This window comes from Blennius ocellaris (genome assembly GCF_963422515.1).
Source record: "Blennius ocellaris genome assembly, chromosome: 12".
NCBI lineage: Eukaryota > Metazoa > Chordata > Actinopteri > Blenniiformes > Blenniidae > Blennius > Blennius ocellaris.
Genome location: NC_137661.1, coordinates 19,879,704 through 20,023,259, shown reverse-complemented (window position 1 = coordinate 20,023,259; position 143,556 = coordinate 19,879,704). Strand labels below are relative to the sequence as shown.

Here is a 143,556-nt window from a genome sequence, read left to right as displayed (position 1 = left end):
TTTTGTGTTTGGTTTGGCCAGATTTAGAAGCGGTGTGATTTAAACAAACCCTCATGGAAGTGGGGAGGAGACCTTTCCTGAAGATTTCCTGCAGCAACTCCCAATGAGAGCATCAGTCGTTTGGATTGTAATTTTTTTTTTTTTTATAAGTCAATGGAAATGCCATCAAGGCCTGATGCTTTTCCAGCCTGAATAGAGCCAATCACCTCCGCTATATCCTGTTGTGTTATATTTTTTATCTAATGTCTCACTCTCCTCTTCAAAGGGTTTTGCGATATTGAAATATTTTAATAATCATAGTCATAGACTCTAGGATTACAGTTAAGAAAATCTATTTGAAAGAAAATAATGCTATGTTTTATGTAATATACATAAATTCCAACAGTTTCCTTTTGACACCTGCATTAGTCTTTTGTTTAATGAAAAGCCTCAGAGGTCTACTTCACCCCCAGACTGACCATGATCAGAGAAATAGGTCACTGGCTGACCTTATAAAAGTTCCCTGGTGGTGATGAAAACATCGTGCTTCAGTTTTGGTTTTGACAAGATAAAGCAGGGCCGCCGGGGTGTGTGTGGGTGGGTGGAAGCTGCATGGGGCAAGAGAACCAGAGGTGTTGCTTCTGAGGTTTCGTCATCATGATGATGACACACATTCTGCCTGAAAACTTTCACTTCCTCTTTGCACAAGAGAGATTTACAGCAGGTTCTATCAGCCTGGAAGGCCGTCACTGAGTATGTGGGCACCGACAAAGAATAAACCAAACAGGGATTGTTAAGTACATTAACAATGATTTGGGCATTTTACAGATCATTTACAAGTTAAAAAAAAAAATGTGCATGGAAGCATTTTATTTGCAAAAGTAGGATGTGAATGAAGGGTAAATGGATGACCATGTCAAAACAAGGATGACTGAGTGAAATAGTGGTTTAGGGTTATGCTTATATCTGCTTTTGTTTTTTTATTTAAAACACCAGCTTTGTACTCAGTGAGCACGATAAGGAGAGTCTAAAGAGGACTCCAGCTACCAAACAATCTCAATACTCTGAGTCTAATATTTAATAGGGCAAATTAAATCAGTCACTCCTACCTATTGAACTCATACTAAAACAAAAGAACAATAATAATGACAATCAGAAACTGCAATACAAAGTGGCAGTCATTTTATTTTACATTTCAGAGTTCCAGCAGATGTGCACATTAGCTCAGCGAGTGAAACACTGACCACGATCTCACTTATATACAGCAGTAAACCGATGACAACAGCGTCAGCTGATAGATACAAAATAAATACAAATGTCACAATTCAGAGCAATTTACAGAGAAAATAACGTTTGACGTGAATATGACAGTTTTAAATCTCCCCGGTCTGACAGTTTTTAGTCTGAGCCGTTTGGGGATTTAAAAACGTCAACAAACGTGATCATATTTACAGAGAAAAGTTGTCAACTAGACAGATAAAATTGCCTTGGTGGATTAGAAAGAAGCTGCTGCTCTGCCCTGCGGGAGAAGTGCCACCATTCCTTTCCACCCACGCAGTCCTCAGTGGACACGACACAATCATGAAACTGCTTCATCTCTCATGAAACCAGCTCGGTTGCGTAAATATGGGACCCGGTGAAACTGTTGAACATGCAGCGCCAATGAATTCCTACCAGCAGTCTGTGTTTGGAATGCCTGAAAGCAGCCTGGTCAGAGTTCATAGATATGGAAAGAGCAGTCTTTGTGGGCCCTTTTCAAGTCAATGCTTATTCTGGTGTTGTTCATCAGTTTGGCCTTATCAACAAAGTAAATCACCGTCTCATTGATCATCACTGGCTTGATGGTTCTTCTGCTGTGGCTGTCCATCAGCTCCAGACTGACACTGTCTTTGGAGGCTTTTGGCATCACCACCGATCCATAGAACAGGTAGCTTGCAGTTTTATTTGCTTTGAAGATGTCGTATCTTCCCCCCTCTTCACTCTCTGTGGAAAAGGCGAACACATTTTCTATCAGCAAACCGAACATTTAAAATATGATGCGAAATTATAAAAGCAGACAAAACAGAACCTCACTTTTCAGTTCATACGTCATCTCGATTTTCTTCACCAGCGAAGCCCCCTGTGGGCAGACACATCACGTTAGTTCCCGTACATGGCCATACACAGAGTAGAAATCATTCTCTTTCATTGCCTGTTGGATGTTTACTCACCTGGTTGCAAGATGTGGCGTAATGATAGATGAAGCCGGCCACCAGAACCACAATGATAAATCCCATCGCTGCTAAAGCAGCGACGCATTTGCAGTGGCCAGGCGACGCGCTGGGTCGTGGAGAAACACCGGATCTCTGTGTTTCCACCTTCACCTCCACCAGCAGCTCCTTTTGTCCTGCCTGATGCTCCTCCATAATGCACTCTGTGATACCTGAGTGTGTGTTTCACTGCCTAATATAGCTCATCTACCCACGCAAAGGCAGAGAAAGTGGGAATCCCAAGTTAACTTCCTCCCCCTACAAGAGAGAACAGAGCAGAGCGAGGGAATCCCTCCACACCCGCACAACAAGTTTAATAATTACACTATACTACGCTACACCATTTGGGCCCGTGCCAAAGGTTGTAGGGACCTGAAACCTGATAGGTATTTTGAAAGTAAGAGGTGCATCCTTCAGAATGTAAACAAAACATATCCAGTGTGATTTTTAAATTGAGTGAAAATGCAACAAAAGAATCATGGATTGTAAGGATTGGAGCCATGGTACCATAACAAAAGTCACTCATGCACACAGAGAGCAGATAAACTGTGTTCAACATGTCGTTCAGGTGAAAATCAGAAGGATTTTGATGACTCGGTCACGTGCTGCAGGCTTACAGTATATTAGTAGATGCTATTGGGACAGGTCCGGGATGCTGTCAGTTGGTGTCCAGTGAAAAACAAAGCACATTCAATGCACCTTGTCTACATCAATGTGTCCCCATGTGCACAATATAACTCTGATGGCCCTTCAGCAATACATGGACAGAGATTTGCAACTTCAGGATGAAGATCTTCATTTTTCCTCATTAACACAAAAAGCATTTTGTTTCTGTTCAACGTGGGCAGATGTCTATTTTCTGAACAAAACTGTAGCACCTGACGCTGCTGCATCGTCATCTCTGCTGTCTGCTATGAATTGCAGTGTTTGAGTTCATCCCCGCTCACAGTGAAGGGAATTATAACAGCAGCACAGTTGCACGAGTGAGGCCAGTGTGTGCTGTGTGTTTGTGCAACCGGACCAGTTTCACCTGAGTTGCAGAGGTGAGAAAACACAAAGCCTGACAGAAACACAGATCTACACAAAAACCAAAAAGACGGCAGGTCAGCAGTCTCCGTTTGTCTTTCAAGAGAAACCGAATGCCGTTACATCATTGTTATTGTCCCACCCACCTGTGGAGCGATCTTGCATCAGCACTGTTGCATATCCGCCTTGGCTCCGGTCCATACTACTGATACTGTGGCAAGACACTTTCCGAGTTCAGCGAGCACACAGACTGTCAAACGCACCCTCGCCCACGCTCCTGCTTCTACAAACACACATTGGGACGAACTACGTTGGCCTAGTCCAGGAATTTCCTTATCGTCTGTGTGTGTGCGTGTCCACACGTGCATGTGTGTGTGTTTTCGGTGTTATTGTCTACCAGCTGGGACTCAGTTTCCCTTGGTCTAATTGTCTTTATTGGACTCATCAAAAGAAATCATGAATGACCAGACAGTTCTGATGAGAGTGCCGTGACGTGACGTGTTGCTTTTCTGAAGCGTCTCCGCTGCAGACACATGACGGGTTCCGTTCCCGGAAACTTGCTCCAGGTGAGAAGCTGCAGAAGTTAACATCCTGTGTGGCGCCTGTATAACCTGCCTGTTAAATCGAAGAGGAGTGGCAACATGCAAAATTCCCCTCCACTACTGGAGAGAGTTAACTCTCAGACGGTGATTTAGTACCACATAGAATTCAGGTTTAACAGTCACAACAGTGTTTGTGAAACCAAACCAGTTGTAACAAAAGTGTCTGACGTATTGTTTGTAGAAATATTTTCCGTGAAGATTTAGTTTTCTTGTTAAGCATTAACTGTACTAACTGTTGCAACCTTTGGAATTCACAGAAGTATCGAAGAAGGAAGTGTTTGGAGATGATTGGTGTTACAGAGGAGGACGCAAACTCAATCAATTGTGTTTCTTCATCCAGATGAAGCTTTGTGACGTGTTTTCGGTCACTCTGAGTTGCATTTAGACAAGTGGGAGGAGGAGGTTTCCTCCATGAAACAGTCCTTTAGTAAAGGTGCTCTTATTGCTGAAGAGCAACATGAATATTCACAACAAATGTAGAAGAAAATGAGTTCAATAAAAGCAAGGAAAATATAAAAACATAAAAAAGGTTTAAAAAAAGAAGAAGAAGAAAGGAATACGTGAGTTGAGGATGCAGTGCAGCATAATTGCTGAATGGGATAGTATGATGGTTGAACTGAAATCCCCTACACACTGTGACAAGTTATAATTAAGGTATATAAGTATAATAACAAGCCACACGGGATAACGTCATGACAGGTTTGTCAATCATGTGTGAGAGTTTCATCACCACTCAAAGAGACAGGTATAGAATATCTGACAGATGGGTTTTTTTGTGACTGAATAACTTAATTTGCTGACGACAAAATCTTCAGTTATATATGTCCATGTAGAACTATAGTTCTGCAACAGTGTATGAAGCTACCGCCTATTACAGTTACAACAGCATGTCAAACAATAACATTAACAGACATGAATTACAAATAATAGGATTTAAAACAGTTTACAACAGGAATCCCAAACACGCTTCCATCATCATTAATTAAAAGCAAAGAACACCGCAGACACTTCACATGTACGATATAATCGCTCACTGCTCCATCGCTTTGTGACAAATTCAACTTATTAAGAGACTTTATTTATATATACACTATTTCCTATATATATATACTTCTTTTTTTTTATCTCGATGATTGGAGTTTAGTTTGCTTGTCAGTTGATCATATTTTCCTTTTACTCCGAGGCGAAGATGTCTCATCTCAATATGAAGAATTCAAAACACATCATCCAGGTGAAAAAGCAACGCTGTTGCCACAACTGAAGACGATTCCAGACTGTAAACTTTTCACACTGTTAAGTTCTCTTGAGGCTCCCCAACCGATGAAATGTAGTAAAGTACTCAGACATCTTCTACAGCTCTATTGTTGTTATTCAAGAGACTCCTCAAATCATCTGATCATATCAAGCGACGCTCAAGATGCTCCAGCCAAGCTTATCACTCAGCATAAGTTTGGCTGATCCCTATATCAATTCATCTGCACCCGTCATTAGATTGGATGAATTCTCACTTTTAGACTCCTGGTGCTTCTATAACCCGTCTGGAAGGGGATTTTCCTTTTTATTTCTCATATGCACCACACCATCACATGCATTGACTAGTTCTTGATTTATACCCAGCTCTTCTCCAGCGTTATCTTGCTCTTACGATGTTATTGCTAAACTGGAATGCATTCCAGTCCTAATGGAATTACCAATAAGAGGCTGCCATAACAGAACATTATGCATAATGAAGCCTGTTTTTTTCCCATTTACTGAAGTGAAGCATTGCACCACTAGACTGTTTGTTTGTTTTTTTGTTAAAATAAATTGTCAATAAACAGAGGTCTGAAAAGCAAACAAACAATTACCAGTCGTAGTGTTTGCAATGCACTTCTCTGTTTAACCTGCTTTTCAGGTTGGAGACAACCCGTCGGCTCTGAAACCAGACCTTCGAATTGAAACCACAGTGAAAACTTCACCCACGTTACATATTTGAGTTAAACTCTGACCAGAGTGGCACAAACAAATATGATATGTACCCCACCTGAGTTTGGAACCCACCAGTCTGCCACCATGGAGCAGCCACAGGAGCTCCACTTTGTCTTTGGTGAGTTGTTCTCATCACATCCAGCAGCCGCCATGAACCCCTGCATGGCTGGTGGCTTCAGTGAGGTTGGGAATGATCCAACCTCCCAGTGGGAAATATGCATCTGAATGCTGTGAGGAATTTCACACCGGGAAAGTTGGAGGTTTCAATAAGCAGGACTGAAATTTCTGCAGTTCTTGTAAAAGTTCTATATTATTAAATATTAAATACTGTTGGAGGGCCTGAGAGTCGATATTGGAGACGTGGATTGCCTGTTACACTGCAATTCATAACACTCCAATTTCTGATTGACAATAAACAAACGAAAATACATCAATACATGAAAGTAAATAAGATCCAGCAGAGCGACATGTGCACTCACGTAGTTATATGGCACTCGCATTAGATCACATTGGGTCTCTGTGAGTTTGCATTAGATTTTGAATTGCACCACAAAGCTTCAAAAAAGAAAACTGTCTCTCTGGCAGTATTCATTTAAACTATCTGTTGTCCTTTGTACTTCCTGTGGGTCCAAGGTTCCATCACCATAAAGTTTCAGATTTCAGTGCCTGCGAGGATGATAAAAGTCTTTCTGCTGCTCAGATGTACGATACTACAGACCTCATTATCTAAGGGAAATTCGACAGACATGATAAGGCAGAAGTATTTATAGTATTTATTGTATTTTTAATGTGCTGCAAACTTGTTTCAGTGCAATATTGGCCTCACGTATTGGTGTTAGTAGCTCATGTGCATCATAATGTTCTGTACCTTGTTGTCAGTGGCGTTAAGAGATTTAGATCATGAAATGCTATCAAAGCACAATTTGAAGCCTCTACACGTATCTGGCTGCAGTAAAAAACACCTAAAATCTATTTATTTTTTAATCTGCTTGTCGGGTGTTGCCTTTGAATGATTGCCACTTTCGATGCTAAGAATACAGACATATAAGAACTGGTTTGAATGTCTTGTCGCGTGTGACTGGATCTGAGCGGATGTCTTGAAGTCTGTCTCCTTTGTCAGGTTGGAAAGTTTTATAAAACAGGTTTTGCAAATGTTAAAATGAGGAACAGTTAATTATTCACGTACATACTTTCTTCACTGGCAGATACAATAAAGGCACAAGGCCCGACTCAATTTGCATTTCTTGTGAAACTAAACCATGGCAGACAATAAAAAGGTGATGTTTGCACAGCTGTAAAGTTCACAGCTGTGAGGTTGTGTGCAAACTTTGCCCAGTAAAGTGTGTTTGGTCTGCAGGTTTTTTTGGTTCCGTCTGGTTTCAATGACATTGACACAGAAACGTTTGCTGTGAAGACTCCAGAAACTGCTGACCTGTTGGGATTCGTTACTCGAGGAAACTTGAAGTTAGAATATTTCTGGAATGTAGTTAGAAATCCGATGTTTTTGCGCCGGCTTTAATTAGTGAGCCCAGACATGTGCACAACTTCTGGAGTCATCAGAGGATTCACTCCATCATAAGATATGCATTAAGTGACAGAACAAATTTGGCAAAGTCCATTGCATGTTAAATTAAATGAAAATCCTCAACAAAGCTGACAATGTAAACGTCACCTTGTTCAACAAGACAAGAGCTGATGTTTAAAAAATATAATGGTGAAATGTACGCTCAAACTCCTACAGAGACCAAATAATGTAATAAGATATGTAAACCAAGGTTTTTACGTTAATGCATTCCTTGAGTGAAAGCAAACACACCACCTCTGAATATTACAGGGTTTTTTTGCGCAATTGTCTGTCTGCATTATCCATGTGACTGATTTTTTTCTCCAGTTTGTCAGAAATCTTTACAAAAACATCAACTGATATTGAGTTGCAATGTGTTCATAGTAAAGGTGTGGAGAGGAAAGAAAGTGGGATTGGACGGGAGAACAACACTCCACCTCACTTGTGACTGTTCAAGTAATTGTGTAAGACATTTTGAAGACCAGTTTACACTCTTGCTAATATTAAAGCTGAAGATGTGGGCGAAGGTCTGAGCAAGTTTAAACCTGACCTTTGGCTCCCTGTGCCAGAATACAGAACAATCAGTTTCCCACACACATTTTAGGGGAACTTTCTTGAAGCACGTTGGAAAAATGGTTGCGTCTCAACACAATTTTAATTGGAACTATTTTAGGAAACGTTTTGCCTTTGTGTCGTTGGGAAATCTTTCCCTGGCAGACACAGTCATGACGCAACTGTCGCTGTCAGGCTGAGTTCACCTTGAAAGAAGTTCAAAAGGTGACGTGTGATACTGCCACCTATGGGCTCTGTTGAGGACAAACAGCTGCTGTTTGAACTGTCCGAGATTCACTTTCACTTCTGGTTCAACACCATTAAACTGTCAGGGAATGATGATGAAACTGTTCACTCTCACAGCACGGACACTCAAACACGCTATATGTTCTATCTGGCCGAGGTATCTATTGTCAGAGCTTACTGGTGTTTCCGTAGGAGCGTTAAGAGGAAACCTGTTTTTCAATTCTTCTACCTTCTACGGTCCATTGAAAATAAAACTGATCTATTTTATCAGTGTTTGGGTGATTCAGATGTGAGGTTCCTCCACACAAACACACATTTTAGTTTACGCGCTGTATAAAATGCTTTATTAGAAATTCACCAATCAGTGCAAACTGGTCAAAACAACAGAGCAGATACAAAACATCCGTCTGGCATTACAATCATAACAATAAGGCTTTTTTTTTAAATACCGAGGTTTAGGTGATACAGCAGTAAGGGATCGAACAACATTGGCCCAAGCCTGTTAGCTATATGAAAATCAAGAACACACATATAAAAAGTGTAACATCGAGTGGGAGTGTGCACACTGTGAAAGTGTAAATACAATCAAGAATCAATCCTCCCGCTTCACTCAGATTCTCTCTGGTGTTCTCTCCGATCCATGTGTTCAGTCTGAGTGCAGCATCAAACCAGGACATCAAGTCAAGTGACATTCAGTAGTATTCAATGAAAAAAATAAATGAACCCACACATACACACACACACGCACACCCACACACACACCAGAAATCTCTCTCCCACATGCGACTGTTGTAGTCTTGAAGTCCATGTGAGAATGTTTGTTGGCCTCATGCTGCGCACAGACAGGTTTATGGGAGTTCAGTCAAAGCACCAGAGACGAAATGCACCGAGACAAAAATACATTCATTTGGTACAAATGGTACAGAGGAATAAAATACAAAAGTAGATCAGTTACAGTGAGACAAAGTACTGATAACTGTACAAGTGAGGAGTGCAAACACTTCTAAATTGTTTAAACAAGCAGCATCCCAGAAACCAGAAAGGATTTGTAAGATTATTTAGAATAATATCCAGTTAAATACTGAACAACTCCTTTACATATGAGGAGCCTGAAGCATTACAGCTGATATTTATCTTTAAATAAAAACTGAAGAGGGGCAATAACTTTTATTGCTTAATCTGCTCACCTGTAGTGAAAATAATAAAATTTGTGTTCATGTGCGTGACAACAGAGGGATTGTTAGATTATTTAGAAGGGCACCTATTGAAATACTAACATAGTCAAAACAAACTTGTTATGAAATAATTTTTCTTTATGTTTGACGGTGCCATTTCTAGGAATTTGAATCATTCACCCTTAAAAAGGGTTATTTTTTAAAATGATTTTTCATCTGTCAAGTCACAAAAGAGTTGGACTGAAATATGACCACGTTTAAAGTCCAATTCAAAGATTTGTGTTTTCGTTCATGTTTTATTTTCAATAAGGAACTGGTGATAAAAGCTGCATACCAGTAAAATGATAATAAATAGCTTCATCTACAAACGTCTTACTTGACTGGGTTATTCGCACTTTGGCGATAACCACTTCATGTTTCACAGAACAAAGTGAATCAAACAATTATTAAATAATATCACAGAATCTTCAATGGGATTCTGAAAACAAACAAACAAAAAAATTAACAAGTTTGTTGCTCAAAATGATAATGAAGCCCAAGATTGGGTCTTCTGTGTCAACAAAAAAAACAACAACAACTAAATAGTTGAAGAAATAAGTTGGTCAGACTTGGTGACTTGGTTACCTGAGATGTTTAATTTATACAAAGTGAGACCATGGATCATCACCACTAAAATGCAGGTTGGCTTCTGCCCAGAACTGCTCAAATAGACATTTGACCAGCGAGGCTCAGCGTTCTTCTTGGCTGCAGCCATAAATAAAAGGCAGGAAAGTGAAGGGAGCCGTGTCACCAGTGTGACTCGGGCTCAGTCTGTCGTCGCAGTGTGAGATGAACCTGCGTGCTGAGCTCTTCTCCTCATTGCAGGAAAAAAAACCACCGACCTTTGTCTTCTGAGAACTTTTACGGGCTCGTTATCAGTAGACACACTTTTTCCCCTGCAGGTACCTCAGGCCCATGGTCATATATCTGATCTTGAAACCCTCTGTGAAGGAAAGGTACACACTGGCCAGCTGCTTCCTCTTGAGGTAGACCACACTGTGGAGCGGCTTGCAGACCTCGCGTGCAGGGGCCAGCGTGAACGAGTCGACGGGGGCCTTGTGGCCCCCCACCTGCAGCGCCAGTGTCCCCATTCCGTTTTGGCTCAGGCTCGTGTAGCACACGTGCATGTGCCAAAAATAGAAACCGGTGCATTCGATGGCAATCTGGTCTCTGTTGTCGGTCAGGTCCATCAGATAGCTGCTGCCAATGTCACGAAATGTCACTGTGGCGTTGCTCAACGTTGCTGGAAGATGAGAAGGAAGAGAAGACGTGAGCCGAAAGAAGGAAGTGAGAAAATTAGTGAAACGCTCATTTATCTTGGCCTTTGTCAGGAAGTGATGCGATAAACTGTTGATTTAATCTCTTACGTATGATGGGGCTGAAGCGAATGTGTACAATATCTTCAGATGCCTGGAAAGAAAGACAAAGTGTCATTAGTCCTTTATGTCTATTGATCTTCCACTGCTGCCAGTATGACCTTACCGTTGGCACTGTGGCTCAGCCGAAATGTTTTTTAAAAGATCAATCATATCTGCTCTGAGATCCGTTAACGTTTCACTCTGGGAGGCACGAGGTTTGTTTGTCTGCAGCGGTTAAGTGATGCGGGGGGGGGGGGGGGAGAAGAGCAGGCTGATAGAAACCAGGGAAAGTCTCGCAGTGGGATGATTAATATCAGTAGTGAGAGTAGCAGAGCAGCGGTGAATGGCTCAGTCTAAAAGTAGAACAAGTGTCAGTCATTAGGTTACCATCAATATACAGTAACGAGAGGAGATCTGAAGAACTTCTGGAACAACAAACAAACACAGTAAAGGATGCGTTCAATTCATCCATATGTGTCTTTTACCAGAGACTAAGAGCTACTCTTGAAAGTAAAAGCTTTTTCTTTGAGATAAAACTCAGTGAGCCTGAAGCTAAACATCAGATTAGACCTTAACATCAGTCCACATCCCAACAATAAATAGTTCAACTCCAGTTTAGTGATTTGCCCTGTTCACCACCGGTTTCAGATGTTGGGTGTGCCTGCTGTGGAGGGCACCGGTGAGCTTCAAACTTTGTAAGACTGAATGTATTGGAAGTGTGATCTGGATGGATTAAGACTATTAAATATAAGCTTTTGTACAAAAACAAATGTGTAACAGTTACATAAGGCTTATAAAGATTTGTCAACTATTTAAAAGTATTATTAAGAGTAAGAATAAGAGTAAGAATAAGAATAAGAATAAGAATAAGAATAAGAATAAGAGTAAGAATAAGAATAAGAATAAGAATAAGAATAAGAATAAGAATAAGAATAAGAATAAGAATAAGAATAAGAATAAGAGTAAGAGCAAGAATAAGAGCAAGAATAAGAATAAGAATAAGAATAAGAATAAGAATAAGAATAAGAATAAGAATAAGAATAAGAATAAGAGTAAGAGTAAGAGTAAGAGTAAGAATAAGAATAAGAATAAGAATAAGAATAAGAATAAGAATAAGAATAAGAATAAGAATAAGAATAAGAATAAGAATAATTAGGAAAGGAAGTGTGATATTTAGGCACTAATTAGGAAAGGAAGTGTGATATTTAGACACTAATTAGGAAAGGAAGTGTGATATTTAGGCACAAATTACTACTTGGCACAGGACAAGGCATCTGTGTTTCACAGCCACGCTGTAATACCCAGGTGAGCATCTCTCTTGTATGTCAAACATATAACCTGAAGTCCTGCTGCTGTTTCTAAATATATTTTTCTGTAATTATTTCCTTGGTCAAAATTCATCTCAATACAACACAGATTATTATGAATGGGGAGGGGGGATGTCTGGTAGTAGACTAGATTAATAGTAGACTTGCAACAGACTTGCAACTTGCAACTTACACATGCTGCCTCATCATCTTAAAAAGATGATGGGGGGGGGGGGCGACAGAGTAAAGAAAGAAGAAGCGGTATCTTGAAGGAAAGTGCAGAGAACGAAGGTTTGCGTTCATGAGATAAATAAATCCTCAAGGTTTAATCTCACAGCTTTAGTAACAAGTTGCATTACGCCGAGAAAGTACATACAACATACACAATTTCTATAAAACACGAATGATGATAAGTCGGCGGGTGATCTGCCCGTGACGTCCTCTGCCTTCACATTTAGTTTGAACCCGGCTCCGTGATGGAGATGAATGAGGCCGTTCGTCCCTCAGTTGACTCACCTCCGTCTGAACGTCCCGGACCTGAGCTTGAAAGTCCCGGTAAACGAAAAAAGTGACGAGCAGACAGATCACCACCAGCAGGTTCTGCACGGCCACCACCACCGCCAGCTTCCCGATGCGTCTGTTGGGCTTAACGGCGCGCGCCGCCTCGGCATCCATCCTGCTCCGCTCCATGAGCCCAGTGCGCGCCCCGCGAGCCCCGCGTGGTGTTTTTAAACGACACGGTCGCGAGTGGGCAAGGTGAAAGGAGGGGCGAGACTGGAAAGGACGCGCTCATCATCCACGCTGTTTTTTGCGGGCTGGTGGGCGGGTGGGTGTCCTGGCTGCGTGCAGAGCAGAGAGCGGACACGCCGCGCGCGCCAAAGAAAAAAAAAAAAAGGCGCACCGAGATGTGATTGGCTGACGGCTCACCGCCAATGCTGCCGGTGGCCCACAGACCGAGCCGCGACCTCCCACATCGGGGAGGCTTCTGTCGGGGTTCAGAGGAGCCTGATCCCGCAGAGGGAGGTTCTCTCCGTCCCCTCAATGGCCCATCCCTCCATTCACTTTCACCAAGATAAGCTTTGCTATTGTATTTAGACAACCCGCAGTCTTTGCCGTTGTAATTAGCCTAATGAGTGGTAACGAGCCTGACACTGTAATAAGACCGTGTGAGACAAGGCGTAAATAACAGAGAGCACCAACAGTTATTTTTCAGTCCACTGTCATTGTTTTGATTGTTTTCTTTACACATTTAGTCTCTGTAACAAATATTCTAAACTTGCGACTTGAACTACGCCCATTTAATGTGTGTATCTTTCTCTCTCTCGTTCTGCAAGTTCTTCGACAGCTTATAAATATTGGTCGTGGCAGATTGCGGCTTTGTTTTTTACAATCTGCATTTTGCTTTTGGTTGTCTGATTCAGATGGGGGCAATAACCAACAGATCAGCTGAAGTGGGTCATTTGATCGCGAGTCAGACATTTATAAATTTTTATTCACATATGAGGTTAAAACTTTTTTACGATTCAAGAGGAAATTGTTTTAGTCCTCTTTAAGTCTTATGTTTTATCACTACTTTGAATGGACTTTTGTAACTCACTCGTTTGTTCATCAGAGCAGGAGACACTTTGTGCTGCAGAGAATCTATAAACCATTCTTGCTTCATCTGCATTGCACCGTTTCAGACACGAGCTTGAATACCCAAGCTAAGTTACTTGACACTGCCTTACTACCATATGCTGAAAGGTTGAAAAGAAGATAATAAATACAACGAATGAGAAAAAACTGTACTCAATGTAAATAAAGGAACATTCTCAGAAATGTGTTTTTGTATGAGATACTTGCTTCAAATGTTTTGATTTGGAAATGGTGAATAAAGTCGTCAAGTGTCTCCTGTGGACATTCCCCTTTTATGGATTGTTTTGTTTTTGACATAAAGTTGTTTGTTTCATGCTTGTTTGTCATGACGCCTGGTGAAGCTGATCACGGAGAAAATCCACACCCGGATAGACCATGAAGACTCCCCCGCGACGCAGTGACACCGTGAGCATGAGTACAAAACCGCTCCTACCATCTTAAATGGCCGGAAAATGCATTGGTGAGTGATACAAGTTGAATGTTGCATGGATCTACGAGAGAGAATCTTTACATGCATGATTTCAGTGTTTTGTCAGAATGTCTTGATGATGTGACAGTAGTTTAAAACAAACTTGTCGCGACATGCCCCGGCAGGATGCCCTACATCAAAAGGTTCAACGATTTGGGACGTGTCCCATGTGAAACACTTGCTTCGCACAAATGAAACAGGTGTCCTACATCACCCGGCGTGTTTTCACCTACACAGCCGCAGAATCTGACAACAGCAGCAGCCAGCTGAGAGCAAACATCTGTGTGTGTGCGCGCGTGTGTGTGTGTGTGTGGGTAAGGAAGGGGAGGTTCCCCGCCACGTGGTTTCACAGTGGCGCCTCCATTCAGCAACTCAGCAGAGAACCAGATAATCCCCATTGACATCACAAGTGCGGTGTGGTGAAAGCTGACCGGCAGACAAGACGGCTTGGATGGGGGAAATCCCTAACCTCAAGAAGCTCTGGGACTCGGTGGAAGGAGGGTTATTCTGCTTGTGCTCTGCTCCACCCTCGAGCGTGGGTGTTCTTTTGCCGTTTGTCTTTTAATTTTCAGCCGTTTAACTTCATGATGGGAGAACCTTTACTCAGAGGACTCAGGGCTGAAAGTTCAGACGTGTGTCACCTCACGCAGGCAATTTCACACCATCACAGGAACTGTGTTTAAATACATAATCACCAGCAGTGTAGATTATGTCTGTACGCTATACATGCAAGACTTCATCTGACGCTATTTCCCTGCAGGCCACACTCACCGAATCCAAACTAAAGTGTGGGTGTGTTTCTGTTCTGTGAGGGTTGGATGAGCTTGGATCCGGTGACACCCACACTTTAGTTTGATTCCATGCGATAACTCCACCGAAGTGTGAAAACTAAGAGGACATCTACTGCAATTTTGCGATAAAAGAAACTGCCTCGCAACTTGTCGTCAATGTGGGTTGCAGTTGCACTTTGAAGACCCCGAAGAAACAAAAACAAACAAAAGAAAACTAACAATGATATTGTAAATCTTTTTTTTCCTTAAAGCAAAAAACTGAATATATATCCAATCCCAGTGTTTTGGATGATCTCAGTGCTTCTCTGCAGCTTCTCCTCCTCCTCATCGGTTCGTTTCTATAAATAACTGCCGTCATTCACATGTTCAATGTCGCGGGCCAATCGTGCCGTGGAGCAATTGCAGTCAAGAAAAGCTGAATTTAATCACGAGTGAGCGCGTTCACGCAATTAAAAAAATCTGATGACTGGCAGTAATTCCAATGATTGCAATAAGCAGATGTGATGTGTTGACGTGGAGCTGTCGATCAAGTCTTGGTGACTATGGAAACGCGGGCGGTGATGGAGGCTCCAGATCGACAGGTATACGTGCATGAAGACTGAGTGTTGTAGAAGACGAGTGTGTTAATCTCATATTAAAATAGCTGTGATTACCTGATGATGTAAATCAATATATGTGGTTGATCACTTTAACAATCTGATGGCCGGATTTCACATTCTTCATGCCAGGGCTGGTAAAAAAAAAAAAAAAAAAAGTGTTTTTACGCAATTCTAATCACACAAATTGCAGAGAACAAATTAAATAGATCATAGTTTAATGATGAAGATGAACCCACACACCCAACATCTGTGTCGCCACTCTTCAAGTCGTTCAACGTCAGTAGCTTTATCTTTTTACGGCACAATATGGCAATCACCCGTCATTCTCACCCGTCATTCTCACCCGTCTCACAGTCCGTCACTCACTCACTCGCGCACGCACGCACACTCTTAGGTTGTTTTTATATTATAATCCACAAATTTGTACTCTTTTGTCCCATAAGTCTATCACTATGAAGGTAATTATGTACACAGATGAGACAAAGCTGAATCAATTTTCTTCTTCTTCCAAAGATAAATTTGAATGAAAAGAAAAGAAAAAAAAAATCTGTTTAAAACAATCTTCTGTTGTTTCTGGGACTGTTACGCTCCAGACAGCCTGAGACTCGTCTTGGTGGTCTCTGTCGTCAAACGTTGGACACACGTTCCCCCCCCCCTCCCCTCGGCTGTGTGTGTTAATCCCTCCCGAGCGCCGTCCTTCTTTCCTCACTGCGAGGACAAAGGGTGATGGGAGAGGGGGACATGGCAGCAGAGGCAGGAGCAGCGTGGAAACCAGTAGTAAAAGACAGAAGGGTTCTTTACAGTAGAGACTGTCCTGTAGTGCACAACAATCCTGAGACAAAGTCTGTGTAGTTGATGACGAATTTCCAACGCAGTGATTCCTTGGAGGACTATTCCTATTTAGTCAAAAAAAAAAAATAAAAAATGGGCAAAGTACCGACACATACGGAGCCGCATGGTTCCACCCGTCGACTCATTTGCTCCCCCCTGCACCTCCCCTTCCACGCCACAGTTTATCCGTCTGCTCCCTCTCAACCACCAGGCTTGGAACGCGAAGTCCCGGCTGCTTTGTCCCTCCCAGCTTGTGTTCAAGGATGAGGGAGGTTCATTCGGTCCTCTATTAGCGTGTTGTCCGGGCCCTGCGCCTCCATGCACTGCTTCACGGTCGCTATGATGCCCGACAGACGGCGATCCAGAGCTGCAAGGTGCGGCTCAGCCAGGGCCGGGTGGATGGGGTCGAACGCCAGAGCCTGGCGCATGGCGGCGCTCAGCGCTCCGCTCCGCAGCAGGTTTAACCTGTTCCAAGTGGACACTCGAACCCTGGCGGAGGGAGACATGGATGACGTGAGTTATCCTTTTTACACGTTTATTTCCCAGTGTTTGTCTTCTCTGACTTACATGCAGCACTGATAGAGCGGCGCCAGGATGCTTCTCTCATCCAGAGCTGCATTGCCGAAGCTGAAAAGACACAAAAAGACGAGATTAAATAAACTGAATGTGTGTGAGTGTGTATGTATATATATATATATATATATATATATATATATATGTCTCCTTAAACATGCGGCTAAATTGACAATAAAGTTTTGTAAAATGATAAACCAGTTGAAATGAATAATGACAATCACCATGAAAAGCTCATTTTATTTTTTTCTTCTTCCATTTTTCCAAGAAAAGCAGTTGGTCTCTTGCCTGCTCTAACCTCATCCTGCCCAGTAGAGAGCATTACCGAGAAAAACGTTCCACTGTTTGGTTTTGGTGATCGAAAACAAAACGTGTTCAAAGACGAGCGCCTCGACGTCCGCGGGTCACGAAAGAGGGAGTTCACCGTGAGTCAGCCCATAAACGGCTTCAGCGGCAGCAAGTGAGCTCTTGAAATGGAAAAACTCTGGGAACTGTCAGATTGAGAAATGATAATAAAATGAAACTTAATAAATAAAAACAAAAACAAAAACAAAAAAATGTCACTTGCTGGAAACTATCTGAGCGAAGTGATGATTTCTAGAAGTGAGTACAGACTTCCTGTAAGTCAATGTCGCCGATTCACTTCACAGAGCAGATTTGATATTTAGCTCAGATTGAAGCTTCCAGTAGAACGACAAGGGAAAGTGCTTCCTGTTGTAGGTCTTGTAATTTGAAGAAGAAGGTACTCTGACTACGTTTAATCAAGTTTAATGAGATTTTTGGTTTTCCTTAACATTTAGAAGAAGAAAAAAAGTGAGTTCGGTACAGTAAATCAAATAAAGGGTTTTAAGTGCAAGCTTTTCCAGAGTTACAGTATTTATTGATTGACTTCAACCTTTCATTCAATAAATTCACTGTATTTGATACATTGTGCATCTATGTATGTTGTCTTACAAAACTAACAATGATGAATTGAAGAAACCACTACAATACAGAGGAAAATAGCTGCAAGATTTTTTTGCAGTATTGCTAGTAATAGCAGCCACAACATCCCTTTGCTTGATCAGAGCTTCTCATATATAGATACTTTACCTGGCTGATGATTTTACCTTCAATGTTTGAACAGAAAATGTGAAAGAATGTGCTCAGACATTTCCATGGCACTCAGAAAACTACTAAGAGACAGTATCTGTTTCGAAACATAACCTTCATCACTCCAGCCTGTCTTATTTCACGTACATTTTGTAAATAACATTTAATTGTGAGACAGTATTGCGCCATACAGTAAAAGTAATTTTCAATAGGCAGCTAAAACTCACCGATAGAAAAAGTATAGAAATATCCCATAACATCTTAACAGCCTACATGTGATATAAAGAGGCTATGAAGGCTTATAATAATTACAACAGTTAATGATGTAATAGTATTTCTCAGTTTCTTGTATTATAAGAGCAATTACTATTGTACTGTGAGACTGACTAATTTATTAAGAAGTCTTCACCATATGAAGACGTGGAGATATCTATTGGGATTGAGCTGAAGAAGACATGTTCTATTTGAACCTTGTAACGACCAGATACAATCAGTTCCATAAATACTTGGACACTGATGCAATTATCAGCGCCTCAGATCTAATTTGAGAGAATTAACACCAGGTTCTGGGTGTCTGCCACTTTCCTGATGGAGTAAAGATAATTGGACAAATTATTATATTCATCAATTAAACTGTCATGAAAAAAACCCTCAGTCACTGGGTTTCCTCAGTACCCTGATGGTACCTGTAGTTAATTTCACTCGCCGTATGCAAATTACTCCGATGGTATCAGAGACGATGCCTGTCGACAACGGTCACGCTGGGCACCTGGGATCAGGGCGTTACGAAAACACCGGCGACGATCACCGACCTCTTTGCGTTGTCGAGCAGGATGAGCATGCTGGCTCCCCCGTCGTCCTGGAAACTCTCGTAGTGATGGCGGTCCGCGTTCCCGATCAGATAATCAAAAATGGCCGTGTCGATGACGTCCAGCAGCCTCGGGCCGGCGTCGTACGGGGACATTTTCTTCACCGCCTCACAGTAACTCTCGTCATACTCCCACCTGGAGGATCGACACACGTGGGAGTCAAGACACACGAACTCCGTCACAGTGAAGACTCTCTCCGTGGACACAGACACAGTTGAGAGGATCGGCATCTCAGAGGAATACCGCAAGAATCTTAATAACTGCTGCCGGTGTATGACAACCCAAGTCACAGACCCGAACTGAATCAAGAACCTTGTTAAATGTCATACTTGCTGATCATTTCTTCAGGAATCCAGACAAAAAAAATAAATAAAAAACCTGTCCAAGATGACTGATCTGTGACAAAACAAAAGTGACCTTAACAAAATGTGTGACTTTGAACTTCAGTGACTCCAAAAAAAAACAAAAAAAAAAACAAACTCAGCAGGAAGCATCATTACCACGGGGGTTTTTCAGTCACACCACACCTCTGCACTCACATTTCGCTTCAGGTCAGCAGGTGCACTGCACTTATGTGATATTCTGTCAAATTGCAGCCCTCGGTTATCCTTTAAAGTCTGTGTTCGCTGAATATTTCATGACCGGTGAGACGGAATTGTCACGACGGAGGCAAACTCCCTCTGATGATCTGTCAATATTATGTGCTGATGGTTTCTCTGCCCCGACATGAAAGCACCTGCATACAGAAAAACCCCTCGACAGGTCCCGGCCGAATCCATTTTGAAAGCACAAAGAAAACGAAGCCTGATCCGTTACATCAGCTCAGGTTTTTTTTTTAATGACTTTCTAACTTTAAAAAAAAAAAAATTAGGAACGTTTGATGCAACTTTTTAATAATCCACAATGTTCCTGAACAAGAAGTACAATTTAGTTCAAATAAGAACAGGAGCAGCCAATTATACTATATTAACACGGATTCTCTGTGACGAATTTGCTGAAATTTCAGTGCACACTCATCTGTTATATCGAAATTAGTATTTGATTAAAGCTATTTTGTTGCTTCCTAAAACAATAAGTACAACTATTTCACTATTTTATTGGAGAAGTGCTCGCCAACACAGATTTAGACTAATTTGTGAACAAATACTGGAAACGGGCCTTTTGTGTACAGAACATTAATTTCAGTTAATCACTCATTATTAGTCTTTTATACAACAAATGCTTAATTCTACATGCGCCCACGAGGTGGGTACGATTACCAGGCTCACGCAGAACTTGGCACAACACCTGCTCTTAAAATAAATGTATTTCCAAACTAGTGAAAAGAAGAAACGGCAAGAAAACGTTTCAGAGTGAACAGAGGACAGCTCTAATAGGAAAAAAAAAAAGGTCATGAGGCTACAGGATGTTGCTCATGTTATTTAGCATCTTTAATGTTGCTGTTTAGCTGAATTGGATCAGGATTATTAAAGTCATTGAGACAAAGAACTGAAGCTGAAGCTAACAGCTGACACGGGGATACTGAGAGCTGATCATGATCAACATCAGAAACAATAATTCATTCATGTCGCAATACGTTAAGGAACGGCGAAGACAAACAACGACTGAAACAGTGACGCTTCGGCCTCACCTGGCCAGTTTTCCTTCTCTGTACGTGCGACCCCAGGGGTGTCGGTGCTTCTGCAAAGGCCAGACGTCGGGCAGCCAAAGAGTTAAGGACCCCTCCATGATTTCCCCCTCGGCACACGCTGGCTCAGTCTCTCGACAGTAGTAACACTTTCCATAGAAACACGTATTATTATCTGGAGAGAGAGAGAGAAAAAAAACGAATCACAAATGGATGTCCGCTCGTCTTGGACTTCTATCAACACAGTTTTCTAATAAGCTGCAGGATGTTTACAGTTATTAGTCATTCAGGAGGAACAAGCGGTCGGTACTGCAGCGTGAAAACACTGGGCAACAATGTCTTCACATGACGAGCAGATAAAGACACACCTGGACATGTTCATGTGGTTGTCTTATTTGTTCTGACAATACTTATCATGGGCACAAACAACAAGCTTTTACATTTGAATAATTAAAAAGAGAAACGGCGAATGTCTGGTTCAATTACAAGAGACTAGATTTCATCTTGAAACCATCGATCTTCTACACTGAGGCCAGTCCCAGATTGTTATTTTACTGTTATTGACAAACGATCTATTGATAAATCTACGCGCCAAACATGGGCTGAAAGTAAACGCCAGCAGAGCGTCACAAGGACACAAAGTCCCACGTCCACATGTGGACTGAATCTGGATTATGGTTACTCAAGGCTGAAGATTGAGCTGAAAGGAGAGGAGGCAGGTCAGGGGAGCAGTAGGTTGCAGGTTTGAATCCTGATGAGGTGGACAGATTCCCCCAGTTGTGTCCACGGGTGAAATGCTTTCCAACACGTATGAAGATTGGAGATATTTCTGTGTAATCTCCAAAAGCTGATAGCCAGGGAGAGTGTCTGATCTTTGTTGTCCATCTTCTTCTGACATGACTCCCCCCGAACCACAAAGAGTTCATTCTGCTTCAGCGCGGTGGTTTTTTTTGTGGTCAGAAGTTTTTACCGAGTCATTCATGCTCACCGTCACCTTTACTTGGCCATGTGGTATTTGATGATGGGTTTTTCTGATGTTGGCGTGCAATGACATTTTTTGATTAAAAATGAGATCACTTCGTAAGGAACCTTTAATAACATGACTCACAGATGGAATTTATTACTAACATCTTGTTGTGACACGACGGTGTTGACCGCCAGACGGACGTGGAAGTACACTTTGAAAAAACACTTTCTACTTTGCGAGAAAGAACGATTCTGTCCTGGTCCTTGAGCGCCGCAGCCCTGCGTGTATTTCCTTCTCGCTGCTGACTGTAATGAGTGACTTCTTATCAGCGCGTTTGTTTCACCACGTTCCCATTTGAATGGTATTTATACAGATTTTTATACCAAACAAATGACAAAATCTCGCTTCTGCAAAATGCAAGCGCCCAAACAGTCTACCGAAGGGTACGGTGTTACATTTGAAACAGACTTCAGGCCTTATTCACAACAAGCTGCAGTTAAATTTTGTAATTTCAGAACGCATTAAACTCCCACATAAAGACATACAGAACAGGAAAAACCATGAAAGAGACAAACGTAGCGGATGTCAGGTTGTGATCTCATTCCAACCCGTCTCTTATATATATTCCCACATGAACGCCACCACAATAATATGTAACGTGTGTCATTGCGTTTCGCAACAAACGTCAATGTCATCTGAAGAATTTGCCAAGTGTGCACGCCCTCCGTGGATGCAGGGGTGCAACCCTGTCCCTGAGGCTGCAGCACCACCGCCTGCAGGGTTTGTTTCCTCAACGGATGTAAAACAAGACCTTAACTAAACAATGGAAAGGTTTAACAGCCGCGTAAATAGAAAGGCAGTCCGGTGACTTCAAATAAGGATTGTGTCCACTTAGTCACCGTGTGAACAAACAGATGGAGACAAATTAAAAAGGATCCAGTCGGATTGTTCCTATTGAAAGAGGAGAAGAATTTCCTGAACGCTGTCGTCCAAGAAAGCCGGAGAAGTCCGTAAGCTTTATCAAGTCATCCAGTCTCGGCACAAAACCGTACCGAACCAACCTTCTGACAAAAGACGTCTGAATGTTTGCTGCTCTGTACAACTTGAACCGCGAGGAGTCGCACACGTTAGTCTTTGTTTGAGGATCGGTACATTTTCGCATGCTACCAAGCAGGTAGGACCTGTACTGATCCCACAAACTCTGAAGTAACACACGGGTTTATGGCTGTGGACGTGACTATCAGGAACCATCTTCATACGAGCAACTGTGTCTTTATTAATGCGTGTTCATGATTTGGTGTCATCATACGTGACTGTGGCGCATAATGGTCTCGAATGTTTCTGTTAAAAGTCAAACATTTAGAGGATAATGGCTGTGGGGTGGGGCTTGTTTCTTCTGGCTGTTTGACTGTGTGTCAATATTTGTCCACAGTCTTTTGACTCCCACTCAATTCGAGGATTAGTGTACATTACGAGACTCCATATTACAAAAGGCTGAAGGCAAAGAGACAAAGAAAATAAAAATTACTGGTCAAATCTGAAGCAGGCGAGGCCTCTTATAATGCGCTTAATTGAATTGCACACATTGTACTTGTTAAGTGCTTCGCCTTTCACAAAGCCAAGTCTTCTTTGATTCATTTGCAGTTGCCAAGGCCAAACTGGGCTCATTTTTTCAACACTTCAAAACTTAATCCAAAGCCACAGAAAATGTCGGAAATCAAGTTCCACGACTTTGTTCCTCGTGTCTGTTTAGATGAACTCTGCACATCATCGCTGGATAGAGCGTTTGATAAAAGGTCGCATTTATTGCAGAGCTCTTGCGATATATATTTGGGTGTGTCTGCTTTGGAGTCTACTGCCTGCAGTCTCGTAACTCATCCTTGCAATAAGACGGAAAGATGGTGAAGAGCAGGAATCTCAAACGCATCTCAGTTCAGGGGCCACCGGCAGCGAAATCTGATGTTCAGTGAGCCAAAGCAGCACAATGGTGGTATAATTCCTATTGCTTCCGACTGCGTGTACTTTGTTTTAAAGCAAAGATGGACGAGTATTCAATTATCTTTTGACAAAAAAAAACTGGAACAAAATTAACTTTTGATGAAAAACAATGTAATTTTAACATCATTTCATTAAAAATGCCTCATCACTGGCTGTTCAGTGGTTAATTAAAGTCCAGCTGTTAAAGACTGTTACACATCTTGTATTGCTTACAATACATTTACATTTAGATAATACATAACTAATCTTTCATGATCTCAATTATGTGTGGATGCATATTTTATGCGTTAATGAGCGTGGTTTTTCTTGTTCGGGGCTGTTTTAGAGCAGCTGCTGTGGGACAGATGTTGCCCCCGGATGGGGGTGTGCGAGGCTGGGATTGGAAAAATCAGAGTACACCCACGAGAATAAAGAGACTACACCACTGGTTTTTTTTATATTATACTGAATTTAGTCAGTAAATCATTAATCTTTGCAAGTTTCTATCTACCTGTGAGTATCCTCTACCAGAGGGAGGGATTATTTCCCCTCATGCCGTCATGAAAGGACAGGGTCATGACATGGCCTGTATGGGAATAAATTCACTAAAAAGTGGAGCAAATGAGGAAAATGACAGACTTTCTTCACGTCTGGGGCCTCATCCACAGGCTGTGTGGACACAGATCACTGTTAGAAAACCATTAGAACATGGATTTGGAATAATATGTGACCTGTAAGGCGTTTTTGTATGAGTTGTCCTTGATTTAACACGATATTATGAACTGGACTCTTTTTGGTGACTGATAAAACCAAATAAAAGTAAAATATGAGGATGTGAGACGGAGAGTGCAAGTGCAGCTGAGAACGGGACAAGAGAGAGTCAACATATGAGCAACTGTGGACAAAAAAAAAAACAGCAGGAGAAACTCACTGTGCGTGAGGAAAGTGCTGAGCAGCTGGTCTGTCGCCACCGGTTTGATCTCTGTTCGCAGGTTGACGTATCGACCAACCACGAGAGGTGCTCTCCGAAACCCGAGGATCCTGCAGAGAAGAAGGGAGCCCAGAGGATTAAAACAAATACATTTCCCAACTGGGAATGTAAACGCTCGGAATGCTGCGCTAAAGCACCTGTCGAGGTGAAAAGCAGCCACTTCTGCATTGTGCCTGTCATAACCTGCATACGGCTCCCCTTCAATTACGTAGTCTCTCTTGTATCTGAGGAAGGATTGAAAGAAACAACATTAAAGAATCCAAATCGGAGGTCATAAGACCACAGCGCTTCGCTTTACTTTCTGATCTGCTCACCTCTTGGGCTTGAAGACCACTTTCTGTCCTCCATCCAGAACGAGCAAAGCTTTGAGCTGCGTGCCCTTGTAGCCCACGTCGGCCCGTTCGATGCGGGCGGTGCTGAGGGCGGTGAGCACGGCGGCCAGCTCCGGGGTCTCCTCGGGGTACACCTCCCTGGGGCCCACCCACTGGCTCGCTATTTCCCACGGGGACTGGAGGGTGTGTGTGAGTCGAGCTCCCCGAGCGAGCGCGAGGCCGGCTTCCATCTGTTGGCGAGTCGGAACAATGAAACTGTGGGAAATGATGCGAGACCCAAGACGGTCGGGAATACATCCTGCCACTGCTTTCTACAACTCAATACCGGCTTAAGACTTCCTGTCAATGTCCCTGTGAGGTTTCAGCAAGGCTTCGGAGAAACGTACCTGCTACACTGTGTGAGAGTCTTGATCATTTAAACAACACCGGGTTTTTTTTCTAAATTATTTTTGCTTTGCAACACACAGGCCAAAAGACAGAAACAAACAACACACAGTTTGACAGCACTGTGTCTCTCTAATGAATGCGAGGTGACAACTACAGTGAAACATCATTAAGGAAGAACAACGTCAGCCCGGTACGTCACTGGTGCCAGAAGGAGATAAATAAATGAATAAACAAAGGAACTAAGAATGGAGCAATTCTTCTTGGAGCATCTATGAATGGAGAAACGGAGAGGTATAGAAGTACAGAATGGACGTGATCTACAAACCGACATCCTTTGAATTCCAACTATTGTTTGGGCGCAGTAATGGTGTTGCAAAGTTTTCTGCCCCATTTTTATCATCCGCAAATAGGCAAGGCACGTAGCAGCCGCCCTGTGAGCCTTTGCTAAACGAAGCACGTGAAATATTATCAGTCCACCTTTGGTTGTGTCATCTTTAGTCTCAGACGGATGGAAATCACAGCGTTAAAAACCCCTTAGTCTCCTCTGCGGTGTTCATTTTTGAGAAAACGTTTGAACAAAAAAAACTTTCGAGACCTCACCTTGCGAAATGCTCTGAGGTCCCGTCGGCTGGCCGCAGAACCTTCACCTCCATCCAGCAGGAAGATCTTGGCCAGGCCCAGCAGGAGGAGCACGGCACACAGCACCACCATGCGCTGTTTGAGCTTCATCTCCTGGCTGACCGGCCCCCCCCTCCTCGCCCGACGCTATGTGTGTGCCCCGCAGTGAGTTCCCCCTCCCCCCCCCCAACCCCCTGCCCGCCCACCCACCCTCCCTCACCCCTGATGCATGGCCCTCGCAGGTCCCCGTCACCTCCCCACGCTCAGGACCGCACTGCGAGACGAACTCCTGACGAACTCAGCTGCCGTTTTCCCCCGGAGCTACAATCCCAACCGAACAGACGAGTCACCTGGAACGGAAAGAGCAGGACGATGAAATGAGAGAAGCAGAGGACCGGGGGAACAAGAGAGGCATGAAAGACCGACTGTCAATAACGTGTGGCGAAAACCAATTGATTGGCCGGTTTGTTTCTCTCCGGGGCAGAGGATGACCCAGCGCCGCAGCTCGGCTGAAAACTGTCCAGCATCAGCACGACTCTGTCTGCAACTTGTAACGCCGCCACTACAAGGCTTTTCCAAAAGCTGATTTTTGAAGTTCCACGCTACTCTGCTCAAAGTTTTTGGCTGGTGCAAGACAGTGCTACTTATCCATCATCTAACTCCAGCTGGAAGGCATTTTGAGCGGCTCTAAATTTATTCTGCTGCAGAGGAAAACAACACCAAACGCACAGCCAGTGTTTGAAGTACGGTCAGCATGAAGAAGAGCAAGGGGGTCCTGGAAGAGGTGGTGTGGGCCCCCATAGTGTCCTGATCAGAACATCGCATAGCCTGTCTGCATCTGCATGACGAGTGCGACGCATCTGACCCACAAGTCATCGAGCCAACCCTTTTTTTTTTTTTTTTTTAAAGGGCTCCCGTTTTGCAGCATCAGCCTAAAACGTTTCCCCGACAGTCGGCGGTCTGGTGAACGTAGTGGTCAGCTCCGGGTTCAAATCCAAGCTTGACGTTTGCACAGTGCAGGTGTTCAAAAACATGCCGTTGATCTTGAATGGGGTGTTTGACGTTGCCCGTCCCTTTGCGTGAACTCTGGACCGGACATCAGAACCAATGTGTGTCCTGCCGTCACCATCTGCCGTCTCCGTTTCTTGGGTGCAGAAAGACGACTTAACGTGTATTCAAACTTCTGCCAGGTCAGGGCATGAGACACGTCCCTCTCCCTTGCAGGAGAGGCAGAAGTCCAGTTCGGTTCTCTGGCCCTGCCTGTTTCTAGGGAGGAGACGATGGAGGAGGTGATGGACACACCGTCCCGCTGCGGTTCAGAGGTGGGGGTCAGCTGGGGGTGGTGGACCCACACACAGCCTTCGTGGTCCGGACACAGAAAGCCTGAATACCCCCCTCTCTCCCTCCCCCACGGGTGTTGCTCTCAAATCCGCATCTTCATCCCTGTAGAAAAAAAAGCGGCTGTGACGGGGTGCCCCTGGATGGAGCGTCGGTAGTTAATACCACCGCCACGTCGCACCCCCCCCCCCACCTCCACTGACGGCGAAAGCTGGTTACACGTCCTTTATGTCTCAGACGGTGACATTTTGACAAGAAGTGAATCTTTTTTTTCTTTTTTTTAACAAGTTTGGACACGATGAAGGACGTGAACGCAGCCGGCGGAGGTCTGGCCACGCAGGCAGTCTGCTCTCCCGGACAATCGCTCTTTCATGAAGCCTTCACTCCCGCACCGACAGCACGGAGCCCGCTGGAAGCGCGCCCCCCCCCCCACTACCCCCCTCCACAAGAAAGCCGCCTGCCTCCGTCAGCACGCCCGCGTTAACGTTTCCGTGCCGGGTGGCCGTGTCAGAGCGGACCCGGTGAGGTCTGTCTGGACGGATGGAGCCGCTCGTAGCGCCGCACACCTTCCAGTGTGCGCGTTAGCTAAAGCTCGCTAGCTGCGTCGTCTGTTTACCCGACTTACCGCGTCCGCCGCTCCGCGCGCGGCTCCGCCAGCGTCCGACCGCCGCCGCCGCCGCTCTCCCGCAGGACTCAGACTGGACGTGACACAACGGCGCGGCGGTGCACGTCCCGGGGCTGTGTCATTTTCTGTGGCTCTTTTCGGCGGATCCCTTCCCTCCACCCTTTTTCCTCGATTCCTTCTCTGCCCCGCTGCCGTATCCACTTCCGAAACACTTCCTCCTCTTGCGCGGCCTGTTGGGGCCCGCCAGGGGGCAGTGTGGCGCTTCTGTGTCGGTCAGTGACACCGGGGAGCGTCTGAATGAGAGTGGTCAATGGAGGAGCGTCCACCTGCAGCCGAGAAGCTGGGGTGCGCACTATAATTTCTTTGAATCACCAACACCACAATTGATGATGCGCACACTTTTTGAAGAATGATTGAGCGATTTTTCCTACACCAACGAAGGTTGGGCCAAGAAGGTTATGTTTTCGTTCGCGTGTATTTATTTATATTCACTTATGTAGTGTCTTTTGACTGTGTCAACAAAGAGCTTTACATCATTCATCACATTCACCCATACATTCACACACCAATGGAGACTGCGGCCATGCAACTTGCCCAAGGACACTTGTGCATGTGTACAAAGAGATGAGAATTGAACCTGCAACCTTATGATTGTGAGATGACCAACCGAGCCATGACAATATACATATGTATATATTTTATGTATGTATTTGACCAACATTTCGCAAAAACTACTCACCCGAATTGCATGACATTTTTAGGGATGATTTGTCATTGATTTGATTTTGGGATGTTAACGGCCAACCGTTTCTGAAAAAAAAAACTGAGAAAAGAAAATGTCCCAATTCGATGGTGACAAATGTGGCATTGGCAAAGATATGTGCTCTACCCAGTGCCAGTCCTAGTTTCCTAATAGCAGATATTTGGTATTGAATCACTTTCCACTTTTAATTAGGTATTTTTAACAACAGGATTTTATTCGTAACAGAACAGAAAAGGCCACTTGAGTACAGTTTGTCAGTTTTTTGGTGGGATTTTAAAGAATAGACTGCTTTTTGTGTGACATCAGTTTTGTTTTTAACCCTTTTCCCCCCACTTTAACTCCCCTCAACCCCCATAATCATTGAAATGAAACAGGAAAAAGACACCGTTGAAGTTTAAAGAAGACATTTTCAGACTTTGACGAAAGTTCAGTGAGTTAAGCAGAGATGGAATTCACAATCACGTATAATTACCATTATATTGCTTTAAATATAGTCAATTATAACTGAAAGTACTTAAAAGAATACTCAAGTAAATGTACAAAAACACATTTATGACACAATGAAGTGTATAAAATCACACAATAATAAACAGATGTTGATAAACTTACTGGCTAAACATTTTTAATTAATTTCCACCACCTTTAGAAATTAAATAATGTTTGAATTGCACTTTTTACCAAAGTTTTATGAAAAGATATTTGTTTAAATGGAATATGAATACTCTTTAAACAATTAAAGCCCCCAAACTACCATAACTATCATTCAAATATCAAATTGTCATTTGAGTATTTGTATTTTGTAACTTCCACCACTGCCTCAAGGGAAAATGAACATGACGTTATTTAGTTACGAACCTTCCCTTGAAAGAACTCACCCTTTCACCTTTGACAGATTAAGAATTATTTAGTAATGTAATGTTCATTTTTGTGACTGTGGATTGCAGGAACACTGAGCAGGATATACTTGTTATTATTTTAGCTCCTCTGTGGAAAATAAGCAGTAAAATCTCTTTTATAATAAATGTACTGCAAAGTTTGTTCTCTACATGTACGAGAAACAGCCGCTGCACCGTTTCACTGGAGGAGCTTCTTCAGGGTTAATTGCCTTGCTCGGGGGTCACTGCCCGTAGTGGTGACCTGTCAAGAGTGGGATTCAAACCCACCCTCTTTGCCACACTTAGCCACTCTTCAAGTATCTATATTTATTTTTGCTCCACTCCTGCTGACGGCCTGAAACCAGGCTGCTGTCTGTCCCTGAGGAGCGGCGTCACTGAGCAGGCTCCCCTTTGACCAAGAGCAATATTTTCCTGAAGTGACTCCACGGTGGAGACGCAGAGCAAACAAGCTGTAAATAACGTGCAGCACGTTGCAAAGAGGAAGTCGCAACTATGTAGTAGAACGTGCACCAGATTACTTATTACCGATATCTGAACTTGCTTTTAATAGACATTGCACCTCCATTATATAGATGCCATCATTCTAATGTTATTCTTATTATAAGGTCAAATCCTGTGCGACAAGATGATTCTTCCATACGACTTTATGGGTAAAACGACAGCAAATTTAACAAAAATAAATAATTTTGTCTCATTATGATGCATTTGATGCTTCAGCTTTGAAATAAACATTGATTTGGAATCATTTATCTTCACATTTTCAAAACTTGACTCTTTTATTAGATTCACTATGTCATGAGTTTAAATTTAATTAAACTTCAGGTGCAGTTGAAGACGACAACCAACCTGATGTTTTAGTTGAGGACTGGGTGAGGAAGTGCCTCCAGTGAGAACATACAAACTAAATCATCTCACACATCACATACTCACACTTTCTGATGTTTAATGGATTTCAATATTTCTTTTTTGTTGCCGTAATCAACCATGAATCCACCTTCTGACCCGCCAAACCCAGCTGACTATAGGCGAGGACAGGATCCACCCTGGACCGGTCATTGGTCGGTCTGTCACAGGGCAAACAAAGACAAACAACCACACACACACTCACATTCACACCTTAGGGGCAATTAAACATCACCAACCAACCTCACATTCTTTTTTTTTAGACTGTAGTCAGACAGTGACTTTTTTTCATGTCTGCCAAGGATGTAATAAAATCATCAGCATCTATTTATGTTTTTATGTCCGTTTGCAAGATTTCATCAAAACGACTGGACAGATTTTATTATTGATAGATATTATCCCATGGAAGAGTTTAATTTTGGATTCTGGATCAGGAGTTTACTTACTAGGCTTTTAAGGAGTATGTCAAAACTACAGTCGGTGGGTGTCAGAATCACATTTTTTAGATTCCACTTTATTTTTTAATTATTTCGTTGTGCTCAGTTTTCCAAATATTTTATTAATTGGATGTTTAAAATAATGGACCTGGCAGTAGTGTCTTTTTCTATTTTACTTTTAATTGTAAAAAAAAAAACTGCCAAAAGACAAACTGAGCTGAACAAAGCAATTCATTAAAAAAAAAAAAAAAACCCACTCAGAAAAAACCAAAACAAGCTTGAAAAACGACAAAGATGCTGCTCATCCTGAGTCGAATTAACTCAGAGGGTCTTCAAATGGTAAAACGACTGAAACGGACAGTCGTGTGATGAGACGTGAAGAAACGGTAAACGCAACAATGAGCACAAGACAGATGTGTGGAGTAAAAAAGGGCAGAGTGTTTATTGGTTCTCAGTTCTCACACTTGGCAGCACATCACTCTTGTATGAGGTCACAGCGCTGACCACAGTCATGACACAGACACACACAGAACCAGGTAAAAGGGTGAAGGTCAAAGGTCGTCTAAACATCACCCCGTCAAACGTGGATGACTGGAACGTAGGCGGCTGTTGTTGTTGTCCTTGGTAAACGGTGAATGATGCCTGACGAGTGCACAGGAGGCACATATTCACATTGGTTTCACTTCTCCACCAAATTAAACAAAACAAAAAACTAATCTTCATCTCAACTGTTCAACATTTTTACATGACTGTGAAAAACACTGAATTCAAAAGGTGATTCACTCAAAACAGGTACTACAGGGGAAATTGTGCCTTTGCAGCAGGTGTGGTCAGGTTGAGGGAAACAATGAAAAGTTGTAATTTAGGGGGAAAAAAACCACCCCCAAAACTTTCCATTTATTTGAATTTTCCACTCTCACCAAAGACAGATTATCAAAGGGAAACAGTGCGAGTAGTGATTGGCTTTGAAAATCAAAAATATGACTCGAGTCGAACATCCCAAAATGAAACGTGTTCAATATTTCTGACCATACACTGTACAGAAATGATGCTAAAAATAGAACGATGTAAACTCAGGTTACAGTGAGGAAAGCTCATGAAGAAAAAAAAAAAATTATGACTGAGTATGTTATAACCAGACATTTGTCAAAAACTAATGAACCTTGAAAGATTCCCCCCAAAAAAGCACTGCTCAGCTCCGGCTGGGCATGAATCCCTAAAACCAAAGGATCCACACGTATTACAATGAGTTTCCATTTCATGTGTCTTTTTCGTCACCATCAGTGAACATCCGATAAAGCAGAGAGGGGAAATTGTTTCGGTCGCTGGCCGTCAATCGAGTTCAGCTTCTTCTCTCCAGTCTTTCAGACCCCCCAAAAAAACTTAAGGTTTTAATTCTTGCAAAGTCTTTTAAAGTTAAATCAATGCATTGCAAATGATGTCAGGCGTTCCACAAGGTTGAAAGAGTGAGTAACTAAATGCAGGTAAACCCTCAATCATCCACCAGCCGTCTTTCTACTTTTGACCAATCAGCAGCATTTAAAGACCGCTCGTCATTAATCCAACTTTTCCAATACAAACCACCTCACCAGAATGTGTGTGTGTGTGTGTGTCGTGTGAGCTGGTTACTCTCACTGCTCAGCGGTGACGGCAGCCTCGGGGGATCGCCTGATCTCGGCTCGATTTACAATGTCTTTTAAAAAAAAGAAAGAAAAAAAAAAAAGCAGTATGCAATGCACATACTTGCAGTGACCATCTTTGGCTTCCTCATTCATTCGTCCACAGGTTCATCCGCCATCACGTCTCCTTCGGGATTAATACAAAGGGCCGAGACTCTTCCTCAGTGGCCAGGTTAGATTGTGTTGAGGGCGGTTTTAATACACGGGTGTGTTCCTGTGGACTGGACATAAACCTGGAGAGAAGGGCTGCCTGCAAAAACACTTTAGAGAGGAATCGACTTTGGTGGATATGTTCACTGCTCCAGTCCGTCGTCCAATATCGAGTGACCGAAACTCGCTCCGACTCGCCGCGAACAGACAGGACAGTTGCTTCTATGCACTACGAGTTGCTCCTGAAAACGGTACACGTGGAGCAGAGTGGGATCTGTGTGACGCCGGGATAAAGATTGTGTAAACATACAATGTAAACAGCTGCTTTAAAAGGTCAATTTAAAGTTGATGTCAGAAGAGTAAGTCGCCACTTTCTTGCTCGTGTTTTTACAAAAACAAACAGCAACAGTCTGTGGCACACTGAAAACTGTCATAGGTTTTATGTACTGAAACATCCTTTTGCCTCCATTTGACAAAACTGTAGCTCTCTTCACCCTAGAATTTTATCCTATAAAAAAAACAAAAAACAAAAAAAAAACAGTGATGTAACTTCACTTGGCACTAATTACAACCAAGGTGCTTATGCTAGTTTCAATTCAGATACGACATTATTGAGGGCCTAAAACTGACCTGGATCTTGGTTAACGGTACATGGGGGCAAAAATGGAGGGGAAAAAAAAAAAAAAAACATGGGGAAAAATACAATTCAAATGTACACAAAAGAAAAAAAATGAGAATAAATGTTCCATAAAAGAAAAAGAAAAAAAAACCAACAACCACGCAACAAATAACAAAAAATGTAACAGACAAAAACTACATTGTCGTGCAACCATCAACTACATGGTAATACTGTGAACTGCACCATACCTCCCGAAAAGGAAAAGAAACTAACAAACGCAAACAAACAAGATTTAAAATAGACTCTGTATGGCTCCAGGTAGCTTTGCGAGTGTCTGCTCCAGACCACAGGCTCCAACCACGTAAAGCAACGAGGAAGAGATAAAAACCGCGCGTCGCGAGTTCTTGTTGCTTTTAAATCGAGGACTCTTTCACAGTTTCAAGTCTTTAGTGTTTGGTGTGTGTGTGTGTGTGTGCGAGAGTCCGGCGAACCGAGCGCTGCCTCCCTGAGCCGGCGGAGAGCAAACGACACTGGAGAACAAAGTGATGATGCAGATCTGAAAAGTAGTACGTCCTGTCCTACCCAACCGTGAACTTGTCTTAGCTTAGATCCTGGGATTATCGTACCAACAGCGAACGCGGACAACGGTGTCCGAAGCCCCCCCCACCCCACCCCACCCCCACCCCCGACCAATGCATGCACGCACACACACACACACGTACTGAGTTAGTAGATGTGACAAAATAGCAGGGCTCAGTTCTGTTATAAAAACATTCAGAAGGAGTGGGAGTCGTTTCTGCTGGAATTGATTGCAAATCAGAGCCCTTACATTTAGAATGATGCAATCAAATTGGTGTGTGTGTGTGTGTGTGTGTGTGTGTGTGTCCATGTGTGTGTGTATAAATAATCCCATGACTTTGAGCCAACGTGACTGAACAACTAAAAAGTGTGACTCAAGTGACTAAAAATGTGTTTCTAAACCCTCTAAAGTTTGTGTTGTGGTTGTGTGTTCAGTCGAATAAAAGCTGGAAATCTTGCATTGACACAGGGACTCAAAAACATTGTTTACTAACTGGGGAGGGGGGGGGGGGAGAAGAAACCAGCAACAATAAAAGTGAGCATCGTTTCCGTCCCTGTGGGGACAATTTGCGAGAGGAGAAGTCAAAGGGGCTCCGGTGAAGTGGCCGACAAATGACCGGGAAGCAAGTGGGAGACGAGAGCAGTAGTGCAGGTGTTCAGTAGTCGATACATCCAGACAGTCACTTCCACCCACACCACCTCGCAGTCGCGCTCACACGCACACACACACACACAAGCAGGGTACTCTGGTTAAGGCAGTGGTGGCAGGTGAGGCTGCAGTGAGGCCAGGGCTAGAATTGGAGAGTCTGCAGTCAGGGCTCATGGCAGTGAAAGCTCCCACTACTGAGTCGGTGCTCCTCCTCCTCCTCCTCTTCCTCCTCCTCCTCCTCCTCCTCAACTGGTTCCTCGTCCGTCTCTCCTTCGCTCAGTCGCACGCCCCAAGCGAAGTTCACTCAAATGACATCAGATTAGCTGGCACCTGTACGGAAAACAGACTTGTGATAATGTGCGCCTGCTGGTTTTTTGCTTTGATCGTTGCGGGATTTCAATTTAACAGTAGCACAGAATAGTCTCGTGTACAGAAAGGTTCAAATTCGGGGTTTGACACTTTGGGGTGCGTTCACACCTGATGAGCTTGTAAAAAACTTGATAAGAGAAGGCCTTGTTACTCCTGTGAATGTGCTACAGGGCAATTTGATTTAAGCCTAATTGGAGTGTGAACGCAGACCAACGAGCGGTACACTGGACAAACAGCACCGACTTCAGAAGCGCTGTAACCTTTGCAGTTTAGTGGAACCAATGCATTGACTATCGCTTTTCCTATTGCAATCTTTACTCCTTCACACATTTCATACATGAGTCAGTGGCTTTGTAGAGGGCGAAATCCCACAATAATCCAACATTCAATGTGCAAAGTTGTGGCTGTTTTGATGCAGAATAAACGTCACAGCAGCTGTGCACAAAGTGTTTAGTTTACATCTTTCGGTGTGAAATTAACTGGATGGCAAGAGCAGGAACTCTAGACTCAGGAAACACACCACAGGTGTAAACACCTTAGTTATGGTGGTTAGTTTTATTTAATGAATTATGTGATTCAGTGGACTCTATAATGATTGCTGTGTGTGTTCGTACCTGTTGCCTGTTGCTCTGACAGGCTGCGCTCAGATGTTTGAACCAAAGCAGCGCGTTCACTCTGTTCCCGGCCTGGTACTTGTAGGTGTTACCTAGGCAACAGACACAAACAGCAGGAGATCAGCTCTCAAGTCTCCCGTTTCCACCTGCAGCCCCGGCGGCCCAGGAAAGATGGCTGAAGCCTCGCTTGACTTTGGCACACTGGACCAAGTGAAAAACATCAGATCGATGTCAGATGATTTGCAAGCGTGTGCCTCAAGTATGTAAAGAGAATAAATAAATACCGATTTAACTAGAAAGCAGTGACTTAATTTTACAGGGATGATTTGACCCTGTGACCGAGCGCTTGGAAAAAAAAAACATTCACCATGTACCTGCTGGTAAGAGGTCTTTTGTGATGATTCTGAAAGCATGACGCTGCAGTTTTTCAGCTGTCGGTGGTAAAGAGTGATTCGATATAGAGATGTTGTGTTATTACACTGAAAGGGCAAAAAGTAGATTGATATAAAATTATATTATATGAAGGTGGTGACATTGTTCTGATGTGTGTTGATAAGGACATTACAATCATAACTAAGTGCAGCCGTATTGGACAAAACTTTATATGTTTTAGAGTGTTACTGTTTGCAATACAACAGTAACATAATCCGGGACTTTTCTTTCGTTCCTACCGAACATTCAAAAGTCAAATTATTGTGTTGGTCTGAATATAAAACAGGCTTTCTGTCGTCTAAACACAGGTCTGAAAATGTGGCGTTTGTGTAAGAAACAGCCTGAGGACAAAAGAGTCTGTAATTTGTAATCCAAACTTTAACCAGGAAACATCTGAGGGTCTGCGTTGTGTCCATGTCCCGTTACTGCTGTTTGAACAGCAGTTGTGTCATTCCATGTGCATTGATTGCCTTTGTATAGATAGAAAAAAATTAAATATATTTCTTCATAAAAAAAAAAAAAAAAGATTTAAAGCCTTTTTCCAAAAATGAAAGCAGGGGTGGCCTTACAATCATACATCTTTTATTTGGACCAATATGTTTTTTTTAACAACTCTTATGTTGGTGAAAGAAAGTACTTTGTCATTGAATTGTGATATTTTAGAGTTATATAATCCATACATTTTGTTTCCGTTTTGTACCTCCCCCCAGCATCAACATCAATTTCTAGCGACATCAAAGAGAAAACGAAAACAAGGATTCCTTTGTGGGCGTATTACATAAAACGACTCAAACTACATAGCCAGATGGAATAAACATGCTAGAAAGACATAACTTAAAGAAAAAATGTCCGCCGAGGAGATGTCTGTGACAGAGCAATGGAGAAGCCACGTCCCTGGAAGTGAAGCGGAAAAACTCTGCCGACAGAGCAAATTCACATCGGCTCCCGGTTCTCCACAAACCGCTCCATTTAAGAGGAAATGTTTGACGTTACCGTGTCAAAGAAAAGCAGGTATGAAGCAAAAGTTAGACGACGTGTCCTTCAAAGGGACAATTTTTACTTTCGTACCAGAGCGACTTTTCACATAAAAGACAGCAGTGAGCCTACTGAAACTACTAAGCTTAAACAAATTGAATATTGAAACATTGGAAGTAAAACAATCAACAAATTAAAAGCTAAATTAAAAAGGTGGGACTTGAGTTTGCTTTTAAAAAACAGCAACAGTCTCTGCGGCTCTGAGGCCCTCCGGCAGGCTGTTCCTTTGAAGTTCACCTTTGAATTGTACTGTGATCTACTTTCAGACTCTCATTTAAATCTAAATCTGCATTGTTCTGCGTGTTGTTCCGTTGTTCTGCGTGCGTGTCTTACCTTGTTCAGAGTCGGTCAGCAAGAAGACATCGGGGTGCTCGTGATCGTCCGCCATCATCGCCATCAGACCAACCACACACACACTCTTACTGGATGTGGACTTGAACTGCAGAACAAAACCACTATTAGACATTTCTTCGATTGAAACTTCAAAAGGAGACGTTATAACATGGGTTTTCTGTGCGTCTGTCCACATTGTATGTGTGCCTCACAAGGTTCTCATTACCCAGTGAGTGACACATACGACTGCAGTGATGTCATCGGGCTCATTGTTCAATGAGTGCTACCATCTGTCTGTTCACTTGAGACACACACACACACACACACACACACACACACACACACACACACACACACACACACACACACACACACACACACACACACACACACACACACACACACACACACACACACACACACACACACACACACACACACACACACACACACACACACACACACACACACCCTATTCCTCCTCCCTGCTCTCCTGAGCTTCTGTACTGCTCTACATGTTCTTGTCAAATACCCGTCCAACAAGTTTTTTTTTAAATCGTTTCAAAACCCCTAAAAAAAAACGTGTTATGGGTTGATTTTCTAATCTCTTTTTCTCAGGTACAAAGAACAGAGAAGAAAAATATAGATGAATCATTACAGGATTTCGTTTGGTAGTCACGTCTGTCATGAGACAGTCGTGGCCATCATACGCCATTTTTGAAAATTGTTTGCGCTCGGATCATTTTGTACATTCACTTCAAACTTCTGTGAGCAGCTGAAGCTGAAAAGGAAAACATCCTCCTCTGTTCAAACACACAATGCTTCTCTCGCTTTCCATCACTGAAGCAAAGTTAGAGACAATGAACATTTTACATCGGGAGTGTCAAACTCATTTCAGTTCAAGTGCAACCTCCATTTCCATTTGATAACAACGGGGCCCAACCATTAAATGACAGCATAAAGCCCGACCAAAAATACCTGGAAAGCATTCTCCTTTGTTTAAGTGCAAAGCGGTACTTTGTGTTGAACATGTTCATATTTAATAAACAAAACTTTTAATATAACCAATTATGAGAAGCTAGAATTTTCTTCCTCAAAAGGTTTAATCTGAAAATTCTCCTCATCACATTATTTATCCTCAAATTCATCTTGGTAAAAACCTCATAGTTTCCACAGCCATCAGCATGCGTGTTTTCACAACTTAAATTCTCACTGTATGGATTGTGTGTCGATGCTATTTCAACAGCAAAAAGTAGCCAGTTTTTACTGGAGTATCTTGTTGCAATCGGCAACTCTGGGTCTAACTGTTGTGCTATCTCTAGTAATCTTCCTAAAACTGCCTTGCTCAGTTGGAAAAACAAACTATAGATACGATATATAAGATTTAGATAAGGCGTAGTAGTTACTTTTATAGAACATTTCCAGTTAGACGGTTTCACTCATTGTAATGTCGCTGAAAAAGCTTTAAAAGACTCTGACGGGCTTGTTTTAGGACCTTATGTTTAACATCCCTGTAGTACATCATTCAATCAACTTTCTTTGTCACTTCTGAATCAAACGGTAGGGTGACACCACTGCCGTAAATCAGAGGATCGCGTGTGTGCGTGTATGTGTGTGTGTGTGTGTGTGTCTTACATGTTTTCTCTCGGTGGGCTTCAAGGACTTGGCAGGGTAGTAGTACAGCTGGGTTCCACAAAGAGCGACCCAGTATTTGGTCCAAGATGCCACCTGGAGACACAAAGTGAAATGCGGTTACACTCTACTTCAATCAGATTGAATCAGTCAAAGGTCTACAGTGTGACTCTCAACAAGATAAAGCCTGGTGGGATGCAGTTTGGAGACACTTGTTTTTTTTTGGCATCATTTTCAATGTTACAGAAAAACACTGAGGCACACACATTAATCCAGTTGATATCACAGTTTGAAGGGCCGAAGCACAGGCGGTTCTGTATTTCAAGAGATAAAAGCAGAAATACAATGTTGTGCAGTAATATTTGTACAGAACTGCAGGTGATAGACAGCGTTCTGCAGAAACATATACAACCATCTGGTTTTTGATTTAAGGAGGAGTCGTCAGCTGGCCAAAAGCCAAAACAGCCTTCATGAATCTGTAAGGGATTTCTGAGCAGGAAGAAACAATATGGAGCCATGCATTAGATCCCACGGCCTCCACAAGCCTCTCGAAAAACCACAATTTAATAGTGTGGGATGAGCTAGACCACAAAACACAGGACGGAAAAGCAACTGATGCTTTGCATATGTAGTAACTCGTTCAGGGCTGCTGGAGAAGTGACCAGCATCTGATCATACTGGTGAGGATATTGCCAGTATTTTGCAAAGTGTCATCAACACGAGGGCAGCTTAGAGTAACTCAAAATTCTTAACATATTGTTTGACATCTCGATGTGCACGGATGTTTTCAGCGTGGTTGCAGCACCAGTTTTAACTGGCACGGCACACATTCCCTACAGCAGCCACAAGATAAGGTACACATGTTGAATATTCAATAACGCAGATAATCCAACGAGCCACTCACATGGCGGTAACCCAAAGCTTTGTAGACAGGGTCAACACGACCATCAGTATTCGAAACAAAGGTTATTAAAGAGACTTAAACAGACCAGCCAGTGTAAATATTTGAAAAAAAAAATTCTGATCAAACAGGATTCTCCACTCAACTATCTTAAAGGTTGACAGCATATGATTGAAATTTTAAAAAATGGAAAGTCTCCAGCATGAGGCAGTTACGATGGTGAAGAATTTGGTGTGAGCAGCAATGATCGATCCTCATATCAATGGTTCAGGCTGCCGCTGCCGGAGCACTTTCTTATATCCATCATGTTGCCGACTATGTCCATCTCCCTGGGAACCATGTTCCAATAGTCTCTACCAGCAAAAGAACACATCAAATCACAAAGCTGCAACCATCAAACTGGCTTAACAAACCACAATGGACTCAACTTCCCCGCACCGTGACAAACCTCTAAAAGAGCACCTGTGTAATGTGAGCAAATACACCACCCACACCAGGAAACTGCAGTTGATTTATTCACAACATCTGCAAGATGTCGTCACATCAATATACAGCATCTCTGTGACGTGAATGAACAATGAAGGCAGGTTATAAAACAAAAAAGGGGACCAATCCACAAACTTTCCTTTTTATTGGTAGTAAATATCCAACTAGACAATGACTCTACTTGTAACTTATCTTATAGTCTTCATTATGCTTTTCCCATATAGGGATTGTTAATGCAGCAGCTGCACAGCGCTGTAGGGGTTAGCACTCTCGCCAAACAGTAAAGATGCACCCAGATTGAATTCCGTTTTCACATTTTTGGGTTTTTTCTGATTTCACAAGAAAACAAGACAAGAAAAAATATGACGTATGCACCAGACAGTTTTTCTCCCTACATCTGCATTGAGATTTTCAATATATTTGTCACTAAGAAGAGACGTGAATCATAATCACTTGTTTCTCTGACATATAATTTTGAGGATATACGAGTATACAATGTCTGATAGAACATTTATAAAAAGCACGGTGCACTTAATGCCTTAGTTAATGAGACTATTAGTCTCTATTTTGGCACAGCCTTCAAGTAAAAAAAGAGGCAGAAAGATTGTGATTTGCAGAAATAAAAGGCCTTCTTGATTGTATTTGATGAAGTGTTGGCAAAAAAAATAAATAAAAGAACTTTAGTTAATAAACTAACTCAGCAAGGCTGAAAAACTAACACAAGTAAAATGAGAGTAATGGGATGAAGCATGAGGAAAACCCAGGAATGGAAAAGAGACCAAGTGAACCCACTAATTATTACTCCTGGTGTGGAAAGCCTGGCCAGAATAGAGAGAGAGAAAAAAAATTCAACATGTTACATCATCAAAGACTCTCGTAAATCAACTACGCTACCTATGACAGTTTCAAGCTATTTTAAGTCATCAAAAATCCTCAGATTTGTTTCCAACCAAAACAGAGCAGGATAATCTCTGTTCAAATGCGAACATGGCTTAAGAGTGGATAAACACAACAGCAGCATTGGGTGACAAAAGCTCACAGTCCGACGGTAAAGAAACGACAATGAGTACAAGGAACAGACAGAAACAGAGACGTTCCGTGGGCTGAGGAGTCTCTGAGGTCCTATCTGTGTTCGGCAGGCAGACTTTATCGCCCATATGCCTCCGTACAGAGCACATGTACGTATATATGAGCAGCACATGGAGGAATGCAAGTGTATGGTCGTTGATGCGCGTGTGTTCTTACAGTTGGTTTCTTGCCCTCTTTGAGCATCGTCTTCCGTCTCAACACCCCCTGCACCGTGACCGCCCCGGGGTACAAGTGAACTGCGAGCTCCTCCGACTCAGCAGAGCTGCGACAGGACAAAGACAAACATTACATAACCACAACTCCACAGATGAGGGAAGAGGCGAGTTCTCACAGAGCACTAAGTAAGAGAAAGTAGATAGCCTAAAAAGGACAGTCAGATTCAACCTGCAAAGCTACCCTTGACCCTGCTTCATGCTTAAGTAACATTTTTTTTTTTTTTTTTTTAGACGACACCCTTTTTCCTGTCTTGTTATGACAGGAGTGGATTTCACAGACATGAATCACAGCACTGATATCTGCAGAAAAAAAGCAGAGATGGACAAGGTGGTGTGCAGATTGTGTCTGTCTGGAGGATCAGAGCAGGAAGCTCAGCTCGGGAGCCCAGGGAAGCCTGGTTGATCGCAAAAAAAAAAAAGAGGAAAAACCCATGGAAAAAAAAAAGAGAGAGTAGGAGAGAGGAGAAATATGGTGAGACCATCCCTGAGAACTGGCTCCAAATATCCTGATGGGACTGTTCTTGTCTACTTCAGGCACGAGGATGTAACATTTTGTTTCCAGTAACACATGGAGCGCAGTGTGTCTGTGGAAAGTCGTTTCTCGCTCCAAGCTGTGGAATACCTTGGAAACTTATCACAAGGAGAAGTCTAGGTTGACTACAGTCTCATCTGGAAAGATGGGGGCAGAGACCACATGGTAATCCTGAGAGCTTTGTTAAGTTTTTTATTAATAAAATCCCCCTTTAATAAGGTGCAGCAGCTTATTAAACTTTTTTTCAATATCGCCATGTGCTCTCATCTTTCCAGATTCAACCTCAGCTGTCCTATCTGTTGAGTCAGCGCTTTAACCTCTAGCTAGTCAGCCATGCAAGAAACTCAAGAAAGAGGTAGTTTATAGGTGGTTTGTATGAAAGTTAATTACGAATAATAACCCCAAACAGTGTTTTACCCCATCACCTTGATTGGTGAGTTCACCAACACACACATACACACAGATTTAAACCCAGCACTACACACACTAAGCACCAGCACACAGCAGTCCCTGGTAACAGCTTAGGGGCAAAGAGTGAGGGGAAAGAGAAGTTTTTCTTTTTTTTTTCTTTTTCTGATTTCAGATCGAGTTGGTTCCGGTCAGCGTGGGTATACCTGCTGGGCCTCAGGACTCCTCTGTAGGGGATGCGGGCCACTCGGGTCACTGGGCCCAGAGAGTGATAGAACCGAGTCCTGTTCAGAATGGGATAAGATAGGATAGGACAGGACAGGATTGGGGGAACGGGACACCGTTAAGGCTGTGCGGCTCGTTTTAACTTTTTGCTTTTGTTCTTCCCTTTAAATTGCATGACTTCGGGCTTGATGGGCTGCAGTCGCTTGGTTAGAGGAGTTATTGATGGATGTGTGTTCGCAGGGTTATTGAAGGAATTGTAAAGAAATTGGGTTTTTGCAAAAGAGGTCAAGACGACTTTCAGGCCAGAAGATTCTTCAGCTGAATTGTATTTTGGCTTTTTTTTTTTTGAGTATGGCTCCATTAATTTACTGGCACAGGGGTACTACTGGTTTGGGTACTTAATTTGTTAAGCACTTGATACACTTCAGGCAGCTGGAGAAGCAGAAGCATCTTCACATTTTTGCCAAGAGCAGCAATGGAGAAACGAGGTTTGTGGTAAGCATGGCTGCACGTGGCGTGTATGACTGAGCTTTAATGGCAGATGGTTTCGCATTACTGCATCTTGAAGCAAAAGCTTTGAAGATGAGACGGTCATATCAGGGTGGAATTGTTCCAGGATCTGCTTTGCTTTTTTTTTTTTGGGAGGGGGGGGGGTATGGACTTGATGAAAAAAGCACAGACGACGTGAATGCGCTAAGTGTTACCTTTCAAACGCTGGCCAGGATACCTCTTCACTGAGCTCGGAGCCCTCACTGCTCCCTGCACGCAAACATAAATCATCACAAACTATGTCACTACATGTGTAAAGATAAACAACAACCTTCAAACTCTGGCTGCACAAGAGGTTATTTGGGTTATCATTTCCAGAAAAGATAAACATGTAAAAATAGAATATCTGAAAAAAAATAATACTTGAGGTAGTGTCAGATTGCTTTGAAGCATCTATTGCGTTATAAAGGAGTTGAAGCAGGATTGATGGCCTATACTGCAACCAGCCACTGGGAGGCGACACTACAAATACCCAAATCCAAGGAGCAATCCTCCTCTTTAAAGTATTTCGGGTAAAATTATCCCAGATTTCAAATATTTTTGAAAAGGACCATACTACATGAGAGCTGTCATGTGATTCCCTTGCAGCTCTAACCAATCATATAAATGCTGCTGAAATGTTGAGCCATGAGAGACGCCTCACTCGATGGAAAAACCAAACTTGGTGACTGTCTTCAACTTTTTTTTTCTCAGCAAGACCCACGAAATGGAGAATGTCTTGTCGACAGCTAATTGGCATTTGTGTTTGAACTCTTACCAAGTGAAATACCACTAGACAGAGTCGAGCTCTCTGCCTGACCTCTGGTGGGACTGTGACTCTCCATCACGCTGTCGTCCAGCAAATGGCGAGAACCAGCATTGGGAAACGTAGCACTTTTGAACTCTACTGTATTCATTTTATGGATAAAACTGTGGAAACACAAAACGGCAGATTAGATTCTTTTTTGTCCTGGTGATGGATATAAAACTTAATTTTATTAATCAATCCACAACTTAAAAATAAAAAGACACTGACTTGTAACCCAGGCTGTGGCACTTCCTGTGCCCGTAGGGCAGCAGGTTCCTGGGGGATGGAGGAGTGGCCGGCACTTTGGTTCCTTCAGCTGCTACCGCGCACTTGCGGCCGCAGAGGGGAGATGCCGACGCTTCCTGTCCTGTAAAGCAAGAAGCGGTAAAATGCTGCTTTGTAGATTTACAAAGGTGTGTGCAACAAAAAGAAAACAAGCATTCATCATTCATGAACCACTTTGAAAGCAGAAGTTAAGAGTTCACTGAAAAGCAGGAATAATAATTTAAAAAAAGAGCAGAGATGCCATTCAAGGGTTTGTCTTCTATTTTTACAGGAGAGCTGTACTTGAACTCACCAACAAGATCCTCTTTGGAGGCGTTTGCTCGTGGTGTGCTGGTGCCTGGCTCAATCTTCTGCGACAACCTTAGAACAAACAGTATTGAGAATTTCAGATTCATAAAGTAGTAAAAAAGTAATAAAGTAGCAGTTTTTGGCAAGAGACAAGATAGAAAGTTTGGTCATGTGAGGGGGGATGTGATGAAAACTTGCAATAAGATGCAAAGCACATGAGGAAAATGGGAATGCCAGTGAAGAGGCTCATAGAAGCAGTGAAGGTCGACATTGCAGGCGATCACAGTGAGGAAAAAGATACAAGAGACTGCAACAGGAAGCTTTGACTTCTAATTGGAAAAATACTGAAAAAAAAACCAGATTTTTTTTTACCTGTAATTGTCATCCTCCACAAATTTCTGCAGCTCCTCGATATACCTGACTGAGTTGAGATACTTCTGTACATGAGGCAACACTGGTATATCTGAAGGGAAGAGAAGACGTCGGCAGACATTGAAGTGAAATGTTTTCATGCGAAACCAAGTCACAAGGCTTAGCGACATACTGCGTTATATCACCCAAAGTGAAAAATGTAATTGTAAGTGTAACAATTAGAAAACATTCGTACTCGTCCTTCAAGAGGCTCAGAGGCTGGTGAGTGTTGTGGGGTAATAGCTGCATCACATGTAGGTAAAGTGTTTTGTATTTTGAGAAAAGAAAGAAAATGGGTGGAAAAAAATTGACATATAACAGATATTTTCCTCAAGAAACATCATAAATAAAACATCAGAAAGCTGCACTGAGGAATGTTGTAGTACTTTTCAACCCAGCGGCGCATAATTCCCACAACATGAGGGTCTATTATTCTTGTGCTGACGTCTGTGAGCGGTTACACTCGGCATGGCTTGAAAAAAAAAAAAAAAAAAGCTACACTCAAATGCTAAAATGAAACAAAAACACCAGAGGTTAAGGAATTTTGATTGTTCTGAATTTTTCATGGATTTATGAACACATTTGTGAACATGTGTGCTTTTCTGTCATCTTTCACAATAAAGGCTTTCCATCCCACAGTGAGATCTTTTTGATTCTGTCGAGGTGAAGGAGACGGATCCGAGCACATTTTATCCGTTTTCACAAAAACACACAGAGGAATTGACGAGCAGCAGCAACTCTTTGTTATTGTCTCTATGGTAACAGGAAATTAAGTGGTCAGGCTGTACTGCTTCCCCCCCCAACCAAACCACTTTATTTCCTCCATCACATGATGAACAACGTGAGAAACCAGGAGAGAATCCCGACTCCGACACGATACTCATGAGCTGACATTGACAGAAGACTAACTCTTCAAGCGACCGGCTTTGACCTATTCCCGTGCATAGTCAGCACTTTGTTAATGATGCAGGAATTTCAAATGAACAACCCTTACGAAAGAGACCGTGATTCACTGGAATAAATGAAGTAAATGGATGCAGCTGTGGCCGCGTGTTGTTGAAGTCTCACCGTAGGTGCAGGATCTCTGCAGGTCCGATATGATTCTGAGAATGTTGTTCATTCGATTCGACCTCTGTTCGTTCTCCAGTATGCTGTCCGTGGAAGGGTAGGCCGAGTCTATGTATGTCAGGTCAGACAAGTACATCCCTGTAATGAAAGACACAGATAGAAAAAAACAAAAAATATTTATGCCATAAGTTTATGGAAATAAACAGCACATTTTCCTTGTGTATCATCATTTATCGAGCCAACCCAAGCCAAATGAGGACAGTAGTTTGTTTTCTTACTGGAAACAGAGAACATGAGGGTTTTCCTCATTAGACAGCAATCATGTGGACACATACAAGGCTGGACATCCTCATGGAGCCAAATTTCCTTGGGATGCCTGATGCAAGTGTCTTCCAGATGTGGGATTTGTGTGCGGAAAGCAGCTGATAATAGAGAGCTGCCTGATATTAAACGGGCTAAAATAGACACGGAATACACTTTTATTCCCACACCCACCTATTTGCATATACTCTGTTTAAATTTAAAACATGCTCTGGCAATCTGAACTTCCTCCGTTGGAGGTAAATCACTTTTAAAGCACCTCGAGTAGATGACTGACCGTTTGCCTTCCTAACTGAAGGTCGCCTCAGTTTCCTGCTCTCATTGTGTCGTTCTTGGCAAAGTTGAGGCAAAGCTGAGAGTCTGAGTCTCTCATTACGCAAATATTAACATTAAGAAACAAACCCGGGAGCAGCTTCCCTCCATTTTGAAGAAGGGGATTAACAACTTTGAGGAGTGAAGTGATGGTGTTTATTCTTTTCCTCTCCACTCAGTGTTTCTTTCACAGGCTGGGGTGGAGATTGGGTGCAGATGTAAGAAAGGTTATCACACAGCGATTACGAGACACCCGTCACCTCCTTATCCCTATAATCACAGACCTTTATGTATGTACTTCCATTTAACAACAGTGCCAAACACAAAACCGCAGGAGCAGTTCCGGCAGATAAAATGGGCCAAGCCTCATCTTCAGCAAAAGGCTCACACACAGGCACACACACACACACACACACACACACACACACACACACACACACACACACACACACACACACACACACACACACACACACACACACACACACACACACACACACACACACACACACACACACACACACACACACACACACACACACACACAAAATAGCAACTAATTGGAGCAAACGAGACGGACAAAGAACAAGAAATCCGGGGTGATAAAGAGAAGCCGTTTATAAGCACGAGGGGATTCTGCTCTGTTTTGGGGTTGGTGGGTAAGAAATGAGGAGACGGAAAAGCGGGATCCCGGTGGCTTAACTGCTATAGCTGCTTCACTGCGAGCATGTCGGGGATAACAGCTGTTAGTCATGCACAAACCCATACAGACTAGAACACCCACAGACAGATGTGAGCCCAGAGAACCTGTGGTTAGGGCATCACAGACACTCTGTTTGTGTTTACGTGTGGAAAAACTCGAGGCGAGAAGAGCAAATGCAGGCACAAGGGAGGAGACGTTACACTTTTTCCAATCGCTCCCCCAAATAAAGAAAAATCAGTATCTGTGTATATCACAGGCAACCCAGCATATTAATATAGGTAAAAAAAACAAAAAACTTTTCTGTTAAGAACCCTGCGTTACTCAGGCCAGCTCTGTCTGCACGTGGAGACGGTGTTTTACTCCAGTCTCACAGCAAATCAATTTTATCTGCCTGCCTTTGTCCCCGACTCTCATGTATCCATCTGTTCTCTCCAGGAAAGTGTTCGGAAACCACAGCCGCATTCTAATCAGCTTGTTCCTCCGCTACAGAAGAAAGAAAAAAAGAAGATGGGAGTTGGGAGCTACAGTCGATGACAAAGGGCTCGGAGCATGTGCTCCAGACAGTTCAAACACCTCCCGAAGTTAAATGGGCTCCATGTCCTTTTCCTCAACTCGCTCCTTTGCCTAGAAGAGCCATGAAGGCCATTGTTGAGGACGGGGAATTTAATGAGGCAGGCTCTGTTATTCTCTTTTCCTGTCCTGTTTTTCCATCAGAGTGACATCAGAGGGAGGCAGGGCAATACCCAAAAAAATAACGAGAAAGAAAAAAAAAAAAGAAAAGAAAAAAGAGGCAATCTCCAACACCCACACCCTCATACCCCTTCCCCTCCCATCTCTTCCTCCTTCCCCTCCCTCTTCCAGTCTCCCCCATCCTTTGTGAAAAACTCAAGGCATCAGGAGTTCGCACTCAGTCCGTTGAAGTGGCCGGCTTTTGAACCATGCCCCAGCCGGAGCCCCGGAACAATTAAGTCCGCCGAGAGAGAGAGAGAGGCACGTCTTTTTTGGCCGAGCAGGGCCTCAACTCAAGCCTCGTCTTATAAGCTGCAGGACGGAAGGAGTGAGTGGAAGAGAGGAGAACCTCGGCAGACTGGGACAAAGAAGACAGACAAGAGAGATGAGTCCTGAGCACTGCAGCTCGGTGAAGACACAACACAACAGACACGTGAAACTATAACTGCAGGAAAACACCACCCATCACCACTGGTAACAACAAGGTAAATGTCCGAGTTCATTCAGTATTTATTTCCTCTTTTTGGGTGTTTGTACATGTCAGTGGTTTGCATGTGGATGTGCATGTGTGTGTGTGTGTGCATGTGCCTGTCTGGACAGCTGTGAAAGCTCAGGCTGGGAGGCTCGAGGGTTGTGGAAGTTTCGTGACTGGAGGTTTTGGAGCTGCAGACAGAAACTTCTAGAAACGCTTCCTCGTCTGTTGTTTTTTGTGTTTTTTTTTCTCGACTGAGTAGGATGCGGAGTTTACAGCATGCCGAGAAGTGAAATTACATTCAACATATTGCAACTGTGTGTCAGGCCAAGGAAGGGATATAAATGGACTGTTAGGAAGCTATTTGAATTACGGAGAAAAATGAAATGCAGCTGGCAATTTCAGCATTTCCTTCAGCTTCTGCCAAAGCAAACTTCTGATACAACAAAGGGAATTTGAACAGAAATCCTAAAATGATGAAAACACGCCGTCAATGGGATCCATTCATTTCATCCCGAACATCCTGAGTTCTAAACTTTGTCTGAAATGTACACTCTGTCCCACCTGAGGTGAAACTGAAAGCTGCAGAGAAGAGGAAGAAAGTGAAGAGAATGTAAAGTAGGGCATTCCAGAAAAACACTTGAGGGAGGCTGATCTGATCAGAAGGAGAGATTCAAGCTCTGGAGCCAGACTTTGTTTATTTTTTCTAGGCTTTTGGTTTCCTAATACAGCAACATCTGAGCCTGGCAGCTATCTGGGGTGCAGGGATGGAGCAAAGTTAACCTGCTGGAATGAAGGTTAGATGGGGAAGATTGTACATAATGAGGTGATGACATGTCTCTCAACAGTTGCTTCTCCTTCTTGCGTATGGCGGCTGTTGATGTTAACCGAAATGTGATTGTAGGCTCAGGAAATCCACGGGGATTTCACAAGAACAGCTCACCGGGTCTGTTTGGATGGAAAACATTATAGTACAGCGTAATTCATCCCCAACCACATCCTCTGTTAACCACAGTCCACAGACACAAGACACATGAGTTGCCACCATGTCATGATAACAAACACTTTGAACACTAATGGCATCAATCTGGTTCACATCCGTATCGCCAACTCACAATTAACTCCGAATGGTGTAAGTCAGGTACTGGTCTATTGGTGGGAGCTGTGGAAAATATTACATGTAGCACAAAGGCACATCTGTGAATGCTGCGAACGATCACAGGAGACAAGCGGAGACCTTCAAAGTCTGACGTAGAAGGCAAAAGAGAGAAAAAAAAAAAAAGCTTGCTCATTTTTCTTTAAGAGTAATAAATCATACTATCAATACCTCTAATAACTCAGGCTGCAAAAAGGGAAAAAAAAAAAAAAAAAAAAAAGGGAACCTGAAAAGATAGAGACGAGGCAGGAGCAGCTGTGTGATACATATCCAGAACATTCCTGTGCAGCTGCGCCAGCGCAGAGCCCTCGAGTTCACCTGAACCTCCAGTGCACAGGGGCTGCAAACAGGTCATTACCAATCCACACATTAACTTACCATTCTCTTAACCTTCACCCCGGACTCTAAATCACAACACGACATCTGTTCGGCGTCTTTCCTATTTAAAATTGCAAAACTACTCGGACAAGCCAATAAATAGCAATTAGGTAGCGCATGCTAGAGTTGTCAGAGAGAGTTAACCCCCCCCCCCCCCCCGCCCCCCGGCACACTCGTCACAGGCCATGTTGTTACGCAGCAGGCGATGGACAGCTTACCCAGCGAGCACCAACCAGCTGCGACTTTTTTTGGGGGGGGGTGATGTAATGGCATGTGTTCAGTCTTATCTCACCGTTTAACACAGGCCCCGTGTGTCAAACCATTCCAGACACAGACATTAACGGACAGCTCACCTGATCTTATCCGTAGAACACGGCCACCATAATAAAGGCGAGCGGCGATACATCGGCCCACACAACCACAAGCTTGTCCAAAAAACCACTACCCAGCCACTGCTGTGGTTAAATGCAACAATAGGATAACAAGTCTGCAAAGCATTTCATAGAGCTCAACCTATGATTGGGGGGGGAAACGCAGTCAACCATTGCACATGTGAATTGAAGAAGGAGCTACTAATAACAGACAATGAAGATAAGGAAAAAGAAAAAAAAAAGAAGGATGAGGCCACTGCAGAAGTCAAGAGGGAAATCTGTAGCTGCAGCGTGAAGCTCATTTAGAATAGCCCTAATGAGAGCTTGGACACAGCTGAACAGAGAGGTCACCATAGGTAGGAGGAGGTCGAGATAAACTGACAGTTACATGCCTCCACTTCCCCTAACTAGAGAATTAAAGTGTGTGTGTGTGTGCATGTGTGTGTTCTTCCTTGTTGATTCACTTAATAGAAAGCATGTGTAGCCTGACATACGAGATTATGGTGAGGTGTGACAAAGTGGAGAACTAAATACCAAGAGGGAGAGTGCATGCGTGGTCAGGAGTAATCCAAATCAGAAAAAAGTTCCTCGATCCAGCCAATTGCACTTTCACATAAAACTTTAGCTTTATTACTCCTGGCTCTCCAGGCTCTCCTGACCATCCTCCAGCTCTCTTCTGCTTGTGTGAAACCTAAGAAGCGACATTTGTTTCAAGTCAATTTTATTTTCACAGTTCAATTGGAGAAGCCAGAGGAATGGATGAAGTACCGGCGATCTGTTATCATTTGTCTGTTGTCGAGCATATAAATACCGTCACTCACATGATTTTTGAGGCACAGGAATTAATAATACACCTGTGTCTGCAGACAGTGTTGCGTTTGTGGCGAGGCGCTCGCTGCACGTCTGTTTTGCGATGGGGGAGGTGAGGGGACGGGTGTCATGGAGTGATGAAGGAGGTTGTTGGGAGAGTTGAGAGCCCTTATCTTGACAAAGTAGGACCGACTGAGAGGGACGAACTTGTATTAATTCCACCTCCCCGGGTGCCACGAATCGCAGGAACAGGGTGCTTGGAACATTTATGTGTGCACTGTGAATAAAGAGGAAAGAGGGAGAGCCCACTTTCCACAAAGGCCAATTGATTGGAGGGGTTTGCAGAGCGGACGGGCGGCGGGGGGCGGGGGCTTGGGTAAGAGGAAGGGTGGGACTGCACCCTAATCCCACATATAGACCTCTGACCCCAACATCAGCCCACATGTTTAGAGTTTCACTACAGAAGAAGGAAAACAGATGGGGGGCCCGCGGGGCCTCAGGGGGGGGGGGGTTTCGGGGGCTCGCTTCTTGCAAATGTGGCATCATGAGAGGCTCAGTAGTTAGGGAGAGGGGAAAAAAAAAAGCTAAGTGTTGACTATATTGCAGTCTCATCATATGAAATAACCAAATAATCCAACATGGCTGCAGTTTGTCTGTAAGCAACAATCCCAATAAGACAATCTTTACTTTAGATCTTGTAATCTCCATCATACATGCCCTCTATGTGCACGGTTGCATGAGAAGATACAAAGCGATGGCTATCGTACAACAGTATATGTTCTACAATAGCAGCGTTGTTAAACCGTCGGCTTCTTCACTTTGCTGGCAGTGGCTTTACAAGTTTTCCCATATGGGTTGTTATTTTTATTCGCGTGCGTCTAATAATATCGGAACTTTGACAGCTACTGTAGCTGCATTTCCATCTATACAGCCATCCACTTTGACATTGTTCCTGCCCTCCATGTGGTTTGATAGCTTGTTGGCTGTCATTTCCACTTGTGGCTCCGTAAAGTGCGCTCAAGTGGTCATGAAACTGTGGCTGGTGACGTCATGAATGGATCAGAGGTTAGCAGGCGGTCGCTTCCTGGCTGTCAAATAACAGAAGCGTTCACGCAAACCAAAGCTGTTTGTTGTTGCCGCTTCCACAAAATCCCCCAAATTCTTTTTCACTCAGCCCCAATTTGTTTTGATTTCCACCCTCCTTTTTTCCACACCAGCATTTATGTGATGTGCCTTTTGGGGGGGGGGGGGGGGGGGTTTAGACTTCTTGTTGTTAAGTCTAAAGACGAGATGGAAGACGCAGGACGGAGATCCAGAGTCTGGGAAATGCATTGATGTTGATGGTTTAAATGCTTTATCAAAGCATCTTGCTCTTGTTGGTTGGACTGCAATCCATCAGACTTGGTGAACCCATGAGACATTTTTTGGATCACAAGCTCAGAAACCCACACAAGCACAGAAATATTCCTGGCAGTTAAAGCACCTTACAATACATTTCAGACCCTCTTGGGTGAGGATCATCTTACGCTCTTCATACAGGCAAAGTCTGGAGCAAAACACACATCTGACTAAGTCATAATCACGATCAGCTGAAATACGAAACACATGGGAATTATGCATGGACATTAACACAGCTGAAAAATGCAGTGAAGAGGATACTTAACACATAGTTACCGTTCTTGTTAGAACAGTGATCCCTTCACTACAATCCAGTCCAAAATACCAGACATGACACAATGGGGGTGACACATGACCCTTTTTAACAAAGAAAACCACAAAATCTATCTTTTAAAAAAGGAATATCCTTCGATTTCCAATCAAGTGTTCTATTCTCATAACATCCAATCTGATGAGCAAAACTAAATCTTGCACAGGAGGTTTCTGTGGTGTTTCATTTTAATATCATGAACAAAGCATCCTCAGCAGAGCAACTCTATCTCTCAGGGTGCACTCAAATACAGCGAGGAGCGTGGGTTCAAATCCCACAACACACCGACTCCAGTCAGGCATCTATAATAATGACTAATAAGTGATTCAGGTCATAGCTTTCTTGTCTTAAAACAAACACAGAACTGGAAAACTTTAAAGTTAGAACCGAGCAACATTGAAATGTTGACGATGACTCAAAAAAAAAAAAAACTGTCCATCATGGTGTGACTGTGTTCTCCTTGAAATTACTTCCAATATTCCAAGACATCATTTTCTGGGGACAAGATGTTGGCAGTACCAAAGTCTGAGTAAAAAAACATTCACTTTTATAAAAAACAAATGGGAGCCCAGACAAAACGAATTTCAGAGGGTCCACACATGGCACATAAAATTAATATTTACAAAATGAACATGAAACAAACAACAGGCTCGATGGCTGACAGGCAGTCTCTCTGCATTTATTATGCTGTATAACAATCGAAGGTTAGTTTTTCCTGCTTCTGACCATCTTAATTAAACATGTTGCTCCATGAGTTCGTTTCCTCTCCTGAAACAGAAAAGTATTATTTCTGTTTCCTACAGTCCTAGCCCAAAGCTAATCAGTGATAATATACAGCATTGGCTCAATCACTACCATCATGTCGTTATTTCTTTTGTCCAATATGAAATGGTTACTACTCTTGACTTTATTGTGTATGTGTGTTTGCATAAATGAGCTGGGTAATTATGTTGGGAAATAACTGTGTGTGTGCGTGTGTAAATAATCCCGTGACTTTGAGCCACCGTGACTGAACAACTGAAAAGTGTGACTCAAGTGACTAAAATGTGTTTCTAAATCCCTCTAAAGTCCAGTGAGTCTTTCAGATGCAAGTGTTTGTGTTGTGACCGTGTGTTCAGTCGAATAACAGCTGGGAAACCTTGCATTTCAGCAGGGACACCAAAAACATGCGTGCGTGCGAGACCAGAGATCTGTCAGCAAGGGACTGAACTCTTCAATTATTATTAGTGAAATCATCAAAAAGCCTCGAACCTCAGACAATCGGCTCTCCTGTTCAAGTGAAACAGAAGAGGAGGAGCTCATCTCAAACAGGCGAACACTGATCAACAAACAAAATGAATGAAAATACAGTAGAGGTCAAGGACTTAAACAGAGAGATGGTTGTGTCTTGTTCAAAGGAAAAATCCTTCCCAGTTGGAAGGAGTGCATGAAAAGAGGAAAGGAAGCAGGCTATATACCGTCTGCCCTCACACTGCTCCAATAGCTGCAATAAAAATAAGCTGGGCGGAGAGACAGACGAAGGAGCGTGACCACACTTTAAGAGACACTGTGACACATTACCGATTATTACAAATTATTTTTGAAGAGAAGACCAAGCAGTGTAATAATAAAGACTTAGGAGTGCACACTGTTGCCAAAACAAAAAGGCAAGCAGAGTTGACAGCAGGATGTCCTTTCCTGTTCCTAAACAGTGTTTCTCTGGTTTCAATCCACACAGATGCTTTGGAATACACAACGTGTTTGTCAGAATGGCAGAGCAAATCACGAATTTAATGAATCCAATCAACAACGAGGCAAAAAATGATTTGCGGTGTCTTTTATTTGGTGCGTCACTTTCGGTCTGTAACTCCCATTTAAATGCAACTTAAAAAAAAGGTGGGGGGGGGGACAAATATCAAACAGAAAATCATAGAGAAAGGAACGTATACAAAGAAGTTGAAAAAAGGTTTTCAGAGATCGAGAGAGAGACCAAAAATTACAAATTCAACAGAAGGAAAGCAGTAGAGATCAGTCAGGAACAAAGTTTTCAAAAAGTAAGAGGAGCATTTCATTTGTCGAAGGTTGTGCCTCGAGTTATATGAATGGGACTTGGCTCTGACGGGAAAAACAGCTATGACCCACTTTCTACTACCATTAGTCTCTTCAATCCATCGTTGCCTGCAACGCTTGTTGAAATCCTTGTACTTTGTTTGAGCCTGGCTGCCTGATGCTGCTCATCTCCATCCCGTGTGCAGTAAACACAGCTCAGTGCTCCCTTGTGCCCCGCTAGTGAAATATACATCTCCAACAACACACAATGTTACCATGATACAGTCACACATGGGTAATTCAAGCACACCAAACATGTAGCGCTTGTACAGGTGATGCAAAAGCATAGTCTTATCCAGTGTATGGAAACAAATGAACCCAGACACCTTTTACTGCTGCTGTGCACCGACTTTAAATTAGCTCGTCACAACAATGATCTGAAGAATCCATAGACCGTAAACTGTCACATATTGATTCTTTTATTGTTGAATCTAAAAGATGCCAGCTGTTCTCCACTGCTGTCGTAAAGCCTCCACTATCTCTGCTGAGCAGGTACAGCTGGACAAACGCACTGATGTTCACATTGCTGCAAACGAGATCAATTAAAATGACTATTTTGCTGCAAACACAAATTTTAACGCAAGATGTTCTCTCACTGTCTCAATATTTCTTTCTTTTTTTTCCCGTTTGTGTGCTCTGATAGGTGCACTTGATTTTCAATGCGTTTCAATGTGCTTATTTTACCAACCCCTTTTACAAATGCTTGTTTGCAGGAAGGGTTTTTCTCCCACAAGTTAGTACTTTGTGCTTTCTGTTAAGAAGCTCTCAGTGTTACAGTGGTAAAGCAGTGTTTAGTTTAAGTTTTTTTTTTTTTTTTTAAAGGTTAGAGGAGAGAAAAAATAAAAAGAGTGCTTTACTTGTTTGTCACGAGACGGGGGTGACCCCTCAATGCTAGCTCAAATGTCTCTGATTTATTGTGGTTCCATGAAAGAGGCTCTGCCCCTCGTACTCAGAACCACCATCAAGGAGGAAATCACACTCTCAAAGGAACCTAACGAAAGAATGCACAGAGGGAAGCGGAGACTGAAAAGAACGAACGAGATGGGGGGGGGAGAAAGAGTATATAGAAGGTTAATGGATGAGCTGTAAAGTTGCCTGTCATGTTTAGTCCACCGAAACTGTGCGAATATCGACACTTCTGGGGGAAATGACAGAGTAAAATTCCCACCGCAGTCGAAACACCGAGACACAGTGCAGAACTGTTACTGCTGATGCTGCTGTTAAAGTCATTAGCGGCGCTGACTGAGGTCAGCTAGGATACAGTACCTGGTTACGCTGTCAGACACACCGGCTGCTGGAAAAACACACCACCATGAAAATGAATAACGTCTCTGGATAGTCATGCACACACAGTATTCAATCATGCAGACGGGACGCACACAAGCTTACACAGACCATCGGGAGTAAATGCACCACATGAACACGCGCGCACGCACGTGCGCACACACACACACGCACACACACACACACACACACACACACACACACACACACACACACACACACACACACACACACACACACACACACACACACACACACACACACACACACACACACACACACACACACACACACACACACACACACACACACACACACACACACACACACACAGTTGAGCCTTGCAGTACGAGCTGTAATCCCGTCCGCTCTCAACACAGCTCCAAGTGACAGAATTGCCAAAATTCCCGATGAACCACAATGGCGTCATGCGGGAGACACACAGACCCGGGCTTCAGGGTGGAGAGAGGATTTAATGATGTGGCACTGAGTAAAGCCCAACTGTGAGAAGTGATGGAGCGGGTGAGGGGTGGGTGGGGGGGGGGTGGGGGTTGATGGTTCCGGCCTTGCAACAGCCCGGGTGTTAAATGGAGCAGCGTGCGTCTTTTCTGTTTGTGCACACATGAAAAACAGCAGTAGAATCAGGAGGGAAAAGATCGAAGGCAGGGAAGTGTCAAGAGTGACCCCCCCCCCCCCCCCCCCCCCCCCCCCCCTCGCATTAGGCGGGGTCGAAAATGGCCCTTTTTCTAATGTTATCTCTGGCCCCTGGAGTGACTGTCTGCATGTGCATGTGTTTGTTAAATCCTTCAAGTGAAACACAAATACTACCCCCGACCTCACATCCCTGTTGGCGTTTTAACCTGCCTCACAGGAAGCTTCACTGGAATTTGGGGTCAATGGGTTTGACTTGAGGAGGAGCGATTGTGCAAGTAGGCAACAGTAGCGTGCGGGACAACAAGGTCAGATCCCTACAAGAGGGTGTGTGAACCCATCCACAAGTTATGTGAACCAAATATTCATTACTTTAAACCAGAAGCTTTTCGAAAATCATTTGGGAAAATTAACCTCCATTGTTATTGTGTTCAAATTTGTTTAGATTTCAGGAAGCGATTCACTACAATTATGGTGCCATTGACATTTACAATATCATGTGGATGCTTAAAAGTAAGTAATGCCAAGGCTCTCACCCTTAAACCTGTTTTTAAACCAGTCTAGATGTTTGGGAGTTAACTTTAAAAAAAAAAAAAAAAGAAATATTCCCATTTGTCTTTTTACTGCTGCCGGACAATAACTCACTCTTCAGTGTAAATTATAGATTAAAAAAAACAAAAAACCCAAACATTTTATAGAACCTCTCGAGTCTTGTAAGTTACTGCTGAGGAGGACAAACTGGTAAACAGCCCAGAAAACTCATTTTCTAATAACAAAGACGTATTGAGAGTATTCCTGTAGTTCAGAAAATACCTATAAGGTGCTTAAGCCATGGGAATTTATGTAAGAAATTCCACATTCCAAGGTTATAAAAGATAAAGTGCATGAAAAGGCAGGCACTAAAGATAAAGCCGCAGCAGCAGCAGCAGCCATGCATCAGATCTTAATAACAGGTCCTCAGAGAAATGGGGTGTTTGTCAGCAGAGGAATGAACAAATAAAAAAAAAAAAAAAGCAGATTGTGCCCAGTTGGCTGAATAGACAATTAGTTCTCTATATCAAACTTTCCCCAAGACCAATATTCAACTGAGCAATGACGTGATTTTGAAAAAGTTGCAATTCCATTTTAGGTAAACTCTTGATGCTGATCTTCTCTGGCGAGGCACACAAACGCCCCTGCTGTGTTCATTCTGTCTATTGGTTGTTGTAAACACAGAAGAGGCTGTTTTCCAAAATCCTAAGGTCTTGTATTCTTGCAGGGAGGCGTGGAGGGAGCACCAGTGAGTAGTTCATCTATCCATCAAGTCAGCAGCAATGCGCCGGCTGATGTGGAGCCTCTGTGCCCTGGTCTGCCTCTCCCTCTGGGAGGAAAGTTACTGTAGGAGCCCCAGGGAAGCCCGGAGGACCAAAGAGCCTTCTCTCCATAGGAGTAAAAGAGCTCCTCTGGATCCTGACGCCAAAAAATGTTCCTATACCTTCCTGGTGCCTGAGCAGAGAATAACTGGTATGAAGGATTACAAAAAAAAGAAAAAAAAACAACCCTAATCTTTAATATCATGTGGCCTCTCATATTGAATGCTTTCTTCTTGTTGGGTAATTCTTAATATCCCAAGTAAATTACATCTGCATGTCTGCCATCAGGTCCAATCTGTGCCAGCACCACAGGCCCAGAGCCAGACAAGGACAGAGTGAACCGCATGGACATCGCAGATGTGCGGGAGGTGCTGAACAAACAGAGGCGCGAGATAGAGACGCTGCAGCTGGTGGTCGACGTGGATGGTAACTTGGTCAACGAGATGAAGCTGCTCCGGAAAGAGAGCAGGAACATGAACTCCAGGGTGACCCAGCTCTATATGCAGCTGCTGCATGAGATCATCAGGAAGAGAGACAACTCTTTAGAGCTGGCCCAGCTGGAAAACCGTGTCCTCAACGTGACCTCCGAGATGATGCGACTGGCCTCGAGATACAAAGAGCTGGAGGCCCGCTTTGCCACGATGGCCGGGGTGGTCAACAACCAGTCCGTTCTCATTTCGGCACTGGAGGAGCAGTGTCTGCGGACGCTGGGACGCAGCGAGCTGCCCGCGGTCCCCCCGCTTGTGCAGGTGGTGCCGCAGAATATTCCCGTTAACAATCGTTTCACCAATGAGATCCAGAGAGACAATAACAACCGGGCCTTCCCTCGGGGTTCACGGAGGGACACCCCGACCGCAAGCCCCTTTGGGATTGATCCTCCGCCACCACAGGGCACACTGACCTCCGAAGGTATGTATTAATTTTAAAGTTATTGGGAGAAACTGGGTGAACTGAGTGGAAACTCGCAAAACTATTAATAGACATGAGATTAGCAGGAACGGAGACTGACCAAAGAACAACAACATGCCATTGTTGGCACACCTGTCGTTTCTGTGATTCTGCTTGGTGGCTAGAAACACAAGTACAGAACTACAATCGGCAAAGAAATGCAATTTCTAATGTAATTTCTTGCAACAGTTGGTATTCTGAGGTGGTTGGCTCATCCCTGGCAGGCTACACGAGCTGTGAAATCATACATTCCTGAGGACCCACTTGGCCGCCTGTATTGGCCACGCTGTGTAGAACATATGCAGTAAATTAGTAGGATGTAAATTAAACCCATCTCAACAGCTGGACGCTGAAGGGGCTTCATAGGATGTGCAATATACAGCATACCTACAATGCAAGGCTTCATTCACATTCAACTAATGCATCATTTTTTTTTTTTTAAGGCAATGTGAACTCCAAGTCTGACATTTCTGCACAAAACGATCCAATCAGATAAAATTCTTTCACATAGATGAGGGTGCACATGGCCATTTCCCCCCATAGATTAGCTCATTTGGACATCTGAGAGAGATCATCTCCAATATGAAACAAATTTCCGAGGTTACAGTGCTACTTGGAATTGTCTCCTTAATCTTGGTCCTGGCCGTTGTATTATGACGGGCAATTATAGTGTGGCGGGGAATGTTGACAGGTTATACACAAGTGGATGAAATCTTTCATTTGAGGGGGGAAAAATGGGGTTCGCTTAAATAGTAACTCTACTGAAGGATTCAGTAGAGTCAAGTAATCTGATTCCTTAAGGGATATATGGGAGAAGAAGTGTTTATCAAGACAAAATTTAAGTTGGTCCATTTATTTGGATAGATTTGAGAGAAAACGGTTTATCTTAATAAACAAGGATTAAATCCATAACTTAATAGTCCAGCTGTAGATTTTAACTGGCTGCTCTTGGTGGAGATTCAACCTTATTCAACATTACAAGATAAAAACCCACCAACCTGTGTGGAATTAGGTTTTTTATTTTTTCAAACACACGGACCCCCAATTACAAAACCCACTTATCAAAATCATTGAATTCAAATAGAACACTCACACAAAGCCTGTCCTCATGCTGGTTTCATAGATATTCACACACGGGAAGAAATGTGGAAATGTAATCCATTTAGGTTCAGGTTTTAGCTTCAGCTTGTGGAGCAATACGATGCTGTGGTTTCAGCCTCGATCTCAGTGAATATTCATATGAGGACAGGAAAATTGTGTAGATTCAGCTTATCCAACTCCAGACTTCAGTATTTAAAATTACCAGAGAAAAAGGCAATGTTTAAAAAAAAACTTTCCTTTTTGCTTTCTGGTCTTGCCTGTTAGATTGCGGTACTGTGAATTAAGAGAAAAAGCAACTTGATGTTGACGCCATGGCAGAGGGAGAAAAAAAAAATACTGCACTGCACGTTGCTCAGACAGCAGTCAATGAAATAAAGCTCTTCTGCTGCCATCTTCTGATGCAGAGCCCCAATAATGACGGGTTATTTCATGCTCGATGAGCACAGAAGCAAAGCAGCCATATTTTAAAAGTGTCCCTGGTGAAAACACACACACACACACACACACACAGGGAAGATGGAAGAAAACACGAGGCGCGCACGATGCCGCTTGTAAATTTGCAGGAGTTCCATGAGTGCATAACCTCCAGACAGTGTCACTGCAGATATTTCAAGTACTTTTTGTTGACTGCGATTCCTCCACCTCACTCGCAAACATCACATTGCACTGTAATGTTACTTATGAAGAGGTTCATCGAGGCTTATTGAAAAGACTGCTTTTATGTTGTAATCTTTCACTTCCACTGGCTTTATCCACATCATTTGGACGTCATTAATAAGATGCCCCCGAGTCGTGAGGAACCAAGAAAAACAACACGAAACCAGAGTTGAGTCACAAGCTTTGGTGGCTGAAGCCTCATCCTCCATCACTTCAAATAGACGGGGGGGAAAAAAAAAAAAAAAGAAAACATTTCTACTTTAGGTCACCATATTTACTTAATGGAATAAAGGGCAGCTGTTCTTTCAGAATTTACAGTCACTTCATTTCCATTTCTCCATTTGACCGTCAGAGCTCATTTTAACATATCTTACAGCAAACTGTGGAGCTCTGATTGAAGGCACAAATCAAGAGTGCGCCTCGAGACTGTAATTGGCTCTCCTCCATGGAGCTTCAGCGCTACAGCACACACAAATTGCTTGACAACGGTTTGGTCTCACTGGACCATTTTTGTTTCGACGAAGACGCTCCGTTTATTTTTGTAACTTTACCAAGGACCTGGCGAAGCATTACAGGAAAATAGCAAACCTGTGTGGGAGATTTTCGCAAGTTGACCCCTCAATTAAGTCCTCCGCTGACCAAAATCCTGTAATACAAATAGATCACTCACTCAAGGACTGTCCTCGTGCAGGTTTAATATATATTAAACACAGGAGGAAAACCGTTGGAAATATGATCAGTTGAGGTTCGGGGGCTTCAGCTGGGGGAGTAATACATTGTTGTGGTTTCAAATTAAGCCTGAGTTTAGGTGAACGATCACATTAGAATAGGAAGGAAAAAGTGTCCAGATGCAGCTTATGTAACTCCAGACTTCAGGATTTAAAACTGCCTGAGAAAAAAAAAAAAAGAGGAGATTTTCCAAAGAATGCCAGCACAATTACAAATTTCCGTAAATCGGGGTCTAGCTCACATTCCTTCGGTCCTTTTTCCTCATATTTCCTCTTGTCTGTCTGATTATGATTCTCACACACTCTCTCACACTTTAAAAGCACATTGTGGCAGGCGTTCTCCCGACGGGTTATTCGGAGGAGCAGCATTATAATTTTAAACCCTTTTTTTTCTCTTTTGGGAAATGTAAAAGTTGCAGAAATGTGTATTTAGCCTTTTGCAGCAGATCCAGCTGGTTTGTCCTCAGACTGTATGCAATAACATATCTGAGTTGTGTCTTCTCTGCATACACTAGTACAGGTTGAGTTTGGGTTATGTTTTGTTGTGTTTACAAAAGGACAGACTCAAATCAGCTCCAGTGGGAAGGAAAGGAGGGTGACGGCTGGCTGCTTTTATTAGTAATCAATGGTGCTACCTTGGTTTCACAGACAAATACACTTTACTGACGGAGCTCGACTATACAGCAACCACTGTTGTTTTGGGCTCGCAATCTTGGTTGCTGTTTGTTTATACAGCTTAGCCAACTTGTGACGTGTAGTGTGTGTGTGTGTGTGTGTGTGTGTGTGTGTGTGTGTGTGTGTGTGTGTGTGTGTGTGTGTGTGTGTGTGTGTGTGTGTGTGTGTGTGTGTGTGTGTGTGTGTGTGTGTGTGTGTGTGTGTGAGATCCATCTAGCTTATTTGTCAAAATTAGTACATTTACAGCCTCCATTCAAACTGCTCCATAATTATTTTTCCTGAAGAGATGGACTTTCTGAATCTGATTAAAAATTCATTAAAAAAAGATTGTCAATGCTCGGGCCCAGTGGGGCTCGGTTGACATCCGAAGCACTTCTGTCCCTGTAATTTCTTGGAAACCCTGGTGTGTTTGCTCACGGAGCTTAAGCTGCCAGTGATCCGGAGAATGGGTGGGTTTAGGAAGAATTAGCGGCTGAGACGCGAAGAAGACACTCTGTCTTAGCAAGGTATTTTCCAGCTTTTTGTCCTGTGATCTTTACGAGTAAATAACAGTTGTTGAAAAAAAAACTGAATATTAAGAAAGCCGCTGATGTGTAAATATCAATCGTGACTTCTTCATTTGCTTTAGACACATTCGCACCGATTTTTTTTTTAATTCCTATGACCATCTCTCCAACCTTAGGTCCTTTTAGGGACTGTTACCAGGTCCACCAGGCGGGCCACACCACCAGTGGAATGTATCTACTGAAGACCGATGGCAGCGACCGCTTGATCCAAGCCTGGTGTGAACATGGCCTCGACAATGGAGGCTGGACCGTGTTGCAACGGAGGAGGGACGGTTCCGTAAACTTCTTCCGAAACTGGGAAAACTACAAAGTCAGTTTGTAAACCACCTACACTCACACTCACACACAGAGTTTTAACCCACTACCATCTGAGACAGGAGAAACATATAAAATTCTATCGTTTACATACCAATGGAATCCACCATGAAATCCACACACACACACACACCTTTAAGAAGATAAAAAAAAAAAACAGGTGCCGATTCCACTACCATGCCAACAATCTGATTCCCATTCTTAGAAAGACCATATAAATCTTGGCATTAAACTGTGCTTGGGGCTTATCGTCTCCTCGGTGACCCGTTTCAGTGGTTCATTTTGGGGCCACTGAGCAAGCACTTGCTCCAGTAGTATAAACAGCTTAGTGGTGGATTTCCTCGCGCTAAAATTGCAGCCAAGAACAGTATCCAGAGACCTACATGCAAATATACACCATCACAGAGGTTCAGTGGGCTGAGAGAGATGCAGCTCTCCTCTCCTACTGGTAATGATCTCTTCATCACTTTCTTCCTATGCGTCAGCCTTGGCAGTGGATATATGATGCAGTATAAAATAAAAAATAAAAAAAAAGAATGGGTGAAGAGAATTTGAGGGACTTTATTCATTTATTTTAACACCAAAAGCAGAAAATGACACGGACACACAGCCAGGCAAAGTGACTCGCTTCCGTTTTCTCTGCGAGCTAAAAGGCAAACGCAAGGGTTTCCCCTCAGGCATAAAATTTGATTTTGAAGTCAATACTGGGACGCTGTTTGGATCAGACAGGAATGCGTTTCTGCAGCATTGCACTCGGCACAACACTCTCCACTCAGCCGCAGCACAATCCTCCCCGACCCTGCCGCTGAGCTAATATGTTGAGTGCGAAACCGCGGATCACAACTTTAACGCATTCTCATCTCAGTCGGAGTTGGATTTCATTTAATTTATTTGACTTGCAAGGATCGGATCCCTTTAAACTCGGCACTCTGCAAATAAATCTTATTAACCTCACTTTTTCCCCTACTGGGTGCTCCATGATTCGTCTTCACTCGCCACAAAATATACAAACATCTCTTCTTTCCACAGATAACAAGAGTCTCGAACCCACCAACGCATATCAATCCGGCACTTCACTACAGTGCAACTGAACTTTAAATATCACACTTTGTTGCTTGTGCTCTACAGAAAGGCTTCGGGAACATCGACGGGGAACACTGGCTCGGGTTGGACAACATCTACAACCTTGCCAAGCAGGGCAATTATAAGCTCGTGATCGAGCTGGAGGACTGGACGGGAAAGAAGGTGTACGCAGAGTACAGCAGCTTCCACCTGGAGCCAGAGAGCGAGGGCTACCGGCTGAGGCTGGGCACCTACCAGGGCAACGCTGGAGACTCCTTCACCAGTAACAATGGGAAACAGTTCACCACGCTGGATCGGGACAAGGACGCCTTTTCTGGTACGGAAATGTGCGGACAGTCAAATACTTGTCGTTGTATTTTATTTCTATTTTGTATTAAGCTGTTCCTGTTGTCATCTCTTCACCAGGTAACTGCGCCCATTTCCACAAGGGAGGCTGGTGGTACAACGCTTGTGGTCAGACCAATTTGAATGGCGTGTGGTACAGCGGAGGGGTTTACCGCAGCAAGTTCCAGGATGGAATCTTCTGGGCAGACTACGGAGGCGGTTTCTACTCCCTCAAGTCGATCCGCCTCATGATCCGACCAATTGACTAGACCCTGAATTGTAGCGCCCTTCAAATGCACCCCATCATTGCCGTTATCTTTTTCTATTCATAAAAAAAAAAAAAAAAAAAAACGTACTGGAAAAGCACAATCAGGAATCTGCTATTGCTCAACCTCGCCTTGTGCGAGACGGCTGAAGAAGAGACAGCGGTTTTCATTGATGGCCAAATGATAACGACTCCCGGGAGTCTCCATAGTGGCTCGTCAACTTTAATGAAGACTGATGCTGCTGGCCTCAGTAAGTACCTGCTCTCCTCCACCTATCACCGTCCATCATATTTGGACGGCGATGACGCGTCGAGCCCCAGGGGGCCATCGCATATTACGCTCCCGTGTCCCATTTCTGCTCACTCCTCTGAAGACTCATTATGTAAATAAAGGGAAATGGTCATTTACTAAAGATTTCTTCTGCGCAGCTATTGGTGACTTATTAAAAGTAACGTTCCCCATACAATGGGGCACTGGATGTACTTGGGATGATTACACTTAAAAAGCGTGAATACTCATGCAGTTCAAAGTTGTGGACACCTGACAAACCAAACGGTGGCGGGACCGACCTCGTTTTACCTGCTGTGTACTTATTTGTGGGATTTGTCTGGACTTTATCGGGGTTCCCATGCCCAACCACCTTCCAACAGAAAGTGATGTTGTGCAACAATATGTTTGTCCGATGTGCAAATGGCTGGGCTGGCTTTGGTATGTAAATATCTTTACCTTTATTTGTGAAAGTTAATTTAAGAGGTGTGATTCTACTCAGGCCAAATGTTCACCGTGTTGTCACTCTGCCATTTTTTTTTTTTTTGTTTTGTTATTTATCGATGTATTTATAGTAAATATAGTCAAAGCCATTTTATATCTGGCCCTGTAACAATAACCGTTATTTTTTTAACCCCACGTAGAGACACGTCAGTACCTGAAACACACACACGCGGCAGAGATTAAAAACCCTGAGTGGATATTTAGTTGACTTGAGGATGGAGCGCATGTGACATGCGCTGCATCTTAGAAAAATAAAATATTTTATAAACATTAAACTGTGTTTCGCGCTTTGCTTAGTACGAGATGTATAAAATGCGAGTTGGATTTCTAACACAAATGGAAAACTGGTAAAAAAACACGAGCCGAGTTGATTTCAAGTGTTCAGTCGGGACGAAACCAAAATCTAAAATGAACAGTCTTTGATCCAATGCAAGTACAACCCAAGCTGTCACTGCACTGAAGAAAATTGTGAAGATTTAATCATTTAAGCGAGTGAGCACAAAAGAAAGAGTGGCTACATCGAAAGACTGCACTTAAAAATATATTGCATCATTCCATCCGAAAGAATAGGGAAACTAAAAGAGCAAGGTGAAAAATACGTGCAAGTGTGACAAGTTTTCATAGGCAGGACAGATATACTATATACTATATCATAGACAGAAAAAGCTAAAAGGAGGACAAACAAATTGGGTAGAAAGAATCAGTGAATACGATAAAACACAAGACACAGAGTGGAGAAGCAGTGGTGCATTTCTTCCACGAAATAACATTTAACTTTGCTTGATCTGAAGCCTCTGAACCGCAGGTAGGACTTTAAGAGCAGACACAAGATCTATAAAGTAAATGGAGCAACACATCTTCGCTCACAAACAATAGGCGGATTATCAAAACCGACACATGGCCTTTTGTGCCGAGACTTCACAGGGATTTGTTGCACTAACTTCTGACACACACAGGACCATCTTTTCAGGAGCATCTTATACAAACCAGCAAAGAAAATAACGTCTCAGCTTGCTTGGCTGTTTTATCTTCGCCATAATCATTTATTCCTAGTGCTTTCCATGTCATTTTTTGTTTGGTTTTTTTGCAAGGTAGTGTTGATGCCTTACAGCTCCTCAACAATTCTTCCCATCAAGTCAAAGCCTCTTGTGCTTTTTTTTTTGGAAACACTGTGGCAGACGCTTCCTATAGCCATTTATTTCACTGGCACATCCAGTTAGTGTTTTCTCCTGCCTAGTTTAAATTCCATTTGACCTTGTCATCTGTTTTTTGAAAATGAAGTAGATCAAAGTCCACAAAGAAAAGAAGCTGATTAAAAGAACCAATAACTAACCTTTAACGTTAGAAACTAATGGAGGCTTTATATCAACGTTTCTTCTCCAAACAGATTGTAAAATAGGCCGTGAGCTCCGTCAAACCACTGGATGCACTACAGTGCACCATAGACGTCGCAGCAGACCCCCGATTATGTTGCCACTGCTACCGTGCTGTTTTCACGAGCCGGACGCCACGGAGAAGGTGAAAGGAATACGAGTTGGGGAAACATTTAAAGCATGTGTGTTTTGTCACGGTGGAGCCACATGGTTCTATGGGCTCTTTGTCTCCATATAATTTGCCGGAGAACAGAAGCAAAATTAACCGAGCCTTCAAGCGGGCTGAGCCCAGTGGTGAGCGCAGACAAGTGGGGGCTGTGTCTGGTGAGCCTAATAGTAGGTCAGAGATCACACACCGAGGCACAAACAGCACACTGATGGAAGAAAATCTGAACCGAGGCACTGTAGAGCAAACACACGGATCTTTCTCCAGATTTGTTAGCGTCCGCGATACTAATCGCACGCAGAAATATGCAAATGAAGCAACGGGTCAAGATGGAAGGTCCCAAAAGCAGCACTCTGTACGAGTGTGTCCCCTCCTGTTGCTCACTTGGCACGTAGAAAAACACACACGGTAATTTAACTCCCGTGCTGTGGTTTGGGAGCGCAATTTAACCCTCGACCCCAATTCAACAGGTACTTTATTGAGCGAACGGAGACGTGAGCACATGCACCGACGTCTAATGAGAAACAAACCCCGACAAGCCCCCGCTACACAGTGGTTATGGTTTATGGAAAAAAGAATCGGAGAACAAAAGAGTGGTGATCTCGTGTGCCAGTTTAGTTCCGTCAAGCGCAGGACGGATGTCCAGCTGGACACTCGCGACATGTCACATATAGTCATTCACAAGCTTGTACTTGTTTAAAAACAAACAAACTAAAAAGCAAACGACAACACATGCAAAAGTAACTCCACCCTAACAAAGAGCAGCAAATCACACATCATTCTAAATGCTTACTCAGGGGAAAGTTTTTCTTTAGATCTAGACAAATGTGCACATAAGCACGCACAAGGAGGACAGACAATTAATATGAGGAGTGTGTGCTCTTTCATGACATGAGCCATTTGTCTCATGGATGGTCATTAGGTCTAGATATCAAAGATGGAACCATTCGAAGGGGGGGGGGGGGGAAATAGGGTGTGCTGAAGGCTTCTTTAATGAAAAACAGACTGCAGTGGTGTCTGTTTGTTTGCACATACTTGAGGGTCTACGCTCGAATCACGCAGCAGTAGCTATGAGAACAAGCCCGATGGTCACAATAAAAAAAATAACATGGCTTGAAAGCTCATCAAAGTAATCCTGTCAACACGGAGTCAAAGCAAGAACAAACAGGACGGCGATAAAACCCTGCACATGGGCATGAGTGTTTTCTACCCAGGAGGGAGTCCTCCATGAGGTCACAATATGGAGCTGAAATAAAAGTGACGGTATAGGAACTGAAGGAAGGGAAAAAAAAAAAAAAAAAGACATTTCAGTTATTTCTAGCTTTCTTAATGATTAATGTGTTTGTTCTGAACAAATGGAACTTTTAGACGTTTCATAACTGAGCCACAAATTTATGTTTGCCGTTCGCTCCTCTCAAATCATAGGAGCAAGAAGTAAAAAAAAAAAAAAAAGGGGGAAAATAAACGATGGGATACAAAAAGGTGACAGCTACAGTGGAAACAAAAAGTTTACTGGAAAAAACACCAAGAACTGGAAGACTTGCAAACAATGAAGCACGGCTGCATAATCTATGAGGTAATGGCACTAAACGTACAGAGAGAGGCCACTTGTTTTTGTTTTAGGTTTAAAAAAATTTTTTTTTTAGCCGCAGACACCCGTCATTAGCATCCACTTTAGTTTGTGAGTAGTTAATAAATCTGTGAGGCACATCTTGGGGCAGGTCAGGGAGACCCTGAGAGACCCCGTCGTTATCGTGTTTCACTACAGTGCGTGTCTGGGAAGAATGAGTGTGTTACCTAGGTATGGTATACAGGAGACCATGCTCTGGCTGTTTATGAAGTCTCGCAGGCGTTTATAGTTGTCTTCTTTGGACATCAGGTAATCGAGCCGATCAAATGTCGCTTTGTCCTTCCGACTCAGTAACTGTGACGCAAACGGGGAGAGAAAAAAGTGGAGGGAACAAGAGCAGTGCGTGTTAGAATGGTTAAAACATAACATCGGAGCCTTGAACGATAGGACAGACACAAACTACAGACATCTTTTAAACATGGCTACAGCCAGGGAGTAGAATCTGACAAACACGTCTGTAATTAACTCCTCACAATGTTAGCACTGTCACAGATGTCCATCACGGTGGTATCTTTCAGCGCTGGTAGATATTCTCCCCAGACACCTTGAGGGAACCTCCTCATATCTGGCAAACGCGTTCATTCCCACTTGAGTATCCAGATGTCAAAGGTCAAGATCACTGTGACCTTGTATGTGTGTTCCCTCCAAGTGAAGCCGCTCTCTGAGGGAAACCTTTTTTTTTTTTTTTTTTTTTTTTAAATCACAATTTATTTAATGTTACTTTCATATTTTCTGGTCGGCAGTTCACTGCATTTTCACTGCAAAACAAGTCAAATGCCAGGTAATATTTGGTCATTTGTAAGTATTTGTATAAAGACATAGCAGGGACGATGTATTCTTGTCAAAACCCTCCTTGCTACGTCGAAAATGTCTTGTCCTTTGTTGGACTGGCGGCAATCTGGTTGCGCCAGGGTCAACAGCTGAGATCAAAGCATGGAAGAATGTAACCTTCCAGTAAAACAAGCTTGTGTGTGTGTGTGTGTGTGTGTGTGTGTGTGTGTGTGTGTGTGTGTGTGTGTGTGTGTGTGTGTGTGTGTGTGTGTGTGTGTGTGTGTGTGTGTGTGTGTGTGTGTGTGTGTGTGTGTGTGTGTGTGTGTGTGTGTGTGTCTGCTTGTCTATTTGTGAGAGTTACAAATAGTGAGTCTAAAACAGACATGTTAACCTCGGGCAACGGCATTAAAAGCACGACAGGAAAATGGCTGCGAAAAGAGTCGAGAGCATAAATGATATCTGCAGAGATTGTGTTTGTAATGTGTTTGGCCAATCTTTTTTTTTTTTTTTTACATGGCTGAGACCTTATTCTGTCAATAAATTTCATCTAAGTGGAATCAATATATTTTTGGATGAAGACATGGACTGATGTTGAGGTTCAATTCATATGTCACTAGGAAATGACACACAAACAGTCTATGAACCTCAAAACATTAAAAAGACATTTTGTAAACTACTAAGCAAATTATGTACAAGAGGAACCGTACAGGATCTTAGAAACTTGGCTTTGAACATGTTCACGCTTTGTTTCACCAATCAGACTCACAGTCAGTGCAGATGTCTCAAACCGGCTTCTGACAATTTAATTTCCACTACCAAAGTGTGAGAAATGAGCTTCCAGGTTGTCAGTTGGTCTTCATGCAGCAGATTATGCACTTCTTCTATGATCTCCATTTCAACAGACGTCTGCTGAATCGGCGATTCTCTGGCATAAATCTCACGTGACCCGCACGGGAAGTACAGATGTGGCATCTGTACTTCCCGTGCAGGTGAAATGCAATTTTCCAAGAATGTTTTATTTTTATCAAGCAATCCTTGAATGTCAAGTGACATTCATGTGACCATCACGCAAAGTGTGACCCAGTTATACCTGGAGGTCAAACAACAGTTCAACATTTTCAGGTTCCTACACGTTTTTAGTCCCCGACCAATTAGGAGTTGTGACCGCCCAGTGAGATAAAGGCTGCTGGTCAAGGTTAAGCATTATGATTACGTTTTGGAGAAGTTTGTTCAACAGAAGATGAAGGCAGATATGAAAATCTACGCATGCCCGTAGGGGGATTAATTGGCTGCCGAAAGTTAGATAAAGTGATTTCCCTCAGTACCTCAGAGCATCACTGAGGTATTATGTAAGCTCCTCATATCCACTCCCGAGTACTGGCAAGAATGATTCTCCCTCACATATTAGTGACACAAACACAAGTCTACAGCGAATAATGACTTCAAAATTTCCCCATCTCTGAATACTTAGCCATCTGCAAGGAGATTTGGGGCATTTGCTCGAGTAAAGAATTGCAAACCGCAACCAACTCTAAATTAACTGAACCATGGAATTTGCAGAGAATACGGTCCATTCGTGGACCACTTCCCTTTTTGTTATTTTTTTTAATTTGTATTTTTTCCTCGAAGAGCCTTGGTTTAAGTGCCTTGTATTTTTGTTCAGATTTCACAGATTTGTTTTTGTGATATCTGTGTTTATTGACAGCGTTAAACAAATACTCACCGCCCACGTTTTGGTCAGTCTGAAAATGGGGGCACTCTGTAACCCTGACACCACAGCCATGACTGCATGGAGGTTGTTAATGTCACACAGTTTCTGGAAAAAACAAACAAAAATCATCATCAGAACACAGTTAAGCATCCATTATATTAATGTTACGCTGAAAGCTTTTTTATGATGATGGTAATGTAAAGATGAGTTGTGTACCTTGGCAGTGCGAATATACAGACTCAGCACCTCGGCTCTGATCTTCAACGTCTGCGCATGGAGGATCTCACGTACTACCCAGAAGCTCGTCTACGGAAGAGACATAAACAAGGATAACGTCGCCCGGCAACCATCACAAATTCACACACACACACAAAAAAAAAACCATAACGCAGGATGGAAAACAAAAATTTCTCAATATGCTAAATTACTCAAATAACAAAAAGGATCTTAGATGTGCTACGAGAGAAGCAGTGAGTTTGGCTCCGCTAAATCTTGACTTTGAGTCCCGAGCCAAGATCTGCAGAGGGTCCTGGCAGCTCTGTGCCGAAGCCAGGATAAAACTGAGAAATGGAGCACTGGGAACACTGCTACATATTAGAGTCCATTAGAATTAAGCTTTTGAGGAAAAACAAGACATCCAGGGGAAAATCTCTTGGAGTCCAGCTGATTACACAACAGATACACACCATAACTTTCAATGTGTCAACCGAGAAAAGGAGGAGGACTCGGGGAAATGCGCGCGTGTTTGGAGGACTTGGCCAGACCAGAGAGTGATGCTGGAAATCGGTCTCTTTAGGGACAACCCTGGGAAGCCAAAAAGTTCTGATTACACATAGACCCACAGACAAGTCAGTGAATCGATCACTTCTTAAACTCTCGAGACCGAGGGAATGGAAAGAGGAGAAGGGAGAGGGGTGAGAGAAGAGAAGAGAGGAGAGGAGGTAATGGGAGGGGAAGTCAGCTTCAACACCACGGGGCTCCAAAAGATATTCAGAGTCCACAGCTGTCTGCACATTGTGTTCTGATAAGGACTGACCATCGGCGTTTTTCTATTTACAGAGACATTTAGACCCTTTGGGTTTTAAATGAGCTTTTCAATCTCTTGTCTTTGCTTTTCTCTGGCCCACAAGGTCAATGTGGTGACAGACGGAGGCAAAATGTTTCCTGTCAGACGTGGATGGAAAAAAAAAAAAGACTTTACCTGTTATGAATCCTGATGGATTTCAACACTAATACAACATGTTAACAATTGAATTTTACATAGTTCTTCTGAGGGTGTGTGGGTTTCAGTGTTTTTTTTTTTTTTTTTTTTAACATTCTTGATGCTAACCTACAGCTGTCTCTGCCTAGTTTTTCCTGGAAATATCCCAGAGACTTGTTTTGATTTCAGGGAAGAGGTATGGAGCAGAAGAGTGGAGAGATAATTTCATCCAGCAGATCATTCTTTCTCTCACCTTATGTTTGAATAAACTCATGATATACACACACACACACACACACACCCCAAAAAGGACAATCTATAAATAGAGTATCTACATGAAATAGAGGCATATGCTTTTAATTCTCACTGTGAAAGTATGACTGGGCAATGTCAGAAGCGAAAATGAACTTAAATGGTAAAAATGGTAAATAGACTTCACCTTTCAACTGTTTAAGCAATCTCAAAGCGCTTTACATCATTAATCACATTCACACACATTCGCAGCTGCCATGCAAGGTGGTCAATCCATCTATTAGGAGCAGTTTAGGGTTCACTGTATTGCTCAAGGACGCTTCAACAAGTGGTTAGTGGGAGAATCGAAACTGCAACCTTCTGATTAAGAACTTCTGTACAACATGGAATGTTTTCCAGTAATTACCATAGATGTTGGCCTATAAATGACTAATCATGTGACAACCCTTACGTTCTGGTATAAGGTTTTACAGATCAACTCTTTGTCTCTATCAAGATGTAAATTGAATCTTTTAAAATAAAAGTATGAAAAAACACTTTCAATAAAGCGACTTGCGTTAACATCTCTAAATTCCAGTGATGGGACGTGGACATATGCATGTAACCACACCCAGACATGCACACAAACGCGTTAAACATTACCACTTTAGTTTTTCTGTTTAATATCTTGGCTACCTACAGTTTTCCATACAGTCTCTATTGTCATCAGCCAATTTCCTGCACAGCTCTACTGCCTTGCTTTAGCTCCGGTTTCTCCTGCTGCCCCCATCTTCACCGTCATCCAAAGCATTTGAGATGCAACATTTTAAAGCCATTCAGCAACATCCAGCACCTGTACCTTGCTTGTAAGATCACTAAATTGCTGTTCGTTGCATGCAATTGGCAATTGAGTCTGGACCGGTCTGCACGTCGTATTCAACATAATTCTATTGTTCCTTGGCGCAACACTGGGAACTGAACATTTAACTGTGAATAAAAGAAGATCCCATTTTGTCCAGACTAGTTTCCAGGGAAAAAAAGATTTCAAGTATTAGATTCAGACCAATATTGTTAAAAAACAAAAAAACTAAATCGGAGTTCAAGATGGGAACAAAACTAGAATTGGCTTTGCATTTTGTTTCCAGTTAGGCAGATAAAGCAGAGTACAGCGCATGTGTCTCTCTCTCTCTCTACGCTGGTTTCCACAACTGTGCAGCATTGACATCACTCCTGGCGGCAAAGCGCCAGACAGGTCAGTTCACAAGTGTGTGAGTGTCTGTGTGAGAGTGCTGAGCAGACTGGGTCGAGTCCTCATGGATCACATATTATGTCCTGAAGCAAAAATTATGTCTTTGGAACCGTGTTTATACACATTTCAAGGCCTCCAGATGGAGCGACGAGGCCCCAGTGTTTCAATAATCATAAATAAATGGAAGCAGACAGATTCCCCACAAGTTGATACTGTAGCTGTGGAGGAACCAGTTTAATGACCCGAGGGAAGAAAAGGAAGGGACCGAAGTGAAGGCTCGGCCAATAATTGGGGCAATCAATGGGTAAATATACACAGCGAACAGACATGTTGATAAAAATCGGTTGCCTCACTCGGTAATAACCCCGAATTCTTCCGTGGAAGCCTTGGATCCGTTCACGGCAGCACAACAAGCTTGCAAGTTGCTCATTTGTCTGTGCACAAAACCAAATGCTTTCATCCCAATGTATTAAATAGACTGGGCACTTCCTTTCCGCTCCACTGGCCTCCCAAAGCATAGTGCCAACAAAGTCTCGGCCTGAAGGAAGAACGTGGGTTCGGCTCGTGCAAAGCAGCTTGCTGGGGCTCTCTGCCCTTTCCAGTCTTGCAATCCAAAAAGTCGGTTTTCTTTGGCTCCCAGCGGCTGAGTGTGAGCGGCTAACTTCTTAAATCACAATCTGATATTTGCTATACATGGACAGGTTTCCACAGCAACACATTCTTGTTAGATCGTCTCATATTTATACGAGAGGGCAGTTAAGCGGGGGTCTTAAAGAAGCCGGGCAGAGACTCTTAAAAGTGGAATGAATCGCATAACTGCTCTTTGAAACAATGCCCACCGCTTCCTGTGGATGATGTCACGGGGCATGGAGCTAATCGTTCGCCCTCCTCCACGTGCACATGACTAATTTCATGAATGTCAGACTCCGGGCCTGCCAAACGAAAGAAAGCTGCCTTTCTGAAGATCTGCTTCACCTTGGGGGCATTTATAACGGATGGCTATTTGACACGCAGTGAGGGAGGACACATGGGGATTATTAAAAGCTGCCACGATAGGCACAACCATCTCTGGGAAACCTCAGTTGATGATTTGGAGGATGGCGGAATCAATCCACACGATGGAAAAAGGTGCTGTAATCCCTGTCGATTCTCTGACGGCCAATGCTCATAAATAATAAATGAAAAAAAAAATGCAAGATAGACTGTTTTCTTCCATTCTCCACGTTTACAAGTGAGACTGGCGATCGCGCTGACTAAGCCATGTGTGGAAATTGAGCGTGCTTCTCACCTGGTTGAACCTGCGGGTGAAGGCCACAATATTTGGAGCCGAGCTGTGCTTCTCCTTCTTGTTCCAGCCGCAACTTGACAACTCCTGGAAATATACAAAAACAAACAAAAAAAAGATGGGGGAAAAAAATGTTACACGTGCACCGAGTTGAAGCATCAATGCCAATGTTCTACTGGATGTATTTAACAGTCCAGTCAGAGGTAACTCAGTGGGAATTCGAAAGACGGCACAGAGTGGGATGTGATAAGTGAGAAAAGCAGATGAGGAGAAAGACAGACGTCCTCGAGGCTCAAGACAGTTTGAAGAATGACTGCAAAAATGAAATAACATTCTTCACTATGGATCTGAGGAATCAACCACCCATCGACGCCAATTTAATGATACATTTTAAGGTAAAGTTTGATTAAACAAGAAGCACAAAAATGCAAATGTTTTTTAAAACCTTTAGTCTATATTCAGGGTAACAGGACATGAATGGTTTGATGCACATTTCAGGCAGCGACAGTTGTACAGTAAAGATTGGCATAAAATTTGCCAAATACTATTCTACATTTTAAGAGAAGATATATATATAATCGTTAATATAATGGTTTTTCAGCACAGTTATTAGGCAATAAGCTTATTAGGTGCATTTCATTGAAAAGAAAAAGGTGTAAGAGTGAGCTTAGTGGCAGCTTATGGGCATATGTCACCTAATTAACCGTCAGTGCACAGTAAAACCGAAAGGATACCAAGTTTGCAACACAACATGGATATCCAAATACCTATTTATAAAAGGAAAAGGAAGATATACTAAAAATTATTCAATATCATTTAAAGAACACTGACACGAAGCAGCATCAGATTCAATTTAAAGGCTGGCCCTTCACATGTACCTTCTTGTATGCTCCTCAGAATCCTCTGGAAAGAAATGGTTTCAAACCCCTGTATTAGAGCACCATGAGCTTTGTTTATGCTATTGTTTTGAAGATCAATGGCCAAAAAAGTAAATGTGCTGAGGACTCCAGAAATACAAGAAAGTATCCTGCTTTGTTGTATTTCTGCAGTCCGAGTGAAAGCAATTCAATTTCAGCTCGAAACAGATAAAGCACAAAAGATGCAATCAAGCAGGCAGAACAGAATAGACGTGAATGTTTTGATCTTACAAATGTGACGGTAAAAAAGATTCAGAGTAACAAAGAAGCTGGTCATTCTGGCCTTCCCATTGTACATGGAGTACCTCACTGCACAGTTTTAGTTTCAGATAGAACCAATGCTCATCACATCAATTTACCAAAGTGATGTCACCCAAATAATTACTTTGCTCGCCAGCAGGCAAAGAGCCTGAGCAGTTTAATTTACAAAGACACAAAGCAGAGAGGAAAGCAACAAATCATCGCAATTCTGACAGTAGAATTAATGAGCTTGTAGTTTTCTGCTTTGGAAATAACCCAGATGATTTATTGAAGATTGAATTTGTATATTTTCTGTCAAAATCCCGGTAAATGATTCATTTCTGTAACTCGACCAATGCAAGTCATACAAAAGTGTCTGCAGCTGAGGAAGAGTGGTGATTTTGGAACTTGCACAAAGAGATTTCCAACAATGCACAAACAGTGATTACTCTCAGAGTGCCAGGCTGGACTTGGTTTGGCCTTCAGCTGCTGTCCTCAGGGGTGTGAGGTAAAGACCACACAGACGCTGCGAGAGGGAACCCAGTTCCTCCTCAGGCCCCTGCAGGCTGTCCGCAGGCCAGGGACACTGACATAACAGTAGGAAAAAAATGTTGCGCAAGCTCTCCTCCTAATCCCTGCCAGCCCCGGCTGACATGGGCTACAATACAAAGAGCTGAATCAGGCTGCAGTCACCACCACCACCCCCCCACGCGTAATACACCCCCCCCCCCGTGGGGCTGTCTGGAAGCAACAACTTCCACCCAGCTGCTCGCGGCTCTCTAAACTGGATCGCATCGGGACGACTGTCGGAACGGAGAGCTTGTGCTCATTCAGAGTTGTGTGTTGGAGCTGTTCGAGGCGGCCAGCGGGAGGAAAGAAGCAACATATCAAATACAGATGTTAAAAGCAGACATTCATGCGTGGGCTAGGTAATGCCTTTGGGTCCTTGTAGCCTCAGTAAAGATGAGGATACGAGGAGAGGGGGAAAAAAAAAAAAAAGGAGTACAGTAGAGGAAAGACTGGGGAATACACATTTAGCTTGTGAAATAAAACACAGTGGTCAACCCAACAAGCATCTCTCCAAAAAGGTTTTTATCAGCCTGCGGGGAGTCTGCCGTGTGTTTAGGCCAACTGTCCCCGTCACAGGAAGAAGCTCAACCAGAGGGCCCCCGTTCTGGCCGAGGAGACCAAGCCGTTTATTTAACGTCTGTCCTTTTCAAACAAGTGCCTCCCTTCATCCTGCCACCGCGTCAATCATCCCCGCTCTCCTCCTCTTCCACACAACTCTGGTGACGATTCTTCAAATAAAAGAGGTTCCAAACTTAGCGGGGGGGACGGCCCAGTTTGTGTGTCTCGCAGCTCCGACTGACGCTCGGCCACCCAGGTAGGCAGCGCATCCCAGAGGAGACGCACACACCGTTAATGTGCCCCCTCAAGCAACAACGCTATCATCCACCTATCTTCAGAAATTTTCGGCACCAGACCGTCTGAATGAGCCGTATACTGCAGTGGTTTCCCAAAAGCGGGATATGGGACGACCTCAAGTGGGAGTTAAAGATCCCATTGGGATCTGCGTATATTGAAGGGTGAAGTCATTTAGAAAGCCTTTTGTCTTTCACTTCTCAAGTTTGAACCAAGTGCAGTTTCCTCTTGTATCCAAGCAGCAGGGAGCTGATAAACAGCCTGTCCAAAAGCCTTTAAGGTTTTACTTCCTTTATTATTCTTAAGCTTTTACAGTCTTGTTTCGCACTCTGACATTACAAATTGTTGCCAAGGCTTTTGAAGAAACGCTGACAACAGTTGGGTCTTTGGTGAAAGGATTTGACGAGGCAGCTCTGGAAAGTCAGTGGTTTTAAATGCTGAAGTAAAAGAGCAAAGTTATGAAAAGAAAAAAAAAAAAAAAAAATCATATTCTGCCAAACGACAGACAGGATGTAATTTCCATGCGCTGGTTCCACTGGAACACATTTTCATTTAGGCACAGGTCTGAAGAGCCAAGCGAGAATGTATACTTAACAACTGGGCTATAAAACAAGTACGTGATGCAACTTTCTACAAATTCTATTAACAATTTATAACCGAGGGAGAAAAACCAGTGTAATGAAGCCGCAAAGAAAACCATTACCATCAGTAAGGACAAAAAAAAAAAAAAACCATCTCAAATATAAAATGACAATTTCTATAATCTCATAATCTCTCTGACCTCCTTTTATAGGTTTTGTTTCAAAAAGACATGAATAAAATAAAATAAGCAGCTGCAGCTCAGCCACAAATTGTGATGAGCTCATGTGAGATACGACAGCGAGGCCTTTTGTTTTCGTCTGCATTGTAAATGAAAACTGTGTGTGAGGATCCCGGGGAATATTAGCTGCAGGCCGCCGGCCAACACAAGAAAGGATGATAAGCACGAGGAACAGGATGGAAAGGCAACAAAAGAATGAAGACGAGGATGGAAGAGAGGAAGTGAGACTGAAAACCACTGGCGGGAAAAAAGGACAGGAGATTGCCGTGATAAGATTTATTGAGGAATTTCCCCGACTTGTATCCATCTGTGGATTGATGCATTTGGGTGCGGGGAGATGAATTAATCCCATGGGATTTTTTGGGGGATGTCACATTTATGGTGACACCGGTCAAGAGGGAGTTCTGCTTGCACTACATCTGTTCTGGCAAAAGAGGACAGAAAAAAAAAAAGCAGAAGAATGAAAGAAGAATAAAAACCATCCATATATTTTGGTTACAGTCAGACAGGTCTGGAGTACAGACTTGGAAAGGACTGCAAGCAGCCTTCATTACCCTGCTGAGAACATCATGGAAAGAATTACCTTTGCAGGAGTTTAGCACATGTCGTCCATATAATTTATGCGTCTCTTTACGGTAGTACAGTAAACTCTGATCAGGCATGTAGCTCAATGCAGATATTGTACATTGGTGAAAGAGCCTCATGTTAACTTGCGATAAATCTCATGCACTTGTAGAAAATGTTAAAGTCGCTAATGGATTAAATCATTTTTGACAAAGGGAAAAAATTGTTTCAGTCGTTTCACTGAATCTGCAGCCAGAGCATTGTTTTCTCCACCTTCGACCATGACGAATGAGTCTGGATCGTCTCACTGACAGACTGAGGAGTACAAGAGTTAACCTCTTGAGTTTTGTTGTATTCAGGCGAGTATCGGATAACATACAATGATAATAAAAAAATAAAAAAAAGCAGCTGGATGAGCAGACTCATCTATCTATGTTAAGCTTTTACAAACCTCACATTCACGAGGATAGATATCTCACAATCAGCGCTGGAAGACATTAAGCCTGGAGGCAAGGCGAACGCAGGAACGCGTAACGGTGCCTGCCTCCAACTTTAAGTCATCATCATCATCTCCACGACTCGCATGAGACCTTCAATCTGTTTCAGAGGTTTTCAGCTCAGACATGCGAGGGTCTGACATACTTCTCACTGTACGTAAAGTTGTAATCCGATAGCCGATCCCGGAGAGATCGAGCAAAGCTCCCGACAGCAAAAGCCGCGAAATTACCGACTTGGCCGCTGTCGTGTCTGTATGCTAAATAACAAAAGGCAACCCGCTCCTCTGCACAAATCAATCACCTTATTTCCCAAACATCCAGTCTGATTATGAAATGAGAGGGGAGGGGGGGGGGGGGGCTACAGGGATAGCAGAAGAGAGGAAGACTGGAGGGGGAAAATCTTCCATTGTTACTCTGCAACTGCTCTCCACACGTCTTCCTTCTACTTTACACATCAGTTCGTTTTCTCCGTCAGCTGATCCACCACGTTATTACGGGCGGATATGCATGCCGACACGCTCTCGATAAAGCACAACCAGCCTATAGCGCGTCCCATTTGTAATCGCTGCCGAGCACATTCGGATGAGGGGGAAAAAGACTGGCGAGCAGTTCCTTGTGTGCATCACGGAGACGTGATCTTCTGGGTCTCCGCTGATCCCTGCTGTCATTTAAATGCCATTTCACTTCGCAAGCCAAACGCCAAGAAACACAACATAGATTCATTCAGGGGTTGTAGATTAAACGCCAGTCTGTTCAAAAACAGAAATGGAGTGTTCCAATATATATTGCCTGCAATCTAAATGACCAGAGCACACAACTCATGCAGTGACTTTCTGGCTTACCTTTTTTTTTTCTTCATATTTTATTGAGGGCCCACTATGTGCATGGCAACAACTTGTGAGCAGGTGTGTTTACATTCTGTTTGTCTCTGCAGTCCGCGGTGCCACGACAACACTTTCAATCAGATTTTTGACATTTCACAAAACCTTTCTGATAAAGAGAAATACTCTCCTGCAGTGCTACAAGTCTCTCACATCCCGATACAAAGGGCATCTGGGAGAAATGATAGACAGAGGGGGTGAGCTTTGCTTCTTGCTCATAGAACGTTGGCCAGACTTCCCCCATCATCTTCTCACACTGCTCTTACTGTGTCCATACACAATTCCCATGTAAACTTTTTATTCCGGTCGTGAAAGACGGCTATCCGTTTCTTCCTCTTCCAGAAGAGTTGGCAGGACCTCTCAGGCGTCTCTCCATAAATCTGCTCCATGTCAGCATCGGAACGTTGGAGTTAATGAGATCCCCTGTTCTAGGGTTAGAGTATGGGGGGGAACTTTGCCGGCTCGGGCGAGAACATCCATTTCTGTGTCACAAACACATGCAAGTTCATTGTTTGCACCCTCTGCCTCATTCCGATGCAACTCTGACATCAAAGCAACAAGCCAGCTATGATGTGTTTATAGAGTGAGAAAAATAAAGTCTAAAATGCCAACGAGCCAAGTTTTTACTAGCCTACGCTCATTTCGGCTTTGTCAAGTCATTCGGGCAGTTATTATGGAAATGACTGCAGCTTTGGAAGAGCAGGAATGACTGCTGATTTTAGCGCTGTGGAATTGTAATTCTACACATGGTCAATCCCAACAGACCTCTTTGCAACATGCATGCAGTAAAAAAAAAAAAAAAAAACTCTAAACCAACACCGTCCCAGACTGGAAACGCTGCAGAAAGGTCAAATTTTCCATCAGTTTGTTATTACCCCAAAAAGCTCAACTCGAGAACATCTGAACAACATCTGGATGTGTCGGGAAGCTCGACGTTCACTCCCGACAAACAACTGAACAAAATGAGATTGACGACATATCGCGTCACATGAGCCAACACATGTTATTCCATTCCACTCAATCATTTCAGCAGAATGACACAACATCAAATCAATCAACCATCAATCAATCTTTTGTAAAAAAAAAAAAAATAATAATAATAATAATTGCTTTTTAATCTTGAATGTCTATGGGAATATGTTCCATTTATTATTAGAAAGCCTCTCGTTTTCAACAACATGGGAACTGTTTATGGTTACACTCTCTTTAGAGAGTTTAAAAAGGCAAAAACAATATTATGCAACTCAAGGCATTCAGTCAGTTGTTTAATATTTTCCCATTCAGGCAAACACGGTGAATACGTAGGCATGCATGTGCACACACACCTGCTTTTCCCATCATGTGCCTGCAAAAAAGAAGACTGACAGTAATGGAAACTCTAGCTGAGTTCCTTGTAGATGGAGTCGTACACTTTTCTTTTTTTCCTTCTTTCTTGCTTTCCAGCAAGCACTTAGAGACAAAAGCACAGCAAGAGCAGAAAAAAAAAAAAGCTTTCTCGTCTGCCCTGCCACCTGCCAGGTCAATCTGCATATTGTTCACTCTACTCCTTTCTCTCATACAGCCTTCATCGCCCCCTCAATCAGCTCTGCAGCTCCTTTACGAGCCGCTCACTTTCTCCCCCCTGTCCCCCGCATCACATCACATCCAGCAAACAAACCAAGACCAACACGGTCTGATTAAAGCCATTTAGGAACTTCAGTGTGAAGTCTTTTTTTTTTTTCTCCTTCTTCTTTACTGGTCAAACTCAATGGCACATTTGAAACCCTCACAACGGGGCGTCAACACCATCACCCGGAGACACTGGAACATGGGTTCAAGCTCACGCTGGAGAAGAGTGCACACTGTCGGGCAAGACGGGCAAGTGTTGTGCATTTGCAGTCTCGTAATTCAGATAGTACCACACGACACCAGGCTGCGGTCCGTCTGCTGCTTTTCTAAGGCCACAGCAGCCAAACTTAAACACGGGTTATCCGCGCCTGCTGTCAGGAACGATCCCAAAGAGGACAAGTATAAGATTAGGCTAGCTCTCACTGAGGCCACAAGGCAAGGTGTACGGAAATAAGTGAGGTGCAGCAACATTTATATCCCAAAACTATTATCTATGAATGTATGGGGGCTCAAATCACAGCTGTTTCTATTGGAATTTTTTTTTTTTTTTTTGCAGAGATCATGACCATATGTACACTTTGTATCTTTTTCTTTAACTATCTAACAAAAAGAGCAGCAGATGAAAAGAATAGTTGCATATAAGAAGGCAGAGTAATAAAGAGAGAGAGAGAGAGAGAGAGAACATCTTATTAGGAAGGTTTGCATCTTTTCATACATGCTTCATTACAAGACGGGTTAAAAGTCAAACGTGTGAAAAATGGCTTGAACTCAAGCTTGTCCTAAACCCGACAACCCGTGTTGTCCCAGGCCGATCTGACAACACCCCAAAGAGCTTCTCGTCATGTCAGGAATGTTTGGCTTCCCCTGTCTTTAAGTGTCCCATAAAGGCAGAATGGGGTTGAGGTCGGGTGACGGTGGAGGGAAGCCCATGAGACTCGGCACTCTTTGGTCTTTAAAGCACTTCTTCAAAGCTTTGAGGTGTGTTCTGGTTCATTATCTTGCTGCGGCATGAATCTTACCTCCACAAAGACATAAAGCAGACGGGTGGAGCAAGTTTCTGAGTGAGACTCCTTTTAGTCTCATCGACGCGTTTTCAACAAAACGCTGACATTACACAATCCTCAAACTGGGATGGGAGCACGTCGTCTGGGATTTGCCTCCAACAAGTCAGTGCAGCCTAATATTTTGTAGTAAGGAGTCAATTCTACAAACATATTCCAGTCCAGAAATGAACAAATAGTGCAGTGTTTAAAATATTACATTTAAGGATCAAATTGTGTTTTGAAACGTTTGCACAAATACGTGTTTTCATGTAGTTTTTGGAGGGTTTTCACCAAGAGTGACACCAAACTTTGATTTGACATTTTCATACATTGCATAACAAACAGCCTGACTACTTTGCAGTTGGAAGAAACCCGAGGAGTCCACTTGATTTCGCACGATGTCAGTTTGAAAGGTGAAATGCACTCCTAATGGCTAAAGGTGTTTGCAGCAGCTCACCTCTGGCTGGATGGCTTTGAACACAGGAGCATCCATGAGCGTAATCTGACCCTGAAGGGAACCAAACAACAGTTGTTAGACGTGCTTCTGCTCAGACTGCAAACATACAAAAGCATCACCTTGTCACAGCCCCCCCCCAAAAAAAGTACCTGCTGTCATGCAGCGAGTCTGCAGAACAATAAAGAATTCAGCCGCCGGGACGTTGCTTTTGTAACACAGGCTTTGTGCTTGTGACAGGCGCGCAAGGCATCACTTGCAAGACTTTATTTAAAAAAAGTGTTTTATTAAAGATGGCAGCAGTGAGAGAACCGTGAGGCGATCCTAGACAGACGGAGCCCTCTTGTGGTTGAATTGGAAAACGCTCATGACCAACATGAGGGCATTTCCACATCATTAAAAGACATTACTCAACTACTTTTCTTTGATTTATATAATAAAGGATATCTAAAGACATCACAGGTGACACTAGTTCATTGGGAATTTGACTTTACCTGTGGAACACTTCTGCAGAGGCAACTTGGGGAATTCAATCAAGTGCCTGCTTGGCACTGGCGAGCGTCATCAATTATTACTGAACTAAAACTCTGACCCCATTTCCTTCTCTATCATCCCATCTCCTCCGGTCTTGAGTCAGCACATCGCATTTCTGTTTGCCGAACTCTTAATTTTTGTAATACTCACCCACGGAGATTAAACGCATGGAATGACAAAAGGACAAGACCCCCGAAAAGAAGGAAACCTACGGCATATTCTTCAGGAGTGACCTTCAGCACGTCGAACACCACAGCATCAAAACTTTTCTTCAGCTCCGACGAGCCTTTATCACTGAGAGATTCTGAGCTGCTGCTCCTCTGCAAAACAAAGCGACGAGCATGCACACACGGTCAAAACTGATGGGTGTGTTGTTAAAAAAAAAAAGAGGTTCTCATACAGAGGTAGACAGATGGACTATGAAAGAGGGGGGTAAACAACTAAAGTGGTGTCACGACAGAGCTACAAAAACCCCAAAACAAAACACTTAAGTTCACTTTCAATCAGAAAATGAAAGATCAGACGGCGTTCTGTCACCTATTAATCCTACACTAAACCTTTTAGCAGTGAAAGATGCTCTGCACGTCACGCACGTGACTTCAATTAAAAGATGCAAGTCGGACACAACAAGTGGGACTGGACTCACCTCAGAGACCGTTGCAGCAGTGTTGGTGATGCTTGACTGGCCATTAGGGAGGTCCATCATTCCCACACCCACGAGCTTTAGCGCAGGAGACCATTCATCGTTCTCAGCTATAGCAATGCCTGCCTGGCCCTCTGAAAACACACACGCACACACAAAATATTCCACAGTGAGTGAATTGTGCAAATACACCTGCTTCAGTTGTTTTTATTATTATTATTATGACCTGCAGTCATTTGTGTAAATACCACCACCTAGTGGTTGAAATACGGTAATCTTCATAGCCTCTCTCCTACCTCATCATCACATGACAGCAGAATGTACCATGAAAAAAAACAATTTGAGGCTGAATTTGAGATGATGGTGAAAAAGCATAGAGGGATAACGCCACTGCAGCAGGCCTGTGCACACCATATGGATGTACACTCTCACAGTCTGTCTTCATTACGCTCCAGAGAGGACAGGACAGAAGGAGCTTAGGCTATTAGAGTATTTGGAAAAGAGCTTCTGTGAGAGGGGTTTGGAGTTTAGTTAGATCCACAGCACTAAACAAGCTTACCTGTCCTACTGCCACTCAAGGAATAACCTGTTCAGGTTGCACTAATCGAGTTAATGTTTTTATCCATTTTCTCAGCTGGCGAGAAGCTCAGAATATGCACATCCCCAAACCTGACGATGGTAATTGATTTGGTTCAGTGTCATTGTTTCTTATAAAGGAGTACAGATTTTATTTACTGAGAAGTGGTTTGAAGGCTAAAATAGAGCCTTCATATGAATGCTTTTCTCCCGTCGAATGAGATCCTAACATTAAAAAGCTTGTCTGATCCCGACAGTTTCTCATTACTCGAGCATTCGACTGGGGAATGGCTCACAACTTATTAAACTGTGTAAATCTTGAACAAATAGAATCAAATTTCGGTTTCATGTGACATCTAATTAAGATGAGATTCTAATGCGCCTGATTATTCTTCTCTGCCTGGCACTGAAAACACCTCCGAGACTATTCTTTGCCAAAAGCACACAGAGAGAGACGGTAATGAAAAATAAGGAGCAGCCTCCAATACTGAGGGCCTGCAAAGGCATCCCTTGTGTGCTGGACAATGTGGGCCTGTGTGCATCTCTTTACGGCCGGCCTCAAGCTTAAATGGCCTGTGCTTAAAGAACCATTAGTTGCCTTCCACAGTTGCATTCTGTCGAACCAAAAGCAAACGCTGCTACATCATGTCTGTTCGCGTCATACTGCTCGACAGCAGAGCGCAACTGGACAGGAAGCAATAGATTGTGCCGAATAAATAAACCTTGCCCTATCATCTGAGATAACCCCGAGATTTATTATACCATGTCGACAGTGGCTACATGCAAATGCAAAGGTCACGCGGACTCTGTGATTTAAAAGCAAATATACAAGCTTATCTCATGTACCTGCTTGATTGTATGTTTATTTGAAGAAAACTGATACATTTCAGAAATAGTTCAAATATCCACTTGAGCACAACGAGTCAGATTGTACCATCAACAAAAATGCACTACTTTCTCCGACAACCTAATGTAAAGGATTATAATCATAAGGGGATTACAGAATGATTAACACAGGCACCTGTGTGCCTTTTCCGAAAACAGCCTGCCAAGTACGAGGGGATACTTACCAGATGTGTGTCAGATACACATAGTGCTGTCAGTGCCGGTGTTTCTCTGATGCTCGCTCCTCCCGTCTCTGTGAAAGCTGAAAGGACAAAAGGAGAGGGAGAGAAGGGAGAGACAGTGAGGATGGCAGCAGGATTGTTCCGACTGCGAGGAAAACCCACGCAGCCCAAAGTAACAAACACAAGCAGCCTGACAGCTGATTTTATTTGAGTGAGTGCTTGACGAATCAAACAGGCTTGTGCGACAACATGAAGAGGGTCAAAAAGCAGCTTTTCTCTCGCAAACTTTAGGTTTGTGATCAATGAAATGTCAGTACTGAGCGAATGATGGAGGGGATTAATATTCCCCCACTGTGTCATATAAATTCCCCTTCAGGAGGCATGATGGTTTCCGGGGCAGAGACCCTCAAGTAAGCGTTTAACAATATATTATGTAATCAGATTATATCCACAAACATCATCATTTCATAATTTCTAAATATATCAGTCTACATTAGAAAAAAAGTCTTAACACTGCACTGGAGGATCGTACAGTAACATTACATTAAAATCTGTGGCACCATTATTCCATAATATCCTAAAAACTTTGATCCTAAGTGAAGCTTTAAAACACGTGAAGACAAAAGTCAATGTATCACAACAGTTCACTTCAACCCTCCATCCTGCTTCTTGTTTGGTGGGTCACGTGAGGTTTCCACAGTCCGTGACCATAATTGAGGACGTGTAAGTAGACCGACCGGTAAACAGAGAGCTTTGCCTACAGCTCTGTCTTCAAAGGACTCCGACAGTCCATTACAGCAAACCTTTTACTGCGGCCCATCATTCTATTAATGCTGAAAAGGACCTCGAGTCAACACTATATTTAGCCTCGTCTTTATTTTCTTCACAGATCACTATTTATATTCTAATGCTGAAATCATTTACGCTTTCAACACTTCAGGTCATTCAAATAATAGTGGAGGGGAGGATATCGTAGTGGTTAAAGAGCCAAAGCATTATCAGAACTTTACACTAAATTTATCCACCACATAATAAAAAAAAAAAAAAAAAAAATATATATATATATATATATATATATATATATATATATATATATATATATATATTTGTTGTACTTCATCATACCATCTTTATTACACGCCATTCTATTATATATGCTACAAAATGAACAAAACTACTGGTGCAACATGAAAGTGAAAAATTGGGAGAAATAAGTTTCGGCCAAACCACAATGTATTTTATAGAAGGACTGTGAAATTCTGGATGTCGTTTATTTGATAGAATAATTTTTCCATGGTTGATTACTGCTACATGTTAAAAAGTTAAATAAACCATGATAAACTTGTACTGTTGATTCACCAATAAATACCGACATTGATTAAAACTCTATATTTGGTATATCATATGCATAAACTCTACTTTCACTCAAAATGTAACCTTGCATTAAAATTTAAAGCAGCAAAAGAATTTCCAATTACTGGATCCACTGCGGAATCAGAGTGGCCTTGATGTGAAACTAATCTCAATCTGAATGTGAGCCAGGAAAAATAAAAAAATAAGGAAATGAATGGGTACACGCTGTGCCGAGTTTCATACTTTTGGTTAATTTAGCACAAAAAAGGCAGGTTTTTATTTGTTTATTTTAATAAACCCTGTTGCTCATCAACTTGTACATTTGCCGGTATGGCTTCAGAAACTATATAGTCTGTGCCAAGTACGATAGTTTATACCACTGGTATCTGCCATCACAAGCTGGACCCAAGTCTTGTTTTACCCTGTATTGCTTCCAAGACGTTGCATGACCCACATTGGCCAGTAGGTGTCTCACTAAGCCAGTAGACAAACGCCTGCGTGTTCAGCATGTGAAGACCACAGTTGTGGCATGCTGGCCAAACGTCGATGGCCTTTCGCCACCAGGTAGTGGCTGTTCCTCATCCTCTCCAGGTCGTTATTCTGCTGCACAGGGATGCAAACCTGACCGACAAAGCATGGTCAAGGACGACTCCCAAAAACCACGATAAACCTTTGCTTATCGCATGTATTTATTTGATTTGTTTACATAAATGTCATCCGACTGTCCAGAGATTTCCATAAGCGAAACAGATACAACATCTCGACGTGTGTGAAACTGGAAGAGGCCATGTGCACATCTGCAGTCTGTGTGTCATTGTCACACAGCAGAGTGTTGAACCGTCTGTACCCTGAGGGGCGTAAACAGCTTCAGGTGACAGCGGGTTTCTGCTCGTCTGCTGCCAGTCACATTGTTCTCCGTTTGAGCCGCTCGTCAGTCTTGATCCAAACCGATGTGGACCTGTTTACGCTCAACTTTACTACTTCTTATAAAAAAAAACGCCCACACCTCCGGCTCAGCTACTTGGGGGGGGGGGGGGGGGGGGAAACCAACGGAAGTCATTTCTCTGCGACGGGATTCTTTATTCAATCCCGACTTGTTGAGCTAAGCGTTCCCCTCTCGACTCCCGACCGTGAGCTTAGCGGGAGTGTGTGGTGTTTGGTGACATAATCCCCCCGTGGTTCAGTCCTCGTGCTGCAAACCCGAGGAATGTTTGAATGCTCAGCTGTCACAACACCGAGATAAAGCATATAGATGTATGTATTCTTAAAAAAAGCTCGGGGATAACAAGACGAGCTGACAAACGTTTCGGCATCGCAGGGACAAGACTTCAGGAGGATGCGGAAAGGATTAGATGAGGAGGTGGAGGATGACAGAAGAGGAACGACTGAGTGGCGCGGCTCAGGTTGGAGCTTGTACAAGAGGAGGCATTGTCTTGAGGATGAATATGACTCATTCCACTGAATAGCAGGTGCTGTTGAATCAGACCTTTTCCGAGTCGGCCGCCTCTCCCTCTATTCACGATAACGGCGGCCTTTTGACATTTGCATGCCGTATAGTTCACTCACAAAAAAAGCGCTGGCCTCGCTGCAGGGCGCACAGCGTTAGCAAGGGCTTTCCGAGGGTGTCGTCATGCACATGCCGGTGTATCTGTGCAGTTGACAACACATTCCACATCCTGCACTGACCCTTTTTGCATTCCGGTCTCCAACTGGGTCCGAAAATGGATCCAAAGCCACCTACGTTTTTTTTTTTGTCATGTCCCCTGTCCTCCTTGAGCCACTCATCTCCTGGACTTTCTGCTCCGCCTCAACCTTTTATTACAGATAAAATACATGACCCACTACTGTAGAAAATTTTTTTAATAAATCGAAATATAATAAGACAAAATAAAACGACTATGATGACCTGAAGGTAAAGCGCATCAGAGAAAGCAGGCAACAGGCATATTTTAGTTTGTTTCCATTTGTGGCAGCAAAGAGAACAATAAAACAAAAAAAAAATTATAATTGAATTTGATGAAAATTAAAACCATTCATCTGGTTATTTATGAACATGGCAAAGAAAAGGTAAATAACAACTGAGTCCTGGAAAATTGACGTACGAGGGCTGAAATCATCTCTTGACAAGCATCTGAACCGGCTGCTGTTCATCCCCTGGAAACAGCGTCTGTTGTTTGCTCTATTATAGCATTTTCAGAACTTCCCAATCTGCCGTAGCCATAACAAAAGTGTGGCAGTGCTTTCCAGAAGGCCCAATATAGTGGCGAGACCAAAAAGTTAACCTTTAAAGACAATGTGCAAAACACTGGTAAAAGATTTAATCGGACTTACTTTTCAGGTTGTTTTTTTTTAGCAAACTACGTCCCCATTTTGACAACCTGAGCATCCTTGCCTCCTCAATCAATGGATAATACATAGAACAATCATTAAGTCATAATTAAATTTGCTCACACACTTTTTTTTTTTTAAACCACAGAAATCTGGAGCACCCCCCCCTCTTCCAACCAACGCCTGTCGACTCCGAATACCGTACAGATGCGGAGCCTGGTGCGTTTGAAATTGCGCCGCAGACGCACCAAAAGTCAGGGGGAGCCAAAGTGGGTCAGTGTCTTGAGCTGAGCGGTGAGGGATGTGACAGGCAATTAAGCTCTGCCCCCCATCTTCTCTTAAGTACACACACACACACACACACACACACACACACACACACACACACTCCGACGGTTCACACCGTCAACGTTATCTTTTAAACTGCTGATCTGTCACATATTTATGAAGACCGGTTGGCCTCAATGCCATTTGAAAAACAGACCTCACATCCTGTAATCTGATCTCGCCGCTTCAAGCGTATTAAAGAATGGTCTGGTTCACTGCCACGTATACAGAAAGTGGGCCTGTAACCAAAGAATCATTTCCCACTTTTATGGACGTTTTTTTCTGAAGCTTCGTTTTAATCACCGCATATTTAGTCAGTGGTGGCGATGGTAATGTGATTTCCATCCTAGACGGGGGGGGGGGGGGGGGGTGGAGGGGGGACGACACCATTGATCTGGAGCTAAGTGGGGCTGTGCAGATTGCACACGCCCTCTAATAACCAGCACGCACACGCAGCAACAGCCGTGTATCACAGCGGTTCGATATACACTGCTCTCGCTCAGCAGGTTGGCCGTTCAAGCAGAGGTTGGTGGTGATGGCTGCGGAGGGACAATGGCGGACGTGTCGACATGTGTGCCTGTCGAGGGAACATGACTAACAGCCCCCTTCACACCATCACTTAACATGCCGCCGATGTTCAGCAGCTCGTGAAGGTCAATATGGGGGACTATCAGTACCTCCGTGGGGGTTTAGACTATCAGGGGAGGGGAAAAAAAAACAAAACACGGTAAACGTTTTCACATATACATCAGCAGACGGGAAAGAATTCAAAAAAACTAACCACGCGACACTGTTCATGACTCAAAACAGGAAGTTACAAGACAATCGTTTGTCCTCCCAGTCGAGAAGGCTGCTCACAATGTGCCTTATTTACCAGTCACGAGATGCAAACAGAGCAGAGAGCTGCTGAAGGAAGCCGTATCGTTTCACGGTAAAAATCATCTTTTAGAAAATCAATACGCAACGAACCCAGTGACACAACAGACGTCTCCATCCAGCAATTCAACCAGCAGCGCTCCACCCTCAGATCAGGAAAACGTCGTGCTATCCGTGACCACCTTCAGGGCCCCAGCATTCACAACAAGTCTTTAAAAAAAAAAAAAAGAAAGAAAGAAAAGAAAAGAAATAGCACAAGGCGTTCACAACTCTCTAACTATGCAAGTGAAATTATGTACTTGTGTTTTTTTATACACTGCATTTCTCACAATTACATGGCTGCTAGTGCCGAGCCCTCATGCTCCTCTGGCTGTGAGGCCTCTGGAACTTTACAATGCAGACCAGTGTTAACCAACAGCAGCTTACATAATGCATATAGTCTTATGCATAACACATTATGGAGTAAATACTGTACACCCCCTCTGGTATAGTTGTGCATTCTAATATATGTAAATGTAGACATATGCGCTTGTAGTTAATTCACAAATAAAGCCGATAATGTTTGAAGCTTCTACTTGTGCGACTCCAAATGAAACATTAGCTGGAATTACAGTGGCTCCCATGCAGAGGCTGGTTATCAGTGTTACTATTAGTAATGACACTAAGGTCCGAGGTTAATTTGCACAAGAGACTCCGGTCATCAATCACCTCTTTGGTGGCATGGAGGCTGAGTGTGGCAAGTGTGGCTGCATCCAATAAAAAAAGACATTAACAACAACAATCATGAGTAATCGAAAACTGATGTAATTAAAAAAGCAACAACTCGTCAATAATGCCGGATACATAAAAGTGTAATGTGATTATATACTGCATAAGCATAGGTAGGTTTGCCTTTACAGGTTGGAGGACTGTAAATGCAAACAGAACATACTGAGGCTGTCAACCTCAATGTGACCAATGCCACATTTGATTAAAATTACAACATGATGAATAATTTACCTTTTTTTTGTGTCCATTTTCTAAAGCAGAAGAAATTGAATTTGCACATAAATAATGTACCAGGGTCTGTCTACTGCTGAATCATATACTGTGTTGAAATGTAGGTCATCTTGTCCTGCTCAATTGGCATCAGAATGTAAAGTGAAGAATGCGAAGCACAAGCCGTCGCCTAATTTTAAGCATACCATGAATTTCCTAACGGGTTCTACAGCAGCGTTGCACGAGCAGCTTGCGCCGTGCGGTGCGGTGGTGCTTTTTATAGACGCACTTGCCCGTCTTGCTCTTTCTCCACTTCTGCCTCTATCCTTACATCTCTGCCAGTTGATTATTAAAAAGCCAGGCTTTACAGAACGGCCTTGTCCCCGACTTCTGTCTTTTATCCTCGCACAACCCCCCCCCCCCAACTTGGTATGTCGCCTCCAGTCTACTTTAAAGTAAACCAGCTCACATACACAGATATCTTAGAAATGAATGCACACTACAACAGCTGCAGCTACTTACAAATACAAGGGCCCAACTGGTGCCTATAACAGTATCTGATTATCCATCAAATGAGCTGAAGAGGGGCTACAGTGCCAGGCTTCTGAGTCGTGGCATGTGGCAGGGCCTCAGAGTGGCAGACGGTCACGTGTGGGGGCAGGACTGGTGTGTAAGGAGGGGATGGGGAGGGGGGGGGGGGTCCAAATTGTAGCTGGAATGGGAGCAGGCAGACAGCCCAGTTACAAGTTCAACTCTTCTGCCGGGGCCTGTACGTTCTGCAAATAGTGACGGGCGAGTGGTGGAGAAGGAGGAGGCAAGGAGGGGGGGGGGGGGGGGGGGAGAGGAAGCGGAGGAAGTGAGATGCTGGCAGCAGCACTGTTGTGTGTGGTCACTCGCTGCACGGACTATTAACAAGGAAAGGGCAGGCGAACAATGTGGGGCAACAGAGCAGTAATGTTAAGAGGAAGCCGATATGATCTCTATGGCTTCCTCTATGAGTCTCTGAGGATTGGCACAAGACGAGGCCACGGCAGTAAAACTCTTCCTTAGTGGGGACAAAATGCAGACACCTTCAGGCCCGGAGGAGACGGCATGAGTGGAGATATCAAGAAAAACAAGATGTAGATCTATCCGAGTGTGTGCTCATGTGCGCACAGATGTGTAAACAAGAGATAAATGTCAACAGGACTCAAACGGTTGCCTATCCTATTGATCAATAGCAATGGAGCTATTCGGGTAAACACATTTGAAGCAAAATGACCTGCCTACTCCTGCAAATAAAGAACAAGTTGGCTCAAAACAGACTTTTTTTCCTACCCCCTCCCTTCTTGAATGTAAAATCCATTTTCACACCGACCACTGAATCCACTCATTTCAACTTTGACTCTGATCGGCAGCTGTGTGAACAGTGGAATCAGTGTACATTGATCCAGCTCATCCAAAAAAAGCCATTATAACCGTCATGCAGGAAACACAGACACCAGCATATATTATTAAAAAAATGTGTCCGAATTTCTGTAAAAGTAGCTCTCAAATGGAAAGACAAGGACAAGGAGAGCTTCTTCTGATGTGTGGTTAAAAAAGGGGATTCGTGATTTGACCTTTGTTTACCATGCTGTTTCCATCACTGTGTACCACAGGGAGAGGGAAGGACCTTCATCATTCAAACCAGGGGGGGCAGTAAATGTTGACATACATAAAATGCTGATGCACCACAGGCTCCAATTAAATTAAACGGCCTCACTGGTCTAGTCCAGTGGGGAAAAGGCTGCTAGACTGATATGAGAGGATATAAATTCCTACAGCATCAATAATAGCAATCAAAGGCTGAGACAACAACTATGTCACTTTATACCAGAATATGTATACCATAATATCACCAGTGCAATACAATCTTGTATTACAATCTTTAATCTTGTGGGAGCAGAATTCGCTACATTGAGCAAGAAAGTGATTTCAAAAGTTGGCAGTAAGCATCCATTCAATCTTTATGTGTTGATTTTGGAGGGGGGTGGTTCTTAAGATAAGAAACATGAGTCAAGGAGTTGCCAAAAACGTCACGTTACTCACATTCGACTATATGTTTCACTCAATCGTAACGTTGAACGCAACAATAAGTCTTTATACCTGTAATACAATAAGCATCTGTACAGGCGTCACATCTCAACCGTTGTTTTGTATGCACACTTTTTAATCAGTATGGTAAATATACAAGTTGATGTTTAGTGACACAGCGGATTAGTAAATGTGCTTTGTGTTATAGACTTTTTTTTTTCTTTACATAGGAAAACAAACCTGGTCACAGCACAGGATTGTGCAAGCTGAAAAAAAAAGATTGAAAACAATGTTTTTTTTCCACTTTGATCGATATTGATCATTAAGATGTTTATTTAAAAAAAGATAAATAAATAAAATAACTATCCATACTGTTGGGTGCAACATCAGTCAGATTACAGGCTGAAAGAAGATGCCTGTTTTTTTTTAAAGTTTGAAAGGTTTCAAGAAATATTTTGATCACAAACACACATTCAAATCGTATAAAAATCCAAGTTCGGCAAGGGGAATAATGGCAACAATTACTAAGGGTTACTCTTTAAACTACAATCCGAAGTAAACATTTAATTACCATATTCAAGCCTATGTTTCCTTACTTTTATTGCTACTCCAGTTTACACATGGTTTAATCTGATGAAATAGTGGTGAGCTAATTAAAATATATTTTCAGTAAGAGGTAAAAAAAAAAAAAAAAAACCCGACTCAAAATAACACGAAAACAAAATTGTCTAACTGCTGAAATAACCATCTGTTTACATTCAATACACAATGAGATGAACAGATTATTACTGCGCGGTTGTCTAATATAGAGCCCCGGCTAATCTGAATGCGTCTTACGCAGCATGCTGTGAACCCGTTAACCTGCCGTCATGGCAGCCACTGCTAAGAAGGTTATTCAGCTCTGGCCATTATTTGGACTCGTGCTTACTAAACACGGCAAACAAACCAGACAGGTTCAACGTTTCTTTTTAAGAATATACACAAATGAACTGCAGATCTGTATAATTACTCACTGGGTTCTCCTTTACAGTAGCCTCTCAGGTGGGCTGCTTTTTAGCCAGCAACACCAGACACCCTTCTTCAGAATTATTTCTACACTAGACAAAACCTTGAAAATCCATGCTATAGCTTATCTCGCACAGTTGAGCGTTTTTTGCTTTTCAGAATTGTGGCCTTCTTATTTGTCATTTTCAATTGCTGGAGCAGCCAGTGGATACAGAAATGCAAATGCACCTTATTAAAAGAGGTTGAATACGTTCTATTACTGCAGGTGTCGCAGTCAGAGAAATGTCAACGCATTTATTAATTCACATTTGAAATGATATGTTTGGCAAGATTAATGATCCCTCTTTTTGTCTGGCCATTATACGTGATACAATAGATGCACAAAGCAGTACAAAGCATTCGTTGGCCTTTTAACCGACTGTATACAAAATGATCCGTACTATGAAGACTCACGCAATTTGAGTTTATGTTACCGTACATCAATGAAGAAATTATGTGGCATCTGAGGAAAAAACATCTGTACTCGTACCCATTTCTCTCACTCAACAATCGCACAGCCTGACACAGCAATACCTTTTAGAACCATGACAAACTTCATATACCAAAACACTGTCAATCTGTTGACATGGAGACTTTCATAACACATCCCAACTCTTTGACCCTGCTCTGATCAAATATAAAAGATATAAGGTCTTGAAATCCCCCCCCCCCCACCCCCGGGTCACTCATTGCATTTGTTTCCAGACGTACATACTGGCGCCATATTGCAGCTAGCTCCTTGCTTTGTTACGATTCATCTGGACAGTGTGAGCCTTAAGCCAAACGTAAGACCGCCAAAAAAAATGTCTCAATAATAGTTTATGAGGTGGAACGAGATAAGAGGGCCGCAGAACTGAAAGAAAAACTGGAAATCTGCTCTACAGTACAGTATTGTCTCACCATTAAGTGAATTCCCTCAACTCAAACCAGATAGTGTAAACAACTACCTCATCCGCCTCAAACATTACGTCCACCTCCTTGACCCAGAAGAGCTGTGCACAAAGTCTCTGTAGAGTCTTGTCAAGCAAATGTTTGATCTGCTGGCGACAGTCAGACTAATATCTGTGTGTGTATGAATACAGTGCGTTACTACGTCTTCGGTAATACCGAGAAGGGGAAAGGGCTGCACAGTTTTGATTCGAGTCACTTTGAACTTGCTTAACAGAGCAAGACTGAGGTAACAGGCTTCCCACACAGCTTAACAAATGATCTGACACACACACACACGGCAGCACGCATGACTTCCTCCCACACGGCACTGCCTCGTCCCAAGGGTCAAATAAAGCAGGTAATTGCAACATTTTATTGTCATACAACTTGCGACTGAAAACACAAGCATGACTGCCAATATAATGTTCTCTCCTTTACTAAATAAAATCAACCCGGATTATTAATATAAATAAAATGTGAAAAGTGTGCATGTTCGAATACAATGCCCAACTTGAGAATAATGTAATAAATTGTACAGATAATAAATCGTACCAATGAACAGTTAACCTCGGGGAGAAAGGCTCACTCTCTTCGCCATATTCAACTCCTCCATGTTTTTCCTCTGCGAGAAAAATGAGCTCTTTGCTTGTCCTGCCAAGTTTTTAAACCTGGGCTTAAATGGAGTCGGGGCCATTCTCAGACACATGGAGGTGCTCATTGGAGAGCCTTAGACGCCATTTAGTTTTGATTATGTTCATCGTAGAGGAAGCTGCCTTGCAGTTGTGTGCGGAGCCAAACGTGGTCAAGATGTACGGCATAGGCTGAATTTCTTCAGAGCTGGGAAAGTGAAAGACAGTGGGAGCATCGGTTCTTTCATCTGAATAGAGATCAACCAACTGCATCTGGAGAGGCGTGGCGTTTACTTATTCAAAGTGCTGTGTGACTTCTTATGAGAATCCCCGACATCCATGATGAGAAATGGGCTCTTAATGAACCTGGTGACTTGCTGTACAGAGCTGAAGCTGTCAGAATGGTTGCTGGCATTTAGTCAGATTATCGATAAAGTAAACTTTTGCGGCCCCTGAACCTGTTCCTACTTATTCTCTGTGATCTAATTTCTGATTGGAGTGGGCATGTCTGTTCAAAACCTTTATGTTTTGTCTTAAAATGCCATTATACATAGGAACTTTTAATAAGTGCAACAGTTTCCGAGCAAATGAGACACAGGTTTTAGTGCTTCTATGGAAAGTATGAACAGAAATGACTATTTTCACGGTCGATTTTTCATTTTTTGAGAACGCCATTTGGTCCTCACCCATCTTTTTCTCTCCCTTTCTCCATCTGTCTCTCTCTTTCCTCCCACTCTTCTCATTTACAATGCTCGCCCTCACATCTGTCGGTGCTGCAGAATCTCAATGTTTAGCCTCTGAATTACAGAGACTTGATTTGGCTGCGAGGCATTACGTGTGACGACTTTACTTGCATGGAATTGCCCTGTGCATTTCCTCAGCGCCTAAACCATTACGGTAAAGCCTGCAAAGGCTGTGCTGAGTCAAAAAAAAAAAGCACCATGCAGGTTTTAAATCATAACTGCTGTTGTGGCTTTAGGTAGATCCAAGTCTGTACGGGACAGCGTCTGGGTCCGGACCTCGACCAGTGACCCTTGTGACATTAGAGGTTCACTGCCGGTGGGGCTAAATGGACCTAAAATTAGGAACAGGGTAGAAAGAAATGACGAGAGAATTTCATCTAAAAACAGGAGATGATTATAGTTGTATTGACTGGGAGTAAAGAGTCATACTGCAGCCACCACCAAAACCACGAGGACACGGGCCCGGGGCCAGTCACGGTTTATGTAGGGCAAGATGAATGGAAAATAGACGCCACTTGTATAGCCCGATTTAACCACTTGGAAAAGGTTCACACTGTTAGTCATACTCACTCTTTCACTTAAACATTCCCAGATCAATAGCTACCACTGCCATGCAAAGAGCTTCCAACACTATTGGGGGGGGCAACCTTGGGTTCAAGGTCTCACAGGAGGACATCGCTTCATTACATTACATGTGCAAAGACACAACAGAAAATAAATGGCCCTGCACACTGAGCTTACCAGAACACCTGCAGGTGGCTTCATTTCAAAGCGGACTTACTAAATTATTCTAAATTTACACATAAAACATTTGCTATATGGCTACACCGATCCAGCAGGTTGATCTCAGCTGACTCAGGGTGAGGGGGAGGACACACCCCGGACAGGTCAGCAATCACATCTCAGGGCAAACACAAGAGACAAACAGTCACACCGGTGACCTGTCCAGGGTGTATCCGGCCCTCGCCCATAGTAAACTGGGATTGACTCCAGCACCCATGATTCAGGATTAAGCGATATGGAATATATGTACATTTGAAGAGTACCGACAACGTTGCTTGAAATATCACTAATTACGCTTATTACTCCCAATGAGATCTACATGATTTACGGAATCAATGGAATTTCACATTTATAAATATTACTAACCCAACGAGTAACTCAAACAGTAAAAGGACGTTTCCAGCTCAGAAGATGAAAACATACAACACACCGATGAGACGTTGTCTGACAATATTTTTGTCACCTTTGGTCCAGTATATCAGAGGACTATCGCCTAAACCTTGTGAAGGCAGACATCACATGCACAGACGGCTGTTTGCTCTGAGAGTCCGTAAGGTCAAAGGTGATATGGGAAGATAAAACACGACACCAATACTTACAGTGGCCATGGAGAAAACAAAACGAGGAAAAGTAGAAAAATAACAATGAAAGATAAACAAAACAGAGTACAGGTAGACAGAACCAAGACATGGTTGTCTCTCTTGCTAAAAAGGCCGAGCGTGCACTTTCCCCCATCTGATAGCAGCTATGAAAGATTGATTTTTTTCTTTTTTTACATCTTTCTCTCACAAGACGGAACAATGTTACACTGTGTACTTCTTCCAGCGAGGAAGTGTGTGAGAGACGGCGAGAAGGAGCGGGAGCGAGACGGGGAACAGAGCCTGCATCCAATGGATGAAGAGCAACAGCTGAGACCGGAGAAACAGCTGTATCTTTTCAAACCCCCCCCCATCCCCCAATCCCAGCTCTCCCTGAATGAGCCCCTCTCTGATCCTCCTCTCCAACAGAGCAGTATGGCCAGGGGCTAGCCTCTGTGTGTGTGTGTGTGTGTGTGTGTGTGTGTGTGTGTGTGTGTGTGTGTGTGTGTGTGTGTGTGTGTGTGTGTGTGTGTGTGTGTGTGTGTGTGTGTGTGTGTGTGTGTGTGTGTGTGTGTGTGTGTGTGTGTGTGTGTGTGTGTGTGTGTGTGTGTGTGTGTGACACGTATAACTGGTCTGTGCCTCTGATCTCTCAAGAGGACAAGTACAGGCAGGATCCATGTGCAGCTAAACATCCATTCGTTAAAACTAAAAATAGGAAAGACATTGTTTCCAGCGGCAATGTCATATACACACGCCCTTTCTTTTCTCAAATCGTTACCGACACCCCCCCCCCCCCCACCTTTGCTTTCCTTTTGTCTTATTGTCACAATCTGGCAAACTTTCAGATCATCTTCCCACGTACAAAGCAAACTCAAAACGGTTTATAAAGTACTCTCATTCTTCCATGCAAAGAACTTACTTCATTCATATGTGACACGCATGCGAGTTAACCTGATTTAACAGAATAACTATAATAGTATTTGTTATTATATATAGAGGTATTGACTATATTTATGAACGGTGTATTACCAGCTATACCAGCAAAAATGAACAAAAACCAGAGTGCATAACATGACTAGACAATAACAAGATTGACAGTTGGTGATGTAAAGTGTATAACTGAGGGCATGTGCTCACACGTCTCTGTCTGCAAGTAGAGACCGAACCTGTTGGGGAAACTGACAAAGGCGACAGGAAATGGATCGTCTCAATTACTAACATTTGAATTGATTGTGTGAGAAGCCACCGAAAAACATATCTGCACAAGATGTGAATCATTGCTTCTTCTTTTTATTTTTTTTATCAAAGAGGTATTAAAGGGTAAACAGAAAGGCAAAGAGGAGAATGGGTGAGGCGTATAAAGGGCTTTATATTCATAGTATGCTTATGTTTAAAAGGCCTGCTGTGAGCCTGAAAAGTACAGGTTGGGATGGGATGGAGGGAAGGAGTGCAAAAGATAACACAGAGAAGAGGGGTTCAAAAAAAAAAAAGAGAGAGAGAACATGGTGAAGGAATCATGTTTGTCTGTATGTGATCTATTGTCTTTGGCTGGGTTCCCCACAGGGTTCACAGATTTCCATGACACAGCCGAGGCCCGGCTCTCAGTTTGAATCCTGAGCCAAAACACTCAGACAGATAGATGATGCCGTGTTGCAAGACCACAAGAGTCGTCTCGAGCAAAGACACAGTCCGATGGAACGGGACAACGTTGCAGGGGAAGTGGAAGGGTGAGGCTCCTGTCTGTTTATAGTCAATCCAGCCAGGAGGGGGATACTGCATCCTTGTCCTGAGAACAAAACCTCTCAAAACAGTCCAAACGCGAAGTCTACGGTTTTGAAAAATCAGAACATTTCACTTTAAAGCATGAGCACACATGCTGATCACATGTCGGAGGAGAAACAACCACAAGAGCTTGTGCATGAAGATGTTTAATCCTCCTAATGATGACTGACTGGATATATTTAGATTTCATGGCTATAGACTCCCCATAAATTGTACAATGAGAGTGTGCTTCAGTCTTTTCTTCTCACATGACTTAAGCTTTCAATATGCAATCGTTATGCATGTTTCGGACTATTCATAAGACAAAGGTGTGAAATGCTGGCGAGTCCCATCACTCATTTGATAATCGTAGAACAGAAGTCCTGGGGACCAAATATCCACAAATATAAAATGTTTTAGTGCAAATAAATAGAATACATGCATGAACGTGTATTATCGTCCTAATAAGTTCAATTTCAATGTCATGCCAATTTGTTGGGCCACGGACCATATGACACAGCCATCGGCTCATCTGACCTGACCTGAAACTTGTAGTTAAAAGGACCTCAATGCGTCAGATTAAACTTTATGGTCATGAAAATCAATGAGAAGCCTGTATTCGGAATTTATATACAATTAAAGCACACCGCGTTTAATATTCACCCGTGTGTTTGCTGGTGTCTCTTACCCAATAAATATGTTGTGCATGTTTTGGCATTCTCTACATAGTATTTTTCTACTCGACGTTGGAATGGATGAAAACTGAACCACCTTCCTATTATTGAGCCATTCTGCGGAAATCTCGAGGGAAAATCTCAACATATCGTAAATATAATCGGCAAGGTCTAGAGCCACTTTAATGATTGCTATGGAGGTGTGACGGTCCATTTGTCCATTTTCTAGTAGTTTATGAGCGTTTTAGACGCCATAAAAAGGTGGAAGAGTTATTGTTGTGTGAAGTTTACATGCCAACACCTGACAACTGGCAAAAAAAATATAAAAATTGGTATTAAAATGCATCAAAATTTGAGGATTCATAGCAAAGACGAAAATAATTCCCTCAGACCAGCCAACCATTTGTCAAATATATAAATTACATAAAACTTTTAATTCTCTCGTCAAAAAGATTCAATCTTAAAATGGGTGAGCTGGGGTACCTTGTTGAATAGTTTACAGAACAAGGAGGTCATATCAGACAAATTGATGTTTCAACACTGGTGGTAAAGATTGCATGTTCCTCAAAATGTTGATGAGTCAGCCCCAATGCTGGTCTTAAAAACTAATACGAGGATGATTAATTTACAACGCCAAGCCCTATAATAATTTGATTAGTCTTCACCGTCACGAGATGCGTTGCTAAACTTAATAATGCATGCTGCGCCTCTACCAAGCAGCTTATTTAATACCGTTTCCACCGTCGGCTTTCAAATAATGCAGACCAACATCGACTGGCTCATAAGGCAGCAAATGATTCCCTTGCAACGAACGGCGGCATGAGTGAAAGAGCAAAGTAAGGCAGATGAGGTCAGGCAAGGCAAACTTATTTATAGAGCACCATTGAGACACGGTGCCTCACAAAGAAATGAAATAAAGCAAGGCGGTTAAGAATGTTAATCTTAAGCGATTAAAAAAAGAATACATTAAAAGCTTTCACACAAACCTTTTCTTCAAAATCCAGACTGTCTTGCTTTCCTCCCACTCTTTTTCCTCATCTGACTTCAATCCTCTCTGCTCCTGCTGTGTTTAACCCTTTCTAGAAATCTGTATTCCCCCTTTTCACGTTCTTTAGACCTCAATGCAACACTTCCTCTTTTTTGACCCTGGCTTGTGCACTATCGGTTCCTTTTCGTCTTAAGTGGAGCAACCTCAACCCAAGTAGTTAAAAATTCAGCCTCGGCACAGTCGGAGAGCCTGGATGAGTGCAAACTCACAGTTGGAGTTTGGACTACCTTTGTCTCCTGCACTTTCCCAAAAAAAAACATGCCGCATCTTAAGAAGGTTAAATAATGAATCAACACGATTGACCTAAAATGATAAAGCAGAATTTTTTACAAAAAGAAAAATGACACAAGAAAGAAGTAGGAAGGTGGTATTGGTCTTTTAGTAAACGTAGTATTTCTTGATGCAGCATAAAGGATCCTGCCTGGCTATTGGAAAAGTGAACAAAAAAAAAAAAAAAAAGGCAGGACGAAAATAGCATCAGATCCCACTCACAACAAGAAAGAGAAACTCAGAGCAAGTGTTACACAGAGAAAAGCGTCAGGGAGAGAGGTATAACAGGAGTCCACTGATTTTGCAACTCTTGGTGTGTGAGCCACTCCCCAAGGACATTTGACTTTAGGGTTAAAAAAAATGCTCTCATGGACGTGCACGCATGTGTGTTTTAGGAGGGATTCAGCCATCAGTCAGGAGAGACACCCCTTTTCAGTACCGCGCTCCACTTCTCCTAAACAGGCGCTGCGATTACAACACAGCCGGAACCACATGGCAAATAACCCTCACAACAATAAGAGGAGACAGTTTCGCACCACTTCCTCAAACGCTCTCCTGTGTACAACATAAAAGGCGTGTTTGCTTCGACCCCCGCAGTGAGCCACACTGCCTACCTCTGAGATTTCTGAAGTGAAAGCTGGGCCGTGCATTATCCCAGAGTCTTATCTTCTCCTTGCACACGGTCCGCTAGTCAGGTGGCAGCCGAGCCCGCTTCTGAAACACCCACTTCAACAACAAACCGCCGGCGACATTAGAAGCTCGTCACATTCTTCAAGTCCTTATCGAGCCCTCCATCATAACCCAACGCTGCCGTCACTGGTCAAAAAACGGCTCGTCAAGTGGACAGACCTCCGTTTTCTCACGCCGAATGACTACAGAGCCGAGGCGTCAGAGGAAGAGTGTGACGACATGTGACTTTGCAGTTCCATCTGTGCTGAATGGATGTGCCAGACATACGCAATAAAGTTGCCCTGGCAACCGAGCAACAGCGCTGGTTGGAGGTCACACAGACACAAATCTCGGTGCAGAAAAAAAACAAAAAAAAAAGCTTCAGTAATGAATATTAAAAAGTCACAAGAAGCCTGAGAAATGGAAGCCATATCCAATTCTTTTTGTGAGAACTATGTGATGAACATGATGTAATGTGGAGCCGAGAAACACAATCTGAGAAAGACCAGGGGTTGTATTTGATGACGCAGAAGCCCTCCGGTGTTTTATCCCTTTCTCTTGTAAACACACGGCTCTGATTCTGAGAAGGGAGTTTCATTTCTCACACACACACACACACACACACACACACACACACACACACACACACACACACACACACACACACACACACACACACACACACACACACACACACACACACACACACACACACACACACACACACACACACACACACACACACACACACACACACACACACACACACGTAATCTCTAACTAATCACATTTGCAGGCCTTGGATAGAGCAGTTACACCATGGGTTTGAACAGATGGGCCCACATACATGAAGCATCTTTAGGATTAGGGAGGCCCAGAAGGTGGAGGTAACAGAGAAGGTTTCTAGAAAGTAGCTGGGGCTGAAGTCGTCCCCCCCCCACCCCATCCCCACCTGGACTTAAACTAAACTTGTAACCTTGTTGTAGCAACCGCCATCATGCGGACCATGCAAACTAATTAAGAATACAACTACTATACTAACCAAAAAGACACATTCAGCAAACCTCCCAGGCGTTTACAGTTTCTGTTGGCAGGCAACAAATATGCAACATGACGTCTTTGTGTACAGTAGAGAATGAGAGACGGGGGGGAAAAGGATTAAGTCTAAAATACACAATGTCGAGTGCTGCATTTGTAAACAGGCCTGCAGATGGGAGTTGTGTCACTTAAGACCGGTACAAAGCTCGATGAAAGATAGAATACAGAATCAACTGTAGTCTATTGGATTACAGACTCAGCCCTGATACTTGGCACTGTGTTTCAGATGCATGCCATATAATAGCATGAACTCTGGATGGATGGATGATATTCTCCAAGTTCATTACAAATCACTTGACACATGTATGAGTTGAACAGTTAAAGGCAACTAATGAAAAACAAACAGGACCGTTCCAGTCTTTTCGGCAAAACGGCACGCCACAGCACTGCAGAGGCATGCTGGTCATGAGCGCGAACCGGTGACCTCTGGGTCATAAGTGAAGTGTTGAGAACAGCAGCTCCACACGGCCACACTAAATATCGATATGGAACATTCCTTACAGTCCTTCAAAAAAAAAAAAAAAACAGGGTGAGATGCAGGCCTGAGCAACAGCCACGATACTCAGCAAGCTGGACAAGATCCTTGAGCGGAGGGAGGTTTTCTTCCAAGTGCGATCTGATATGAAAAAGATAGGCAATTTATAAACTTACTGACAACAGATTTTAAACACAAACCATCACAGATGCATCTGCTCCAACACTTTCGTCATGGGCTAAATCCCGTTTGACATGTTGCAATGATAATAATTCTGTATTAAAAAGTCATAATATTAGTCCTAAGCGCATCAACCTGAAGAGTGAGTAGATTGTTGTGTTTTCCCGAAGCTTGTTTTACCAGCCAGTTTGAAGGTGTGTGACCTGTGTCCAACCTACAGGTTAAGAAACTTTTGCTTTATTTCTTCAATTCGTGACACCAGGGTGGACTGCCGGCGGCTCCCTCTCTTTGCCAGACGTCTATCTAATCTCACATCTCTTGCTGGAACTTAAGATTAGACGATAGCTAAAACTAGATACAGGCCACGGGGCTGTTTACTGTATTGTTCGTGGGTGAACCCACGCCACACCCAAGCACTCCCCGGAGGGTGAGACCGTGAAGAGGGGAGGGGAGGGGGGGGTTCACCGCCAATGAGACGATCCGGGAGCGGAGCGCCCGCACTGGGGCACGGCTGCTAAAGTGAGCCGCGCAGGGGGCCAAAACGGCACCGACCGGCGACACAAACACCTTGGTCCCGAAATAGAAGCTTAAATGCGTGGCGACGGAAGAGCAACAACGGAGTGTGGATCGCGAAACGCAGCCTCGCTCCGCGGCCACACTCTCTCCACATCGCAGCAGGTTTCTCTCCACGCTAAACTAGCTCGACTCTTCTGTAGCATGTGAAGGGAGCGCATGATTTATGGTCGCATCCAACTCGGCGGCGGCGGCGCCTCTCCTCGCCGGCGGCCCCCCCTTGTTATTCACGTGGGAGGCGGATAAAAAAAAAAATCTTAATTGAGGGCTGAATACACCATCAGCAACGTGCGGTCTACGTTTCAGCGTTCGGGGGCCCAGCTTATCGCTTTCGATAACGTCTCCGTGGCCCTTGTCGCCCAGATTGGACGCCGATTTAGTGCGATGAAGGCGCGTCCTGCGTTTAAAAACAAACACACCCAGCCCAGCTTAGCGCTTTAGCTAGCTTCCGCCGAGCGCAAACGACGCCGAATCACAAACTTTAAAGTCCTTGTGACGTCGTGCGACTCACCGAAGCGCTCCGTTTGTCCTCTTTCTCCGTCCGGTATTCCAGCGGGCACATGAGAGCCACGACACACGGCTGAACTGCTCGCAGGCGAACGCTCGGAGGGGCACGACGCTGCGCCTCTCAACAGCTGTGCTGTGTTTTGAATGGGGGCTGAGCGGAGGAGACGCACGGCGGACGGGCGGAGCTTCAGCCCGCAACATCAAACCCACTAAACCCACACCGGGGCTCACTTTTAGCCACTTCGTGCAGGCGCGTCGTAAACGTTCATATATCTAACGGGATCGGTTACAAAAAAAAAAAAAAGACAACTACAATGGTGACCCGTGGGACTCCCACTCGTCTTGTCAATTGTGATGCCGGGCTTCAGCTTAAAGCGCCCGGTTCGGTTTGAAAAAAAGGGCGCAAAGTTGCTCACGTGTTTACGACGCCCTCTTGCGCCCGCGTGTGACAACGTGAAGTGAACTGTCAGTGGAGTTCGCGCTTTGTTCCCTCTTCAGGATGAGCGCGTCCTCTGTGACCTTTCATACCAAAAGAGACGTTTCATTGGATGTTCCACCATGTAAAATGTAAAAATGTCACCCTAAATTGGAGCTGAAAGGTGAAAGAAAGAAAAAAAACTGGAAGAAAAACAACCCATAACAGTACAAATCAATAGTTTTATTCTCTTACATTTACAATTATGTAAGGCTCAGATCTCCTGACTCGTATTACTACTGCTCTCTGGCCTAGACCATCTATAGACTGAAGCGGTCACTCAGTCTATTGTAAAGACAAAACACACTTTTAAACGTGTATCCAGATGTACGCAAGGTCATAAATTTACTGGACACAATGTTTGGAGTGAGATCAAACTGAAAAGAATGAGAATCGAACAAAAGCGCCAAAGTCACTCCCCAAATTTGAGCTGTCTCTCTTTCTCTTGACCGTGCAGCTGTCTCGCCCGATTCTTCAGCTCCTCGGCTTTCTTCTCGTCCTTCTCCGCGCCATCCCCGAGTTTGTACATTCGACTCGCGTTGGCGCAGCCCCACACGTGTCCCAGCTCACAGGCCCTGTTCGCAAACTTCAGAGCGAGCTCCATGTCTGGGGCCGGCCCTTTGGGGTTGCCCCCTATGAACATGGCACTCAGGTTGAAGCAGGAAGGGGCGAAGCCTCCGGCGCAGGCCTTCTCGTAGTACTGCCGCGCCGTCGCGGGGTCGGGACCCCCTTCCATGGCTCGACCGTCGTGGGCCAAGAGGCCGATGTTGTGGCAGGCGTCGACAGATTTCTTTCCTCCGGCATTGCAGGAGAGCATGAAGTAGGAGTAGGCTGTTTTCAAGCACTCCTTGGCGCCACCTGGTGGAGAAGATCAGAAAGACAAGCTGGGAACTTGATTCCCCTTCTGCCGAGTGAAAAGCATTCAAAACTCATTAAAAGCATCAATCGCAAAAAATAAACTGATACTGATTTCCCTTAAGTGGAAGTTGGCCACTAGGCTGTATACTGCAGATAGAAACCTGATTGATGAGTAATTTAGCCTCCATCCAGTCATGAGGGGATGTTTCATTCTGCTTTCGCATGTTATGCCATAGTATTAGACTCCTATGTACGCACATAAGTGCCAAAAACTATACCTCTCTGATATTATATTCCCATTTTTACTGCACCAATTTGCAATTTTAAGATTTAGAAAAACAATCTATTGTCTAGTATCTGGTGAGAAGATACTAGAAGCTGGATGCTAGAAGAGATAAATGTTGGTTACAACGTAGCCGACCGGATGTAAGATACAATCCAGAAATTTCACAAAACAATCAAAGTAAACTAAAAGTGTTGACAGGATGCTGATGCTGTTCAGGCACATCCTGATACAGGCAATATGAAAAGCTTAGTAATGTTAATCAAAAAAAGCATACGACTATAAATACTAATGTAAAGTACAAGTTCTGCATGTTTAATTGCTGCACATTACTTATTTGACAGAGAGTAAACGAGGATGCAAACAGCCAACCTTTGCCTGTGACGTGGTAAGCTCCAATCTTATAGCAGCTCTCTCCAAACCCATAAGTTTCACAGTTGCGTTTGAGCACTTGCGCTGCAGACTCATGGTCTTTCTTCACGCCTTCCAGGTAGTCGGCGAGTCTTTGACACCCTGAGGAGAACATGTCAGAGGAGGGTCACACAAAGCATCAACATGTCCAGATCTGCAGCTGGGGTCCAGCTGGGGTATATTTTTCAGCACAGATCACCCAGTCACACTGCTGTCAGTTGTTACCTTCCGGATCCTTTTCTTTGTAGCACTGGAAGCTGTACTCCACTCCCAGGTTATCCAGAAACTGCTTCACCTCTTTCTCATCTTCGAAGTTTATCAGTCCAGCCATGTCTCCTGTGCTGTTTTACCTTCACAATGTAAACACGTGTTGGAAGACTGGGCTCCCTTCATCCACGAAGACTTGACCTTGGCGATTGAGTTTAATAACCGATGTTACAAAAGCGTCTCCAGCGCATAAAAATGTCTGGAGATATATGGCTGCCTCTGGTCACGAAGTCGTTAAAAAGGTCGTACCACGGCTGCTCGTGTAATATTTTTCCCTTTCAAAGACAGAAGGACATGGTCACGCTTGTCCACTACTCATGCTGTCTTCCTTGTTTTGTCATCCTGCCTTGCCGGCTTCCGTAGCCACGCCCCCTCCAATAATTACTTCCTGTGTTGTGACCTTTGTTTACTGTCTGTCTGGCCGCTCCATTAAAAAAAAAAACCCCAAAACATTTTCGCTCACTCGTTCTTCTCTTTATTGGATTTCCAGCGGCCGCCGTTGTGAGTCGATATGAATTCCGCTGCGGACAGCGACTGTCGAGGTTTTTGCGCGGAGGCGACGCCTCCAAGGAGGCGACAACAAGTGAGCTAGCCCGCTGCTAACAGCCGTCGAGTTGCGAGTCGGTCGCCCGCCGCGTCCTCTTGTTTTGTTCCGTTCTCGTTTCATTTCGGTGGAACACCCGCTAAGATCATTCGAGTGTCTGCGGCGGGCTCTTCGCCGCCAACGGGGAAAGAGGTGCGCGACGCTGAAAGTCGGTGCTGGGGAATTGCACACCTGCTCCCCCCCTCCTCTCCCCCCTCCTCCGTCTCATAGGATAAAACTTGACGACCACAGCCATGGCGTATAATTTCACCAACACGGTAAGTTTGGCGTCAGGTGTAATATTTTGTGGCGCATGCGGTTTTTTTTTCGTTACCCCCCCACTCCCCCCAACTGTTAACTGTTCACTCGAGCCCACGCGCCACTTGCTATTTGCAGGATGACGCGTCTCCGGACTCTCTGACGGACCTGTGCCTGACCTGCGTGAGCCAGAACCTGGAGTGTTTCTGCGTGAAGCGGCCCGACGGCTCGCTGTGCTTCAGGGAGGCCGTGCTCTTCCCGCAGGAGCTGGCCGACCAGCTGCTGGCCAAGATGGCAACTGAAGGTCAATTATCCGATGATAGTATATGAGAAGCGAAGCTTGTTTGTGATCTGAGGTTCGCGGGTTCGAATCCCGACTTCCCCCTGAGCAAGGCCCCTTTGCCCCCCCACAGAGGCTCTCTGCACTGCGGCACCCCAGTTCAGGTTCACTGTAACTTTGGCCTGCATGCAAGGCAATCAAACTTCTGTGAGACACAGCATCAATCAAAGAGCAATGATAATACAATTAATAAACTCTTAACACGACTATAACAGAGAAACGAAAACGCATGCACCAAGAAAATAAAAACAATGAGAAGAGTCTTTTTCTTAAAGGTGATTCAGTGAAGAACTGCACCTTGTCAGACACACTTCTTCAGTTTTCTGCAAAAGCTCAGGCTCCTTTTCATGTTTTATTATGAATTATCAACTGTAAGCATGTTACTACAAAGGGATCTCGTGTTATTAATTTCAGCAAGTTAGATGAGAACAGGAGGCAACAAGCATTATCTTCCAGGTCCACTGTGAGATCCTGCAGTGAGGTACTGAGAAAGGAGAGGCTTCATGTTAGTTAGATGTTAGTTACATGTAATGGTGACATATGACTAACGATTCTATTAAAATCACTCCTTAGAGAACACGGATTCTTTAAAGGTATGTTAAAGAGGGACAAATTCAATTCTATTCTATTCTACATCATATTGTTATAAAACAAAACTCAGAGCTCATGCACACACATTTCTGCGATCATGGGTTGAAGTAAACAGAGACAGCATTGTGCTCCATCCTGTGCCGCCGCGCTCTGATGTTGGAGGTTGAGTTTACTTTTTAATCTCAACTTAAATAAACTGTGCAAGGAGAAAACAAAGCTGCTCGGGCTTGTACAATGGTGGGCTTGTATGAAGTCCTGTGTGGAAACCTAAAAAAATTAATACACGTATCTAAACGTTAAAAAAAAAAAATAATAAAATTGGGCAACATGAAATTGAAATCAGGGAACACTGACGAAAGTAAATGTGTCCGCAGGTCTCCTGAACGACAGCACCGTGGGAGTGTTTAGGAACTGTGAATACCTGCGGCTGAGACGAGCCTGCATCCGTACGGCTCGGATCTCTGCGGAGGCCTTCCAGAAAGCCTTGTGCCCTCACAGGCTGTTGGAGCTTGACGCTTCCAGGGTCAATGCCGACCTGACTATTCCTGATATTCTCCAGGGCCTGGCCACCAACAGGCACTGTCAGGTAAGGCCAGAGTGTGTCAAGTTTTGTTACTTAATGGCCTGTCCACACTCAATAGTAAAAATGTTCTTTTTTTCCTCCTTGCTCATTTCACAGAAGTCCCTCCAGCGACTGTTCCTCACAGGCCTCACCATGTCTTCTCTGGAGGAACCCATCTGGTATCGCTTCAGTTCCCTCCAGGGCCTGCGCTCGCTTTCCCTCGCCAACGTGGACTTCTATCACTCCGGCTTGGTCGACGTGTGTTCCCTGCCCCGGCTGGAGAGCCTCGACCTCTCGAACACCTCCATCACCAACCTGACCCCCCTGCTGGGTCTGAAGGAGCGGCTGCGTTCCCTCACGCTGTACCAGATCAAACGGCTGGAGATGAGCACTTCCCAGATCCTGGAAATCCTCGGCCAGTTCAACGTGTTGCAGGTCAGTGGGAAGTTTCAAGTGAGAATGTTGTGAACCTACTGCAAAAATCGAATTGGTGTTCACCATGCTTGTTTGTTTTTGCAATTGTGGAAAAAACCCCGTCTCCACAGCACCTGGACATTAGCGATGATAAGCAGTTCACCTCCGACGTGGCTCGGCAGCTGCTGGAGCAGTCAGGGATCCTGCCGGCGCTCGTTTCTCTCGACGTGTCAGGGAGGAAACAGGTGTGTTTAGAGTCTTATGCCGCTTTTTAGGTCAATTCAAAATCAAGTGCAAAGACTTTTATGAGAAAATATTTTGTTCTGGAACTCGCAGGTGACAGACACAGCTGTGAAGGCCTTTGTTGATGAGCGGCCGGGGATGGCCTTCGTGGGGCTTCTGGCGACAGACGCCGGCTTCTCAGACTTTCTCTCCGGTGAAGGGAATCTAAAAGTGGGTACAAAAACAAGCGAGCGCCTTCTGAGCAAAGTGATTAGCGATGGCGAGACATTTGAACGACCCCCCCCCCCCCGTGTGTGCAAACAGGTAGCGGGAGAAGCGAACGAGACCCAGATCTGCGAGGCTCTGCGGCGCTATAGCGAGAGAGAAGGGTTTGTTCGAGAAGCCCTGTTTCATCTGTTCAGCCTGACCCACGTCATGGAGAAGCCCAGGCACGACATCCTCAAGGTAAATATTGAGATTTACAGAACGCTAACAAATCGTCCCATCTTTTATCAGAACTGTGCTTGCACAATTCAAGAGCCACGTCAGTCTTCTGCAATGTGCAATATCATTTGAATTTCCTCGTTCCATTTTGGTCCTAGCTGGTTGTTGTGGGTATGAAGAATCATCCAGCCACTCTGAATGTCCAGCTGGCCGGCAGCGCCTGCGTGTTCAACCTGACAAAGCAGGACTTGGCGGCGGGGATGCCCGTCCGATTGCTGAGTGTCGTCACTCAGCTTCTGCTCGAGGCCATGAAGACTTTCCCAAACCACCAGCAGGTAACTTTGTGTGGCTCTTGCCCCGCCTGGAAAAAAAGAAAAATGGAAAATGGTCCTCATGTGATAGCAGTTTGCCAGCACAGGAAACCCATAAGTAAATTAACTCTGTCGTATTTTTTAATACCGTAATAATTTTATCGAGTTTCTAAACTCCTTTATGGGATAGGAAATTAAACGGAATCCTTTAAAACGAGCATCATAAAAACTCAGCAAAAGACTTAACAACTCTGATTTGATAGTCCGAGAATGAACCTGCATAGGCCACAAGCAGTGTAGAGTAAAAATGGTGTTAATAACGTTGCCCTTCAGATGTCCGCATACATTCTCCACATGTAAACTTGATGAAGCACATAGCACGTAAAAGTCAGTGCGGTTCAGTCCCGAGGAAGAGTAGAGTTTGATCAGAGTTTCAGTCTGGAGGACTGAATCACTTGTTAAGCAGGAGTGTGCCGCCTTTAGAGGGCAGTGTGTCCATAACTAAACCTCAGAGAAGGAACTTTAACAACCTGGAGATGTTCAAGGAATCTGCTATAAAATCCTCAAAAACAGCTTTTCCTTTCGTGTTTTTGTTTTAAAGACCAAAATTAGAAGAAAAAAAAAAACTTTTTTGTCTCATTAAGAATCTGTTCATGTCTTTGCTGAAATCAAATCCAGGAGTCAAAGTTGGACAATCTGTCAAGGTGGAATTTAAAAAGATAGTCATACTGGAGGATTAAGACTCAGTGCAAACAGAACATGTAATATTTTTGTAGCAGATTTAAAGAAGTGAGAGGAAGCAGGTCTGCTCTTTTTTCTGTTCCAGCGTCACACTGCAGTCAATTATTGATGAAATTGAACACTGATGCCAGTTTTTCTTTGTGTTTTTAATAGCTGCAGAAGAACTGCCTGTTGTCTCTGTGCAGCGATCGAATCCTGCAAGAGGTCCCATTCAACCGGTGAGAAAAAACGTCACAAACTGCGCTCATTTTTCACAGTGGTTATTTTTTCATTTAAAATGTTTAAAGACCGAAACTTCTGTAACGTGCGAAACCCTGTTAAAGGTTCGACGACTGCTGTGCCGTCGCATTTTCTGTCAAAAGACTCAATTTCTGAAAGGAATACTTTGCCGGACTTTTCTTTTGAAAGGTTTGAAGCTGCTAAACTGGTGATGCAGTGGCTCTGTAATCACGAAGACCAAAACATGCAGAGGATGGCTGTTGCAATCATCTCTATACTTGCTGCGAAGGTAGATTTCTTTATTTTTTTTAATGTTTTCATTATCATCATGTTTGATGTTAATGTTGAGCACCAGCAGCTCCTGGTTTGACTTTGTGAACAACACTGGTGGTCTCTGCTCTGGCCAGTCACACATCCAACCAATTTGTTTGTTTACATCCTCCACCATTTCACATTAAGATTAAATCGGTGACTATTGTTGGATAGAATGCAGTTTTTACCAGTTGAAAGACGTGTATCTGTGCTGTATTTAATTGTCAGGTGGTCTATTTATTTTTCAACATGTTTTTTCTATACTATTCATTTCCACATGCATGGATGTCTTTTACGATTTTGTTGTTGCTCTATAATGACTTTCAGTAAATTTCAGAGTAAAAGCTTTTGGCACATATGAGCGAATACCTCTGTTCATCAATGGATCAAAGTATGTTGACAAATATGTCTAGTGATGTCGATTTTATTCAGAATCAATCCAAAAAAAGTTTTTGTCCCAAACCATTATTAATCTAACAATCTATGAACAATCAGGAAACTTAAGGATTAGTACATTTCTTATGAGACACGATTGTGTGTGCCGGCTGCCGCAAAACAAAATGATGCCCCTGTTCTCCATAGTTCTAGTTGAGTCATCAGCTTCTGTGAATTTACCCTTTAACCCCGCCAGTGTTATTGGCTGTGGTTTGCGGTGACCATTAAAAAAAAAAATCAGATAACTGGAAAGTAATAAGACTGTTTTAATAATCGTATCGCATTAACATGCACTTAAGTGAGGCAATGAATTGGAAGCGGTGGTTCGTATGTTTCAGTCCATTATCTGATTTGTGTCAGAGTGCACCTTGTTGAACATACGATCTGAGCGTCGGCTCTCCTGATATGGGAGCTAATGGATGTTGAGGGTTTTCATTTCACCGAGCACAAATCTCCTCTTCGCTCCAGAAGTGGCTCTTCGACTTTCCACAGACGCACGTTATGTTTGTTGGTGGTGGTTTTTTGTTGTTGTTTTTTTTTTGTCTTGGGCTCACATTTTAATTACATCAGTTCTTTTCTTTTTTTTTTTTATTATTTGCACAGTTAAAAAAACAACAAACCCATCAAACATGGCATTTCTCTTCATTCACCTTGTTCTAATACTGAAAAATCCCGCTGTAACATTCAAAGCTTGTCATGATCCGTTTCTAATCTGTCTCACCAACCGGTTCCTGCTATACAGACCTAATAATGTGACCCAGCGCGGTGGGTTTCCTCCGCAGCTCTGGAAATTCCTTCCACATCACGTCGTGAACGGAATGAAAACCAATTAAAAATTCAGCTCTGTTAAAATCGACTAATCAATTTGATCCTGCGTTTGGATTTGGACAGATTTATGTATTCTTTTACTTGTTCTATCACGTTGTTTAAAAAGATTCGTCAGGTACCTTCTCTGAATTGGTTTGTTCCTCTGATGTGAAGTGACCCATCGGTGCCTCAAAATGCATCATGAATTGCCGTCGTCTTTCAAGGAGCCTCTTTGGCTTTTTATCCATTTTGCTGCTGTGACTCGGCAAACTTCCTCTGTGTAGGATCGATAAAAACCTTTCAACACCTCCCTCAACGAATAGCCCAACGTCTTTTCTGACCAACATTTTTTTTTTTTTTTTTTTTTACTTATTTATTTTTTTACTGGGCCAGCTCTTGCTGCCTCTATCCTTGATGAATCATATCATGTTGTTTTACCACTAAAATAGAACATCATATATTCAGAGTGTGGCTGTTTTATCTATGTTAAATCACAAGTAATCATGTCTCTCGCCTCTTATTTCATTTAATATATGCACATATATAACAGATTTGTTTAGTTTTTTTTTGCCATTTTAATATTTTGCAAGTGTAACAATATCCCATTCTTAATGTTCATCTTTCCCCTTGCTGTGTTGTAAAATGAGCTCATGATGTGTGTGTGTGTGTTTCAGTTGTCTACAGAGCAGACGGCCCAGCTCGGAGCAGAGCTGTTCATAGTGAAGGTACGTTTCTCACCTCGGCTGAATCCAGTTTTTACTTGTTGACTGAAGGGTGTGGGGGTGGGGGGGGGGGGGGGGGGGGGGGGTCAAAGCAAATCGATTTCAAATTTCACATTTCACTTTCCTTTCATTGCAGCAACTGCTCCACATTGTGCGCCAGAAGGCAACGCAGGGTGTGGTGGACGCCACCCTGAAATTTACGCTGAGCGCGCTCTGGAACCTCACCGACGAGTCGCCGACAACCTGCCAGCATTTCATTGAGAACCAGGGACTGGACCTTTTCATTAAGGTTCTGGAGGTACGGCCGGCATGCACACGCGAATAAATGTTCAGCGGCACAGAGGGGGAAACAGCTCGCAGCGGGTTTCTATAGGAGTTAATCATCACAGCTAATCATGCGTTCGTTGATGTAAGTACATGTGCCTGTGGGACAGGCTGACTCACTGTTGTTGCTGTGTGTGTGCGTGTGCGTGTGCGTGTGTGCGTGTGCGTGTGCGTGTGTGTGTGTGTGGGTGTGTGTGTGTGTGTCCCCTTTTCTCTGCAGTCGTTCCCTACCGACTCTTCCATTCAGCAGAAGGTTCTCGGCCTTCTGGTGAGTTGACTGCCCTTTTATTACCCTCCGCACAGCACAGAGTCGAGTGGAATGCACATTCCAGGCATCGCCGCTGCATCTTCCATGTTCTCTGTTCCAGAACAACATAGCGGAGGTGAGGGAGCTGCACGGAGAGCTGATGGTGCAGGGCTTCCTGGACCACATCTGCCCCCTGCTGCATAGCCCCGACGTGGAAGTCAGCTACTTCGCCGCAGGCATCCTCGCTCACCTGATGTCGCGGGGGAAGGAGGCCTGGGTGCTCAGCTCCAATCTTTGGTCCCTCCTGCTCGAGCAGCTGGTGAGAATAAACTGTGTAAAAGCAAATCTTTCCAAATTGCCGGACCTTAGCCGTGCCTGATGTTTCTTAACCGGACATGCATCTTGATTTTTATTTCCAATCTCTAGCATGATGTCATAATGAGGTGGCCGCCGCCTGACTGTGAAATGGTGGCTTACAGGTGAGATCCAGCTTCCATCTGTTAGTCTATTCATCCATTTATCTATAAATACTTTATCGGGGGGGGGGGGCACATTTGCAAAGCTGAGGAAAATCCCAGCTGACGGCGGAGAACCCTCGTGGACGCTGAACGGATGAACGCAGGCTTCAGGTTTTGCTGATATTCTGTGTGTTTGTCCAACACGTCTGTCTTTGGACTGTTGGAGGAAACCAGAGAACTGGAAGAAACACAAACACAAAGCAATCACAGAAAATCCCCATCCGGTGTTGAAACGACTGTAACGACAGCTCCACCACTATGCCGCCCCAAATGGAGCACAAGAAATTAGTATGCTCGCACATTCAGCTGACCTCACGGCTTTAAATCTGATTCACCTTGATAAGCATAATTATTTCTATCAAATAACTTGAGGCAAAGCCTGTTTTCCATGGGGGGGAAAAAGAAATGCGTCTGATATACGCACGGGTACAAAAAAAACAAACAAGGACATACCTTGAAAATGTATCTTGCCAGAAATGTATTGAACTCTTAACTATAATTTTTTTTTTATTTTGTCACAGAAGAGACAAATTAATTTGATTTAAAATGTGGATTTTAAGACATCACTCAGTTCCAAAGCAGTCGTCAGACATGCAGTCACGATCACTGCTGTCGCTTGTCTTTCACCAGGTCATTTAACCCCTTCTTTCCTCTGCTGGAGTGCTTTCACACCCCCGGTGTCCAGTTGTGGGCGGCCTGGGCGATGCAACACGTCTGCAGCAAGAATGGTCAGTGCTCCGTGACGAATTCAAAACATCCCTATGCAGTTTAATTTCAGTGCTCGCGGCATGAATGTTTCATGCGTTTCTGTCAAAGAGCAACCTGTCGACTTTGAAGCATTGGTATTCTGTATTTTCAGTCACATTCAAATCTGCTTTTGCCCGATTCAGTTTCATTTATATACCTTTAAATATAACACATTTACATGGTAATTTTACATCCACTTAAAATACAGAAAAAGGCCAGATAGTCCCACATCAGTAAGTATTAACAGTGGCAATAAAGATCATCCTTTACATGGAAGAAACTTGGTTTAGACAATTTTCTTTCCAGGTCAACATCAGGACAAATTCACAAAATAGTCCAACTGTCCTGGATAAAAAATTGTATGTGTTCAGTAGAGCTTTTGCTCTAGCACTCGATGGGCATTTTAAAAAAAAATAGAAAATCATTAAAAAGTTGGTTATTGTTCAGTTATTTTTATACTCACCCTAAAAAAAGCATGTTTTCCGAATTGTAAATACATTATTTGTGATTATCGTGGCATATATTGAAAAATATTTGATATGTCATCGCTATGGTAAATATGACTTTTCCATGTGTAATTCTTTGTTACCAACTTGTGTGTGCATACTTGTGTGTAAAGCATTTTAATGAGCTCTCAAACTCCTGGTATTGCGACTTCACATACTCAGTAATAAAATATGAATGTTTTACAATCGCTCTTTTGTGATTAGTTCCACCGGGGGAAATTCTATGTGTTGCAACAAGAGTACAGAGTTAAAGAAAACTTAGATAAAAAAAAAATACATATGATATAGAATAATGTATAATTAATATCAATTTATATACCCCCCCATATATGACATATCTGCTTAAGAGGGTTTATGCCATTTTTTTTCGTTTTGTTTGTTTGTTTACCCCACAGCTTCTCGCTACTGCAGCATGTTGCTGGAGGAGGGCGGCCTGCAGCAGCTGGAGCGCATTCACAAACACCCGCAGACCCACAAAGACGTCAAACTGCTGGCTGAGAGCATCTTGGAGGGTCTGCAGCGCCACCGAGCTCGCACCGGCCAGCCAGCAAGCGCATACACAAGCCGCCACCCACCGCCTCAGTAACCTCACGGGGCGGGGTAAAGAGCACACACACGGGAGGGGGAGGGGGGGGCAACTCATGAAACCACCGCCTCGGGGTAACAAAACGACTGTTGACCAGCGTGTGATTTTGCTTTCGTCCTGCAGAACAATCCAGATCAAGAAGAGGATGTCGAGCTGTCGTCCCAGAAACAAAGCAGAAAACGCACAACAAATCCCAGACGAATAAACAAGGACAGAGACATTGCAAACTTTTGCACACACTAACCTTATTTATTATTTTTGTTTTGAATTGTTTAAAACAATATTATTTCTGTGTGCTGGTCGTATGTGTTAAAAAAAAAAAAAAAAGGAGGGGTTTTCTGTTGAGCTCAACACGACGTTTTATTATTTCTGCTCTTGTCAGTTTGACACGAGGGTGACTTTTTTTTTTTTTAATATTATTTCTTATTTTGTACCAAGATCTTGTTTGGGAATATCCACAAATCTCAATCAGGAATCAGAAACCACCCCCCCCCTCTAGCAGCTCGGCTGGGGGTCGACTCCCGCCCGCCGCCAAGCGTCTCTCGGCCCGTCTGAATTGGTCGACGAGCTCATTACAAAATACGCATGATGATGCCGCCGCGAGCTCAAGCATGCTGGAGTTTGTCTGAATGCTCGCGGTTCATTCATTAGGAATGCCTGCTTGTTTTGTTTCTCACCGAGAACCGGCTCCTCCAGGTCCGCAATACTACTGTAGTTCTTCATTCAGTCGCTCATCAGCTCAGCAAACCTCCGAGTTGACGTGACGGGACTCTTGCCGAGGGGTCTGGTCAGTTTGTTCAAACGTAACAGATATTAAGCTAAATCGTGAAGAGATTACTTCTCTTCTGAGAGACTCCAGTGCACTTTTCTTTATTCTTCCTGTCTTTTCTATTTTTGCTGCGAGCATTGGGAAGTCCGAAATGGCTTTTATCATTGGAGAAGCTGGGAGTACAAAACACTAGGGTTTACACATAAAGGATCACCGTCGGTCACGAGTGCATCTGTACTTTTGTCGACGTGAGTGGCCGTGATGATGTGGTAGTTATCATAAATGTACAGTTGAATTGAGTCGCATCCATTGTTTTTTTTTCTCTCTCTCTGAGAAGTTGGTGTGTTTATCGGTATGTTATGCTTCCCAACTCGTCCCTATGTCTTAAAGACACAGGCAGCACTTCGGTGTGAGCATGCGTGTATGTACGTCTGTACAAGTAGCTGCATCTTAAAAAGAGTGTATGTAAATTTAGATAATGAGAGAGAAATAGTTCATCCTGCCCCGCTTAATAGTAAGTTAAGAGGCCTGGATGAACTGGTTGCATGGGAATGAATTTCTTGTAAATTGCATTGGTCCCATTTTTGGTTTGCTTTTTCAGCGGATGTGATCATCAACCGAGGAGGGAGGTGTAGTGTGGGACTCTTGTTTACACACGGACAATAGATACATGTGTCAGTATTAAGTGGGTTTTTCTCCTCGGTATTCTAAAATTACTGGTCATATGTCATATTATCGTCCTATAAGGTCGGATTCGTCAAGGCATGCTTCTACTATCCAGAGAAGTCACGTAGTCGAAGTAGGACGACTTCCTGTGTGGGCGGGACCAACGTCACCGATGTAATTGTGTGTCAGAAGTCATAGTGGAAAAAAAACCCCTTTGTTTTATTTGAGGCCAAGTAAATTGTAAAAAGCTGAACATGTGTGGATCCCTACACGTGTGTGTTTACAAATTGTTATATTGTACTGGGCTACTTGATGGTGATTGCGACCGCTGCCAGTGAGGCATCAGGATTACCATTTCATCTGCTCATAGCCTTATCATTTTCTGTCGATATAAATGATGGCAGGCCTCCTCGCCATGCACACGGCCAAGACTGAAAGTCAGCTTCAAAAAGGACAGAGAGCAGTATATTGTTTTATTTTTCTTCCTCGCTTGATGACTTGGATTGTTAGGTTCTTGCGTTATCGCCCTAAATAATGGCCAGTTTTACGTTTTTTTTAATAACAATTTTAATTAATATTAAATTAATAAAAATTTTATACATACTGTTCTATAGGGGGGTTGTTGTTCTTAAAAAAAAAAAAAAAAGATACTTGTCTGCTATGACTGTGCCATGTTGCCCAGAATTGTTTTCAAGTTTGGAAATAAAGAATGTACATTGCCATAAGCTGAAGCCTTTTTTTTTTTATTTTTTTTTTTTACTTTTTGTCAAGTTTCACATTGTTAAAATCACCTCAGTGACTTTAAACTGCGTGGGGTGCCTGAACAGAACCCGCTTGAATTAGACACCGAGCAACTAAACAAAACACTTCAATGAGGAGATACCACAAAGGCTAATGCTAACCTTCAATCCGTGAGACTTCTAAAGAGGTCAGAAATATGATCATGAACCATATTAAGACTATATTATTTACCAGCTTTATTGACATTGGCTGGGATGTGCAAAGACAACCAGTGGATGTTAATGTTTCATTTGACGTGATGCAATGCAGAGCAGTGCGCTTCTGCGAGACCATGTCTGTATGGCGGAGGATGTTTATTCTCCAGTGTACTGCGGAGGTCTCTTCTCGATGAAGGCTGCCATACCCTCCTGTCGGTCCCGGGTGGGAATGACCTGGAAAGAGAGAGGGCCAGTAAAGAGCACAGGATCATCTGATGTGAAAGCAACACATGGTTTGTTCGAAATCTTTATTTTTATGGTCAACAAAGCACCAACGAACATCCGTCCAGTTGAATCCCAAATGAGGTTAAAGGGGAAAAAAAAAAAAAAAACACCTTCAGATATACAGTAAACAAATAGGAAGTATTTGCCTACCCGAGCGTAACACATCCTCTCTATTGCCATTGCTGAACTGATGTCAACCTGGAGGAACAAGCATCAGTACTGTTGCAGTCAACGACTTTAAAATGTCCTGAAAAATGTGGATGATATTGTACCTGGATGCCTCTGTTCATTGCTTCTTTTGCCAATCGCACAGCAATCGGCGCCTGGGAAACAGCAAGGGCTGTTAGTATACAACCCCAGAGATTACTGGTCATGAGAGTTAGAACTACTGGCAACCTAATTATGAAAATGTGAAAAACATGTTCATAAATAAGCACATGGAATCAAACGATTGATGTTTTCTAAAAAGAAAAGGTCCAACTTTAAGAACTCTAATGAACAAACAGTGACACCTGGCTGTCTGAACAACAACAAAGTTATCACAAATGCGTTGAAATGCCAGTTACTAAAATGCTATGAAAAAGTTTCACATTGGATTCAGTTTCAACAGAAATGCGGCGCTAAAGAGGAAACCCAGTCGGAGAAGTGTGTGAAGGTTAGAAACGGCACAATGTGAAGAGCTGCTTTCATCTTGTACCATACACTAATCCTATAAGTACTTCTTGGGGAAAGGCCAACAGCAAAGTGTCACAGATGCCACCAAAATGAATCCTATGAACATGATAGTGGGTTTATCATAGTTCAGAGTGTTTTTCTGCCAGCAGAGGGACGATAGAAGCTTCCAGATCAAAGAGTGGCGCTCATTTTACAAGACCACACACACACCCAGCTTGATCTCAGCAAAACGAAAGATTAAAAACCCGTAAATACTGACAACATCAATGATTTCATTTGGTTTCGATGTTAATGAAAATGACTTTGTTCTAATACCGTGAATGCTTGATATTAAAAACACATAAAGATAAGCGAGGAGCCTTCATTGTCATTGCGTTCACATCGTCCGTCCTTCTGACGCTCCCATGAATCTCCCGGGATACGGACCACTGGAGCGGTAACACTGATAGCATTGGGGGCAGTGATGAGTGGATAACAAATGGCAGAATTGTTCAAAGAAGGACTGTGTGACACCTCAAGGAGATTAACGGCCTCACAGACCGCCGCCGCCTCCGATTCGGTCTTTTCCCTCAATATCAAGGTCAATCATTGTAGTTATCATTTACGTTTTCATCTTCTGACTATAACACAACTCTACTTTTCTTCTTTTTAGTGAAAAAAACCCCAACTCATTTCCCTCGTCCTGTTCGGCAGCAAAGGCGTAAAATATATGATTGAGAGCATTTTAGCGTCAGAACAAGTTTTGTTCCAGCAACAGGAAGAGATTGAGATTCATCTCCGGTTGCTGCCTTTATTGACAACCTGCAAGGCTGCTGGACACGACCAGTGTGGGAAGACGGAGAGGGAAGACGGACTTCTTGTAAATCCTTAAGCTTTAGAAAGTTTGATAAGAACCTGCTCGAGAACCGATGAGGTAAGGCAGAAGTGTGATGATGTATACAGTATGTCAGTCAATCACAAAGGATATGTCCTCTGTCTTCCTACAAGCCACGATAACAATCAGAAAAAGATTTAAATAAGCCAATTACTCCCTTCACCCTGCTTTGCTTTGAGGTTAGTTGAAATTCCAGTCAATCACTCAGTCCAAGCGTGTGTGTGTGTGTGTGTGTGTGTGTGTGTGTGTGTGTGTGTGTGTGTGTGTGTGTGTGTGTGTGTCCTATTTGTGGTCCATTTCTCCACTCGACTGCCACTCTGGCCCTGCTGACTGCGGGCATCTGAGCTGGAGTGAAAAAAATGTGGAACGACAGAGGCCTGGAGAGAGAGAGAAGAGAGGAGGGAGAGGGGGAAAGCGAGCGAAAGGTGGGAAGAAAACACCGGGTATGGGTTAGGAAGGCGGGAATAAAAGAGGCAGACAAGAAGCAGAAGAGACGGGCTGCAGCACAGATGGGCGGGAGGAAAGCAGGGGAAAGGGTTAACAGAGCAGCTCCCTGCCTGGAGGAAGAGGAGGAGAGATGCATCACTATCTGAGCTGTAGCAGAATGAAAAAAAGAAAAAAAAAAAAAAAAAAAGTTTATTTGTGTTCTGACCTGGGGCAGTATCTCTCTGGCCAGGCAGAGTGCCTCTCTGTAGGCAGCGTCTCCTGTCTGGTTCTGTTCTACAGATCTGTTCACGAGCCCCATCTCCAGAGCCGTCTGGCCTCTCACTTGTCTACCTGGGAACAATCAAGAGAGTCGAGTTAAAAAAAACAACAACAAAAAACATCTCTTCGCTTGACAAACGCCATTCTGCTCCGATAATAACATGTCTCTGGAGTACCACCTGTGAAGATAAGCTCTTTGGCCAAAGTGATGCCCACCGTCCGCGGCAGCCGCTGACTGCCCCCTGCAGGACAAAGCATTCAAGGTCAACTCTCCGCAGCGGCTTTGACGGTCTGCTGTGACCTTTGTCCATCTCACCTGCCCCTGGGAGCAGTCCTCGCGTCGTCTCAATCAGACCCATCTGTGCCGAATGTGCTGAAACACACACACACAGAAACACACAAAGACACGTCTTCATGTAAAAATGTTATTTATCCTGTGAAGACCCAAACGACTCCATCGTGACAAGAGTCCGATAGATAAAACAGGATCATGGAGCACACGCACGGACAGACGGAGGGACACACGGGTCAGTTGTCTATACCTTATGGGAACAACATATTGACTTGCATTGTTTTCCTGCAGACGTACTCCAAACTCAACTCTAACTTACCACCACTTTCCAAACTATAACTCTCAATTCAAGCTTAACCAACTTAACCCAAACCACAGCATGACAGTGGTGCATGTCTGCAGGACCTCCTCTTTTGTTTCCAGGGTGGCATGATCCTCCTTGGTTTATAGCGTGCAATGAGGTTTAGTTCGGTCCCCACTGGTATAGAGAGAACAAGGACGCACACACGCACTCACACACACATGCACGTACGCACATGCACGCACACAGAGGACAGTCGAAGGTCTTGGCTGCCATGAAACCGGGCCGGGCGTAAAGTCTGACTGATGTTTCTGTCAAGAGTATTAGATGCAAACACCTGCTCACCTTGCTCGCCAGCGCTCGGCCAATCACAGAGTTTCCCCTCTGAATGAAAAAGCTCATGTTTAGATTAGGCTACATGAACAGCCGGCCAGACGTGTCTGGCTGCAGAAGATACCATTAGTCCCCAGAGCACGTCAATAGATCATTAGCACGACGGGTGACGAACATTTTAAACACCGACTTTGCAGGCAGACCAGGGGAAGTGTTTTAAAATGCTTTGATTCGGAATAGTTTAAAACTCAATAACATTCAAATTCCAATATTTTTTTCTTCCCCGTACTGGTTTCGCTTTATTTACTTCCTGAAAAATCAAGAATATAATTTTGATATCAGATCACATTCGTCTTCTAACATATAAAGCAGTCTTAACAACCAGGGTTGGTGTCGAGAGGTGTTCGTCTCATGTCATCCCACCAGACTGCTCAGTTCTCAAAGTGCTGGCTTAAAGTGGAGAGGTAAGTGGGAAGAGAGTCTCACATTTAGGATTAGGCTTAAAACTTTCCTATTTAGTAAAGCTTAGTGTTAAGGGCGTTAAGGCCGGCTCAGAGCCTTCCGGGATCATTTTCTAGTTAAGATGCTATAGGTTAAGGCTGTAATGAGAGTTTCTCAAATCCACTCAATTTCTCTTTTTTTCCTCACTCTGCATACATTGATATTTCATTGCATGTGACTAACCTATGTATCTCTCCAGTAGACTGTGCGCTCTCGCCTCTATGTACCTTCCTGCAGGATCTCTGACATTGGAATTGAAAGTTTGCAATCTGCGCCTCCTTTTCCCCCTTTTCCCAGATACATTACTGTCCAATTAATTCACGGTACAAGTTAATCCAGTGCAAACTAATCCATAGACTGCATTACTCAAAAAGTAATGCAGTCCATCGGTGCCTTCTACAAGTGACAAATGCTCTCTAGCTGAAGGATCACTGGCAAATCTTGTTTTTTCTGTTCTGTCCTACACTACAACATTTTTGGACTGAGATCTTCAAGCTTACACCAGGCACATTTTATCCAACCACCTGCTTGCGATCTTCGGTTGCTCAACAGGAACTTTGGACATGTCACAGGACTTACGTTCTGCTCTGCATCTGGCGATGCCAGTTGCTAAGAAACTCATTCTTCTGGCTTGGACGGCTTCTACCCACCCACCCTGTTCTAAACAATGCCTCAAGGAGATGCTGTCTGTTATACAGATGGAAAGACTGCGCTTGCATAAAGCTAGAATTAATAACAACTTTTTTGGGGTATTCGGGGCCCTTTTCTGGCTCAATGTAATATTACTCCAATCCCATTGACAGTAGTCATATCTGGGTGTGAACATGTGACCTGGACATTTACTCATTCAGCTTCGTTCTGTTCGTGGAACGTCATATTGTCACGAGAGATCCGAAGACCAATGTTGAGTTGAATTGTAAACTGGCAGCCAAAGAAATATTGTATTGTACCACATTGTGACTATGTTGTTCGTGTTCCATTTCCAGTATAAATGGAAAATGAAAATAAAGTATTAAAAAAAATAAAGTGTGCAGGATTAGCTTGCCGTTTGACAGCTTGACCTCTTCCTCTGGCCTATCTTACTATCCTCTAACCAGAACTGATTCAGCAGAAATCGTCCACCTCTGAAATGATTTACTCCTGTTACAAGCACAACCGGCGGCTAAAAATTAAAAGAAATACAAACATTTTCACAGTCATGGTTTAAACTGGATTTGTACCTGCGTAATGTGTTTAGTGTATTACTGAGAAGTCCTTAACCTCAATAGGGTCGCCCCCAAAAATAACTTAGTATATCAACGCACAAATATGAGCCCCATGTTTGTCAATGAGCTGAAATGTGTCCTTTTCCTGCTCGACTTCTCAATCATTTATCGCCATGCCCCCCAGGAGTCCCGAGACGCAGGTTGAGAACCACAAGTCTAATCCGCACTGACGCAGTGAGAGAGCTGAAATGGCCCTAAGTGGAAGCGACTGTTCGCCACCACCGACCCCCGCTTGGACTCAACAGCTGATCTGATATGACTGGATTGGTGACAGCTGCGAAGAGAACATGGCATCTCTTTTCCAACCTCATTAACATCACCTGAAGGAGGGGGGGGGAGACGTTACTCCAAGTGTGGAGAGTTCGGGGGTTGGTGGGTGACGGTTTCAGAAGTGGCTCACCGGCAGTGCGAAGGTCACAAGCCAAGGCGAGCTCCAGCCCGCCTCCCAGGGCGACTCCGTCCATCGCCGCCACGGTCGGCATCGGCAACATCGCTGACGAGGCAAATCACACGAGGAGAGGAAAGCTCACCCCACCGCAGCGCGAGCAAACTCAACGTGGGACAAATGTGTCAAATCCTTTTATCGTCCATCGGGGTTTCCTACCTATTTGAGTCATGAGCGATCGCAGGCTGTGAACAAACAGATCAGACTCACTGTTGTCCATGAGCGCTCTCTCTTTCAGATCGGCACCTTTGTAATAAAATACACAAATCAAAAGGATTAGGTACAAATATTTAATGTTTACTTTTTTTTTTTTTTTTACGGTAATATTATGTAAAATGTACTTTCTAATATGGTCCGACACTAATATGTGTCTTAATACCTGGAAATACACCCCAGAAGTTAAGAAAGTCCGTCATCTCTCCCTGGCTTGTTTCAGGTTTTAAAAAGCGAGTCACAACAACTGTATTGGAGAAATAAACTTTGAATATAATGTTTTGGGGCCAACGAGACCCGTGTGGAAGTGTTGAAAAGTTGAATAATAGGAGATTTTTTTTTTACTTTTCATTTTCTCAAAAACATTAGTTTGATATGTTTCTGAGGACGAGCGATGATTGGATGTAAACAGAAAGAAGAAACTGATGATATAATAAGAGTAGTAGTTCCTAGCATGTCTTCTCACATGTAATTCTTGAGAGTTAAGTCTGTAATTCCATTTTAAAAAGAAAGATTAAACTAATATTTATTTAAAATGATCATCACTTGGGATACAAAATGACTGAGCAGACATCTGCTTTCATTCTTTTCAAATAAAAGAAACTACTGTTCCTGATTTGTTCACTGGGGTTTTGCACTGTTTCCACCACCAGGGAAAGATGAAGTACAACAGTGACGGTGAACCGCGGTCAACATTGTGGCTCTTTCTGCAGATTTGTCATATAAAGCCCAAGCTTTCGCCATTAACTGTATTATTGGATGTGAACAAATAATTACAAAAACAACATTTAAGTAAACAGGCATTTTCACAATGTACTCAGTTATTTACAATCAAACCAAAAAAAAAAGAACTGTTTAGTTATTGTTTTTCCTAAGTTATTATTACACTATTATTTCGCTGGTTAGTGGGGTCAGTTTGTAGCAAATGCAATAAAATAAGTTTCACACCCCTGCCTCAAATCTTAAAACCAGGCTTGTTAATATTTTAGCTTTTCATTTGCATTTGAGAGGAATTACTTGAAGAATGAGACTCAAACCTAAATATATGAGACAAGACCACATAAAAAAGAAATGAATGAACAGAGCAGATGTGAGGCTGCTCGCAGAGGGGAAAAAAAAAAACACCTAATGAATGCGATGCCTGTCACAGAAAGAACAGGCACCATGTGAACTAAAGTGAATGAGATAAAAACTGATGACACAGCAGATTCATCACTGCGAGACACACTGCGGACGTCCTCTCGTTTAAGAGAAACGTTTGATGTTGTTGGCTCCCAGAGCAGAGACAGTTGGTATGCACCTCCTTAAAGACCAGCTTTTCTTTTATACAAAGACTTTTTTTTTTTTTATTCTGAGAAAAAGTAGCCTCAGTGTTTCAGCTTTCAGTTCTTCTAAATGTGTATCTGTGCTTCTCAATGTGTTTGATGGACTTCCAATAAGAGCTTTATTGAGAGTGTTGCAACAGGAAAAATCCCGGGGTCAGGAGGAGGCCTTCTAGTGTGTTTTTCTCCTTTTTTTTCTATTTTTGAGAAGAAATTGTGAGAAAAAGAAATACATTAAGGTTAAAGCTACAACTCATTTTGTGAGCTGAGCTATTCGGTTTTGCCTATGGACCTGAAATGGGTAACTCTTATATTTTATAATGTGAAAATCAGTCATTTACATTCTCAGCAGGTTGTAGATGGAACAGAAAACACTCACCTGCACAGAAAACACTTGGTACTAAACTCCTGAAAATAACCACACGCACCGATGAGTCATCAGACAGGGAGGACACCAGCTCCCTCATCTGCACACACACACACAAAATGTTTTAGTTTGGACTGTGTGTGTGTGAGTGTGTGTGTGTGTGATGTTAAGGACTGCTCACCTGTGACACAAACAGGTGCCCAAGAGCATTTCTTGCTTTGTGCCGGCACATCAACACCTCCACGATCCCTGAGAAGAAAAAGAAACAGCGAGAACGTTTGAAACACCAAAATCTAGTAATGTTGTGCAACAATATGTCTTTTTTTTTCAGGTCACATTCGCACAGTATGTCGGACGTCGCGTGTGTTCCTCGTCAGCAACTACAGAGTTTATACACTAAAAGAGGAAACTAGAATGTAAATTCATGAATGGCCTCACATATAGCTTGAGCAGGACTGAAGTAAACTCTCCAATGGCTTTGTCTCATGACAAGTAGTAATTTTAGGTTGGATACATTAATCCCTACATATATAATAAGACTTTCCTGTTGAGGACTACTGGAATCCACAAAAAGAAAACTTGATGAATATGTGCTTTTCTAGTAAATAAAATAACAACAGGGTACAATGGGGCCACCACTTGTCCAGTGTAGTTTGTATCCATGTTTGTCAACAGTGTAAACACTATAAATATCCCCTAAAGTGTGTCCCTACCATCATCAGCTCCTTGTAACCGCTTCAGATCCACCTCGATGGGACCCGCCGCCTCAGAGTGCTGCGTGCGGCTGTGAGCGCCGCTGCGCCCCGGGAGAGGGGCGCCTCCGCCGGACAGCAGTGGCGCTCCGCCCCGGGGGGTCAGACGGGACGGTGGTCTGTGCGCTTGATCCCACAGGACCACCGCTCCGCAGCGCCGCAGGGAGCCGCTCCGGGCCGCCAGCCTGCAGAGGAAACCCGTCATCGTGTCCACTGTTGTTGTCGTTTCCAGACGCCAGGAAGGCCCTCCTCTCCTACAAGTTTAAGAGAACCAGAGCAGCTCCTCTTCCTGTGGAAGGAGGAGGGACTTACTTTTCGAAACTCACTGCCTCAAGATGAATAGTTATCCAAGTAGTATATCTGCCATGAGAGTAATTCAAGAGTTTGAGCTGTTTTTATTTAACATTTTTCATTTTAAATATTAAACTCAACTTTAAAGGTAAACAATATGTCTTTTTCTTACATTCTGCAGGAGAGATTTCACCTCAAAGAAGGAAGTAGGCATACTTCAGTGAGCTCTTGCACATAATAGAAGAAGTTCATGGACTCACCCGGTTTCTTAACCGGGAGACTCATACGGAATAATACAGTATGTCAGCACACCCTAAAAACTTGAATTTTAAACAATACAATTTTGCTATTATATTTTCATTCTTATTGATACCAACACTTGTGACTTTGTTAATTTGGCCTTTTTTTACATAACCCGAGTGTGTTTCTACTACAATCTAATTTCTACTCAGATGTAGTTTCATAATCTATATGTCTCAAAAATCCTCTTCAGTTTTCACAGCTTAACGTGCACCTGCATATACAAGAAGCGCAGATTGTTTTCATCTTTCTCTGTCCTCGATCTAATAAAATGTATATGTGACATTCGGCATGTTTCTCTTTTGCTATGCTCATCATAAGTAAACAAATTCATAGGCTCTTCAGTGTAAAAGACTGTAAAGTCTTTCTTTCTTTCTTTCTTTCTTTCTTTCACCCAGGATAAAGGGCCACTTGCACAAGTTTCAGCCTCATAATGTCCCATATCAAATATGATTAATAGTCTGTTCGACCTCACTGGATCAACAAGGTCATTAAAGTTAAACAACACTAGTTACTCAGTAAAATGTCATTGAGTTCAAAGAATGTTTTATTACTCTCAGCCACTATTAATGGCCGATCCAACTCATTGTGAAACTTATGAAGGACAATAATGACAAATATCAGAAATACAGGGCTAAATGCTAAAAATAAAAGTTTGGCTTTAGGCTGAGTGCAGTAAACTTAGAAACATTGCAGATACTTGCTGACAAAGTAATGTTTGAAGGTCAAATATAATAATAACACAGAATTATAAGGTCTCATTTTAAATATACGTCAGTCACCATGTATTTTCCATAAAGAGATTCAAAATTGCATTAATTATTCAGTTTGCTCTTATTCTCACACATAGGTACATCCAGATCAACACAGAGGATCCTGTGGATAAACCTGCAGCAGGAAGGGCCTTGAAATGAATGAGTGAATGGTACCTTTATTGTCATGATGGAAGAGACATGTCCAGAGTCCGGCTGAAGATGAAATGGTGTTTGGGGACAGTTTGCACTGGCACTATGTATTTTAAGGTCTTTTATCAGAAAGCTAAAAACTTTTCAAATAGAGAAAGAGTTCCACAGTGTGAAAAAGAAAAAGAAAAATGGCACAATAGACCCTCTGTATCTTACCATAACCTGAAATAAAAAAAGATTTAAAAAAAACAAAAACAAATGCCACGCCTGTATACACACACGGCCCACAGTCTCTGGCCTGCTGTCCGGCCTCTGTGGTGTCCAGCCTCTGGCCAGACAGGGCAGCTTGTTGAGGTAAGGTTTTTCCATCAGCCTGCTCATGTCTAGTCTGACCATACATTATTGAGCAGGTCTTTACAAGTTATGCAATTACTTAGACAGACAGAGGCTCTGATGGCACCACAGTCCAAGTTAAAAGAGGCAGGTCAGTGTTTGTCTCCGTGGATGTCCACGTGACCCGCGAACTGTAAAAGAAATTGACCAGTTATCGAATAATATGAAGTTTAGTATTTAGTTACATGATGTGATTACAGCCAGTCACATTGGTGCAGCAATGTTTCTGTCCACTTCTTTGCTGTCTCGCTTAGTTTACACCTACTAATTATCGTGAATGCCACCAGCTCTGTGCAATGAATTTTATTGAAGTGTAACTGAGTTGTAAATTAATCGTGGTGCAGAATGGTGGTGGTTGTGTGTGCTGCGGGGATGACGGGTCATGAAGCTCGACACTGAGCGACTCTCCCAAACTGCACATTTTTATTCACTTAATCCTGGCCAATGAACGGCAACAAATTGTTAAATGAACTCAATAATTAAGTCGAGAAGGAAGTGGAGTGGCTATAACAGGTAAAATGACAAGCATTCAAAATATAGACGTTCAGTCTGATGAAGCATGATTTGGGAGGCGGTGAGACAGACAGAGACTTTTGCATTAGTTCGTAGCTTCTGTCACAGTGGAGTGAAATGTCACCTGGTGAATTTGGAGTGAGTTGTTCAGATTTGATTTCAGGCAGGTTTGCGTTGCTGCTCTCATGTGTGCTTCAGGATGGAAAACTGAAGGAAGATGATCCCGTCTGTTTGAGTGTGGGTGACTGAACCTGAGAACCTTATGGACTCTGACCAACCCTGATGGGCAAGATAAACTAGTTAGACCAACCTCTCAGCAGGCCTGGACTCTGAGTCAGAGTCTCTGACATCAACACAGGGATGTGTTACCTTTAGTTTGTTTCAAAGAGGAGATTTTTTTTTATATATACATCAGCCTGTTTAATCAACTAATCAACTAATCAACTTTAAACAACTAAATATCTGCATCAAACATTTCCTTGTGTTAACTGCATATGTTCATCGAGAAGAAGCAATTCCAGGTGCCTCAGTCAGTTGACCTGACGCCAACAGCACAGCAATATCCCCTCCAGTCCTGCAGGGGTCGCCCTTGCATCGGAGCGGGCGGAGGGTGTCAACACGTTTCTATATTGACATTTATTGACTTCTTCCTACTTTGCAGTATCACTGACAAACCTGTGTCCAACACAACACACGCTCTCTTCTACATCCACATTTAAGATTAAAAAAAAAAAACATCCTCTTCTTGCCCTCCTGATAGAAGCAGGAGTTGACCTGACATTATACGACCCTTCAGCTTCATCCTCACTTTGGGCCAGAGTTCTGCATGGAGGGTCTGAGGCAGGGCTTGACTCAGGGAGAGTGAGTGTTGTTCTGTTAATGGAGTTGTCAGTCAAGAGATGTGATGACAGTGATCTGCTCAGAGCGACAACAATGTGTTTGACCTTTGTGTCTGAGGATACACTGTAGTACTAACACACATTTATTTATTTATTTATTTTTTAAATAAAACATGGGTGTCCTACAGACGTTTTCACTCTTTGCCACACTATTGTCAGCTTTTAAGAATCCGTGGAGAATCAATGCAATGTTGAGAAGAAATTCAAAATATAACACAGTTTTCACTATGGTACCATAAATTAAATGTTTTTATAGTGCAGTGCAGATAAAAATAAAATCTTATTCAGTCTTTAATCAATCCCTGATGAATGTTCTTTAATCCATACTGTGTCATTATAGACCATAAATAAAATGTGGTACCGGTATTAACATTATTCCATCCCTGCAGCATGCATCCACAAATCTAGCCCCCGTTACAGAGGCAGTTAAGATAGCTGATAGATGGTTGTACTCTTTGTTCAATTACATTAGAATGATGGAGTCAGTTATCTGGTAGAAAAAGAAAAAAAAAAGAGCTGTAGACTTACAGCCTGAAAGATGGGGCAGGATGGGGGAAGAGTTACGACCGCGGGGAGCCATGAAGAGAGATGGAAGAGGAGTTATGGCTGCACAGTGGAGAGGAGTAGGGTGGAAGGATACTGGGGCCTGCTGTGGGTATACTCTGCTGTTTGGAAAAAAAAGTTTCACTTGTCATGACTCGGTCCAGCGATTCCCCCAAAGAAAGACTGCGAGGCAACGGGTGTGAAGCCAGTGTGAGTGACACCTCTCATGGAGACGGCCCTCCCCTCAGGTTGGGTATCAGACAGGGCAGTCTGACAGTTGACAGCTGACACTGAACACACAACCTCATTAAATAATAAGGGTGTTTCAACACTCGGCACACACACACACACGGACAGACCATGCACACATGTACAACACACACATTATCACAAATGCAGGTGACATCCATGTGGACAAGCATGAAATGACACTCGAACTGTCATGTACCCTTGAAACAGGTGACAAAAAAAAACATTCAGTCAGCTCTCTGGGGTCAAGCTATTAGCGCAGGAGTCTCTCGCTCTCTCTCTCTCTCTCTCTCTCTCTCTCTCTCTCTCTCTCTCTCTCTCTCTCTCTCTCTCTCTCTCTCTCTCTCTCTCTCTCTCTGCAGGCACATGGATGTGCACACTCGCCCCCTTTGGAAGCTGACACCATTTGGAGCAGTCAGGGAGGAAAGTTACATTAATGATTCTGATCGTTGGGCTTTACCAGGGCAGTTATCTGCGAACACGATCCAGCGGGGCCATTTAGCCCGCGAAGCCATGACAGAGGGAGCAGACAGGCTGAAAGAGGCCGACGCTGATCAAATAGGCTCATTTTTCCTCCAGGCTGCTCGCTGAAGCTTTACTCCAATAAGGATACATCAGACTGGAGACGGACAGCCGCGTCTGACTACCACAGCTCAGAAATGAAAGGATGCTGGAGTCAGAACTGTGAAGTTTTTCAGCTTGTTATACATGTGAACCCATGAAACTGAGTCTGCTTGTGTCTGCTGGCCACAGGGTGCTTTTCTCAGACTGCTTTATCAAGGACACAATTAGAAATTTCATTGCATAAATCAAAGAAAAGATAAAAGTGCTACACTTCATCCTCTTAAATGGATGAATTCTACATTTGTGATCATCAAATAAATCCTTTGATTAGCCATTTATCTTTACTCATTAACAGCAGGGGGGACCCCAGGCTACAACCAGATACTTTAGTCCATCAAGGCCTGGTTTAAGCAGCAATTCCTTCAGAGCTTCACGTGATGCTATTTTTTTTTTGTGTGTAGGTGACAAGTGTCGGTGACAAAAACGTGAATTCACGTTACACTCACTTTGAAAAGGTGACCTACTCAAACACTGATACTACTGAGGAACATGAGGAACATATGTTAAATGTTTGATAGCTGCATTGAATAGAAGTGTTTCCCGTGAAAGTCGCTCAGAGGTCATTTGTCTTTGAACAGCACTTTCATCACACTCAATTGACCGTCTTAATGTAATTTTTCTGCATTTCATGAGCTTTGGACTGAACAGAAAATGTGTTTCTTGGCTTTCTTGTCGAGTAATAGATGAAAAAAAATCAATACAGCTCTCAAACAGGGGCATGGAATAAGTCTTCTGATCCAACCCTCTTGAAGAAGGCCAAAAAAAACAAATCTGCAGAAACTTTGAATATCAAGTAAAACAGGATTGAGGTAGTCTGTTACTTAAAATGCTATTCAAAACTGATTTCCATGCGATCCCTTGAAGATACTCTTTTGTTTTTCCACATGGATTAATGCCAAAAAGGAGATTGATAAGTTATGATAAGTTTTGATTTTAGCTTCGTTTAATTGATCATTCTAAATAGACTGGTAATCATCTTTGCCAAATTTTCTAGTAAGAAGTAATACAATATATATGGTCAAATGCATAGTCCAACACTGCTGGCATTTATCATCTAATGACTCACGTCACTGAGCTAAGTTATGACCCAAGTTGACTTCGTTTAAACCCAGCAGCACTGAGGGCATAATTGTTTACATCTGAATTGTTTATCCTCTTCATGAGTTTAATAACTATTAATTTATTCAAGTTTCAAACATTCCCATGAGCTACTTGGCACAGTCTACCAACTTTTTCCTCGTCGTCCCATCCAAGACACAAACTTCACCTGTCTGTACATGTCTGGGTGACAGGGAAGAGACTCTGGCAGCAAAGTGGAAAGAAGTGGTTCTCAACATCCTGTCAGCCTCCTTCCAAGTCTGAGACAAAAGTCGTACATGGAATAGGACAAGTGAATGCATGACTTCACTGCCTGTCCAAATTAAAATTTTACAATACAACCCCCTCCAAAAAAAAAAAAAAAAACAATAATAATAATAACTGAGCACACACAATCCAATTTGGCTGCATTATGTTGTCGACAAGCCACTGGGGGACAGAATGCAGAGAAATTAGCCAGTGGACCACATGAGAGATAAGGCCTGTTTAATCTGTGCATGGCTAACAGGCTCCTGCTTTCAGGCAAGATTATGATTGACTTGTTTTCATGCACACACTCCCTCACACACACACATGCACACGTTTTTTGTTGTTGTTGTTTTTCCTTTCGCAGACGCTTTTGTTTCGTGGACGTCTGGTTGACGCGAGAGGGGCAACACCTGGTGACGTCATTGTGGCAAATCATCCGTGACCAACTCGCCCACACCTGCGTGTGTGTGTGTGTGTGTGTGTGTGTGTGTGTGTGTGTGTGTGTGTGTGTGTGTGTGTGTGTGTGTGTGTGTGTGTGTGTGTGTGTGTGTGCGCGCGCGCGCGCGTGACGGGGCGCGTGTGTTTGTATGCAGCTCTGCAGCGTGAGGCTGAGAGTCAGAGAGGGAGGGCGCGCGGAGCGAGCGAGCATCCGCTACAGCGGCGCGCAGAGCCTCAGTCACACGGAGACCAACGGAGAGACCGGACGCGCTTCTCCATTGCGCTCGCAAGGAGGACGCAAAAGCGACCCTATCTGGTGGACAGGAGTGCGCACGAGACCCTCTGTCAGGCTTTTTTGGACAGACCCGTCTGAGGGAACGCGAGAGAGCGGCGCGCGTCTCTGCTGAGAAAAGTCTGGATTCTGGGATTTCTTTGCGCAGGGCGCACGGTGTTTGTTTGGAAAAGTAAAAAAAAAAGAAAAAGACGCGCACTCTTTGTTGGAGACAACTAATTCATAAAGATGAGACACGCGGAGAGCCACCGACAACATTCACTGACCCCGTGGTCTTCCCAGGTGGGACAAGGTCCGGCGAGCTGTGCAAGTCTCAACCACCCGCGGGTGCGGTGAGCGTCTCGCGGTCACCTTCTGAAACCATGTCTCGTGGCGACGTGCGTGGCGCCTCGGCGTGCGTGTGACCGACGGACCGATAGTCTTTCCGAGAGAGAAAGGGAGGCTGGATAGAAACAGCAGCCAGGTCGTAAGGCGGCCCCCCCAGCCACACAGTCAGCGCAGACCTCTCGCCTCCCCCCCAGATCCTCACACCCATGCAGGATGCCCGGAGCGCGCCGGGGAGTCCTGGTCCAGCTCAGCCCGAGTTCATGACGGTCTGGGCGTCCTCGTCATGCGTCTCCTGCCAGAGCCCAGTGCCCAGTCCCTCAGACTCCTCTTCCTCTTTATCTTCGTGATGGGGGTGACCCCTTCCCCGGCTCTCACGGCCGGCTGCCCGGACAGGTGCGTGTGCGACGACCAGCTGGTGGTCCAGTGCGCCGGGCAGGACCTCACCCAGTTCCCCAACGACCTCCCCCTCGCCACCAGGCAGCTAATCATCTCCAACAACCGCATCGGGGACCTCCCGGCGCTCCAGCTCAACTACCTGTCCGATCTGGTGTATCTGGATTGTAGCAACAACTCCTTGACGGAGATCTCCGAGTCCACTTTTGGAAACTTGCGCAAACTCGCCTACCTGGACCTGTCGTTCAACACGCTGCTGCAGATCGAGGACCGGACTTTCGGGCCGCTGGCGTCTCTCGTGATGCTCCGGTTGACGGACAACCCGGGTCTCGGGGAGATCCACCCGGACGCCTTTGCGGAGAACATTGCTCTGCAGGTGCTGGACGTGAGCCGGAACAACCTGACGGCTCTGAACATCAGCAGCCTGATCGCGCTGCCGGCGCTGCGCTCTCTGGGGCTCAGCGGGAACCCCTGGAGGTGCGACTGTGACACGGAGGACCTCTGCCTGTGGGTGCAGATCGAGGGCTTCAAGTTTCAAGGTGAGGATGGTTCTGGTCTGAAATATGTCTGGCACACAGCTCCTGTAATACAACTCGCACGTACAAACGTATTTTTGTGTGATTTTTTTTCCAACATGTGTTGAACATTGATGCTTCAATTTTACATTTTATTGTCATTGCACCATATCATAGAAATAATTTGATTCTGATCACTTGGTTAGTTTAGGGCTGATGGTGGGCCCCAACTTGCACTCTTGCCCTTGCTTCTACTTTATTTCGTGGATATTTGTGCATGCATTCTTCCATGTGCACCACAGATATGAGAGAGAGAGAGAGAGGGAGAGAGAGCGAAAGAGAGGGAGAGACCTGCACTAATAGGCTGACCCCAGAGTGTGAGCAATCTTGTGATTCTATTCCTCCCCCTTATACGAGCTCCACCGTCAAACTGCCTCGCACCACTCAATAGTACCTCAAGTTGACCCCAACTTGAGTTACGTGGGAAGCAAACGCTGCCTCAGCTGTCTATCTGTTAAATAGAGACTGACTCGATTAGAGTGAGCCCAAGAAATTACAAGGAATGGGCATTGTGACCTTTTCAGAGAGAACAAGTTCCGCCGATCTTTGCAGGTAAATGTTAATTGAGCTGAGCTCTGTGTGCAGGTGAACTCTGGAAGGCTTGTAACACCGAGTAACAAATGTGTCTCATTGTCAGCGTTCATCCCATCGATCCTACCGCATTGTCTCGTCCGGCTCCTGAAGGCAGAGATAATGCTGGGAGGATGATTGTGTCCTTTTGTGCTTTTTCCTTTCCTCATTTTTTTTCTTTCCACTTTCTCCTGCCTGCACACACTTTAATGAACACACACGCACGCACGCACACACAGCATGCGCCTGGGTGTGCTGGTGTTTCCGCCGCCGCACGCTCTGGCCCCGCAGTCCAGATGTTTAATGATGCTGCTCAAAAAAAAAAAGCTGGACTCTCATGCTCCCACTAAGGACCGAGTGTACGTCTGTGAAGTGTTTTGCGAGGGTGACTCACTCCACTTACGCATGAGTCAGCGTGCGACCAGGAGGTGAGGGGAGACCCTACGGGTGGAACCTGGCGGAAAGAGGAGTGTTCAAGAGGCACGGAGTTCTAGAGAAGGAGCCAATCGATGACAGCGGGTCCCCAAAGTTCGTACGCACCTTTATGTTGACTCTCCACTGAAGTACACTACAAAAGTGTCACACACGAGCACATGCACATCTTCTGACCCTTCTATCCCACCAAGCACCATGTGCTTTACGCAAACACATCCATGCACCAAAATCAAAACACGCACCCTGGCAGAAAGGCTTTTGAAGTGTAAGTGGCACAACATAGCACTGGCTGTTGAGCCTCTGTGCTTTACAAACACTCACAGATGGACGGATTTAAACCTCAGCCACGAATAAATCACACTTTGCCATCAAATTAAAAGTTACAAACAGGAGCAAGGTAGATTGGACGGATTCAGGGACAAATACCTTACGCACGCCTCTAATCTCCAGGTCTTAACCAATCAAGTCGAGACATTCACTGTGACCAGTGTGATGAAGGGAATGGGGGTCAAGTAAGTGAATCTGAATGTGTATGCATGTGTCTGTGTGCACATATGTGTGTGTTACAGCCGTCTGTGGACATGAATGCCCTCAGATGTGACTGCAAGGCTGAGAAAATTCCTCTCGATGAGAATGAATCATGTGCAGGGAAAAGTGTGTGTGTGTGTTTGTGTTTGTGAATGTTCACTATCTTTACACATCGACTCATTAAGGATTCCTTCATATTGCTGTTAACCCTGGAGGTTAGGATTATTATGCTAATAACTCTTTCAATCTTGTCTTGTGTTACTGTATTTTTTTTTTTTTTAGTCCTCTTACTGTTTGAGTACTCCTGTTTTAATCGTCACACCTGTGTTCAAGTGTGAGCCACTTCCTCTGCTGGGTATTTGTCACTTAGAAAAGCTGACACGACTTGACTGTGAAAAGCCAATCGTGTTCTCAGGAAAGTAGGGTTGGCTGCTGCATTAAAGTTTTTTTTTTCTGGAAGAGAGAAAGATAAATCCATAGGAAGACAGTTTTTAATCAAAGCAAGGACATAACGAAATAATCGGTCAGTCAGTGCAGGCAATTTCTGTCTGTGTTTGCATTAGTGTACACATAAAATGATAATTAAAAACATGTTTAAAATACATGGGGAAAGTCTTGAACAATGCAAGTTGTATTCATATAAATGATCATTCAAACGCTTTGCATTTCATAGATATAAATAACTACTGTCTCTTACTAAAATACATACATATAAACACATAAATAATCTTAAAAAAACACTCAATGGCTAAAACAGTCAAGTTGTACTTACTTATGTTAGCTGGAACTTTTCTGTTTTGCCTAATAGTTGGAAAAATGCTCCTGGGCTGCTTTCTATAATTGTGGCTGTCTTAGTTTTGTTGCCTCTGTTAAAATCCCTGTTAATGCCTTATATGAGCACTCATTTACAATAGCTTTATTTGGGTCAATTTCAAATTGCAAAGTCATATGAAATTAATGCCACAGGTTGTTTTAACGAGTTCAGTACCTGGGGTGGTTGTGACTCGGTTGGTTGAGTGGTTGTTCTTCCGTCTGAAGGTCGTAGGTTCCCTCCCCAGTCATCACGGTCCATATGTCAACGTGTCCTTGAGCAAAACCTCAAACTGCTCCCAGTGGCTGTATGGAGCGCCATCTGGAGTGTGGCAGCCATGTCCTTTGGTTCCAAGAATTCCCCCCAGTATTCTATTCTTTTCTATTCTATTTTACTGTCAAACAATGACCGACAAATTAGTTTTGTTTTTTTTATGTCGTCAAACAGCTGCATATTCCTCTGGGGAGGAAAACTGGACTCATGAGCATCGTATGGATACAAAATCTCAACAAGGAAAAGGATTATCAGGATTTTTGCTTCATCTTGCTGTAGAATGAAGAGAGAAGAGAGGAAAAGCGCCACTCAGACATGACAAACAAACAGCAGGCAACGTGGTGGAGCCTGTAATCACAGATCAGAGCCTGAGAAAGGACCGGAGTGAGAAAAGGACATGGAGGAAAATACTCAAACCACAGAAGAGATACGATCAAATGAGAAGTACTCAGGGCATCACAAGTAGTCCTACAGCTGCCTTCATACACAGTATAGAACAATAAATGTGGCTCAGGCTCAAGTGAGCTTATCTCCTTGATTTGAAAACTCCACGCACATAAAAATGCCCATCTCAGGGTTCTGTAGTGAGCCACGTCCGATGTAAGTATTCAAGCTATACTTTGCTTTATATTTAAGGTGGGGTCATACATGGAAAACAATCACGAGGGCAATTTGGTGTCTGAAACGTATAAACCAGGTATATTTCACTGTGTCCCTTCAGACCACCCTACAAAGACAGATCTGTGATAGACCTTGTTGAAAGTGTAACTTGACGGGTGTTGTTAGTACTTATGACGAAGTATGTTGCAAAAACCATCATTACAAACCTTAAGAACTTTTTTTTTTTTTTTGGTCAACATTGGTCTGTATTATAAATTCTCTGTGTAATTCCATGTGCAGGGTACCCTCTCCGCTCTCGTCGTAATGGAATTTCAGCTTGTTGAACACCCCGCTGCACTCACCGTAGGTCGATTTTGACAAGTGCCTCAGCTAAATACACAAAATGTAAGTGGCTTGTCCTGCCCTGGGCTTGCAGAGTTTGTAATGTTATGGCACCAGTGTTGGGGAAAGTATTTCTGGCTGCTCGTCAGTGCCCTGGACAGCTCACAGGCCTGAGGCAAAGAGCCAAGGCAGAGGGCCACGCATGGGGCAAGAGTTAAATATTCATAAAATGAAAAAGCAAAAGGGAGGTCAGGGGGTTCAAAGGAAGTCCGAATGAAAGAAATCAGTGAGGGTTTTTTTTCTTTTCTTTTTTTTTATACAACAATTGGATTTGATTTGCTTTTAATGAAAGTGGCTTCTATTCTGCTTGAGAGATGACACAAGAGGACGGGCCAACTAAAATGGCGTGGCAAAAGAAAAGAGGGCAAAAAAAGATGAGATAAGACAGAGAGGAATGGGAAATTGGGCAGAGTGATTAAAATGGTTTCAGATTCAGCAAAAAAACAAAAAAAACCAAACAAACAAACAAAAAAAAACAACACAGAGACTATCGAGGAGTTACCGATCGTCGGTGCCCCAGATCTGTCAGTCAAAGCCATTAAAACATTCATTATGACAAGCAAGCATCGATTCAATTCAATACAGGTACATGATACATTATTTATCAGCTGGAACCGTTCCTCAGACCCATCTGGTGTGTAGAAACATATCAAATTCAACTGGTGTACTCGTGTAGTGGGGCTTGTATGTATTTTTATGTCTCGGTGCATTTTGCGGCGCGATCTCAGGAGCAAGATTGATGCGATGCTGGCGTGGGTGTGTTTGTGATGTGATCACCTGAGGCACGGAGGGGAGATAGCTCAGGTGTGTGTGTGTGTGTGTGTGTGTGTGTGTGTGTGTGTGTGTGTGTGTGTGTGTGTGTGTGTGTGTGTGAGTGTGTGTGTGTGTGTGTGTGTGTGTGTGTGTGTGTGTGTGTGTGTGTGTGTGTGTGTGTGTGTGTGTGTGTGTGTGTGTGTGTGTGTGTGTGTGTGTGTGTGTGTGTGTCTGACCAATATGCAAGCCATGAGAATAAAATTGGAAAATAGAGCAGAGAGTGTGAGGATGACGGGGCAAAACTGAGAGAAAATAGAAGGACACAGAAGAAGAGGGGACCGAGGTGATAAAGGCTGAAGGGGAAACACGAAAGGAGAATAAATGCAAACGTGCCGGAGTGGGATTGAAAAGTGGAGGTGATAAAGGGAGTAAGACTGATCAGAGGGACAGATAGTGAGAGAGAGATAGAGAGAGTGAGAGAGAGGGAGAGAGAGAGAGAGAGAGAGTGAAGGTCATATAGCAACAGCTCTCTCTCTCTCTCTCTCTCTCTCTCTCTCTCTCTCTCTCTCTTCACTCATCCTCTGCCAAAGGAAGAAGGGATCATATGTAGAAATGATGGAAAGGAGGATGGTGGTAATCTGACTAATGCCGTATTTGAGCGGAGAGGAGTGTGAAGGCGTGTGTTATTCAGCCCAAGTGGATGTGATGGAGAAAAGGTCAGCTATTCTTAGTCTTCGCCAACCCCAGTATGATGCGTTTAGCTGGCTAAACGATGAGATGCTCAAGCTCCGCTGTGAGAGGAGGGGCTCCACAACATCTCGCTCTTTATATGCCAGGCTCCTGCGTCTACCCTTTTTGTGAAGATTGCAACTTTTCTTTCTCGCGAAATACACACTTTAAAGTAATTTCTGCTGACCTATAATAGGCAGTCGTCACTTTTTCATTCAAACTCTGCAATTTGAAAACCTGCTTTTGACCTGAATATTAATCACCAGATGAAATCATTCAGAAGAACCATAAAAGAAACTACAGCACACAGTCTAGATGTGTCATGTGGTGCGATGGTATAGTCTGTAAACAAAGAAAATGAAAAGTACATCTTATAGAAAGTGAAGAGAAACAGTCTTTGGTCAGACGAGTTGGAGACAGGAATAAAATCTGCAGATGTCTTCACAATCTAAAAATACTTTTTTTTCTTTAATTGCGTTAAGCTGATTTTTCACGTGTCTGCAGTTGAGAATATATAATTTTTTGACTTTTCAGTCTCTACATTTGAAAACAAATATCTGTACTTTTTAATCCTCAAAACTCATTACTTGTTTCAAACTCCAAAGATGATTGACTCAGTACTTTTACCAACGGACATAAAACACAGAGAGACAATGAAAGAGTTCATGGTCACTTTATAATGCTTCATCATAGAAGGATTAAGATTTCCTTCATACTTTAAATGTATCACCGCATGTGTGTGTGTGTATTGTTTCATCAATATCTGTTGTTGACCTTAAACATTGCCATAAGACGAATAAAATGTATTCAGTTCATCTTCATGTGGGGT

General features: G+C 43.4%; 7 protein-coding genes across 10 annotated transcripts in view; 3 read left to right on the top strand and 4 right to left on the bottom strand.

Moving 5' to 3' along the window:
- Window positions 1-15,772: 15,772 nt before the first annotated feature.
- On the bottom strand, window positions 15,773-25,981 carry fam20b (FAM20B glycosaminoglycan xylosylkinase). The gene is made up of 8 exons (XM_080505741.1): window positions 25,806-25,981; window positions 24,801-25,048; window positions 24,624-24,710; window positions 24,427-24,536; window positions 20,555-20,726; window positions 18,868-19,059; window positions 16,958-17,017; window positions 15,773-16,879 (listed from the first exon to the last, which is right to left on the bottom strand). Exons 1-8 carry the CDS (start codon window positions 25,932-25,934, stop codon window positions 16,648-16,650), a joined length of 1,230 nt encoding a protein of 409 aa, XP_080361867.1. The 5' UTR covers window positions 25,935-25,981; the 3' UTR covers window positions 15,773-16,647.
- Window positions 25,982-34,710: 8,729 nt separating this feature from the next.
- Window positions 34,711-106,718, bottom strand: ralgps2 (Ral GEF with PH domain and SH3 binding motif 2). 2 transcript variants are annotated; one of them, XM_080506760.1, is made up of 21 exons: window positions 106,656-106,718; window positions 86,776-86,852; window positions 85,133-85,263; window positions 84,699-84,806; window positions 83,956-84,006; window positions 75,510-75,593; window positions 71,757-71,846; window positions 71,553-71,645; window positions 69,226-69,352; window positions 46,121-46,258; window positions 45,014-45,104; window positions 44,646-44,713; window positions 44,297-44,435; window positions 44,039-44,190; window positions 43,437-43,491; window positions 42,714-42,791; window positions 41,509-41,614; window positions 38,880-38,972; window positions 37,245-37,350; window positions 35,445-35,536; window positions 34,711-34,791 (listed from the first exon to the last, which is right to left on the bottom strand). In XM_080506760.1, the coding sequence occupies exons 3-21, from the start codon at window positions 85,190-85,192 to the stop codon at window positions 34,762-34,764; spliced, it is 1,761 nt and encodes a 586-aa protein (XP_080362886.1). In that variant the 5' UTR covers window positions 85,193-85,263; window positions 86,776-86,852; window positions 106,656-106,718; the 3' UTR covers window positions 34,711-34,761. The 2 variants fall into 2 exon arrangements, with proteins under 2 accessions (XP_080362886.1, XP_080362887.1); XM_080506761.1 differs by lacking the exon at window positions 42,714-42,791.
- angptl1a (angiopoietin-like 1a) lies at window positions 48,362-66,158 on the top strand. Of its 2 annotated transcripts, XM_080506762.1 has the most exons (6): window positions 48,362-48,670; window positions 58,362-58,606; window positions 58,744-59,364; window positions 63,247-63,440; window positions 64,574-64,844; window positions 64,934-66,158. In XM_080506762.1, the coding sequence occupies exons 2-6, from the start codon at window positions 58,417-58,419 to the stop codon at window positions 65,119-65,121; spliced, it is 1,464 nt and encodes a 487-aa protein (XP_080362888.1). In that variant the 5' UTR covers window positions 48,362-48,670; window positions 58,362-58,416; the 3' UTR covers window positions 65,122-66,158. The 2 variants fall into 2 exon arrangements, with proteins under 2 accessions (XP_080362888.1, XP_080362889.1); XM_080506763.1 differs by lacking the exon at window positions 58,362-58,606.
- Window positions 106,719-107,288: 570 nt separating the features above from the next.
- coa7 (cytochrome c oxidase assembly factor 7) lies at window positions 107,289-109,283 on the bottom strand. The gene is made up of 3 exons (XM_080506932.1): window positions 108,904-109,283; window positions 108,640-108,780; window positions 107,289-107,984 (listed from the first exon to the last, which is right to left on the bottom strand). The coding sequence occupies exons 1-3, from the start codon at window positions 109,007-109,009 to the stop codon at window positions 107,539-107,541; spliced, it is 693 nt and encodes a 230-aa protein (XP_080363058.1). The 5' UTR covers window positions 109,010-109,283; the 3' UTR covers window positions 107,289-107,538.
- Window positions 109,284-109,338: 55 nt separating this feature from the next.
- zyg11 (zyg-11 family member, cell cycle regulator) lies at window positions 109,339-120,994 on the top strand. 2 transcript variants are annotated; one of them, XM_080506931.1, is made up of 18 exons: window positions 109,339-109,806; window positions 109,925-110,090; window positions 111,092-111,303; window positions 111,397-111,714; window positions 111,825-111,938; window positions 112,030-112,146; window positions 112,240-112,380; window positions 112,518-112,694; window positions 113,565-113,629; window positions 113,820-113,919; window positions 115,859-115,909; window positions 116,043-116,204; window positions 116,451-116,498; window positions 116,599-116,796; window positions 116,904-116,956; window positions 117,626-117,723; window positions 118,644-118,848; window positions 118,958-120,994. In XM_080506931.1, the coding sequence occupies exons 1-17, from the start codon at window positions 109,783-109,785 to the stop codon at window positions 118,832-118,834; spliced, it is 2,235 nt and encodes a 744-aa protein (XP_080363057.1). In that variant the 5' UTR covers window positions 109,339-109,782; the 3' UTR covers window positions 118,835-118,848; window positions 118,958-120,994. The 2 variants fall into 2 exon arrangements, with proteins under 2 accessions (XP_080363057.1, XP_080363056.1); XM_080506930.1 differs by having other exon boundaries at window positions 109,418-109,806; window positions 111,092-111,714.
- Window positions 120,995-121,267: 273 nt separating this feature from the next.
- On the bottom strand, window positions 121,268-129,784 carry echdc2 (enoyl CoA hydratase domain containing 2). Its single transcript, XM_080505755.1, has 11 exons — window positions 129,499-129,784; window positions 128,967-129,034; window positions 128,798-128,885; window positions 127,043-127,129; window positions 126,839-126,931; window positions 124,063-124,119; window positions 123,926-123,988; window positions 123,694-123,818; window positions 121,765-121,815; window positions 121,643-121,690; window positions 121,268-121,441 (listed from the first exon to the last, which is right to left on the bottom strand). The coding sequence occupies exons 1-11, from the start codon at window positions 129,740-129,742 to the stop codon at window positions 121,364-121,366; spliced, it is 1,002 nt and encodes a 333-aa protein (XP_080361881.1). The 5' UTR covers window positions 129,743-129,784; the 3' UTR covers window positions 121,268-121,363.
- A 7,157-nt stretch (window positions 129,785-136,941) lies between these two features.
- lrrc52 (leucine rich repeat containing 52) overlaps window positions 136,942-143,556 on the top strand; it is a gene marked incomplete at both ends in the record, with an annotated part of 18,340 nt that continues 11,725 nt past the window's right edge. The window contains one exon of the mRNA XM_080506088.1: window positions 136,942-137,590. Coding sequence (XP_080362214.1) covers window positions 136,942-137,590 — 649 coding nt within the window. The remainder of the gene's footprint in view (window positions 137,591-143,556) is intronic.

Coding starts and splice junctions, on each gene's coding strand:
- angptl1a (XM_080506762.1), top strand. CDS start 58,417: ATGCGCCGGCTGATGTGGAGCCTCTGTGCCCTGGTCTGCCTCTCCCTC. Junction 58,607..58,743: donor GCCTGAGCAGAGAATAACTG/GTATGAAGGATT, acceptor GTCTGCCATCAG/GTCCAATCTGTGCCAGCACC. Junction 63,441..64,573: donor GAAACTGGGAAAACTACAAA/GTCAGTTTGTAA, acceptor TGTGCTCTACAG/AAAGGCTTCGGGAACATCGA.
- fam20b (XM_080505741.1), bottom strand. CDS start 25,934: ATGAAGCTCAAACAGCGCATGGTGGTGCTGTGTGCCGTGCTCCTCCTG. Junction 25,049..25,805: donor ACCTCAGAGCATTTCGCAAG/GTGAGGTCTCGA, acceptor ACTCGCCAACAG/ATGGAAGCCGGCCTCGCGCT. Junction 20,727..24,426: donor CAGCACTTTCCTCACGCACA/GTGAGTTTCTCC, acceptor CTCTCTCTCCAG/ATAATAATACGTGTTTCTAT.
- zyg11 (XM_080506930.1), top strand. CDS start 109,783: ATGGCGTATAATTTCACCAACACG. Junction 113,630..113,819: donor CAAGAGGTCCCATTCAACCG/GTGAGAAAAAAC, acceptor TTCTTTTGAAAG/GTTTGAAGCTGCTAAACTGG. Junction 116,499..116,598: donor AGAAGGTTCTCGGCCTTCTG/GTGAGTTGACTG, acceptor TCTCTGTTCCAG/AACAACATAGCGGAGGTGAG.
- coa7 (XM_080506932.1), bottom strand. CDS start 109,009: ATGGCTGGACTGATAAACTTCGAAGATGAGAAAGAGGTGAAGCAGTTT. Junction 108,781..108,903: donor CAAAGAAAAGGATCCGGAAG/GTAACAACTGAC, acceptor TGTTCTCCTCAG/GGTGTCAAAGACTCGCCGAC. Junction 107,985..108,639: donor TTACCACGTCACAGGCAAAG/GTTGGCTGTTTG, acceptor CTTCTCCACCAG/GTGGCGCCAAGGAGTGCTTG.
- echdc2 (XM_080505755.1), bottom strand. CDS start 129,742: ATGACGGGTTTCCTCTGCAGGCTGGCGGCCCGGAGCGGCTCCCTGCGG. Junction 128,886..128,966: donor GGCACCTGTTTGTGTCACAG/GTGAGCAGTCCT, acceptor GTGTGTGTGCAG/ATGAGGGAGCTGGTGTCCTC. Junction 127,130..128,797: donor ACCAAGTGTTTTCTGTGCAG/GTGAGTGTTTTC, acceptor TTTATTACAAAG/GTGCCGATCTGAAAGAGAGA.
- ralgps2 (XM_080506760.1), bottom strand. CDS start 85,192: ATGATGGACCTCCCTAATGGCCAGTCAAGCATCACCAACACTGCTGCA. Junction 84,807..85,132: donor CTGCTGCAACGGTCTCTGAG/GTGAGTCCAGTC, acceptor TTTGTTTTGCAG/AGGAGCAGCAGCTCAGAATC. Junction 44,191..44,296: donor TGCCACAGCCTGGGTTACAA/GTCAGTGTCTTT, acceptor GTGTTTCCACAG/TTTTATCCATAAAATGAATA.